Source organism: Odocoileus virginianus, chromosome 22 (assembly GCF_023699985.2).
Source record: "Odocoileus virginianus isolate 20LAN1187 ecotype Illinois chromosome 22, Ovbor_1.2, whole genome shotgun sequence".
Classification (NCBI taxonomy): Eukaryota; Metazoa; Chordata; class Mammalia; order Artiodactyla; family Cervidae; genus Odocoileus; species Odocoileus virginianus.
The window spans coordinates 3,634,950-3,774,206 of NC_069695.1; the positions used below are offsets into that span (position 1 = coordinate 3,634,950).

Here is a 139,257-nt window from a genome sequence, read left to right on the forward strand (position 1 = left end):
GGAAAGACTTTAATTTGAAAAGACATCTATACTCCCATGTTCATTGCAGCACTATTTGTAATAGCCAAGCTATGGAAAAACCTAAGTGTCCACTAATGGATGAATGAATCACGAAAATGTGTGTGTGTGTGTGTGTATATATATATAAATAATATATAAAATGGAATATTATTCAGCTATTAAGAAGAAGGGAAACTGGCCATTTACCACAACATGGATGGAGCTTGATGGCATTATTTTAAGTGAAATAAGTCAAACAGAGAAAGACAAATACCACATGGTCTCACTTGTATGTAGAATCTTAAAAAAAGTAAATAAACAAACTGAGCTCATAGATACAGAGAAGAGACGGTGCTCACCAGAGGCAGGGGGCTGGTAGCATTGGGGGGGGGGGGTACCAAATGGATGAAAGGAGTCAAAAAACTTTCACCTATAAACAAGTCATGGAGTTGTAATATACAACAAGGTGACTATAGTTAATAACACAGCATTACATATTTGAAAGTTGCTGAGAGTAAATCTTAAAAATTCTCATCACAAGAAAAATACTTTTGTAAGTTTGTTCGGTAATGGATGTTAACTAGACTTAGTGTGGTAATTATTGTGCAACATACACAAATATCAAATCATTATATTGTGTATCTGAAACTAATATAATGTCACATGTCAATGATGCCTCAATTTTTTTAAAAAGAGAAAAATGGTCAAGTTCATAAAAAATAAGGAAACTCTGAGAAATTAAAGGGGCCTCAGAAGACATGGGGCCTAAATGTAACATGGAATTCTGAGGCAGGGAAGGGATATTAGGTAAAAACTAAGGAAATCTGAATGAAATATAGATGTTAATAATGTGCCATTGTTGGTTCATTAATGGTAAACAATGATTCATACTAATGTAAAATGTTGATAGTGGTGGAAACTGGTTACTGGGCATATGAGAACTTCTCAGTACTATCTTCACATTTTTTCTATAAATCTAAAACTTCTAAAAATTTTATTAAAAAAATTAAAGTCTACATGAAAAGATGCTCAACATCATTAATCATTTGTTCATTAGTCTTTAGGGAAATGCAGATCAAAACCAGGATGAGATCTGCCTTCATACTCACTAGGATGGCTAAAATAAAAAATAATAATAAAAAAAAGTGAATGTTGATGAGGATAGAGAGAAATTGGAACCCTTTCACAGTTGGTAGAAAGTATCAAATGAGGCAGCTGTCAAGAAAATTCTTGGGGAAAGAATAGTCTTTTCAACTGATGTGCTGAGAATATGAAGAATACGTGAAGAAGGAAGCTAGTCTACCTTCTACCATATCCAAAACTTAGAGTAGAGCGAAGACCCACACAGAAGAGCGAAAATCATTAAACGCTTTGCAGAAAACCTCAGTGTCCAATCTCCATGACCTTGAGTGAGGAAATGGTTCCTTAGACATGACATCAAAACACAGACTGGCAAGAAGAGGATGATGTCAACCGGGAAAAGCAAAGATGAACTGGACGCCGGGGGGTGAGCAGGTACCCACACTGTCTCTCACTGTCTCCAGACCGACCTCCCCGATGCAAGGGGTGCAGGAAGAGCTACACCCTCATCCCGGAGCTGCAGTCACTGGCCCAGCAGGTCAGGGACTCCTGGATTGGGGTGCATCCGTCCAGGAGCCCTGTGCCCACCGAGGGCCGTACTTCACCCGAAGAACTCATCGTGCACTTTGGGGCTTCGGGCACACGTGTGTGAGAGCAGCTCACTTCTGTATCACACACTCGAAAGGCAAGGAAACGGCCAAGTGTGGCTTCATCCTGAGCGCAGTGTGGCTAGGTTAGTCTGGAAGGTGCAGCTGCTTCTCTGGGCGGGGGAGGCCAGCTGCACCTCTGGGCCAGCCTTCCTCAGCCCAGTGAGGACAAGGACCCAGGGCCTCTTGCCTTCTGCCCTGCCCGCCCTGCGGATGGAGGCGGGCCATCTACCCCAGCCGAGCCGAAGTCTGAGTGGGACCACATCCCTCACATCCCTTTCCCTCTGCTAGACCCCACGTAGAAGCAGAGCATGTCTTACCAGGTCACAATAGCTCAGTCTCTTGTTGTTATAAAAAAAAATCTGTTTTAGAAAACAGCTGGATCTTGGAGATGCCTCCCCTTACATTCCTCCCCCACCCCCCCAGGGGGTGTCTGGCATTTTCATGGGAAGGGACAGTAACGGGGCCCATAAGTAGGTGTCCTGGTGGGGTAAGGAGGGAGAGGGTGGGCAGAAGTGAGAGGGTAGTATGGATGCATAGACACTCCGGGTGTCAAGTAGCTAGTGGGAAGCCGCGGTACAGATGCGGGGAACTCAGCTCCGTGCGCTGGGATGATCTCGGGGGGGTGGGATGGGGGCTCCAGAGGGAGGGCACACATGTGAACACAGAGCTGATTCACACTGTGGTAGGGCAGAGAGTAACGCAACACTGTAAGCAGTTACGCTCCAACAATAGCAAAATAAATACAAATAAGTCGCCGTTGTAGGTTCGGTCCCCTGGGAGGCAGACTCAGACACTGAGATCTACATGCAGGTATATTGGGATGTGCTTTTGGGAGCAACCCCTGTGGGTGCGGAGGAAAGCAGGACTGAACAGAGGCAACATTGGCTGGTGGTCTTGGGGGGTAAGTTCAACCCAGCAGGGTTATATTAGGAAGCCCCTCTGGTCACAATCCAATCCAAGCCGATTTATGTTCTCCAACTCAGCTCTACCAAAAACACAGGTTAAAAATGTTCATGTTTAATTTTTGTGTCTTATTTCTTAATTAGTTCTAAGCTTGAAGGAGAAGACAGGAGTGTTATTTATTGGTCTCCTGAAGATGCAGGTAATAATGACAATAACAGTGATGATGATATCAAGGACCACATACATCTCAAATGAGGTTACTCAAAAATAACCCTGTTAGGAGATGTATTTGCAGCCACTGTTTTGTACCAACAACCTGCTGCTTTCTTTGTGGTTTCAGTTCTGCAGCTCTTAGTGTCCTTTAAAAATTCATTTTTGTGGGCACTTTGAGTACCCACAGCCAACAGTGAGATCTTACCTGCACTTCTGTAGGCTTCTCTGTGGTCTGGGAAGTCCCAAATCATTTCTTGTCATCTCCATGGAGTTCCACACGAATGTCCTGGATGGCATTCCCAAGAGCAGAATGAAGACTTGGAGCTGTGAGCAACTTCTCAGCCATAAGAGAACCCGTGTTCAGTCGTGAACACACCTGGTGGAGATGCTGGAAGGACCTTTGAACTGATGGTCTTCACCTCCACCCATCTCGGCTGCTTAACAAACAGGACTTCGTATTGAAGGAACCCAGGAGGAGGAGCCCCAGGCTGTGATTACTCAACTCTGCAGTTAATCCAAGGAAACTCTGCAGAAATAAGAGCTCAGCCCTGGAGTCAGGCTGCCTCGTGAGTGACCCGCAGCAAGTTACCTGATCTCTCAACACCTGGTCCTTCATCTGTAACGTGGAGATAATTATAGTACCCACCTTATAAGGCAGTCGGGAGAACTAGATGAGATAAATGGTGTCAAATGTTTTGCACAGTGTCTCATACCTGGTAACGATCCATCCATGTGAGTTGTTATTATTAGGTGAGTATGAAACTGTTTGCACTTAATTATTCCATGAGAAGAATAATACCTGCAGTACCAGTTGCAGGAAAAATAAGATGAATAAATAAAGGAATAGAAAGTAATTTTTATTTTGTTTACCTTTTTGGCTGCTCTGTACAGCATGTGGGATCTTAGTTCTTTGATCCGGGATTGAACCTGTGCCCCTTGCAGTTAAGAAGCATGGATATTTAACCATGGGACCAAGTCCCCAAAAGTAGTTCTTAAATGCCAATGTAAAGGATTGTTATTTATATGGAAATTCACATATACTCTCCGATCTTTTCTAACAGAGGATGTGATTAAGCGCTGAACTGTCGTCATGACGACCCTGGTTTACCTAGCAGGCTGAGCACAGAGAGTGTGGTGCAGCGCATGTGTTCAAGCTTCGGCCTGGGGCCAGTAAATTGTCCTCATCGAGGGTGTGCAGCCTCAGCTGGCCAGGGGCCATGGTTCCTGAAGCGTCTTACTCCTGGCAGCCCCTGCTCACGTCTGGGCTTCAGCCGTCCACATCTCAGTCCGTGTCAGGCTCTGCTAATTAGCACACTGAGTGACAAAAGTGACATCTCAATGGTGAAGATTGTAGCCCTGTCAACTATTAGGAGAAATGTGACCCATGGACTTTGGTGACTAGTAAGAGTAAAGGTATTAAGATAGATAGGTTGGAGAACGCCTCCTGCCCTCCCTTGCCTTCACAGAATGTAAGAATCCACAAAATTTCTCAGCTGGACCCTGGGGTAATGCAAGGGAGGTCTGATTCCTAAAAGAACCTATGTCTCATTTCTGGTTTAGGAGGCTCATATGGAATCTGATGCTCATATGGAATCTGTATAAAGATAAAGTTAGGTTGAGTTACCTCTAAAGTTTTTTTTTTTTTTTTAATCTCTGTGGGTTAAGAAACAGGTCATCTTTACAGGGGCATCCCTAACCCTTCGTAACCGATGGGAGGGATAACAGATTTGGTGATGATAAAACCTGCCTTGCATCCTTTAAGAGGTAAGAAGTCGCTGTCTTACGAAGCAGAGCAACTCGACTGTTCTTTATGAAGCCACAATGGGAGGCAGCAGGGAGGAGACTCAGACATTTCCATGAAAAGAGAAAGAGGCCAGCTGAGACATGGTCAGTGAATGAAAGCAGTTTATTTGACATTAATTGCAGAATTTACAGCACTACCACTTAATGATAGGAATAAAAATAGAATCCAGTGTAAGTAATGTTGCAGACAAAACACCAGGGTGGGAAATGAGCAGAACTGAAAATGCAATTAACATTCAAGGAAATCTTCCTAAGGACTGGGCGCTTATCAAGGAGTGAGCAGCCCCGAGCATGGCGTTGTTCTCCTCTTCCCCAGAATTTCAGGGCAGCCACCATTCACCCTGTTGACCATCCCTGGAAAGTCTTTCAGCACAGTCTGCCTTAACAGGTCTGAGATGGGGTAAAATCTGGGTAATAATATGCTTTGTCAGTATAGCTGAGGGTTAAAAGGAAATAATTTGAATTAACTAGTGTGTGATTTTTTTTTCCAAAATGGAAGGGAATGCAAATTTTAGGATTGTGGTTTCCTGATTTTAGGTAGGAGAGGTGAGGTCTCCTACCTAAAACAAAAGAGGTCACTTTTACTTCGGCCAGAAGTAACAGTTCAAAGTTTTCCTCTATGCCTTTCTTGGGGATAATGGCTGTAAAAACCAGGAAACAGAGCAAGACGTTTGTCTGTGACTCTCTGACATCTTCTCTTAGAGTCTGGGTGGAGACCTAGCAAACATATCCGGGTTTCTACTAAAGGGCTCGGTTTCTGAAAAAGCTGACGGAGAAGCCCCGTGACTGAGCGTGGGCCCTGATGGTATAGCCATTTGCCTGTGACTTAATGAGTCTTTTCTTCCCCTTCTAAAACTTTAAATCGAGCTGGGACAAATTCTTCTCTCTGTTCTTCCTTTTCCTTCTCTCATTTTAGTCACTTTTAAAGTCATACAGCAATCAAAAGCTTGGAAAGGATTCAAGACCCACAGGCCAGCATGCGAAATTAAAAGGCATTTTTAATACCCAAATTTAACACCTCTGAGGTCATCGGGCCCAAAGGGAGGAAAGAGCCCTAACTGATTTGATCCCGAGAAGAAAAACCGATGGAAGATGTTGGAACTTGTTCTCACTCACTTTGGTGGAAGGACAGTTTCTCTAGTAAGAGGTCATTGACCAAGTAAGAGTCTACATCACCTGTGCCAGTAAAATATTAATTTGGGTAGAAATATTAGAATAAAGGATGAAAAAAACAGCCAGGCTTTTTCTCTGCAGTTCAGGGAAACACCTTCTTGGAGAAAAGCAAAGGATGAAGAAGGGAACTGATGGGAATGCTGGTCAATTCTAAATCATCTTTATGAAGTTCTTTGGCATCTGAGGCCAGAGGAGACTCAACGGCTCCAGGACTAAGCTAGTGAAAATAAGAGTAGGTGATTGGAGGTGTCGGTTGAAAGAGGAACCAACACCAAGATTAAGTCTGTATCCTCTCAGTTCCTGCCTGCCAAACGCAGACTTTCTTTATCATTTTGTCAGTGGGAAGTTATCTTCTTGTTTCCGGAATTCCAATTTGCCAGGTATCTTATAACCTCTTGTGGGTTTCCCAGGTGGTGCTAGTGGTAAAGAATCTGCCTGCCAACGCAGGAGATACAAGAGATGTGGGTTTGATTCCTGGGTGGGGAAGGTCCCCTGGAAGAGGAAATGGAAACCCACTCCAGTATTCCTGCCTGGAGAACCTCATGGACCGAGAAGCCTGGTGGGCTACAGTCCATAGGGTCACAAAGAGTCGGACACGACTGAAATGAATTAACATGCACATTATAACCGTACATGGTACGAAGTTTGCTGGCCCCATTTAGACTTGTGTAACACAAAAAGACATAGTAAAGAAGGGAAATAATATTCTAGCTTCAAGAAAGTATCTGATTATGGTATGACTACCTGTTCCACAGCTGGATGGTCTTTGAAGAGTCAACTCTGATGGCCACATAGGTTTCCTGTCATAATCTGAATAAATTTTTGCTACATAATAATCAGATTCTTTAGCTAAATGCCAAATTGGATCAAAGCAAGGGAGATGGAAGCCTGCCAGGTGGCACCAGTGGTAAAGAACCTGCCTGTTAAGGCAGGAGACTTAAGAGATGTGGGTTTGATCCCTGGGTTGGGAAGATCCCCTGGAAGACAGCATGGCAACCCACTCCAGTATTCCTGCCTGGAGAATCCCATGGACAGGGAAGCCTGGCAGGCTACAGTCCACAGGGTTGCAGAGAGTTGGACACAATTGAAGTGACCTAGCACGTGTGCAAGGGAGATGGGGGAAGCCCCCACGTGGTATAGACTTTTGAAGAGGACCTTCAAACAGAGATAAAAGTAGGCATTGATGGGCCAGGTTCTCGGTTGGCTCCATAGCTGTGGTTCAGCCTGTCCTCTAAGAAAAATCAGTAACGCGGGCAACGTGCATGGTCCCCCAAGAGAGGGGCCAGGCAGAGGCAGCAGCATCTCCTTTCCTCTCCTCTATTTTCCAGATCAAAGAACTGGGGATAGCCAAAATACAAACTGGAAACAAAACAACAGAAAAATCCATTCATACCTTTCTTTGTTCTCCAAATGATTGTTGGTAAAATCTACAGATGGACTCGCTAAACCGGGGTGCAGAGGAAGGGTGAGGTGGGGGGCTCTGACTTAAAGGAGCCCCGCTGCAGTGTAGGACCCGGACCCTCTGCAGCACAGTGATGCCGCAGGTCAAGCCAACCAGACGGGCCACCCACACCCTGGCTGGTGGAGCCCCGCCTGAGGACAGGCGAGTGTCTGGTGGGCGACCGGGGATTCAGGATGGCTACTTTGTCTTCTGGCCTTTCCTGTAAGAACCAGGGTCTGCCTCCATGCTGGCATGTGCTTAAGGTCAAGGGATCTCAGAGAGGTGTTGAGGTCCAGAGAGTGAGGTTAGAAAGCTTGGACCAGCTCTCTTCAAAGCTGACAGTTATGCAGATTTTGAGGAAATGGCAACCCACTGCAGTATGCTGGCCTGGAGAATTCCGTGGACAGAGGAGCCTGGTGGGCTGCGGTCCACGGGGTTGCAAAGAGGTGGGCATGACTGAGCAGCGGACACGCTCACATTCACTTGCCCTAGAGCCAAAATCTACCTTCCAGCCCATGACCTTCCATTTCCCAGACCAGGCCCACGTGTCCCCAAGAGAGCAGGAGGGGAACCCAGGCCCAGGAGAGGCGCTTCCATAGTTCTGTGTCTCCAAGGAAAAGGACATCCACTGGTACAAGGCATTGAGTAAAAACCCTTTAATAACAAAATAACATTCACGATGTAGCTACTTCAGTTGTCTGGAAAACTCAGCTTACACTTGATTCAACATATCACTTTCCACAAAGTTTTTTTTTTTTAAAAAAAAAGGACATAAAATGGCATAACAAAATATACCTCGAGTTTCATAAGACAAGTCTTCTTGGCAAATCCTAATTAATAAGCCAGACCCATGCGTCTCTCGTAATAAAAACTGTTGGGCACACTCATGTCTCAGACACTCCTCTGTTTACTTTGGATTGAAAATACATTTGAACTTCGTAGATTCTACAACACCTGCTTCGAGAGGATTCGTGTGTGGGTTTGTGAGGGTGAGGAGAACTTGACTGAAACATCCATTTGGTTTTATGGCGGAAGAACATAGAAAGCTTTCTGGGAGATTAAACATGACTGCAATCATAAACGGTCTTAACAAAAATCGACTTTAAATTCTTGTGTCCATTCCTGTCTTTGGCAGATTAATAAGGGAAGAAATCAAGACTGTCTATTACAAAGCTTTCATTATCACGATCTACTTTATAAGGCCAAATAAAATGTTTCTTGGCATTATTAATGAAAGCGCATTCTCAGTTTACTCTCATGGATGGTTGTATGAACGTGCTACCGTGGGTGATTTCCAACATATTGCTGAGCAGGCTTCGGCCTTCCCACTGCTGTTTCCTAAGCTGCACTCCTATGCAAAATAAAGTGTGCTTAGCAGCTGATTTGGTTTAATGTCAAGCATGTTGATTGGGGGAATAGGTATGAAACTTGAGAATGGGCCTCAGGACCCAAAATAAGAAAGAATAAGTTTGCCCAATCCACTGCAAGTGAAAAATACTTTTTGAGATATAGGGGCCTCAGATAATTAGGGAGTTTAAACAAAGATGGTTTTACTAAACTAGGTTTCAAAATTTCTTATACCCACTTTAGGATAGATGCAACATTGTTGGGCAGAAAAGAGTAAGCTAGAACCATCTCTCACTCTCAGGAGGAAAATCCAGGATATGGGTGCATAGGTGAAGCTTTGAGGAATGGCCATCTATCTATCTTTGCCCCCAAAAAACTAGAACAGCTGGTGGAGCTGCCCAGGAAAAGGGACAGAGAACCCAGAGAACAATTACTGATACTGATGTCATCTGAATTGACCTGACAAAATAGCATTCTTCCAGGAGACCAAGCATAAAGTGGCCATTCCCAAGCAAAGACCCAGGAGAGGCGAGTCCTGGATCAATCTGCATCTCCATACAGGTGGCCAGTTATGTCTGAGGTCAGGAACAGAAAGTCAAAATGACTCTCCTGTGGGAACTTAAAACGCAGAGCTGGTTTTCAATGCTTGTTTCCAAGTCCCTCTTGTATGGAGTAAGATAGCTGGGTTATGAGAATCTGACTGGGGAATTCGAGTGGGCAAACTCAAACTTGGAATGACCCTTCTCATCACATTTGAACTCGATTTAGTTTGACTCGGTTTGAAATCCCAACAGAGGTCAAGGTATTTTCGAGGTGAGACAGCTCCCAATAAAACCAATATTACCACTGTCTGAGGCTGAACTGTGTACATTTTCACAGTTTAATGTATACACAACCGTTCCACAACTGCTAACAAACAATTTGGCGCCCATGCATAAATCAAGTCCATTGAACCAAAGGGGAAGATCTAGTTCAAAATGAAAAACTTTGCTATTTAAGACCACAATGCATCACACTGCTAAATTTTTAGCCTCATGCATAAAATTATAGCACTGATTGGCAGTTGCTAATTATAATACTACACTGTTAGCACAGAACAATTAATTGTTCAGACCAAGTAGCACAAATGTAGAAAATAATAAATTTTCTTTTTCAACAGAGCAAATGAACACAGATTGTTTCTTCAGCAAAATATGAAACTGTAAACTTTGGGCTCATTCTGCAACTTTCCCCAATCCAGAATAAATAAAATTCAAAGGGGAAAAAAAAAAAAACCATTTTTTTTTAAGCTCACCTTTTCGTCTATTACAAAAGCACAACCTAAAACGTATAAAGCTTTTTTTTTCTTTTTTCTTTTTTTAAATCACAGTTACCAAAAGAAACAGTGAATAATTTATTACATACGCTATAATAACATTACTCTAAACACTATTATCTATGAGGTATATCTGAGAAAATTCGGTAAGGAATTGCGCGGTCTGCATTGCCAACATGCCCAGGTTCATATTAAAGCTTTGGAACCATGAAGAACTAGAAAAGGGGGAAGAACAGGGGAGGCAGAGGAGAGACAGAGAAAGAACCTTTGGTATTAGTACAAATCTTGTTTGCAGGGTTGCATTGCAAAGCACCACAGTACAATAAGCCCACCAATTTACTGTATGGAGGCCCAGTGGAAGCTGAGGTATTCACAGGAAGGATTAAAAAAAAGCACGGAGAAGTCCAGACTGGCTAAATCGTTGCTTTGGTTCAAGCAAGGCACTCGTCCCGTGGTTAGGTCACACTTTGCAAGTGAAGCATGAGGCTGCGGGGGGATTGCTGGGGAGGGGTCTGCCAACCGGGGGTGTGTCCTGTGTTCAGGCCGCCATCCGTCTCCCTGCGCTCCTTCTAGGGGCTTGGTGGCTGGAAGGCTGGGGAGGGCGGTGTTGGCTTACAGAGCACGTCGCTGCTCAACCACCAGATCGTCTTGGTCTGGGAGAACACCTGTCTCCCAGGTATTTGGAGAATGCTACTTCCAATAGGAATTTGGGAAGAAAACCAAAGCAATTTGCTATCTGAAAGTCAGGCCTTACACCTTTGCCTGGTATGGGGGGCAGATGAAGCTTGGAGCCTGTTTGGACCGGAAAGAAGATTCACATGGGTCAGTACACTGCTTGGAAACGACAGGAAGGGATAACTGAGTGTTCCTTCAAGTCTGGCAGTCTAGCTTCTAATTTCCTCTATTAGCTATTACTCACATCAATGCGTGGATTGGAGGAGTTGACTGGTCTTTTCCCTTCTTAGCTTCTTTGGGTAAATGGTCGTTTAAAAGCTGAAAGAGAACTACGTTAGTTGAAATGCAAAATACTAGCATTCAATAAACAACCATCCAGACTGGAGGCTGATCTTCGCGTTTATCTGAAACTCATTTGGCCAACAGTTGAGAATGATTTCACCTTGCTCATGTACAAATCACTCTGGTGACTGAATCTTAGTGGTGAATTAATCAGTTAATTGACTCAAAGGAAACTTAAGACCAATTCACTTCACGAGTAAGAAGGGAAAAGAGAAGTAACTTTAAGCACTTGTTTCCTAAACTGGCATATTGACTCCTCTGAAATTTTGTGGTCATCTTTTGCTCCTAATGAGTAATGCTTCAGCATCCAATGATACAAGGCTTAAACTTCTCTCCTAAGTACAGAGGTGCCCTCGAAACTATGTGTTGTGTCAAGAGGAAGAGGGAAAATCTGAACAACTTAAATGTCACACGTGTAAATGGTGATCAAATTTCCCTTCGCTGACAAATACTGATCTAAAAATATGCATAACAATTCAACTCAACAGACCAAGAATGAACTTTCTCTTCTCAATGAATCAGAAATGAAACTCACTGAATCTACAACACCCTGGAACCGGGAGGTTCAACAGTGATCTCAGTGGAACAGTGTAACTTCCAGGGCGCAAACCCCTCTCTGGGCTCTAATAAATCAAGGCTAACCACCTTGACAAGCAACTGATCTCATGTGACTTTGAGATTCTAGCTAGATAGATACCAAAATACCTATGACTATTTCTACAGGGTAAAAATGCTCATGACAAGCTCCAAGCCCTCCTCCTCTTTCCAACGTGTGGCCCGTCTCAGGCAGAGGCGCACGAGGCCCAGAAGGCTTGACTGGGCTTTGCCTCTGGGTCAGTTACTTGCCTTGGGTAACTATTTCACTCCTCTGGGCCTCCAGGGGCTGGACCAAAAACTTCCTAAGGTCCCTTCCAGCTCTACCGTTCAATGATTAGGATTCCTATCATTGGAAATCTCAACTGCGATAGCTCCAAAGTGGGGAACAGAGGTCGTGGCTGGGACCGAAGGCCACTTCCAACCAGGCTTCTTCATCAGTTTGGAATTTCAGGAATCCAGTGACAGCAACATCTGAACGTGCATCCTGGACACGTGGAGGGGACAGCGAACACACGCAGAAAAATACAGAAAACATCCCTTTCCCGATCAGCAGCCACTGTCGCATAGATTAACTATTTCTTTGGGGTATCTGAGCTGTGGCCATACATGCCATACATCAGAGAGAAGAGTTAAAATTATAAAAGAGCACAAGCAAAATGCAGACCGCACAGAGAAAGAAATCTTTGGTATCTTTGGTGTCATCAACACGATTAAAATTACAAATGGAAAAAGTCAGTGAGGTAGCCTTCTTTGGTTCTCACTAGAAATAGAAAGTTTTTCCTTTTTTTTTTTTTCCTTTTTTCTGCTTTTTTTTTTTTCCTTTTTTGTTTGTTGTTTTACACACACACAGAGTTCATTCTTGGAAGCAGCTAGCGTAAGGGTTTCTTTTTGCTGTTCTGATTTTTTTTTCTTCCAGTTTCTGTACAGAAGCCCCGAAATCCAGGCTGGTGAAGCAGGGTCTCGGCATGCGTTTTCTGAATGCACAGGTTCGGGTTGAATAGTCATTGCTTGTCCACAAACTTTGCTCTGTTGTCCGTCTGACAGCAAACAAACTGTAGTGCTTTCTGTTGTTTTAAATAAAAAATATAAACTATATTGTGCACCTTTTGCAGATGCTGAATAAGTTAAATAAATAAGTTACAATATGAAGGCTCTGAAGGCCCCAATAATTAAAAGGTGAAGTTCGCTTAGTACCAGGTGGGGCTGCGAACTTAAATAATTTAATCACTGTTACTTAAACTATTTTCAAAGTTAATTCAAGAAAGAAAAATACCTCAAATTTTTTTTTTTGTAACCTGTATTTCTTCCCTGTCTGTAACAGAATTTCTCTGCTTTATAAAGCAAACCTTCAAGGGGATTCTAAAAGGGATTGCGCATCTCTGATGCACCATTGGTCTAGGATCTGATAAATAAGCACAAAGAGTAAAATCAGAGTAAGAAAAGATGATTAATTATCAAAATCCTATACATTCAGTGTGCTAAAAAACTAATTTAAATAAATTAATTACATTAATGGTACTTAGCTTGTTGGGTTATAACCCAAAGAGATAATGGGGGGAAAAAAAAAGGTTTCTTTTGTCTTCATTTTTCAATGGACAAAACATATAGCCTCTTTCCACAGTCTAAATGAAAATAAAGCAGAAAATTATAATCTCTGAACTTTCTCAGGTTCAAAAAGACCATTCAAATGTGACAAGCATGAAAAAAAAAATCACCATGTCCCTCCCTCTAGCTGACACAGCCCCCCCAAGACCACATCACCATTTTCTCAACCCTGGAAACCAGAGCCCACTTTTTTCCTCATTAGTTCGTACTTGCTACTTTTTCCTTTTTTTTTAGGTGTGTGTTCTTTTTTCAGGTCTTTGGATTTAGCTTTAGTTAATGAGAGATCCACAATAAAGCTATTCAACCGAAGTCATCAAGCACGTGTGTTACTTTTACACAGATGATTAAATAAAATCCAAGGTTTCTTGAAAGCTGAGTTTATCTTGGATGTGACCAAATGAACGGAATTCCAAGTGTATGGAATGAAGATGCTGGGATTTCCGCCCCCCCTTGCACTTTTGTTTTCAATGTTACAATAAATAATAAAAACAGTGTACACTGTAGAAGTAGCACATACATGTGAAATGATCATTTAAAATGTATTTATTGTAACAGGGGACAGTATGTATGGACGTATGGAGGTGTCTGCAGTCTGGACCCTCACAGGCGAAGGGTGTTGCTATGGATGCCTATGAGAATACATGGTGAAAGAGGCGTCTAAATCTGTATACACTCAAGCTGAAGATGGTACAAGGATTAGGCAAATGTATCTACCAAGGTTTACGCAGTGGGAAAATACCTCTGCTAAGGCTGGAGCAGAGTGGAAGACTTCCGTGGAATGAATACATCTGTAGCCATGTGTATTTTCCTCCATTAAAAGGGAATGAATTGGTTAATTCCAGGCAACCAAACTCAACAGCGGTAAGGAAAGCTTAGGCTCTAGCTTTCACTTGCCTCCGGCTGTCAGCCTTTTTGGTATCTGAGAACAAGGAACACTTCTGGTCCCCATGGGGTTCGCGGAATAGCCCATCAGCCTCAACTGTAAGTTCAGGGCCTATCTAAGTGAGGCTCTATGTTATTTTAATACATTTAAAAAATTTTATAAACAATTCTGAGACTTTCTAAAACAAATAAACCAACCCTCCCTCCCCTTGACCCTTGGAAAGAAAAAAATCATAGGTAGAAAATAGGCATTGGGGCATCCATATTTAAAGCCAACATCATTAACTAGGTAAGATTTATACAGCAAATTCAGGTACACTTGCTTCTTTTAGTAAGGATTTTGTGGCCCTATTTGAAAACTATAATCTGCTGTTGTTTTAGAGGCGACTTGGTCTTCGCTAAATGTACAAAAGCTCTCCAATTTTACAAGTAAACATCAGAACGTTACAGGCAAACCAACTGTATCCCTTTTCCGTCTACTATCTTTCATTCGCTCTTCCTGGTTAGGCTAGCAAGTCTGAACCACAAGGCGTAGGCAGCAGCAACAACCAAAAGCTCAGCTCTGATTTGTTAGGAATTGTGACAGTTACTGTCACAGTACATGGGTTTGGGCTTTGGAGTCAACCTTTCTTGACCACATGGATCATCTTTTTCTCTACTTTTTCATATACTCCCTTATTCTTCAACAAGACTGGGACCCAGTCTGTTCTTTTTCTATTTTTAAGAAATTCCTATTCCTACTATACAACCTCCTGAAAATCAGGGTTCATCACAAAGGTATACTGTCATGATGCTTCAGGAACAGTATAATCAACAGACACTTTTATAATTCTACCAGCACTTTCAAAAGCGGGAAAGTGTCCCCCTGCACCCAGGTGGTAGTCATATTTTTCAAAAAAGCTGTTCAACTTTAACATATCAGCATGAATAGGTGGGCACCCAGCATAAAGAAAAATGGTTGATCATCAAAAGGCATTTATGTTTGGCTCTGAAATACATTGTTTGACTTAACAAAAATGTGTGTGTGTGTGTATCAGATTTACTCCTAATTTTGATTTTATTTTAGCTAGAAATAAAAATGAGCTTGAATTTCCAGAGCCCACAGTTGCCAGGAGCCCTCAGGAAAAGAGACCCTGCATAGGTGATTTCTCCCAAGTGTCAGGCTGCCTGCCTTATTCCCACCTGTACTGTTAAATGTTACAACCTACATGCTATTTTACATTTTGGAAAGGCCTTTAAATATTGTGGATGAGTTTTTATTATTGTCGCTGTTTGTTTTTTTTTTTAAAGAAATATATTGGCTCTTTTTAAAATAAAAGTTTCCTGGAATGAAAGAACTACATCCTCAGGACAAAAATCACATTGAAAACAAAAACGGAGGCAAGCCTATTTCCCTAAAGAAATAAAGAATTTTCCAGCCAATAGCTTTTGGATTTCCATTGTCTCAAGAATGTGAATTTGGTTTGGAACTGTCCCTTCACAATGCCCTGCCCTTAACATTGCTAATGCCTGGAATTTTTCTTGGATTGAGGAAATGGATCCTAAACTATAACTAAGTCCAAAGAGTTTTTTTCTCTAAAATTGTTAACCTAAAATAAGTTTTTAAATGCTTGAGGAAAGACATACTGGGTCAAATTCCATTATAATTCAGTTTGCAGGTTTTTGTTTTGTTTCTTTCAGATTTTTAACAAATTGAAATTCTGTAGGACTTAACTTTTAAATACACAAATATATAGATACACACATATTTATATATGTACGTAAATAATTTTTCAGAAGCAAGCACTTCTCTCTGGTATGGCATTATTTGCTATGAGACATTTATCAAAACCCCGGAGGGAAGTTCTTGCCTTTTTTTTACATTATGACATCTCCCTCTGGTCCCCAGGAACACTGAGGGTGTATGTGTTTACACTTGGTTGGACCCGGGTTGAAATCTCAGGCCACGAAGGCGGCCTCTTTCAGTGTAGACATCTTCAGAGGACACCAGAGACTCAAATGCTGAGACTGGCATGTCAAAGAATCACTAACCAAACCAAGGAGGCTTTGCTCCTCAGCCCAGTCTCAGGAAGAACAAGCATTTCCATTGGCCATGTGTCACAAAGTTTCATTAAGAAATGCCCAAGTTGAAATTTGCTTTTATCAACCCAATAGGAGCATCCCCCTGCTGAAATATGCTTTTTTCTTGGTCATTTGACAAAGGAGACATGGAGAATGAGCAAGAGACGAAGTGACACAGGGCAAAGTCAAGGAATACCCCTGGGTGGGATGAATTATTACAGCCACAGAAAGTCATTCTCTTTCTGGGGCTCCAGGCTGCTGCCTCTGCAAGGGGAGACCAACGTGGAGGGGGCAAGAAGCTGGGACCACAGACAACAGGTCTTCTAAGCAGGAATCAGGGATCCTCCCTAAACCTTGCCTTGTGTTTGCTCTCCAGGACTGAGACACCCCCACCCCCCAACACTGCTGCCTCACCCCAGTGCCAGCCATGGGCTGCACATGGGCTTGTCTAAACAAACTGGTCATTACCACCCTGAGGAAACCGGATGAACCCATTGCAGCAGGAGCTGGACTTCTGCAAGAAGTCCCTTCAGTGGATCTACTCATTGAGGGGCATCTCGAGCACCCCAGTGGGACAGGGCTCCTGGAGAAGATGTGTCTGGGCTGGCCTCATCTCTGTAACTGGAGGGAATGGACCATTGAGCTTCCCCAGCAGTTAGAGAAGATGAACACGCCCCTCCCCGGCCATGGTGGATGGATGTCACTCCATCCTGATCTTGGCTGAGACAGAGAACAGAGATGACTCGAAATACACATAGCACTCATTTGTCCCACGGACCCATTTACCAACACGTTAAAACGTTGACATGCTGGGACTTGACTTTCAACCTTCCCCAGGAATTTTCACAGAAATCGGAATACTCTACATCATCCACACTCTGGGATGGCATGAGAAATGAGCAAAGCTCTGAAACTGAGTACTTAAGTGATGAAGTACTTGACAAAAACAAGACGTGAATTTGAACAGCAATAACTTTGGGTTATCGCCAATATCAAGTTGAATCTATATATGTATTCATATATTATATATATCTCTTTCTTTAGAAATGCAACTTTACAGCTGATTTTTTAAAAAGCTAATAGAAAAGTAGAAACTGACAATCATTTTTACATGTCTCCCCCCACCCCCAAATGAAGCCCTGTTAGGATGTAGCGATTACATGAAGATGAGGCTTGTCAATTCCTCTATAAATTCTTTGGTTCTGTGGCTTGGGAGAGGATGCATCCCCAAGACCCCAACTCCTGACCCTCACTCTCCTTCCCTCCCCTGATGATGAAACTCTGAACACAGAAAGAACCAAGAGAAAGGGAGGGTTAAGCAAAGAACATTCAAGTGACAGTATGACTCCCCACGCTCTGCTGAGCAGAGAGAACTGCTCAGCGCCCCCAACATCTTAAAGTGGAGTTCCATGGAATCTTCTGAGAGATTCCATGTTGGGTAGAAAGCCGTAAAACAAAATGATAGGGAAACAATAAAATCAAATAAATGACCCTTTCCTCTTGTTGCTCAGAAATAAAATTGATTACCTTTACACACAGATCAATGGCGCTATTAGTATTTAAGCCAGGCAAGAGGGGATAATGAACTGAAACAAAGGTGTGAGAAATCCTCATCTTTGGTATTGTAGCTGTTGAGGTTTCTGTTGCTCTGTTCCGTGTTCTTTTGAAAAACTGCATAGGCACAAATTAAAGACAATCTTCAACTTTTAAGATTACCGCGTGAGTCGTCGGATGAAGCAGCAGCCACGGAGGCTCTTCCTTATTTCTCTTCCTGTCTCAAACCCTTTTAAAAATCTGCTTCCAAAAAATGTCCCAAGAGGTCTGTTCGAACACAGTGTGTCTCGATGTTTTTTCTGTTTCTGTTTTTTTTTTTTTTTTTTTTTCTGGCGTGCTTCCATCTTGGTGGTGGTGGATTTTCATGGATGTCCATTTTTCTTTATTCATTTCAATGGGACAGTTTTGTTTGTTGCAGAAGTAGGTGCAGAAAAAGTTTCTTTGGTTTCGATTAAGTAATTCATAAAAAAAGTCAGTCTCAAGTGTCTGTAAAGCATCATTGCAGCGTTTGGCTTGCTTTGAACACCCCTGTGGTGCCCACCCGGGGCCATTCACTGGTAAATATGCACATGGTGACCGTCGCAATCTCCTGGGGTCCGTGGGCCCTCCTCCACTTGCTGTGGGAAGGTGACAGCCAGGAACAGAGAGCCCCTCGCTCCGTGGCCTGGCTAACATCCGTGGCGTGGCCGGTCCACTTGGCCCAGTGACGAGCCAAATGCGAGCACTGGAAGCCACTTGGAGTTGCACAGGTTTTCTGACTTCTAAAAGTAATCACAGTATTTTTTTTCAGGCTAGAAAATGGCAAGTAAGAAATGTCTTTGGTTTGCAGTATTCTGCTTCTTTGGTGTGCTGTGTTTTCCTCCAGATTTATTCAGCTGTTCTGCTAGGATGATTCAATAATGGAAGAGATTCAGGACTAGATGATGGTTATGAGTAACATGTTTGGTGGTTTGAATTCTTTATTTTTTTCCTTGGTAAGAAACACTGAAAACGTCCCTATTGATGCAATGGACAAGGGAACAACCCAAATCTGAAAGCGTGAGAATGTATTATGTGGTGGTCATAATGCACAATAGGAGGGACCAGGTGATGGATAACCAAGAAGGATACATTTATGATCTAAAAAAATCTAGATCTTTTAAAATGCTGCATTTGCTCCATATACCGTAGCAGTTAAATTGGCCTCCTGAGTGTGCGTTTTCATTATGTACAAACAGAATTTGTAGCAAACTGCAAAATGTGCTTGAAGCCATATTCCCAATGATTCCCTCTTGACTTCCCAATTGGTGTCTTGAAAATCCAGATGCAGTGAATCCAGAACCTCCCTCACTTCTCTATTTATCTTCGTTGTGCTTGATACTTGGCGCTCAAGTGAACTGACTTGGTTTGTTTTATTTTTTGATGGATCCAAGACCACATGAGATTTCCAGGAGGTTAAGGAAAAGAAAACTGTAAACTGGATCAACTTAAAGCTTTCTAAACTGTTCAATGAAAAAAGATGCCTGAGTTGGGAAAAACAGGTCCTTGGATTTTTTTTTTTAACTTCCATATTTAAAACTTGTGCTCAGTAATTGTCATTCGGATGGTTTTTTATGTTATGGCTGTGAACGTTGGTGAACTACGGTTTGATGAAGCTAAGCACTTGGAAAGCAAATGAGGTCATTCTTGTTGCTAGATTCTTCTCTTACTGTAGCATCTTGGGAACCCAAACTCAAGAGTCCTTGTAACAGCCAGAGCCCTACTATTGACTCGCAGGAACGAGGACTCCAAGAGGCCGACAGGACCCCAACTGGGATGCCGACATTCTAAGCAACCCTGCTTGGCTGACACTAGGCTGGAACTGACTTGCTCTAGGAAGGCCCCATTTGGGTTCCTGGGGTGCTTAGCACGCTCGCTCAGAGGACAATGTCCGGTTCAAAGAGATTAGTTTTCAGCTTGCACGTGGACTCCATAGCCATTAAAAACAAATGAACGAAAAAGAACACCTGGCCTATGATTACAGCTAGAATAGAAGAGTTTCTTTTCAAGAGAATTGTGCTTTCAAATCACCAGTGAAGGGCCCCAGCTAAGAATCCGGTGTCTCTTTCCTCTGCGTTTTCTTTGGGTATCGGGTGTCCTCGTCGGGAGGCGACTTGTGCCCAGCCGGGAGTCCTTCCGTCACGCTTTGGTGCAAGCGCCGGAGGCGGAGGAGGCGCCGCCCGAGCTCAGGTCGTCCTGCCACTTCTCCAGGCTGCGGCGCCGGGCGTTCATGAAGAAGTTGCTGACGGTCGTGAGCTCCAGGCCCAGCTGCTGGGAAATGGTGATCTGCATCTCTTTGGACGGGCGCTTGTTCTCCTTGAAGATGGCGAAGAGCGTTCGGCGTTGGAGGTCAGTGAACACCAGGCGGGATTTCTTCTGGGAATTGTTCCTGTCCTTGTTGGGCTCTTGCTCTTTGCGTTTGCACGCTGGAAGGGGAAGAGAAGGAGCAGAGAGTCAGGGTGAGGCGGAGACCCGACCCCTCCCCCCGAGCTGACGGACTGAGAACACAGACAGCCTTGCAGAACGGATGTAGACCGTCAAACCTGACTGCGAATTGCCCGGCTGTCAGCAACCAGCCTTCCCAGTTCATCTCTGGGTGATGGAAGGCATCCGTTAGTGGGGGGACGGAGGGAGGAGGAAAGAACAGAGCTGTTCTACACACTCAGGTCTTTGAACCAAATGCCCTTGCTTTCTCTTTCACCTCCGACCGCCCATCCCCACCCCCTTAAAACTCTTCATCTGTGAAATCAGGTGTTCTGAAGAAGAGGACCCCTTCCCCTGGAGGAAGCCTGGTTACCCAGTTCCTCTTTCACAGTCTCCCTCTAGAACTGCTGAGAGCTGAGCCACACGACTTTCTGGAGTCGAAGCGTAAAAGTGGCGTCATTTCTCAAAATCAAACCTTCCACTCACATGACTCAAAAAGTTGTGAACAGAATGAAAGCAGTGATGGCATCATCCCAACCCCAAAGCCCCTTCCTCTAGACTTTCGAAAAAGTAAAAAAAAAAAAAAAAACAACCCACATAAAATCAAACAGGGAGGGGAAGTCCATGAAAAAGTTGGTTTAACCAGTTGTAATTTGGCTGGTCGGAGGTGAAGCCAGTACATGAAGACCAGGGTTGAGGTTGGCAGAAGAACCCACATTTGCAGGGGATCAGCCTGGAGCCCGAGATATGTGAATAAGTAGATGGAGAGTGCCTGATTCAGCAGCGAGGTCTCCCCACCGGGGCTTCCAGCACACTTCAGTATGTGTTACTGCCTCTGCTTGTCCTACAAGTTCCCGGAAGGCGGGCATCAGGTCTGCGTGATGCTCCCGACGGGCTTGTTTTGGAACCGTGGACACAACTGAATGCCTGGGATACTGGGGACAAGTGATGTCTTGACTCTTCCAGGAATGTGCACATTTCACAGATGGAGTTAAATCTCTAATGCCTAGTACAGTGCATACGAGTCACAGATTTAAACACGAGAAGACTGGACAGAAACCTCAGCTCATCCAAAGTTTTTGTGTAGCCTCAAGAGCCGACTCATCGGAAAAGACTGATGCTGGGAAAGATTGAAGGCAAAAGCTGAAGAGGGTGGCAGAGGATGTGATGGTTGGATCAGACAGCATCACCGACTCAATGGACCTGAGTCTGAACAAACTCTGGGAGATAGTGAAGGACAGGGGAGCCTGGAGTGCTGCAGTCCATGGGGTCGCAAAGAGTCAGACACAACTTAGCGACTGAACAACAACAGACACAGCTAATCCAGGAAAGGCCCTCAAGGAGAGAGCAGAAGTCCAGCTCTGAGCATCCTTCCCTGAATCCGCTCCTACTGGACACTCTGGCCCCAGCTGAGTGCTCCTTGTACTCTTCTGACGTTCCCCCAAGGCGAGCTGTCTGGAGTACTGTCTGGAAGCCTTTTCAGACTTCTCAAAGCCCTGATTTGTGAGTCTTGCCTCTGAGCTTTGGGTCAGGTCATTTTTCACTCTGGATTCCGCAAGGAGAATGAGCTATAGTGGGGGCTGCGGCGGTGTGAGTATCAGGGGAACATCCTTCAAACGTCTGGGTCTTAGGATTTAACCTGAGGACCAACACTCAAGAGGAAAGATATTCTGGAAGCTGAACTCCCCCCGACCCAACTGGCCAGCCTCCCTGTTGGATGCCATCGGCCGTAAAGGGCTCACTCCTGAAATAAGAGAGAAGCTGTGAGAAAGGGCAGGGGCAGGAGAGCACTCCAAAAGTAAACTGTTGGGCGGCATCAACTCTGCTAAACCCTCTCTCTCCTCCTGACTTTTGCTTCTCTTACTTCCAAAAGTAATCAGATTACCTTTGAAAATTAAACACAACACACATATGAAAGTGAAAGGCACCCGGTCCTGTCTGACTCTTTGCGACCCCATGAACTACAGATTCCACAGAATTCTCCAGGCCAGAATACTAGAGTGGGTAGCCTTTCCCTTCTCCAGGGAAGCTCCCCAACCCAGGGATGGAACCCAGGTCTCCTGCATCGCAGGCAGATTCTTCACCAGCTGAGCCACCGGGGAAGCCCACATATACACACCTGTAAGAAACAACTTGTTTCATTCCAAACCCAGATCTCTCGGAAAGTTTGGGCTCTCAGTTAAAGGGCACCTGCCCTGCAATGGGAACTCAGAAAGGGCTGAAATGGCTCACAGTTACTCTTTTCCCATTGGAACTTCCCAGTTAAGATTTCTTCTTTGATTATCCCTGGGAGGATCTTAGACTTTTGTTGGATTTTGAATATTTACTTTAGCCTCGTTGGTAAACTTACCCTCTCTAGTGCAATCCTCTACAACCGTGCTTCTAAAGTTCAGAGTGGGGACTTCCCTGGTGGTCCACTGGTTAAGAATCCAACTGCCAATGCAGGGGACATGGGTTCGATCCCTGGTCCAGAAGATTCCGTATGCTACAAGGCAACGAAGCCTGTGTGTCACAGTTACTGAGGCCCATGTGCCCTAGAGCCTGTGCTCCACACCAAAAGACCACCTCAGTGAGAAGCCTGCACATCGCAACTAGAGAGCAGCCCCTGCTCGCCACAACCAGGGAAAGCCTGCCTGCAGCAATGGGGACCCAGCGCAGCCTAAATCAACAGATACTGAAAAAACAAAGTTGATTTGCTCAGGGATTATCTGGAAAGCTCGTTCCAACGCAGGATCTGAAGCGGTCAGCCTGGGTGGGGCATTTCCAATGAGCTTCCACATGATGCAGCTGGCCCATATCCTGCTCCTGCCTGACCACGTCCAGTCTTCCTTGGTTCACAACCTAACATTCCAGGTTCCTGTGCAATATTGTTCTTTATAGCATCGGCCTTGACTTTTGCCACCAGACACCTCCATGACTGAGCGTCACTTCTGCTGTGGCCCCGCCGCTTCCGCTTCCTTCTCTCTGGAGCTGTGGGGAGTTGCCCTCCGCTCTCCCCCAGCAGCATACTGGACGCCTGCTGACCTGGGGGGCTCCCCTTCCGGTGTCATGTCTTTTTGTCTTTTCACGCTGCTCATGGGGTTCTCACGGCAACAATACCGGAGTGGTTTGAGTTCCCTCCTCCAGCGGACCATGTTCTGTTAGAACGCTCCACTGTGACGCATCCTTCTTGGGTGGCCCTGGATGGCATGGCTCACAGCTTCATTGAGTTATGCAAGCGCCTTCGCCACGACCAGGCTGTGATCCTTGCAGGGGAACAAGGATCTGTCTGGCCGCTAGAGTCTCAGAGGAGAACCCTGATGGAATGGAATGTTCTGGAACCCAAATGCCTGGATTCTAATCTGGGCTCCTTCACCTCCAAGACATGGGATCTCAGTAAATGACGCAACCTCCCAGTGCCCATCTTCCTCATCGGCATAATGGAAAGAAGGCGCTCACCTCCGTAGAGGCTTCCATGAGGCCAAGCGTGCGTGTGCCGCCTTCTGTCTGGCGGGATTACCCCAGGAGTCCCAAGGTAGGTAAGTGGAAGAATTATTCTCACTTTAAAATAAAATAAGTGGATACCTGAGGGTGTAAGTGGCTGAGCTGAGGTCACATTCCAGGCTGGCTGCAGGCCCAGGGCAGGTGTCCGGCCCTTGGGTCTCTCCACCTTCGTCCTCTACAGAAATGGCACCCACACCCCTGGCCCCTTAGAGAGAAACTGCTGCAGGGCAGCCCCGGCGGTCTGTCCCCAGAAATCCTGACTCTCACCTTGCGGGGCAGGGCTCTGGAATCTGGGCTTTCACAAACCTCTGAGGGCGCTTCTGAGACATGAGAGCCTGTGTGCGCAACCCCACGGCCACATCAGGTCCCCGGATTGCTGTTCCCACCCCAGCCTCCCAGGACAAGTATGCCAAGCCCGCATCTGGAAGATTCTGAATGAACAGTAGTGCGGGGAAACCGCCTGATAACAAGATCTGGCCACATATACTCTATCCACATCGGCTGAGACCCTTGGTCAATTTGTTCTCTTTGGGTTAATCACACAGTCCTCAGCCTTCATACCAGTATTGATTATTCTTCAGATAAGGCTTTATTGGTGCCTTAAAAAAAACCCATTAAGAAACTGAAGTATAGTTAATTTACAATGTTGGGTCAGTTTTAGGTATACAGAAAAGTGATTCAGTTATATATACATACATGAACACATACACACACACATATATTCTTTTTCAGATTTTTCCATTATAGGCTATTACAAGATTTTGGATATAGTTCCCTATGCTGTTCAGTAGGCCCCTGTTCTTTATTTTATATGCAGCAGTGTGTATATGTTAATGTCAAACTCCTAACTTAACTCTCCCACCCCATACCTTGCTATCCCCTTTGGTAATCATAAGTTCGTTTTCTATGTCTGTGAATGTATTTTTGTTTGTAAATAAGTTCACCTGTATCGATTTTTAGATTCCACATATAAGTAATATCAAATATTTATCTTTCTCTGACTTACTTCACTTAATATGATAATCTCTAGGTCTACCCATGTTGCTGCAAATGACACGATTTTGTTCTTTTTTATGGCTGAGTAGCATTCCATTGTGTGTATAAATACACTTTATGTGGCACATGTGCACACACACACTTATGTATCTCACATCTTTATCCATTCATCTGTTGATGGACTTCTATGCTGTTTCCATGTCTTGGCTAGAGTAAGCAGTGTTGCTATGAACACTGGAGATGCATCTATCTTTTCAAATTATGGTTTCCTCTGGGAATATGCCCAGGAGTGGGATTACACAGTCATATGGTAACTCTATTTTTAGTTTTTTAAGGAACCTCTATACTGTTCTCCATCATGGCTGTACTAATTGACATTCCCACCAACAGTGTGGTAGGGTTCCCTTGTTCCCATGCCCACTCTGGCATTTACTACTTGTATTAATAGGCTTTTTAATGGTGGTCATTCTGACTGGTGTGGGGTGTATTTGTGCTTTTAAGAGGGTACTTAGGCAGTGCTGATGCTGGTCCAAGTTGGCCTGTCAGATTGTATTTGAAGATATAACCATATATGAGTGAAGAGACAAAATGTTAAAAGTTTAACGTTCAGCAACCTGTAGAGAAACAACAGATCAACACATCCTGTGTATTCCTTCCCAAAGCTGAGAGATCCCTACCAACAAAAGCAAAGCTGCAGCCTGAGGTCTGACAATGCACAGAAACTCCAAAAGCCCAAAAGAATGAGGCAGCAAATACGTAACGTGCCCAAAGTCCTGACAGTTGGCAGCTGCCACCCCATGGTTCCTACAGAAGCAGTCAGGAGCTGAAGGAAGGTACAAAAAGAGGCAAACACCTGCTTTGCAAGTCTAAGAGAAAGCAGACAGATCGAATGACGTCTGGGAGTTGGCATGAAGGCAGGAGCCTCAAAATTTCTCAGACAAAATGTGAAGTCAGATATGCCCAGGGGCACAGTCAAGAGTGTCAATGGTTTTGGTGTGAGAACATTGCGTGCTACAGTCAAATACCCATCTCAAAACAGGTCGGGAAATGCCAAGTAGCTCCGAAAACCCAGGAATGTGTGCTGGAAACCCAACAGACGGTGCTCATCACCGGTGTAGATGGGCTAAGCTCCTCCCACTCGAGGTAAGCTCTGCTCCTGGAGGGTGGGAGGTCAGCTCGGGCGCCTGCCCACGCTGGGATCTGCTTCTTCTCCTCCCTCTTGCAGGAGAGAAGGGAGGGTGTGCCATGAGGCCGTGTGTGTGTGTGTGTGTGTGTGTGTGTCTGTGTGTGTGTGTGTCTGTGTGTCAGTGTGTGTGCTGCTGGATGGGAGGAGGGGGACATCCCCCAGCCATTCCCCATCTTCCCTCCTCTCTTGCGAAGTGGTCCCCATGTGGGCCATGGAAGTTTGAGAACTCATTTCTATGGCAAAGACAAGGAGAAATCATTTGCGTGCAGTGAGGCTGCCTGTTGGGGCTGCATAGCTTTTTCTTCCCTTCTGGGGCAGGACCAGTATCAGCTCAGATGGAGAACGCTACCTGCCTTTTGTGGGCCAAGACCTGGGACCAGCAGATTACAGAGACAGAGGCGCCTGTGTTCAACGACAGAGGTGACAGCTACTGCCCAAGACAAGTGGACAAATGTCTCAGACCACCGGGCTCCCAGGGTGAAATAAGAAGGGAAGTGCTGGTTTGCGGCTGGAGCCCTCCAAGATCCCCGAGGTGCCCGTTCACCTGTTTGCTGGTGGCCACCCTCCAAAGGGGCCGAAACTGACAAAGACAGTTCATCTCCAAGCCTGGACCACTTCCCTGAGTGGATCTTCCTAAACCAGGAGCGAGAGAACGTCTCTCTACCACTGGCCCTTTCTCCCTGCCTGCCGCCCCCCCCCCCCCCCACCACAACGGGGCCAGGCCACTCCTGGGTCCTCAGGGGCTCAGCTGTCCTCCGGCACCCAGGGGGCCGTCCAGTACCCGCACATGGGCAGCCAGGCACACGGTGAGGTGGTACAGCCCGAAGTCAATCCCATCAGGAGGGGATGCAAGGGGAGGCGGGACAGGGTGAGGGGCAGCATCAGAGACTCGAGAAAAACACGCAGGAGGCCACGACAAGCGACGTCGTCATGGGCTTTCCTTTCACGCACAGCTGGGGAGGCCCCGACCCCACCCCTGGCGGTCACAAAGGGCAGAGACTGTGTCGTTCATCTGACGGAAAAGGCTCATTTTCACCCATCACTGATTTTCCTTCCGGGGACAGAGGTCTTTGGTCTTTGCATGCCCTGAATGAAAAGTTCAGTGACTTGTTTAGGGCACCTGATGCGAGGAGCCCACTCATTTGAGAAGACCTTGATGCTGGGAAAGACTGAAGGTGGGAGGAGAAGGGACGACAGAGGATGAGGCGGTTGGATGACATCACCGACTGGAAGGACATGAGTTTGAGCAAGCTCTGGGAGATGGTGATGATAGGGAAGCCTGGTGGGCTGCAGTCCATGGGGTGGCAAAGAGTTGGACACGACGTAGCACCTGAACGGCAGAATGAACGTCGGGGCTGACAGTAGGCCTGGAAGCCCCTTCCCCGCCGCTCATTCCTGAGGGGCCCATAGCGGCCCCGCTGTCGGCTCTGCACGCTTTGGAGCTGAGAACCACTCCCCCCACCCCCACGCCATGGGGATTCTGCCCCAAGAATGCAGGTCCCTGTTGAGAAAATGCACACGACAGGCTCCCGTCTGTTTCTGGGGAATCCGTCTCACGATCGGCTGCAGAATCATGAGCACCAGAAGGGTCCCTTGGACTCGGGCCTGACAGCTTCAACGGGGAGAGAGGAAACTGTCTCACGGAAATGAATGACAAGCCTCAGACGTGAAACCGAAAGACGCTGTAGGCTTACTTTTCTGGAGGCCACGGACAGGGGGACAAGATGACATGGGCGCGAGCAGGGCAGTCCCCGCCCAACCTGAGCCCGGGGCCGGCTCTGCCGGTCAGCGGCCGGGCGGCCGGGGCGTGACCACTGCGCCTCCCTCCCCCTCCGGGGCCCGACCGGAAGCTTCCTGCTGCCGGATGTGCCTTCCGCCTTCCTCTCCCTCCTGCCTGGTGCCGCCTTATGTATTCCCTAACCAAATGCAAACGCGGTCTTTCTCCGTGACCTCTCAAGGGGTCCGAAGAATTAAGGGCATCGTCAGCCGTTCCCCGCAAGCCGTTATCACACACAGTCCCTTCCACCTCTCGAGCCCCGTGGTGGGCGGGCGCCTCTTTTGGGGGAGACTTACCCACCTGCCTTAGTGGAATATGGAATCGGTGCGTCTCTTCCCTCCCAGTCTAGAAGCTTCAGTCCCGTTAACCTTTGGACCACCTCGCAGGGGTCAGGAACTGTCTGCTGGTGAAGGTGGTCTGAGCAGGCACCGATCGTGAGTTAGCAGTGGGGTCACTGTGGGTACGAGGCGGTCTCTGGGGTCTGGAAACATCGGCCTCCCAATGCTTGTGCTCTTGGCTCACATCTTTTAGATTTTTTTTTCTTTTTTTTAAATTAATTTTTATTAGAGTTGTTTTAAATGTTGTGTTTCTGTTGTACAGTGAAGTCATATATATGTGTGTATACATACGAATGTGTGTGTATATATGTGTGTGTCCGTGCGTCCAAAAAAATCCCCTCACTTTGAGTCCTTCCTTCTCAATCAGTCATCAGAGACTGAGTATAGTTCCCTGTGCTATAAGGCTTGTTCTCATTAGTTATCTGCTTTATACATAGTATCTAAGGGCTTCCCTGATGGTTCCGTGGGTAAGGAATCCACCTGCAATGCAGGAGACACGGGAAATGCAGGTTTGATCCCTGGGTCAGGAAGATCCCCTGGAGGAGGAAATGGCAACCCACTCTAGTATTCTTGCCTGGAAAATCCCATGGACAGAGGAGCCTGGTGGGCTCTAGTCCAAGGATTGCAATGTGTGTGTGTATATATATGTGTGTGTGTGTGTCCAAAAAACATCCTGTTTTGGACTTCCTTCCCATTCAGTCACCAGAGACTGAGGAGAGTTCCCTGTGTATAAGGCTTGTCCTCATTAGTCATCTGTTTGATGCGTGGACATGTCGATCCCAGTCTCCCAATCCTCCACCCCCCATTGTAAACTCCCATCTTTCCTGCTTCCTCTAAGCGTGTTGCTTTCTTCTCGTGAGCTTTCTGGCCCGTCCCAGTCCTCCAGCAGGCCAGCAGCCCTTTCCGGCTCAGTCTCCCCTCCTGCCCCCGCGCCCCCTCCTCCAGGCTGCACTCCGGGCTGCACTCCCTTCCCCCCACACTGCCCAGCATCACCTCCCCTGTCAACCAGCCAGCCTGGGAGTCCTGCGGAGGTAGACCTTTCCTTCCAACCCTCTTCCCTGGAAACCACAAACACGCAAACCAAAGAGAGGTCCTCGCAGAGGCCTGGGGGGAGGGGAGGGGGCCGTGCCCCCCCAGAGCAGAGGAGCTGTGGCCCCACCAGCATGACGTGACGCCTGGAGATGCTCACGGATGGCAGTGGAGAGCCACCCCCACCCCTGCCTGGCACCCAGAAGACGCGCCGGCCTCAGGTGCAGGCAGAGGAGACTCCTTCATGCTGTGGTTTCTGCCCCCGGGCTGGCTGCCCTCCTGTGCTGGCTGATGCTGAAGGTGGCCTGCCTCAGCTTAATCGGGTCAGTGGAAAGTTCAACCCCTGCCAGACTGACTGCATCCCTTCCCCCCTGGGAAGAGGGCCATTGAAATCCTCCTTCAAAGTCATTCTGCACAACAGCCTCGGTACAAACAAGAAACAGCTGAGGGCAGGCATGGCAAGGAGGGAGCAGGCAACTGAGGCTTCCAGGAAGCAGGGGCAGGCCCCCGGGGGAAGCAAGGCAGCCCGGCGGCGACCCAAGGCAGGCAAACTGCAAAACTGGCCCCAGTTCTTCGCCTGCCACCACCCCTGCCTCCTGCTGCCACTCTGCAGGGCCTCCTGGCACGAGATGGAGGCAGTCTGCTCTTCCTGGATCCGGACTGGTCTGGTGATTTGCTCTGGCCATCTGACTGTGGCAGAAGGGACAGCCTGGGCCTCCAGAAGCCGGGTGCCTTGTTCATGCTCCTGGGGTGCTGGATGACCACGTGACAAGCCCAGGCCAGCCTGGGTCTGCCCACCCCAGCCACCGACTGCCGCAGGCCCAGCAGAGACTACCCAGGTGTGGCCCGGCACAGCAGAACTGCCCAGCTGACCCACGGACTCTTGAGCAGAAATAAACATCCATGGCTGTATGCCACCGGTTCTGTGGTTCCATAGTAGGTCGCATCCCTGTGGCTACACAGAGCTGATAGGGAAGCAAAAAATGACCGTCGCCTACCTGCCCAGGCGGTGAGTCAAATTCAGGGTGAAAAAAAACCTCAGCCCAAAGTCCAAGACCTGGTCGCCAATTTTACGTTGGCCACTTATCCACTGCATGACCTGGAGCCTCCGTTTCCTCATCTGTAAAATGGGGATGGATACTAATGCAAACCCTTCCAGACATCAAGGGGCTAGTTCAATGCTTGGCACACAGTCAGTGCTTTGTAAATGTCCTTCTTTGCTTCACAGAGAAAGAAGAAAAAAGGGTGGGGGGGATGGTAAGAAAGTGAGGTTAAGAATTTAGAGTCTGAAATGATTTGCCAAGACTTGATCAACAGTAGATGAAGTGTCCGGAGGGCTTATGGCAAATAAAAGGCTGAAGAGTTTTGTCTTCCTTGTGGAAGTTGCCTTGGAGCCAGCTCCTAGCCTCCTAGGAAAGGTAAGACTGTGACGCATTTTTACATACGTGTCCGGCATCCTGACAGGTTTGGGACCCCGAGTGTTTCCTAACATCACTAATTTATGTCCAAACACATTCTGCATGTGATGGGTATTGTGAGCCCCTGATAAATAATGCAGGTGTGCTCTATTCTCCCCGCATTCAGTAAATATTTGCCCTGAACAGTTCAGTGTGATCTGGCCAGGGCAGCGGGTGGGGCTGGAGCGGGAAGCCATCGGGCGTGCAGGGGTCAGAGCAGTCCCCTAACCCCCCAGGATACGGGTTTGAGAACAGTGCCCGAGGAGGACCGTCTCCGGCAAGGAGGGCCCAGGCACAGGGGCTGCACCTGGGGTGGGACCCTCAACCGAGGCTATTGACGGTGATGCGGAAGTCCATTACAGAGCAAGGTCATGTCTGCACCTCCAGCCTCATGCTGACAAACCTTTGGGGTTTTGAGGTCAGAGCAAGGGAAATCAACTTCCTTACTTCCCCGCCTTGCTGTCAGGATGGGAGGACACATGGTTGTCTAGGAAGGCCCCCGTTCCTCAGGAGTTAATCTGCATGCTCAAGAGCTTTTGAAATAATAACAGCACCCCTTGCATTCAAATAAGGAAGCAAGAACAGAAGAGGTACGCACTCTGGTAGTACTTATTTAATGTTCGGGAAGTCGTAATCTGATAAATCATAGCAAAGCGGGCTCCTGAGGCCAACGGGATAGGTCCTGGCACGCTGCTCCAGGGACCAGCAGAGCTGGGGTGTGAGACAGGATGGGGTGGGCTCAGGGTGGCCGGGGCACGGATCAGTCCCTGGGGAGGCGGGAGGGCTTGATGCAGGGGGAGGGGCTGCCAAGGACAAGATCTTTTCATCATTTATCTTGTGCTAAGATTTGAAAATTATAAATACTTTGCAGTTCAATGCTTTGCAGTCTTCCCTGCTTCTCTGTGACTCCAAACCTTATCCTCCAAGGCCACCTTGGTCCAGATGACCACAGAGCGAGTAGGGTAAACTTGACCCCTGAGAGCTAAATTCCAACTCCTCTCTTGTTTCTCCAAACATCCCTGGCCTGAGTCAGGGGGAAACTTAATGGTTTTATCTCCGGACTGGGAGCTGACTTTCCTCACGGACCGGCTGCCCATCCACGTGGGCAGCAGACCCAGGGGCACCCAGGCCAGCATCCACTTGGGTGGCCAAGGGCAGAGAAAGGGGGGGTCGCACTTCCCCAACCGACTTGTCCGTTCTCGGTCGCTGGGGTTTTATCCCTCCTTTTGCTCCCTTCTAACTGGCCTTCCCTGGTGCGAAAACCCTCTAAACCATTTGGCACATTATCCTCGACAGCCAAAACACTCTGAACCAAACAACCCATGTGCCAGTGAGAAAGCTGCTGCCTGGCTTATTATTCGAGCAAATATTACTGGTGGGAGATGCTGGAGCAGGAGGGAGAGAGGAGAGAGAAAAGAGACGAGGGAGGGAAAGAGAGGGGAGGGGACCACACGTGTGTGAGCATGCACCCTTCATTCTGAAGACCCTGGAAGGGGTCTGGTCCCAAGTGCAGAGAAGCCAGGAGCCCCGGAAAGCCTGGCGTTGCCCAGAACGCTTGAACCCCACCTGGGGCTTCACCTCTGACCTGGGCACAGCTCTGCCCACCTGGGAGTCCCGCAGTGCCCTCTTCCTCCTCTTCCTCCCGTCTGGAAAACATGGGTGATAAGTGAGAACTCACTGTGCTTCCTCTGACCCCGCCCCTGCCTTCACCCGGGCTGGGGGATAAGCCGGATACGTGGGTAGGTTTAGTCACTCAGTCGTGTCCGACTCTTCGATCCTGTGGGCTCCAGCCCGCCAGGCTCCTCTGTCCATGGGATTCTCCAGGCAAGAATACTGGAGTGGGATGCCATTTCCTTCTCCAGGGCATCTTCCCGACCCAGGCATCGAACCCGGGTCTCCTGCATTGCAGGCAGACTCTTTACCATCTGATTGACCAAGGAAACGTATAAGCAGGTTGGTGACAAGTAACCCAGCACCTCCCCCAGGTCTATTCATTGTCAATGCGCGGCAACGAGCCAGCCACCCTCCGGAGTTCTCGTGCCTCTAAGACCTCCTCGGAAGACGACAGGTTTTATCTCCTCTGCCTGTTTTCCCTTCAACACAAAGTCACCGGAGGGGACTCAGCAAATGGGGTCCTTGGCTGCCTGACCACTTGCTCAGAGAGGGGCCAGCGGGGCCCCAGAGCGTGGTCCCCAGAGGGCGAGTCTCCAGAGGGGGGGCCCCAGAGGGGGGTCTCCAGAGGACAAGTCTCCAGAGGGGGGTCTCCAGAGGGGTAGTCTCCACAGGGCGAGTCTCCAGAGGGGGAGCCCCAGAGTGGGGGGTCTCCAGAGGGGGAGCCCCAGAGGGGGGTCTCCAGAGGGTGGGCCCCAGAGGGGGGTCTCCAGAGGACAAGTCTTCAGAGGGGTAGTCTCCACAGGGCGAGTCTCCAGAGGAGGGTCTCCAGAGGGGGAGCCCCAGAGTGGGGGGTCTCCAGAGGGGGAGCCCCAGAGGGGGGTCTCCAGAGGGTGGGCCCCAGAGGGGATGCCAGGTCTCTGCACCATGCTGCCTGCTCTCCCCACGGCCCCTCCGGGTACATTCTGCCCGAGGGTGGGGCTCAGCCGCCCAGCGTGGACGTGCCTTCTCCTCCCCTGCTCCTCTTTCAGCAGAACCTCTGAGAGTAAAATGGGGAGCCCCAAGGAACAGGCTTCCAACAGCAGAGGTTCCGGGTCAGTTGGTGAAACCACGGAGCCCTAGACTGGCGGGGCGTTAGAGACCAGTTGGTCCTCTCCTTTACTTTAGACAGATCCAACCAGTCCGTCCTAAAGGAAACTAACCCTGAGTATTCATTGGAAGGATGGATGCAGAAGCTCCAATTCTTTGGCCACCTGATGCGAAGAGCTGATTCATCAGAAAAGACCCTGATGCTGGGAAAGACTGAAGGCAAAAGGAGAAGAGGGCAGCAGATGAGATGGTTAGATACATCACTGATGCAGTGGACGTGAGTTTGAGCAAACCCCGGGAGATGGTGAAGGGCAGGGAAGCCTGGGGTGCTGCAGTCCATGGGGGTCACAGAGTCCGGCATGACTGAGTGACTGAATAACAAAGGAGTCCAGGGCTCCCGGGCTCATGATTTGCCTGACACTGACCACAGGGGTCGTGACTGAGGCCTGAAAACCCAGATTCCCTCACCACTCACTCAGTGGGTTTTGATTTTTCAGTTTTTAACTGACTTGGCTGTGCTGGGTTTTCATCGCTCTGCAGGTTTCTCTCTAGTTGCGGCCAGCAGGGGGGCTCTCCAGCTGCAGTACACGGGCTTCTCTCTGCCGTGGCTTCTTCTGCAGCAGACCACGCGCTCTGGGGCTCGAGAGCACAGGCTCAGTAGTTGTGGCACATGGGCTTAGTGGCTGTGTGGCTTGTGGGATCTTTCTGGACCAGGGATTGAACCAGCAACTCTTGCATTGGCAGGCGGATTCTTCACCCCTGAACCACCAGGGGAGCCTCTCACTACGGTTTTTATTCTTTCCTTATTAGAATAAATCTTTAGAGGGCACTCAGCTTTTGGAATCATGATTTCTGGTCATCTTTTCTGCCTACGAAGAAGCCTGGCAAAGAGAGATCTTTAGAACTGCTGCGTGGCTGCACTCCTGCAAGCTATCCAGGATGTTGTGAGTTGCTTAAACAAATATTTAATTCGGGATGGAATGCTTCCCTAAAAGTAGGTAGAAGAATCCAGTACAGCCTCGCCTAACTTCCCACTAAAATCATCTTCAAGACCAATTAATAGAATAAAACATAGAATTCACCAAACTGAACACCAAGACTGCCATCAACTTGCATGGGGGGGACATTTATGAGGAATTTTCACCTAAACACAAGGTTGCTGGAACTGGGTAGGAAAAATAACACCTGAGTCCTCCAGCTGTTCAGAAATTCAAATTAAGCAGCCATCACTCAACGTGATGGGTGATGCCTTTTGAAACAGCCAGTGCTGTCCACTCCCTTTTTACCAATACCTACTTGATTTGAGAACTGCAACTCTCAGAAAACACCTAGGGAAAAAAAAACGAGGGTGGGTGGGTAGAAGAGGGACATCAGTGGTGGTAGAGTGAACCCCGGGAGGTACTGTTTGCAAAGGGCGCTCCAGGTGAGAATGAGGACAAGGGGACAGTTGGGCGCATGGCATATCAGGGACTGGGGATTCCTTGGTCGTTCAGATGGTAAAGAAACTGCCCGCCAATGCAGGAGACGTGGGTTCGATCCCTGGGTTGGGAAGATCCCCTGGAGAAGGGAATGGCAACCCACTCCAGTATTCTGGCCTGGAGAGTCCCATGGACAGAGGAGTCTGGTGGGCTACAGTCCAAGGGTTCGCACAAAGTTGGACATGAGTTAGCGACTCAACAACAACGACATATGGGGAACTGATGTACACACATCATTTGAGCATCTTGTCCGCAGCCCAGGAATGGACGCAGGTGATGAATCTATGTCAGTCCTGCACAGCCAAATTACAAGAAAGCTAGTTAAATGGTAGGAGCTGGGTTAGGCATGTTAATTGGCAATTTACTGTAGGTCTACAAGGTTGAGCGCACCAACATCCGGGAAGAAGGCTGGGAGGGAAACACATAGCCTTCCTATGAGCTCCGTCAGGCCCGACTGGGTCTTCCTCCTTTGAGAATTAATAAATAGGACAAAAGGAGAGAGAGACGGAAAATACTGGAAAACAGAAGCTATCTGGAATCAGAGAAAATTCATCTGAAAATATATTACAGAAACTTAACATTTTAGAGAATTATTTGCTATCTCAAGATAATGCAAAAAGAGCTGGATTCTCTGAAACAGGGTCAGAAAATAAAGAAGAAAATGAAGCGGATCTCTATAAATAATAGTATGTAAAGAAAAAAGGAAAGAGATGAGAAAGATAGAAACTCCTGCAAGAAAATGAGAAATACATAGCACTGGAAGAAATTGGGAGCAAAATTGACGCCACACTTGTTAGGTTAGGATTTATGCAGTTCAGGTGGTCTTTCCTGCAGGGAAGCATTTTCAGTTGTATAATGACTCAAAAAGTGTATCCATATACACTTTTTTACAATTTTAAAAAACTTAATTTTGTATTGGGGTACAGCTGATGAATAATGTTGTGAAAGTTTCTACCTGTATACTCTTTATGAAAGGAAAACTGAAGACATACTTGGAATATAATCAAAATTAAAAGCTCAAGAATATGACATTTTGCTAGAAAAGGACTGGCCAACAGCTCTGCATGAATATAAATACTCCTTCACTCAACCCAGACATCGAAAGGGGTATCATTATGTTAACAAACAGCACCTTTTTGGAAACACTACATCAAAGAATCTTTGGGAACGTAGAAGGGTCAGTACCTCCTTGTACAGAAGGATTTCAATATTTAAAAAAATAATTCCATTATGAATGGTTTTCATCATTATGTAAATAGCAGAGTTTGACAAAAGGAAATTCCTCTAAAAAATTACCTTCCTCTAAAAAGTTATCTCCCTCTTGTAGAATTTAACCCAGATTCATAAGTGCAGTTAAAGGGGGTTGCATATATGTCAAATGATGAAAAACAGATCCAAATAACCATGCCTTTAAAAAAGCCTAGAAGGAATATTTCAACGTGTTAAGTTTCAGGTGAGGTCTGAAAGCACCACTAAGATTCAGTATTACACTGGAAAAGTAGCCAGTGCAATTAAATGAGAAAAAAACAATTAAGAAATGGGAATTTAGAAAGGAATGACGCTATTATAATTGATAAAATAACAAAAGTCAGCATAAATGAGTGCTCGTGACTTGATAAGTGTTTTTGAAGTTGCACTAACTCAATTTTAAAATCAACCTATGAGGTGGTTTACAGTTAAATTACCCTGAGTCACAGAGGATTAGGTAAATTACTTAAGGTTACACAGAAAAGTAACAGAGCTGGGATTCAAACTCCGGTAGTCAGATTCCAGAGTCCTTGTCCGGAACAGCTACCCTATATTGCTTCTCTCGACAGAAAGAGAATACTCATAATGATAAGTGAATATGATTTTTTTAACCTACAAAACATAAGAGCCTCAACACCCAAAATTATTAGAACCAATGAGAAAGGTGGTCAATATTAAGATGAACATACAAACATCAATATGGATTATGCAGCCATAAAAATCCAAGATAATATGGATAAACTATTAGACTTAACATGAGAATTTAACAAGGCTCCTAGACTCAACATCCACAGACAAAAATCAACTGTTTTTCTACATAACACAACAAACAGAAAATGAAAAAGATACCATTGACAGTAGGATTAAAACATCAAGTACAGAGAAATAAATCTAACAATAGGTATGCAAGAGTTTGGCAAAGAAAATGATATACTCTGTTAGAAAAAGTAAAACATACTATAAATGAACTGGAAGACTCAATACTGTAAAATGTTTAATTCTCTCCATATTGATCTATAGATCCCACCAAATCTTTAATAAAAATCCTAGCAGATTTCTCTCATTCCCTTTCTGTCTTCTTTCTTTCATTTTTTTTTTTTTTTTTTTTTTGGATTTAACAAGCTGATTCTAAAGTCTACAGGAGGATACAAAAAACTCAAAGAATAGTCAGGCTATTCTTGATGAAGAAGAATAGATGTGAGGACCTGCTATATTAACTATCAAGACCTCTAATAAGACTCTAATGGTGTAGTATGGGAAAGGATGTACAAGACCAGCTCACAGCACAGAAAGCTTACAGACAGATCCACGTTCACATGGCTGTGCTGTTAGTCGCTCAGTCGTGTCTGACTCTCTGTGACCCCATGGACTGTAGCCTGCCAGGCTCCTCTGTTCATGGGGATTCTCCAGGCTGAATACTGGAGTGGGTTGCCGTGCCCTCCTCCAGGGGCTCTTCCCAACCCAGGGACTGAACCCAGGTCTCCCGCATTGCAGGCGGATTCATTACTGTCTAAGACACCAGGGAACCCCAAGAACACTGGAGCGGGTAGCCTCTCCTTTCTCCAGGGGATCTTCCTGACCCGGGAATTGGACCAGGGTCTCCTGCACTGCAGGCAGACTCTACCTGCTGAGCTGCCAGGGAAGCCCCATATACACACGACACGGGATTTAATGAAATGGGCACTCAGAACACGAGGAAGGGTAGTCTTTCTAATACTGGAGCTCGGGTAACTAGGCAGGCATGGGGCAGGGCTGGATTCTTGACCCCCTAGTTTATGTCATGCACACACACAAAGTTCTGTAGGAATCACAGAACTCGGTGTAGATGGCAAAACGATCAAGTTGTATAAAATAATATACGGTAATATCTTAATCTCAAGAAAGATTTCTTAAACAAGACTTAAAAAATACTATAGCAAGGGGAAAAGACTGATACATTACGGCACATTAAAATTGAGAACTTCTGCATAATAGATGACACAAATATGAGAGCAAATAGAGACAGACACAGAGAGAGAGGGAAGGAGACCGCGTGAAAGGAGAACCATGGATATTTTCAGCGCATGTGACTGACAAAAGGCCTGAATCCAGAATATATAAATGTATAAAGTCTTTTGGAAATCAACAAGAAAGAGTCAAGACATCCCAATAGGAACACAGGCAAAGACCTGAACCAGCACGTCACAGAAGAAGAAATCCAGATTTCCAACAATTACATAAAAAGGTACTCAAAATGATTAGCAATCCAGGAATTAGATACATAGAACACCCTTATCTATCTACAAAATGGCTTAAATGAAAATCTCTCAATCTCCACTGCTAGCCAGGAACATGGGAACACGCCCAGACCGCTGGTGGCAGTGTAAATGTATGTAACAGGTCAGAAAACTGCCTGCCAGGATCTGATATGGTGAATGCGTGCATGTACTATGACGCAGACATTCCGCTCCTAGAGAGACCACCTTGCCGGGGATGCTGTCACAGGCTGGCCTGCCCCCGCCCCCTGCGTTTTTCGACGGCTGCCGTCCAATGGCCATGAGGACGCGTGAACTTCTGATGGAAAGCACCGAGCAGCAGAGGTCTGACGGTGAACCAGACTCCCAGGGTCGAGCCCGTGCTCAGCCACAGAGCTGCCAAAACGGAAGAAAATTTTGTCTTTGTTATTACTCCCCCACTACGAGTTCTCCGGGTAGATGTCCCTGAGCGCTCTCCTATCTCAGATTCCAGGAGAGGCTCAGAGATGCTCACGCCCCGCCGGGAGCTCCGCCCCTCGGCTGCGCTGGACCCCCTCCAGAGGACCCGACCTCGGTGCATCCACAGGGCGGGGGTGAGGGTGCAGCTGCAGCCAGACCCCGTCAGAGCCCCCGGAGACACGCCTGTGGATCAGAACTAATGCCATTAGGCGATCACTCAGGGAAGAGGGCTGCAATTACCCCTTGGATGCTTTCTCCAAGATGACCGCATGCAGAACACCAAGATGGGAGAGAGCAATGAATCACCAAGCGAATTAACTGGGAGCCGCTCTAATTAGTGTTATAATTTTTCATGAAAACACTAATGAATATGAAATAATGTGGCCATGAAACCACTAGGACAATTAATGCTTTGGAGTAATTTGGGGTCAGGGAAGGATTCTACAGACTGTTTAAACAGACTTGTGTGTTGAGAACTCAGTGGAAGCCCCTGGCTTCAAAATCTCTTATTAGTAGGTAAGTTGTTACTTCAGGAAAAGCAAAGTGTCAGTGGGTTTTCTTTCTTTCTTTTTGTTTTTCATGTTAAGGCTCCTGGCTTTGGGAATAAAGATGATGCCATGAACTTCTTCAGGGAGTTAGATGAGAACCAAATACACACACACTGAATGGATCAGTGGAACAAGAGAAAATGGCAAGGTCTGGCCATACTGAAACCAGAAAAGAAGAAACGGTACTTGGCACTTTTAGCCTCAGCATTACCTGGATGTCGGAGAAAAGAGCTTTCTGAAATGACTCCCAAACCTGCGATCATGAAGACAAGCCGAGCCTTGGCGGTGGAGCTGCGGTTTTTATACATACAATTGTACAATTCTAGCAAATGTAGAGCTTGTGCTCAACATGTATCACACTTACAGAATGGACCTTATCCCAACATCAGTCAGTAATGATGCCAATCAGAACCTACTGCGCGCGTAGCAGATGCCCGGGTTCTAAGCCCACGCTTAGCAAAATGCTTATAATTGTTAAGAGTCTTAAAAGGACCTGCGGGGTGGGGGAGAGAGGGAGTGTGGCAAGGTGAATAACTGCTGCGTGTCTAACCAACTTGCCAGGGGAGACCCAAAGACCAGCATAGTGTCTGGCCATCTCTCTCATCACAGTTCCACCAGTGAAACTGACAAAAATTCTGTCCTTGTGACATAGGGGATGATTCTGGGTATGCAGGCAGTGCTGAACACCACGGCGTCTCATTTACCTAGCACACCAACTACCGAGTCGGCACCAACCTTATCCCCATTCTACAGAGAAAGCAACTGAGGTTCCCTGAGGTTAATGACTTGAGTGAGCTCACATAGCCACACACAGCTGGCACCCAAACTGGATCTGTCTAGCCCCAAAGCTCATGCTCTCAGTGATGACACCAAGCAATACTCCTGATACATAAAAATGATGGAAGAGTTGGTGACTCAGGCCACATCTCCTGCTTATGTACAGAGAAGTTACAAAGGTAATATTAATCAATTAATAATAATAACAATAGCAACTATATTAGCCAGCATTCACAAAGGATCAGCTGTTCTAAGTATCTATATTCCTTAGCTCATTTAAGGCTCACAATAATCTTGCGATATACTCACTTATTTAAGGCACAGAGACTGCTATAGGCTGAATGCTTGTGTCCCCCCACCGCAATTCATTTGTTGAAATTCTTCCGAAGATGATGGTAGTAGTAGGTGGGGTCTTTGGTAGGTGCTTACGTCACGAGAGTGGGGCCCTTAAGAACAGAATCAGCACCCTTATAAAAGAGGCTCCATAGAGCTCCCTAACCCCTTCCCCCAAGTGAGGATACCATTAAGCCTGCAAGCTTGAAGACAGCCTTCACCAGACTAGGCTGGCATACTGATCTTCTTCCAACCTCCAGAACCATGAGCAATACATTTCTATTTTTGATCAGCTATGCAGTCTGTGGTATTTTGGTACAGTGGACTAAGAGATAAACAAGATAAACTTTGAAAGTTTGAAGATTCTAATGAATTCTGAAATGTTTAAAGGTTAATTAACAATGCCAACAAAAAGTACATCTTTGGAGCTGTTTTATTTTTTTTAAATACTAAAGCAGTGCTTATGGAATGCGAACGGCATGGCCGTGTCAGGGAGAGCCAGGATAAAAGATGACAAGGGTCTGTTTTCCTTGTCTTTGGTGGTAGAATGGCTGGAGTTGAGAGGTAAGGACTTAGTCTCCTGAGTTTTCCTTCCAAAGACGAAACATTGGGAATCACACCTCGTCCACTGGAGATGCATCCTCAGACAGTTCACCGTATTTGTTTTCAAATCTCATCTGGAATTCTATCCACCTCTGCTGTGCAAATAAGACTTTCGTATGTCCTGGCTTCCCTGGGAGCTCAGCTGGTACAGAATCCGCCTGCAGTGCAGGAGACCCCGGTTCAATCCCTGGGTTGGGAAGACCCCCTGGAGAAGGGAGAGACTACCCCCTCCGGTATTCCTGGGCTTCCCTGGTGGCTCAGATACTAAAGAATCTGCCTGCAATGGGGGAGACCTGGGTTCGAACCCTGGGTTGGGAAGATAACCTGGAGGAGGGCACGGCAACCCACGCCAGTACTCTCGCCTGGGGAATCCCCATGGACGAAGGAGACTGGTGGGCTCAGTCCAAAGAGGTGGACACGACTGAGCGACAAAGCAGACGTGCATGTCCTCAATGAGGGAAGCAGCCTAGGGCTGGACTGGGAGCTTGTAAACAGGAGTATCAGGATCCCAGCTCATCCATGAAAGAAGTTACGGATTTTGTTCACAATGCTCACAATCGGAATAAATCAGCCTAGCAAAAGCCACGGACGTGAAAACACAAGGCGAATAAATCAGCCTAGCAAAAACCACAGACACGAAAACACAAGGACTTTTTTGAATGACAGGGTGAACAAGTTCAGTAACCAGAGACGGCTTGTTATGAATAACAGAAGACCACATTTGCCGACAGGGTGTCATTTCTTCACCTCCACGGAAAGTAGAAGCACTGGGTATTGATTCATAGGATGCCATTTCATATGCACGCAGAACAAATCCAGCTAAACAAAGTTACCTGCCCAATGGAACTCGAAAATATTTCTCAATTGAATTTTAAACAGACCTCGATGTGAAGGAAATTTAATTAGGTGAGTAATATAGAACACAATGAAATGTCCATCAAAATTGCTTCCAAAGGTTTAAAATGTTTTCCTTTTCAGACAATGTAGTTAGAGCTGCTGAGATATCTGTCTTGAAAAGTGGGCCTGGGAAATCAATGTGATCACCTCTCTGAATTAAGTATGCACAAATGAGAGCAACTGAGATCCATATAAATCAGCTCAAGGAGCCCACTGTGTACCAGACCATTAGGGGACAGGCAGGGAAGAAGGAAGATGCAAATAAACACATTATCTGAGGCATACTCACTAATGGAAGGCATTTCTTAACACCCGCATTAAGAACCAAGACAAAACCCGTCAAGTATTTTTAACATTGCTTATGATTTAAAAAAATAAAAGCATGCCAGAGGTAGAATCTCAGGTTAAAAAAAAACAAAACCCAAAACCAAAAAAAAAAAAAAAACCCCTCAACAAGGCTCAGACATTGTGGGAGTCATAAATGAGTAAATCTCTCGATCTTTCTGATATCACCTCCAAATAGCCCCTATATTCATTGGTAAAATGAAGCAAGGACTCGCACTGTTTGGATTTTGTCCACTCAGAATAATGGACCTCTGGATTGGATGACTTAACTTCTGTAGGCAGCAGCTTTGGACTTGGCTCCTCAGATGTTTGGTGATTATTTCAGTGGGAAAAAAAACAGCAAAATTTAAAATGAAGTCTTATCATAAAATACATGGAGAGCCACATATGGTCATCTAGTGAGACTGGAAGGGATGCCCTGCTAGGATGCCAGAGGTGACCCTGTGGATCACCAGAATTTACTGAATGCCAACTATGTGTTAGGCACCATGCCACATTCAAGGGGAGATGAAGGAGAGGGATGCTTGGGTCCTGCCTGCTTCCAGCCAGAGGGCAGGTCAGGCACAGCTACAGACCAGACTTGTGCCACGAAACATGGCTTCTAACAAGCCAGGCATAGTTCGCTATTTGTATGAAAGTTTGCTACTTCTTAATGTCTTTAACGGCCGCGCTGGGTCTCTGCCGCTGCCAGCGGGCTTTCTCTAGGTGCAGAGAACAGGGTCTACTCCAGTCGGGGGGCACGGGCTTCTCCTTGCCGTGGCGTCTCCTGTGGAGCATGGGATCCAGGCGTGCTCATGGACTCCGCAGATGCGGCTGAAGCACGCGGGGTCTTCCCGGACCAGGGATCGAACCTCTGTCCCCTGCACCGGAAGGCAGATTTGTAACCACTGGAGCACCAGCGAAGTCTGATAACCAGTTTTGAAATACTTCCACATTTATTTTCCATTTGTTGTCCTTATCTCAACCATGGAGATGGCAAACTCCAACAATGGGAATGAGCTAAAACATTCGGTGAGAGGTAGATGGCAACACACATACAGACACACATAGACACACAGACACAGACACACTCACACAGATGCACATAGACACACACACAGACACACACACATACATGCACACATAGACACACAGACACACATACACGCACACATAGACACATAAGACACACACACAGACACACACACACAGAGACACACACAGAGAGACAGACACACACACAGACACACACACACACAGACACACAGACACAGACACACACACACAGACACACACACACACACAGACACACACACAGACACACACACACAGAGAGACACACACACAGGCACACACACAGACACACACACAGACACACACACACACACAGACACACACAGACACAGACACACACAGACACACACACATAGACACACACACAGACACACAGAAACACACAAACACACACATACATAGACACACACACAAACACACACATATACACACACACAGACAGACACAGGCACACACACAGACACACACACACAGACAACTACACACAGACACACACACACCATAGATACAGACACACATACACACAGACACACACACACATAGATACAGACACACAGACACACATATACACACACACAGACACACTGAAACACACAAACACACACATACATAGACACACACACAGACACACACATATACACACAGAGACACACAGAAACACACACACACATAGACACACACACAGGCACACACACAGACACACATACACACACATAGACACACACACAGACACACGCAAACACACACACAGACACACACACAGACACACATAGACACACACACAGACACACAGAAACACACAAACACACACATACATAGACACACACACAGACACACAGAAACACACAAACACACACATACATAGACACACACACAGACACACACATATACACACAGAGACACACAGAAACACACACACACACATAGACACACACACAGGCACACACACAGACACACATACACACACATAGACACACACACAGACACACGCAAACACACACACAGACACACACACAGACACACATAGACACACACACAGACACACAGAAACACACAAACACACACATACATAGACACACACACAGACACACACATATACACACAGAGACACACAGACCCCCCCATAGCACACCACGCGCTCCACCGCCACTTCCTCCTAGGACGCCGACGTGCAACCACCGCAGCCCCCAGACACTGCTCCCCTCACACCTAGACTCCCACTGAACACACGGTATCACCCTGGGCCATCACCCCCACAAGACACCCCCAGCTACCACAGAGGCACTCCAGAGATGCACATGGACACACCACAACACACACACAGAACATAGCCAGCCACACACACATGCAAACCCAGACGGGACAGACACTAGACACTGCGCCACAGACAGCACAGGAAACACATGTAGACTTTTACAACACGGAGTACAAATTCATCAAATGGATCACTTCACGCGCATAGACAAATGACACATACCACCGACACAATACACCACTAGACCACCACCATGACACACTCACAGGACACACACACCAGAGCTACCCTGAGACTATAGTATATAACACACGAACACTAGTATGTAATCCACAACACTCACAATTCACAACACCTCACTCACAGACAATCATCATGATAGCTACAACATGGACACAAAAAAATACAAAATACAAATGAACTACAACACATGAGAATATCGACCACACATAAAAGACATCAGAATCACATAAGAGAGATGACACACTGGACCCCAGATACATACACCAACGAAGAAGCACAGACACACACAACACATTACAATACAACACACAAATGGACTTAGACAAGATCAACGATAACCCTAATCACAAACAGCAAAAGGGCTCAGCGTTTTGGCAGACAGGCTGTGGACCTGGGACTGATAGGTAGACTGGGTGGGATATAGTGGTTCTTCCAGGCGAGGGCCCCCAGCATTGAACAGAGTATAATGAGGGTGGAAAAGCCAATCACACACACACGATTCGGCCATGCCAGACAAGATGCAACTCAGCCGGATGCTGCACTGGGAGATAGCCAGAGGAAAATGGAGGTGGAGAAGTGGTCGTCGTCGTGGAAGTGGGGCACGTCCCGGAATGGGTCATACATGTAAATCCATGGCTAATTCATATTAATGTATAACAAAAACTACTGTAATGATGTAAAGTAATTAGCCTCCAACTAATAAAAATTAAAAAAAAAAAAAAAACCGAGATAGAGTCACAGATGCAGCAAACAAGCTTACGGTTACCCAGGGGAAAGGCAGGGATGGAAAATGTTCATTGTTCAATGCCGTGTGTTTCGGGGTGGTTTGGTACTTCTTATAGCAATGGGTAACTGATACATAGCACATTACAGATGTTCAATAAAATATGGGCTTTATTTCTTTTCTCTCCTTCTTCCCAACATCCAAGACCATCTTGTCCCTTAGGTGATCACTCTAGGCAAGGGATTCTGTGGAAAGTCCTGAAGACAGCTGATCAGCCTGCTACCTGACAAGTGGCTGTCCAGGCCATGGTACCCCAACCAGAGGAGAGGACAGACTGACTCGGGGGGCTCCCTCTGCAGAGAGAGGCCTCGGAGCTGCCTTCCGGCTCTGCCCAGCCCCGCCTGTCTCTGCCTCCGTGTCAGTGGAAAGCTGGTTTGTCTACGCAAGGCACACAAATGACTGTCACTCGGGCCGATTGCTTATCAAGCACATCTAATCACCGCGCAGCACAGCGGTGCATTCAATCAAAGGCGTAAGACAGAGGTCGGGAATGTTTTACACGTTCTGTTCACATATACATAGTTTTCATAGTTTGTTACTCATGTAATATGAATGTCAAAATGTTAACTGCCAAAAGAAAAAAATATCTCCAGGCAGTATATAGTTTCCACATAAGATGTACAGCAAATTATTTTAGTTTCAATTTCTTACCAACTTGACACAATGGTAATCACTCAGTTCTGTAGGGATATTACAAAGAAAAGTGAGGATTTACCCACTCAAATTTTAAAATTCCAGTAAAATCAAGGTGAAAAAAGCTAGTTTTTTCCCCCATCCATAATTACTTAGTACAGTATTGTGACGGTAGAACCATGTGTGTCCCTGAATACCTCTGAATGACTAGGTTTCAAAGAGCTCAAGTAACTTTACGTACTTCTCTGCCAAAGATCAGGAAATGAGAAAAAAAAAGGATAAACTTATAGAAGTGTTGACCCTGGCTTTTTTTCCTTTTTAAAAGGATCACCGTGCTTAGCCTGTGCCAGGCCTCAGATGTGGCATGCAGGACCTCAGCTGCCACATGCCAACTCTCAGTGGCAGCTTGCGGGACGGACCTAGCTCTCTGACCAAGGCCTGACTCCAGCTCCCTGCGTGGGGTGTGTGGTGTCCTAGCCTCTTGTCCACTGGACAAGTCCCTGGCTTTTTTCTTTACAGGTAAATTTCAGTCAATAACAATCTAAGAATTTGTGGTGTATTAAGTAATTGCCACTTAAATGCAAACTTGGCCTACAGATAACTGAAATGACTTAGAAGAGCAAAGTAGTCCTTCTGATTTGCTGATGTGTTTGCAAGCTCAAATATTCTCAAATGGGTAACATTTTCAGTTTTGCTTGTGGAAGCAGAACCACCTTTGTTATTTACAAGACATCGTGAGCACTGTTTCCTCTATATTAACCTATGTGTCACTTCAGGTTAACACAGGAATTATTTTTAATTATGTAAGCAAGTACTCCAAGGATCAAAATATTTACAAAACAGAATACTCCCTTTCAAAGAGCAGAGGCTAGAAAAGAATGCCGGATATAAGCAGACATACAAAACCAATTTCCCCACTCCCCAACTTAGTGGCTGAAATTAGGAGAATCCATAAAAACAGGCAGGAAGGCATCAAAGTGACTTATTTCAAAAGAAATGACTACTGCGTGTTCAGCCATGGGCCAGCACTGGTGGGAGACACAGGTGTATGGCTTCTCCCCTCCAGAGCCACAGGGAAGGGATACAGAAGAGATCTAGAGAGTGCTGTAAGGCTCCAGCTAAGAAGCTGCTTTGTAGTTTGGAAGAGATGACTGCAACCAGAGTTGAGGAAACGTAAGAGAAAGAATGGGCTGGAGTTTGTTGTGAACGTTCGGAGTTGGAGGACCCGAGGTGCTAGGAAGGATGGGGAGGGTCTGGACAGGGACAGATGAGATATGACGTCCCGGGAAGGCAGAAGAGAGGGTATGGAGCCACAGATGCGGTGAAGAGGGCAGTACGTGAGCAAGGCATCAAGAACCACCTGTTTCAGCAGGTTACCTTGGCAGACTACTCAAGCGGTAACATGGGTCCCCAGTACAGTGCTTAGTAATCAGTATTTCACATCCCTCCCCTCGGTGGCGATAGTCTGAAACTTTCGATAGGATTTAACCCCACTTTAAGATCCCCTTTAGAACTCATACATACCTACAGTAACTGAGCTTAGGAGGGAAATATCATTAACGAGAACTTGGCATCATGAAACATGAAATACGGCTTCCAAACGATGTGCCAACACTGATGATTCTTTTTCAAATGCCATCTAACTAACTTGGGAGGGTAAAATGGGCAGAAACAGCGTCATATAAAGGCATTCATTAATTTATTCACAGGTGTTTACTAGCTGCCTGTCATGTGCTACAGCCAATCTTGTTCTCGTGGAACTTACAATCTGGGGAGGGTGAGGACAGTGGCCAGGAAGCAGGTCACACCTGTCTGTGTTCTGTGTGAAACGGGAGGGGTGGTCCAGGGACATCTCAACTTAGGAAACCAGAGGAAACTTCCTAGAGGCAAGGACCTTTAAGCCGCCAAGATGTGAAGCTGAGTTGAGGTTAGTTGAGTGCGGGAAGCAGTGTTCTAGGCTAAAGGAATGGCCTGGTGTGTCTGAGGCACAGAGTGAACAGGTGGGTTGAAGGGAGATGAGACTGGAGGTTGGCAGGGGTTCGCCTATCTTGTTCAGGAGTCTGGACCTTCACCTTTGGGCAAAGGGAGCTAACAAAGAGTTTTTAAACAACGGTGCCCTGTGGTCAGATGTGGGTTCCAGAAAAACCACTCTGGCTTAAGGCTGGAAAGTGGATAGGAGAAGGTAAGACCAGAGATGAAGAGACCAGCTCAGAGGTTGTTATACCAGCTCAGAGGTGATGCCTCCAACAAGGACTGATGCTGAAGCACCAATATTTTGGCCTGCTGATGTGAAGAGCCGACTCGTTGAAAAAGATCCTGATGCTGGGAAAGGTTAAGGGCAGCAGGAGAAGCAGGTGGCAGAGGATGAGATGGTTGGATGGCATCACTGACTCAATGGACATGAATCTGAGCAAACTCTGGGAGACAGTGAAGAACAGGGAAGCTGGTGTGCTGCAGTCCAAGGGGCCTCAAAGAGTCAGACATGACTCAGCGACTGAACCACCACCACCAAGGGCAGAAGTGCATGGGATGGAGGCAGATATTTAGGAGGTATGATCAACATGGCCAGTGTGGCTAACTTGGGGGAAAAGCAAAGAATTTTGAGTTAACTTCCTGGTTTCTGGCTTGAGATTTTGTGTACAAGATGATGCTATTGAGAGACAAGAGAATAAAAGAAGAGACTCATTCATATTTGGTGATGAGGGGCAGGGGTTAAGAAAAATGAGTTTACTTTGAGATAGACTGAGCTTGAGGACACTCAGGCAAAGATGTCTGGATAAAAAGGAAATAGAGGCCTGCAACTCAGGAGAGATATCAGGGATGCAAGGAGACCTAGAAGTCCTCAGCCAAGACAGAAGACAACCTAATGGATGTAATCTTCGGGGGTGAGTATGTTGAGTGAAATAAAATAGCCTAGGCCCGAATGATGGGCAGGGTCCACAAAGGAGACTGCGAAGGAGTAGCCAGAATTCCAAAAAGGAAAGTAAGAGGGAACGTATTTCAGGAGTCAGGGGCAGAGGGGTCAGGAGAGTGTCACTGGCCACGGAGAGGCCAAGGTAAGAACTAAGAAGTAGACACTGGGTTTAGCTACAAAGACCTCAACAGTGACACTGGTAAGAGCAGGTTTAGTAAACAGGAGTGGCCAGAACAAGACGGCAAAGGGCTCGGGCTGAAGGGCAAGTCAGAAACACAGGCTGAGTTATAGCAGCTCTTTCCAGAAGAGAAGGGAGGGAAGAGCCCGCGTTAGAACAGGGGTCAGAGGAGCATTAAAAAAAAGATATGAGAGTCTGGAGCACAAAGATTCGGATGGGACAAAGCTAACGAGGTGCGGGGCAGGGAGGAAGGAGAGGGTGGATGTAGGAAGACAGTACCATGGAAACACACGTCACCATGTGCGAAACAGACAGTCAGTGGGAACTTGCTATATGATGCAGGGAACTCAGCCTGAGACTCTGCACCAACCCAGAGGGGCCGGGTGGGGAGGAGACACAGCTAAACCTCTGGCTGATTCCTGTTGCTGTTTGGCAGGAACCAGCACAACACTGTAGCAATTACCTTCAGTTAAAGGTAAATAAAGTTAACGAGGAAGAGGTTCTAAGCACAGGAACGGGGTCCTGAGAAGGCGAGAGAGGGGGGCCCAGAGGGAGGGTAGGAATTTGTTTTCTTGTTTTCCTCCTCATTTTTCAAATTATGAAACCATCACAACATATTCACGGGAGACTCAGAAGAGACAGGAGGAAGTTACATACGGTTCCAATATATGTTCCAATTATTTTTTAAGAAGATAATATTAAGAATTTTAGTTGGGAGTTTCAATATCAAACTCTCAAAAACTAATAGAATCAATATACAGAGAAGCAGAAGGATATTGTAGACCTCAGAAGCACTTTGAATCTGAGGAAGTGGGTTTTTTTTTTTCCTTTTTTTGTCTTTTCAAAAAATATTTGATTGATTGATGATTGGTTTCCAATATTGGTTTCATCTCTGTTGTTCATCGACATGAATTAGTCCTAGCTGTACGTATGTCCCCTCGCCCCTGGCCTCCCTCCCACCTCCCGCCCATCCCCACCCCTCTAGGTTACTCCAGAGGCCCCATGTGAGCTCCCTGAGCCACAGAGCAAGTTTCCCTCAGCTGGCTGTTCACACACGCCAGCGCACACGCATCCACGCCGCTCTCACCACGTCTCACCCTCTGCTTCTCCCCGCTCTGTGCCCGTATGTCTCTTCTCTATGTCTGTGTCTCCACGGCTGCCCTGCGAATACACCCAGCAGTACCATCCTTCTAGATTCCATATACATGTGCTAACATACGCTATTTGTTTTTCTCTTTCTGACTTACTTCAGTCTGTGTAATAGGCTCTAGGTTCATCCACCTCATTACAACTGACTCAAATTCGTTCCTTTTAATGGCACAGACATTACTCTGCCAACAAAGGTCCATCTCGTCAAGGCTGTGGTTTTTCCAGTGGTCATGTATGGATGTGAGAGTTGGACTGTGAAGAAAGCTGAGCACAGAAGAATTGATACTTTTGAACTGTGGTGTTGGAAAAGACTCTTGAGAGTCCCTTGGACTGCAAGGAGATCCAACCAGTCCATCCTAAAGGAGATCAGTCCTGGGTGTTCATTGGAAGGACTGATGTTGAAGCTGAAACTCCAATACTTTGGCCACCTCATATGAAGAGTTGACTCATTGGAAAAGACCCTGCTGCTGGGAAGGACTGGGGGTATGAGGAGAAGGGGACGACAGAGGATGGGATGGTTGGATGGCATCATCAACTCGATGGACATGAGTTTGAGTAAACTCTGGGAGTTGGTGATGGACAGGGAGGCCTGGCGTGCTGTGGTTCATGGGGTCGCAAAGAGTCGGACACGACTGAGTGACTGAACTGAACTGAACTGAATGAGGAATTGGCTTTCAAAAAGAAGAATGTCTCTTCCTTTTCAGAAGAATGGAAATAAAAAAGGGATCAGTAGGGTTAAATGTCAAGAATGGACTAAAGAACTCACTTTCATGCCTTGAACATGAACTGATGATAAACTCTGACCTATGTTAGGAGGCATGTGAATCCAAGATTTTTTTAAAAAATCCTTTAGATTTTTGGATCTATCACTCCATTTCAGAAAAGCAAAAAGTTCTTTTACTTTTTTTTTTTTTTAAAGTATTTGGAATCAAAGAAGACTATAGGAGAGGTCCTGTTTATATTGCAGTCTTGTCAAAATAGAATATCTTTTAAAAACCACATTGAGTTCACTAGAAAGGAAATGCATTTAGTATAAGCCCTGGTGGAGTGGACAGACTTATTTTAATAAGAAGCAGTCATGCATATAAAGCAGACTAAAAAACTGACTTTCCTTATTGTCAAATCCATGTTTTACTGGAAAAGGTTTTGATAGCGTAACCCAACAACTACTAGGAAACACATGTCTGCAAATTTGAAGACCCTATGACCTGAACAAACTGCTTTAGTCAGTGTTTATCAAATAGACTTAAAACCAGCTCTTATATCTAATTCAAACGTGTTCCTGCTCCTTTACAGAGCAAAATTTCAGACACAGAAAATGACTTTTTTCCAACAATGAAAGTGAATGCTCTACCAGGTTTGTTTTGCTTGGGGTGGATTTTCTTCCTTTCATCCAAGTCACTTGGAATTTAAAGATGAATTGTCACAGGGAAGAAAATCTCATTTATCATACCTTTGACTTTCTTTTAAGGGCGATACGCTTCTCTGTTCCTATGCTCCACCTCCCTGAGAACCACTTTAGCAATGAATTAGGCTTGAACTAAAGTTCTCTGATATGGAGCAGAAGTTTTACATTTTCATTCGCTTTGGGAAGCCAAGGGCCATTTTACTAGAAATCTGAAGTGATAGGGTCGTGCCTAATCACAGACCAAAAGGACCCACCAGTCTCCTTTCTCTGGACTGCTGCTGCTGCTGCTGCTGAGTCGCTTCAGTCATGTCCAACTCTGTGCGACCCCATAGACGGCAGCCCACCAGGCTCCCCCGTCCCTGGGATTCCCCAGGCAAGATCACTGGAGTGGGTTGCCATTTCCTTCTCCAATGCAGGAAAGTGAAACGTGAAAGTGAAGTCATTCAGCCGTGTCCAACTCTGCGACCCCATGGACTGCAGCCTGCCAGGCTCCCCCGTCCATGGGATTTTCCAGGCAAGAGCACTGGAGTGGGTTGCCATTGCCTTCTCCGTTTCTCTGGGCTAAAAGATGCAAATAAAGCGGAGCAACGGACTGAAAATGGCCAGAGGCAGGGGTCAGTGCCTAACGTCAGCTCTCACTGTGGCCAGGATCATGTGGAAGAGATACCACCCTGGGCCCATGGAAGTGGTGGAGAGGTCCTTCTTAAAGACTGCCCCATCGAGGAATAATCTCAAGAACTCCAACCTGCCTCACTGGAGGCAGCCTGGCAACATGACTCCTGACATGATGTGACAATCTTGGTTAAAATAATGAAAACTGTATTTGCAAAAATCATGTGGTGGGGGGAATCTGTTTTTGTGCATTTGTGTATGGGGCAACCAGAAGATAAGCCTTGAAAGGAAACTCTAAATCTGAAATACCATGTTGAGAATAGCAGTCAGTGCCTGCAGAAGCCAGTTCAACCCCCGCCCCCCTGCCCAACACACACACAGAGGTAACGCTCTTCCTCCTTCAGCATCTTTGGTCCTCACACCATCACCTCGCCCCCTTTATTACCGCAGACCTCACACAGAGAACCGAAGCTGCGGGCGAGAGGACGATCGGAGGCCCTGTTCAGTCTCGGGCCCCAGATCAGAGAGCCGGAGCTGCTGATCAGGGAGGGCGCCGCCCGAACTTAACCCGGCAGAGGACCCGGGCCCTTTCTCTGGGCTGAGATCTATGTCTGCTCTGCTCAGCGCGAGTGAGTGCCGGCTCTTGGGGCGCTCCGTGGCGCTGTTCGTGGTGCTGAAGTCTGCGCCAGGGGCGTGCAGGCGGCAACCCACCCACCGGCGCTCGGCTGTCAGGGGCTGCGGTCTGGACCAAGGGGAGAAGAGCCTGGAAACGGTCGCTGCCCACAGAGCCTCAGCCAGCACCGCAGTCTGGCTCCAGGTGTAGCTCGGTGGCTCACTTCGCAACTGCAAAACGGCTGGCTCACTTCTTCTCTTCCCAGGGGACTTCCCAGAGCCCACCTCTGGGTGAGAGCCCACCCTCTGACCTGGCATGTCCTTCCTGACGGCCTCTGTGCACACGCTGATTCTCTCTCACCCACCTCTCCCTGGTACAATATTCTGCCTTTGCAGAACACCTTGTAGTTGGCACAGACCTCACTGGCACCATCAACTGAGCCGTTTCTCTTATACACATAACATTCCTCTTCTCTCCCACAGATTTTTTGTTTGTTTTCTCTGCCCCTGTTCTACTCCCAAGCACTTTCCAACTAAGCAGGAGACTATTACTTCAATGTGCAGGGCCGGGGGTGGGGGCAAATCACCTTACCCATCACAGCGAAACTGCCGATTTCTCCTTAGCAACTTATTAGAACAGGCAGAGGTTAGAGTTCCAAGGCACCAGGATAAAGTCCCCTAAGAAACTCCTAGGAAAATATGAGTAGTGGTCAGGAGGGTGGGGAATGGAGACACAGATACTAGGAGCAAAGTGAAGGAAAGAGCTTGGCCCTTACGGGCGCAAGGCTTACTGCAGTTAGGAGACGCCCGGCAGGTGGCGCTCCAGCTCAAGGTGCTCTTGGTAGAAGCCCGACTGGGCTCCTGGCTCCATCTCAAACCTTTCTGCTCAACAACCCCCTCCCCCGCCCAGGTTTGGAGCTCTGTCTTCTTGATCCGAGCACTTATCCAGACTACATTCCTGCTAAAAAGCACCGTTTGCACAATTCTATTTACTGTAACACACAATGAGGAAGGGAACATAAGTAAGACAAGGTCAGTGGGAGTATTTTTTTCCCTTCCGTGTGTGATTGATGGGTCTCAGATCAAAACTGTGCAATCATCAGTAACATGACTCAGCAATTGGGAAATGCAAACAAGTTGTGCAAGTGATTGCTCTGGTGAGGGCCCTGGAGGGGCCCACAGGGCTGGACCGAGCTCTAAGAGGCCCATGCCAGCAGAACACCTCCTCCCTCCCACCAGGGCAGAGCTGGCTGTGCCTACAGCCTGACTGGCGTGACCTTTGGCTTTTGCGACACACACTCGGCTGGGCCGGGGTTAATGGCACTTTGCAGGGAGCTCCAATTGAGTAAACAAAAAATGCCTTGCCCTGTTCTAATGGAGCGCATTATTCTGAGGCCTGAGCCTGCATCCAGGCCGCTGCAGCTGCTCGCAGGTCAGTGCTACCAATAAAGCAATTAGCCAATGAGAAAACTCTTCTTCCCTAAGGGGTACTCGGGGGCTTTGCTGCCGTTGCTCTGCTTTTGCTTTGGGTTTTTAAACAAGCAGTCCAAGTTGATCTGAGCCTCTTACATCAGACTCCAGGATGAAGACAGTGAAACTGTGTGTTTGCTGAGTGTGATATTTTAAGGAACTGGTCCCTTGTTCAACACAGGCTGGAGAGCTCACAGCTTCCTGTTCAATTAACCTGAACCATAGCTGAACTCTGCCCTTTGAACTCACTCAGCAGATAAATACATTAGCTCACCTAAGGAATCATTAATATTTTTCAATCACATAAAACAAACATGAATGTCTGAACTCAACCCAAGAGAGAGCCAATTATGTATACCGCATAGAACATGTTGGGAAAAAAAAAATCACAAATGGATGTTATTTACAGAACAAAAAGGGTCAAGGAAGAAATAAAACAGATCATGCCCACAGTTCTGGAAACAAAGGGGACTTTCATTTTCATCTCTGTAAACATGAGGGGTGGCAAGCAATACTTAGCAATTCCTGTTCCATCTACACTGCTCTAGAAGAAAAAGTGGTTCCTTACTCCTGGCCTGGTTTCTACCCTCTTCCATCAGAAGACACAACTCCAAGCCCTTTTCTTCAAAAGTGACTTCAGTGCTCATGCTCACAGAGTCCAAAACATTGCATATCTCGGGACAAATTTTATTTCCAATCCGCTACAAGTGAACCAAAAGAATTTCTGTGGAAGTTTTACTGCCTTTAAGGGAACCAGTTTTAATGAAGCAAGCTAGCTGCTTTATTGAAATAATTTCACAGTAGAAAGTGATGTTCCCGTGATGTTAGTCTAGCACCTAAACAGATTTTGTTTTGGGGGGAGAGAGGAGGGGAGGGAACGGAAGGGAAAGGGAGAGGAAATGTGTTAAATGCATCTGTTTTGTTCTTATCCCTGCGTGTCATCTCAGAAGAATGAGTAAAGCATCCCCAACCGAGTCATTATGCATTTCAGTTTGATTCAGTTTCACTTCCCACAATTCTAACTCGTGACTCCTCCCCTCACACCCCCTTTTCATTTCTGTTTGGTTTGGAGTGTGGGCTTAATGCCCAGCTAGCCTAGATGAGAACACTTAAAGGAATATCACAAGCGCGAAGGGTAAATCTATTGAACGAGGGTCTTTAACTATGTGGTTTCCTTAAAGGGAAAGGTTGGATCAATAGGATCAATATGAAAGGTTTCCCTGGCCCTGCATAAAAGGGTAAGGGCTTCTCTTTTCACTGGTTTAACTTTACTCTCTGACAAATGCAAATCAATGGATCTGTGTTTACAACAGATTCCCTAACAGACCCAACTTGGGTACAGCCCAGAGCCTCGCTCTGGGGGGTGGGGCAGCCAGGCTAGTTCTGGGGGATGCTCCAGGCCCTGGGGGTGGGGTGGGCTTGCTGCCCACTGGGATCCTGCGGCTACTGCCTGTGGTCTCTCCAAAGAAAACAGACAGAAATGGAGCAATGGAGCACCTGATTCCTCCAAAGATGCCTCAACGCAAACACAAAGCCTAAATTCCTAGGAGTTGGTCAACCTACTAACTGTACCAATACAGATCTGGCAGGCTGACTACACAGAAGAAGCTGGAATGGGATACTTCAATTGGAGCAGCCCATATATTTCAGTTTCTAGAATGCTCCTTCCATCCTTTCTCAGGTGGTAACTGGCTCTCTTAGCTATTTCGAGGCAAACCACCGAAAAACTGGGGTTCTTTCCCCCCTCAATTTTACCTTTCCCTTTAAAAATGTGATGCTTTCCAGAAATGACATGACTTCAAGTCAATGCTGGTTACAGAGAAATTATTTTTCTTCCTGCAGGAGAAAGTATATGTATATTTGATTACGAGAGCCAAAGTCCAATGCTGATTAAATTACGCTGGAGGTGTGCTTCCAACCCAAACAAAGTCTGCTTTCTACAGAAGAGTAATGGATCTTCAGACGGCGAGAGGGGCACCAAGGGGGAACACAGCGCCTCCTCTCCCTCTGGGACAGTTTGCGTGGGGCGGTTTTCCTGACAAATGTCCACAGCCCCGAGGAATCTTCCCCCCACCAAGACTAGCCCTGTCTGCACAGCCCACGCCTGGCCCATCCGCACCCTGCTGTGCATGAGATGGGCTCAGTCACCCAGTCAGGGCCCCTGCCCCTCCTCCCCTGCCCCACAAAACCCCGCGTCCATTCCTCAGAGTCTTAGCCTGGAGACCGGGGGATCGTAGAGCTTTCCCCAAAGGCACGGTTGTGCATTGGGGGACGGATGGGGTGCTGGGGGCCCCCAGCTCACGTGCACAGACTCTGTGCCTGACAGCAGGAATATCCTTCTTGGGTTCCCTCATGACGCCTCCTCTCACCAGGAAAAGCAATTTTCCCAGGTCAGGGAAAACAAGGGCCCCTGAGCAGGCCGGGGCTGAGGACAGTCCCAGGTTCAGGCCCTGGGCTCCTCATTACTCACCCTTCTCCCCAGGGCCCTTTATCCAGACGGTGCTCGCATTTTATTCCCTCCTCGGTTCCCTTCCTCTGGCAGGAACCCAGAAACGGAATCCCTGCTTCTCCTCTGAGGTTTTCATTCCTCCAGGGACGCCCGACACAACGCCACTTCTCCTCCAGACAGTTTCTGCCGACACCAGCCGCCGCAACAGTGTGAACCGGGCAACCCCCTCGCCCTGATCTTTCCTTCGAAGAACTGGTTCTAAAGCCCAGAACACTATGGCTCCCCCTAAAGTGAGGCTGTGGAGTGAAGGCAGCGGCACGGGCAGCCTCGTTTGCCCCTCTGGTTCCTACCCGGAGCTCCAGGAGGTAAACCCTGCCCTGGGACCCCTGGGCAGTCCCGCGCCCCTAGAGAGAAGGGGGCCCACTCTCCTCCTGGGGACACTGGGCACGTCCCGCGCCCCTAGAGAGAAGGGGGCCCACTCTCCTCCTGGGGACACTGGGCACCTGGGGCCCAATGTCCCCTCTGCCCCACCCCCAGCATTCCCCAGGAATCCAGCAAAGTTTGAGGACTCTAGGAGGGGCTGGAAGCTTCTAGGATGGGGTGAGGGAGACACGAAGAGTCCACCCTCTAAAAGCCTGCTCACCTCTTCCGGAACCTGAGGACCCTTCCCCTGGGGCTTGTGGGGAGGGGCCAGCTGTCTGCCTCACCAGGGGGAAACCACACACGATTTTTGGTTTCTGTGTCTGATCACCTGAGCTGACTCAAGTCCATTTGCAGAAGAGGGGGTAGGGCTAGGCGTCAAGGAACCATTTGAAAGCCCCCTTCTTTAAGGAAACCCACTCGTGGGAAGATTAGCCCGTCTCTGGGGAGAACAGAAAGAAAGAACTGCTGCCCCTTGGCCGCCCCTCGAGGCAGAAAGACGCCAGATTTGTTTCTGTCCTCTCTCCTTTCCTTGCTCCTTCTTGGAGAAGGAAGGAAAACACGCCTTTCTTTCAGGTTGAAACCGTCTCTTGAAGGAAAAGCTTTTGTTATTCTCAAACTGGAGAACTTATAATAATAATAAAAACCTGAACGATTTAGTTCTGGTCTCACCCGCACCACTGCCTTAACTTTCTCGTTCTTTCCTTCATTCACCTTGGTGTTCCTTCTGGAAGAGTCAGCCACTGGGGGAGACCGGAAAGGCGGGCAGGGTGGAGGTCTCCCTGCCGGGGAAAGGAAGAGCTTTGAAGTTCTTTCCTTTTCCCCATCAAGGCAGATGTCTCAGAGAAAACTTTCCTACCAGGGCGCCAGGCCTGAGTCCGGGGTCTCAGAAAGGAAAATCGCTCCAGTCCCCAGGAGGCTGGCAGTCCCCGGGGCTGTTTTTTTCTCATCATCCTGCCCCCGGCGGGGTAAGAAACAAGATTCTCCCCAGTTAGCCCAGAGCAGAGCAGACCATAGAGGGTGACGCCTAGGCCACTGTCACTGGGACCTCGTTTAATTGTCCAACTAATGCATAGGTGTAGAAAGTCTGTGAGTGGGACCATTTAATGCGAATGTTCTTTCTTAAGGAAGACAAACCTAGATGGGTATGGATCCGCGGATCAGGAAGCTGCGAGGCTCCTAGGCAGCTTTGGAGACCTCGTTTCTAACGTTCAGCTCGGAGTATCCCGCGTAACGAGAGGTGACCAGACTTCCCGGATGGTTTCGGCTGAGGAGAGAAGTTGCCCTGGGCCCTACAGGAACCGATACGGGCGGCAAGGGCGAAGGCACCCCAAGCGAGGGAGGACTCGCTTCCCGCGCGGCGCCTTCGGGGACACCCGCCACCCGGGGAGCGCGTGCGAGGAGCGCGCGCGGGGAGCGTGGAGACAGGGCCAGAGGTTGGCAGCCCGGCGACAGAGAAGACGGGGGTAGGAAGTGCGGGCTGGGGCTGCCGCCAGACCCGAGCGCCGGCCTGGAGCTGGGGAGGCGGCGCAGCGGGAGCGCCGGGGAGCCGGGCCGCTGGCGTGCGCTCTACTGGGAAGCGGTCGCCCGTCGGGTTTACTGGAAACGCGCCGGATCGGATTCCGGATCAATGAAATCTGGGTCCACACGTTTACGTTCTCGTTGCCAGCATTAATGCTCTTTTAATCTTCTAAACATTATCAGCATCGATCTCCCTCCATATACACATTTGTTTGAGGAAAGTGACATACCCACACGGCGCAAAGCCTGGAAGGAAAATAAAGGCGCCGCCTCTGGCATCCAGGGCGCGCGGCCGCCCGGCTACTTCTCCCGCTCACGGGTTCACTGCCCTCCGCTGCTCGGGCCCGCTCCCGCCCACCCCAAAGAGAATTAGGAAGGTATTCTCGAGGCCACCGCGGACTTGACCAAGAAAGGATGGCGGCGAGCTTTCCAATTATTCACCCAACCAGCCGACACGAGAGAAGACCGGGAGCGCCGTAAGTACAAGGGCCGCTAAGCCGGCGGCAAAGACACGCCGGGACCGCCTGGGCCCCGGCGAGGGAGGGGCAGGGTCTCTGCGAACGGGGTCCCCGTCCCCACCCTGAGGCTCACCCCCAGACTCAGCGAGGTCGCAGGACGTCCCCTCGGCGCCAAAGGAGCCGCAGGCGCGCCAGGAGCCCCTGGAAGGCGCCGCGGCCCACTGGCCCGGCCACGCTCCGCCGCGGGCGTCAGGGGGCCCAGGCAACATCCCAGTGGATTGGTTAAGGGTTTGCCGCCGCTGGAACAGAGTTGGCTCCGGATCGGCCTCTGGGAGCTGCTGCCCAGAGCGGGTCAGGCGCCTGTCCACCGTGGGGACGGGAGACAGGCTCCCTGCCGGCCGCCCGGGGAGTCCGGCTCACAGGAGGCTGAAACCTTGGCCGTGAGGGTCGAGGGTTGGGGGGGGGGGGGGGCTCTGCTCTGTCTTCCAGCTGTCAGAGGAAACCAACTCCTGCCATGGGGAGCGCGATTTTCCTCCACGAGGTGCCCCTCCAGTCTTGCCTGCGTTCTCTCCGTCTTTCCTGTTTCATGTCTGTGCTTGGTTCAGAGGCCTCTTGGGCTCAAAGCCAGAGAGAGTTTGTGCTGGAAGCCGCTGGAGAGAGTTGCCCCCCTCCCCCCGCCCTTTAAGCCTCTTCTCGGGTTAATAAAACTGCCCTGCAGGAGTCAACCCTGGACGCCGCGGAGGAGGCCCAACCCCGTGTGGTCCCAAACAGTTTCCGCTGTGGCCACCCTTTATGAGCGGAGTCGTGCACTTGGAACCCCTTTCTCTGAAATCGAACTTGAGTTTCCCCGACATCTTCTCCCTTCCCCTCTAAAATACGACCTGGGGCTGTGGATCCACACCCCTGCAGTGGGAAAGGAGCAGAGCAAGGCCCCCTTCTGCTGCGATGGGGTGCACTCTACCTCTGCGAGAGGGGGCCATCGCTGGCCTGAAGCAGACGTCTTAATTCTTAATTCAGGGCTCCCTCAAACCCCTGCCTGCTTAGGCCTCTGGCAAGACCCAAAATGAGAACCAGAAAGAGAAATTAAGAAGAGACAAAGAAGTTAAGAGAAGATAGAGAAATCAAGACGAGACAGAGAGACTTGGTCTTGGTGAGATGGGGGCTGGTCGCTCTCTGCCAGGTTCCCACATCAGGGTCTTGCTGAAAAGACCCCACCAGGTTTGCTGAAAGCCCCAGGAGCCCTCCTCACTGTGAGTCCGCTGCGAGAGTGGGATCAATACTCCTGGAGGAGAAGGCCTCGGTGTTTCTTCTCCATTTGCTCCCTTTTGCTAGCGCTCCTGAGCACATAATACCTACTTACCAGGCCCAGCTTCTGCGTCAGTGTCTGAAGAGACTGATCTACTGACCCCAAGCTGAAAAGACTCCTGTGTAATAATAACCACTCGACACACTTGTAGTTGCTGATAAAATGGCCAGATAAAAAGGCTAAAGCTCTTGTCCCTTTTCAACTCGGGGTAATAAAACAGACACGCATTTGAATGCTTGAGCAAAGTGGGGTCCCTGGCAGGAGATTTCCACTCGCCCAAGGAAGCTCTTGGCCTCCTGCTCTGAAAAGCCCTGGTGCCTCATGAGGCCAGCCCCCCAGGACTGGCCCGGGGACTCTTCGGCGATGGGGGGTGGGACTGTGGTCCCCCACGGATGCCACACTCTCCCTAATCCCTGGACGCTTTTGCAAAAAGGCTCGAGACCGGCTGACAAGCAAAGCGTTTCTTTCCAGCTCACTTTCAGACAGATGTGGGCAGAAGGCTGGCTTTTTAAAAAAAGCTGTGTCCTCTGCCGGACAGGCATGAGGGGGCGGCAGTGCTCTGAGATGAGCCCGGTAGAAGCCCTGTCGCCCTGTCTTCCTTACCCTGGCCTCCCTTCCCTGAGATCGACCGCCAAGTTTCTTCTGCTGCCTGTGCCCAGGAAGCCCGTCCTCGCTAGAACTCTCAGAGAGGGACTAAGGGCATGTTCGGGGGGCCTAAGACAAAGAGGGGGGACCTAAGACAAAGGGGGGGACCACACGGTTTGGAATTGTCAGTAGGCTTCCAGTCCATTTTTCACTGATACTATTTCCTGCTTAATCTTTTCAAGGGACCAAGAGCAATCAGAGAAAACGGTAGGAGAGGATGAAGAGTAAGCTAGGAGAAAGAGAAAGTAGGTTTCGAGATCCATGCAGAACTATTCGGAGTTCACCGACTTGGGGAAACTCTGGGGGTGGCGGACCTAGTTTTCAGGACCTTTTCGGACCGAAACTGCGGGGGGTTACGGACTAGAGACTGGAATCCTCCAACAGGCAAAGGCAGACGGCGGCTGTCAGAGTAGAAACGCCCCCTCCCCACCGCCTGTCACATCCCCCAACCCTGTCCAGCGTCGGCAGAGTGCACCCCAGGAGCCAGACTCAATGGTGCGAAGAAAGCCCCAGGGAGCCTGAGAGGAAGCTTGAGCTTTACCTCCGGAAGCCCGTTGTGCGCCGCTCGGAACTTCGGGCTCCCCGCTCCCTTATGTAAATGACCGCCACCGCGAATTGTCCCCCAGACAATCTGACGATGGGGAGAGGTGGCTCAGTCCAAAAGAAGCCGCCCAATCCCGGCCTGCAGTCGGGGGCCGTGCGTCCTCCCCGGCGGGGCACCTGGACATTTCGCCCCTCCCGGCCCGTGGCAGGATCCCCGGGGGCGCAGCGCAACCGCCACGCACACCTCGCCGGGGCACAAAAGCGCGCACCCGGGTACCAGCCACAGCCCGGGCTGCGCCTTTCTCTCGGCTCCCGCCGCCCACACGGGAGGTTTCTGCGCTCCTAGAACAATAGAGGGCTGTACCTCGCAGCTCGGCCGCTAGAGGAGGCACAAAGAGCCCAAGCCGACTCCAGAACAATGTAACCGGCGCGTCAACCCGTCCCCTCCCGCCGGTCGCCGGCCCTCCCCGTCGCCGAGCCCGGCGCACCATCCGCGTCCGCTTAATGCAAAGGCGGAGCCGGGAGCCCAGCGCCCAGGAGGCGTTAACTAACCTGCATCTTAATTTCTCAGCACCCTCTTTCCGCGAGCTCCCAGCCTCGTCCCCGGGGTCCAGCCACACCTCGGCACACCGCGGCCAACGCTGGGAGCCGGGCAAAGGGCGGCCGGCCAGTAAGGCAGGACGCTCCCCGCTCCGTTTCCCCTCTCCTGTCCTCCCAGAGGGGTGAATGTGGCAGTCCCAACCTCACTGTGGGCAGGGACACGGGCTCTGGCCCCAGCCCGCTCTTTCCATCACAAAGTCCCCGCGCCAATGTCAAAGCCAGGGACCGGCTCCGGAAGCGCGGTTGTATCCCGGCCCCCCAGCCCCCACCCCGGTGCCCCGCGTGGGCAAGACTGTGCTTCCTGTCAGTGACCGAATAAGTTTGCCCAACATGGTGGGGAGAAAGACCGCAGAAAGATCTCTTCCCCCTCTAAAGCCCACTACCTCTCGCCACCAACTGCCTCCACATGGGGGGACCAGGCAGCTGGGAGAAGTGAAACGTATTGTCTGAACAAGAGTTCAGGCGCACAGGCTTCTACATAGAGGCAACCCCGCCGCCCCCGGGAGTCTGGGAACGAGAGGGCTCCCAGTGGGCACCGCACACCCTCCTCGTGCCTCCCACAACTGGGGAAGGTCCGAAAGAGAGGGCAGAGTGGTTGGCACGGTGAGCAGAGTGCCAACAAAACCGGGATGGGATCGCGCAAGAAGCTCAAGAGACAAGGGGGTGAGAAGGGAGAGAAAGGGCAAGGGAGAACAGAGAAAAGAGGGGAGAAAGAGGAAACGGAGAAGGAACGGAGTAGAGAAGAAGTGGCAAGCGTGGAGGGACAGGGACAGGGGACCCGGAGGGGAGGCTCGGTGCCCGCAGCCGGGCAGCCAGCCTCCAGACGGCCCTCTGAGCTTACCTGCCAGGCGTAAGGCGGACATGCGCTGGAACTCGGGCTCCTGCAACCACTTCCACATCCTGCGGAAGGTCTCCCTGCCAGATTTGAGTTTACTCCACGGTTTGGGGTTCCGGAGCAGGTCGGAGAGAGTCCCCTGAGACCGGCACAACACCCTCTGCGCGAAGATCGCCTGCGGGATGCTGTAGCGCTTCAGCTCGGCGGTGATGCGCTGGGCCACCTCTTTGGTGTTGATCTCCTCCAGCTGGCCGGAGGTGGCCACCTGCGATCCCGAAGACGACGAGGGTGGCCTCTCGCGGCTGGGCGCCAGCACCGGCCCGTGGGACTGAGCGTGGCCCGGGTGGTGCAGGCCGTTGAGGTGCGACATCATGGCCGCGGGCGGGGTGCCCAGGCCGCGGGACAGGTGCTGGTCGCCGCGGGTCAGCATGGCAGTGTGGTGCGCGTCGAAGTTGGGGCTGAGCATCTTGTCGGGGCCCGGGGGCCCGTAGCTGGGCAGGCTCTGCTGCGCGTTGTGGAGCCCGCCCAGCCCGTTGCCCAGCGGCGTGGCGGCCAGCGGGGACAGGCTCTGGCCCATGCCCGGCACCTCCTTGTAGGGGCTGTAGAGGCTGTTCATGGCCGGGAGCCCGCGCTCGTCGCGCAGGAGCGCGAAGCCGCCGCTGACGCTGCCCGGGAGGCGCTGCTGCTGGTGATGGTGATGGTGCGCGTGCGGGTGCGGGTGCGGGTGCGCGTGGTGGAACTTGTCCGAGACGGTGGAGATGGGCGGCAGCGGCTGCAGCGGCGTCAGCGTGGTGTAGGTGTTGCTCATGCCCATGCCGGGCGGCGACGAGTCGCAGGACATGCTCATGGCGTGGTGGAGCGGGATGGACAGCTCGGGCCGGTAGTCGCCGCCGTCCAGGATCGAGGCCATGCTAGTGACCATGGCCGAGCGCGACGCCGCCGCCGCGGCCGCGGCCGCCGCCGCCGTGCCCAGCTCCTGGTGCGCCGTTGGCGGCGGCGGCGGCGGCGGAGGGCCCCGCAGCGAGCCGGCGGCGCCGCGGCCCGCGTGGTGGGGGCTAGGGCTGGCCAGCAGCTCCGGCTCATGGCCCGGGCCCCCGCCGCCGCCCCCGCCGCCCCCGCCGCCGCCGCCCCCGCCACTGCCGCCGCCGGCCGGCCCGTGCAAAGTGCCCAGACTTTCCATTGTCAGCTCCGGGTTCATGGCGCAGCCTTCTAGGTCTTTGGTGAGGCATCGATAGGCGGTGTAGGCAGCCTTCATTCAGTCCATCGGGGCCCGGGGGCGGCGGCGGCGGCGGCAGCGGCGGGGGCGGCCGGCGGGCTGGCGAGGCGCGCGTGGCGGAGCTCGGCTGCGGGCGGAGACGGAGGGCGCGGGAGAGCGTGTGTGTGTGTGTGTGTGTGTGTGTATGTGCGCAGGGGGAGCGCGCGTGCGGGTGTGCGCCCCGGGTTGCGGGCGGGCGCGACCGGGGCGGGGGCGGGCGGGGCGCGCGTGCGGGAGGCGGGCGGGCGCGGGAGGGTCACCGGGCCCCGCCGCGCGGGCCGGCGCGCTGCCTCGCCATGTCCGAGCCCGCTCCGGCGCCGCCGTCCTCCGTCTGCGCGAGCGGGAGCTGTCCAGAAGGGCTCTGCCGCTCGTCTGGGCGGCCAACCTAACCCGCCCGGGCTCGGGGCGGGGCAGCGCCCGACGGGCGTCGCGGGTAGCCACTCGGCGGCCGCAGCTTCCCCCGGGGGGGCGGGCCTCCAGCGCGCCGCGACCAATGGCTGTGGAGCGGGCGGGGCCGCGCGGTTCAGGTTTGGCTGACGGCTCTGTGCCTCTCTTTTTTTCCCCCTCCCTGGCCGCTGGAATCAAACGTCAAGGGGAGGGACGGAGGGGAGGGGAGAGTGGTGCGGAGAGAGAGGCGAGTGTGCGGGCGAGGGGGAGAAATCACGGTGGAGATGCTGCTCTGTGTCTCTTCCAAGCTGCCACGACCGGACTAAAGGGCTTTGCTTCACCCCAAAGCTTTTCTCGAGGCTAGAAAGCCAACTGCGTACGGCTGTTAAACGCAAACTCACATCTCCTAACAAGCCACTACCCGAGGGTCACTAGCTGGGAGCCAGTAATGCAGCTTTTTTAAAAACGCAGGCGCTAATGTATTGTAATGCACGGTAAATCCCCGAGACTGGGGAGTGCATAGTCTACGGGGCGAAGGGAACAACCAGCGCCCCTGCCGCCCCCGAGCGGGCCTCTCTGATGCATGCAAAGTTAACACGATCACATCATTTAATTACCCAACAAGCCCATAAATCTCTTAGTTATGAGCCTTCAGAAGGGCCCTGCTAGATTGCAAAACAAAACTGGAACACCAGGAGCTGTGGTTTCAAGGTGACCATATGCTGGCTGCGGGAGCGAGTTGGAAAGGAGTGGGTGGGGAGGGGGGGTGGAGAGGCTGGGGGTGGGGGCCGTGTACAGTAGGCTTGTTTGCCGATGCCTGTAGCGAGCAAACTTCGGACTTCGGGGTGCTGGGAGTGTGTAAACCGTCCGCGAGGTTACCGATCTTTACACACACACACACACACACACACACACACACACACACATCCCTCAAATCCTAGGAGAGGGACGCCCGGGATTAAGGCTGTGGGTAGATGACGTGGAGCCCAGATCTGCACACCCAAGCCTTGGTTTTGAAAAGAACAGAGCCTTGGTCAGTTTCAGAAAGCTCCCAAGTCGCAGCTTTGAAAAGTGCACCTTCACGAACCCAGTATTTCCGTTGTTGATTAACCCCCGGTCGGCTACTGGGAGTGGAGCGCGCGTAGAGAGAAGGGGCAGATTTCTGCGGCCCGGGGTTGGGGTGGAGGGCTGGTGGAAGGCCGAGAGCCGCTCAGCACGGAAAGCCTTAAAAGTAGCTGCTTCTTCCAAAGCAGGTTGCGCTCTGTTTGCCTCCGAAGATTCAAGCTAGCTGAGGTTGCGCAGATGTTGCCTTTGTTTAAAGAGACAGTAATTAAGGACAGGGTGGACATAAGTTTGAGAAGCGTGACCTATTTTCTTTTGATCAGCTGTCAAAAGAAGAGCAGGGGGTCTCCTTAAGACAGCCCCCTCCAACCACTTCCAGCTGTTAGAGAAAACTTGATAAGAAAACAAGAACACAGGCTGGAATACTGTATATGCCTTCCTGGCGCTAGAGAAAGGTTTTATTCATCTGGAAAACAGTTCTTAGTCTCAGTCATCTTTTATGGCTGCCCTCCTCTCTATTCTAGATACAGAGCCCCCCCCCCCAAAAAAAAATCCTCCCCCCCCCCCATCATCCTGTCACATGAATGTATGGTGACACTATTTACAGATCAACTTTATTGAGTTCTGGCCCAAATCTTGCCAATTATTCTTTCAGATAGCCTCTTCTCTGTGCTATCAAAGCCTGGGCAAGAAAGTGGATGATCCCCTGATTTGCTAGATATACTTTTCTTAGCTGCTCAAATCTTTAATGTCACAGCCCTAGGCAGGTAGCATCCCTCACTTTTCTGTTTCTCTGACTTTTCTCTCTCCCTCACCATCTCCTACCATCTTGCTTCCTACTCTCCACCTTATAGATGGCGACTGGACATTTGGGGATAACTTGAAAGTTAAATGTTTGAAATACACATCAAGTTGAACAAAAGTTCACAAGAGTGCAACCTCCTGTCGGCCCAAGAGTTTCAGAGACTGAAAGAGGGCAGGAGAGGAATCCGAGTGCCCTGGTACTGAAGGCGGCCTCCCCCCACCCTGGCTTCAGGCTCCAGGAGTGGCCCGTGACCCCAGGCTGGGACTTCGGTAGGCACTATCGCCGTTTCAGAAACCTCCGCATATAAATGGCCATTTAAATAAAATTTCAAAATGATAAACTCATTTACCAGGCTACTAGGATAAATCTGCTCCTGGGTATTGCATCTCCGTGTGCCTGGAAGCAGTCACGTGCTGGGGAGCTGAAAGGTGAGTTGCATATTCTGGCCTCTTCCTCGCTCTCCCCTCCCTCCCCCCTCTTCCCTCGATCAATATTGGCGATCTCAGGGAAATCATGAAATCGTATTGGCTTCTTTGTGTATAATTTCATTGGGCTAGATTAAAGCAGATTTTTCATGTTGTTTTTCTGATAGTGATTTGACGTTTCTGTATTTCAACCCCCAACCCATTTAAAAGAAAAATTAATGTGCGTGTTTAGTCAGCATCCTAATTTTTTTTTTTTTTACTGAATTACGTTTGCATGTTTCCCTCCTTTCTTTTTAAACAGGAAAAATATTTAGTATCTACTCGAAGATAATTTTAAGAACATGAGTACTAATATTGAATACCATTTTCAAATATATTTTGAAATAGCTTTGATTTTTTTCCCCCTCTATAGTTCAAGAAAATAAAAAGGAGGAGTTGCTTTCTGACCACCTCTTGAATAGCACATATGCTGTAGCCTTCAGAAGTTCTGAGACTCAGAATTTTTTCTTTTATTTTAAAGTTACACTCTTGTTCCCCTCGACCATATAGCAATGTGACAGCAGAAATGCTACTTCATGACTATTAAAATAACCAGTAATTATATCAGGAGTAGACTATCTTTTGCTCAGAATACCCCCATTTATAGCACCGACTTTCTTCAAGACCACACACTTAAATGGGTCAAAAGAACCCTGTAAATAAAACACATTGACAACAAATGTAAGCTATTGTACTGCAAAAGAAAAAAACAAACAATTTGAGTTAGCAAGTGCAGGAAAAGACTGGAAAATTTTACTGTTGGAGTTTTCATATGTGTTTTCACATTAAAACAAATTTTTAAGCGTCTGAGGAGTGTGAACATTCAATTAAAACAGAGAACTTATAAATTATTCACACACACACACAAAATAAACAGACCACAAGTAAAGCCAACCTGGATAACGGGCCCCACAGCTCTGTCTTTCACTAAACAACAGTAACCACAGCCCACACCCTGGGGGTAGAGGGGGGCGGCTTATTTTCACCTAAACGTTCAAAATCCTGAAGAAGGTTTTGTGTTGGGGAGAACGCATTTGTGCTACAACTAGGTTTATCAGAGCAATACAAAAAGACATAATGGTGGGTTGATTTGGACTATTTTATTTTTGTCCTTCCCCAAACCATCTGGCGTGTGAGTGTAGGGGTATTGATCAGGATCTGTGCGCTGCGGACCCCATGCCAATCCATAGCGTTTCTGGCAATCAGCGTCGCCCACGAATTGCAGCTGTCTGTGCGGCTCCCGAGCAGAAATCTTCAAAAAAGTCCCCCCCCTTATCAAACACTTCGTCCGTTCAGGGGTAAGTCAATACCATTTCTTTGTCATTCCGTGAGCAGGGATTATGCAGGAGAAAGTTTTTGTTGTCTGTTGAAGCTGCTGCTGCGCCCTTTTTTCCCCCTTCTTTTTTTAAAGGAAAGAGAGCAATTTTCTAGCCATTGAATGGTAATGGTTTTCCAGAAAGGCCTCAAGCGTTTGCAGGAATCGGAAGACAAATGCTGTTTCAGTCTTGTGGGGGAATTTTCAAAGGAGGGGGAAATTCTTATGTTGCTATACACAAACAATACTAGTGATAATAGAGGGTTCCTTTTAATGACGTTGGATTTTCTCGGAGCCCCTGGTGATGAAGACGCCGCACGTCTGTGATTATCCTTGCTGATGGAAGGTGGGTGCTAGTGGCGGAAAGGGCGTCTTCGGAATCGTGACTGTTTGATATCTCCATTACCTCCAGTTTTCTTCGGCCTGAAAGCTCTGGCTGGTTGGGCACAGAGAGAGGAAAACCAAAACCGAAGCCTAGCTCCCCAACTCCCTCGGGCCACTCAGCTCAGAAATTCACTGATCCTTCTCAGATTCCAGGTGAATCTAGGAAAGTTGTTTTTAAAAGTTTTCTATTAATAGGTGGTAAGGCCGAACCGGTCCTTTTTTTTTTTTGGTCTGTTTCTGGCGCTGTGTGGCTGTTCTTAATTTCGGGGGAAAAAACCCTGCCAAGTTAGTTATCAGAGCTGGTGAGGGACTGCCCTGAACTTTCAGGTGGACAAAGGATACTCTGCACCAGGTCGGCGAGAGTTGGGAGTTTGTTAGTGCTCTTCTCACCCTCAACTAGCCTCTTAGGGAAAGAAAAACCAGGCTCCTGGAGCCCTCCCTACTGGGAGAACTGTTCTCTCGGAGCCCCAAGCCCGCCGTTTGGATTCGAAAGTGCGGAGTAGGGCCGCCGTTGCAACCCAGCTGCAAGTCGGGGCCTGGGCGAAACCCACCTAGCCTCAGTAGTCCGGGCGCGGGAAGTGGGCGGGCTTGGGGGAGGGGACAGGAGGGGAAGGGGTGGCGGAGACCCCGTCCCAGCGAACTTCGGCACGTGCTCTGGGGCGGCCAGTCTGGAGGGGCAGCGTCAGCCGGAACGCTGAGCGTCGCAGCAAAGCTTTTTGCCCTTCCGCCTGCCTAATTTCAAAGAAAGCCCGGGACTAGGTCCGCCGACCTTGATCGCACCCCTCCACCCCGTCAGGTGGGAGCCTGATGGAGCTTTGTGTCCTCAAGGACACACACACACACACACACACACACACACGGATACACAGAGACACACCTACAGGTTTTTGTCCTTCGTCCTGCCTGCCCTCCCTGGGTTCCCTGGCCCTCTCGCTAGGGGGGAACTTCGCTGGGGGTGGGTCCCCGGGCCTCCGACCTGGATCCTAGGTGACTGTAGCCAGGGCTGGGTACTGGGACCGCAGTCCCTGCCCGGGCACAGTCCTTCCTTCGGGGTTCACAACAGAACGTCGTCTGGAGCGCCACCCCCTCTTTCCGATTCTGGTTGACAGGCTGCTACCACTTCGGAAGCTGGTGGGAGAAATAATTTGATGCTTGAGGGAAATAAAAAGAGTGAAGGAGAATTTGAGGTCTCGAACTTGCAAAGACCAGAGAAGGCTTATTTTATTTATTTAATTAGTTAGCTGGAGGAGTAGGGGCGCGGGGGTGGGGGGAGCCTGCCTCTTACAACAACGTAGCATTCTCCCCCCCCCCCCCCTCCCAAAAGAACGTTGAGCTTTAAGAGAGCAACTTGTTAGCCTGAAAACCATGTCGACGAATTTTCTCCCCACCGGCCTTAAGTTGCGGTCCTGTGCGTTCTCTCTGCGCAAAGCCCTGTAGTCGGGTTTAAGCCGAGTGGAGCTGCGCTCGCACTGTGTTTTTACAGTGGGGTTCCCCAAGTACAATCCAAGGATACCTAAAGTTCTCCTCTCCTCCAGTCGTCAGCCCGCAAAAAGAAAAATTGGCGTGAGGTCCTTTTGTTCAGGTCAACTTGTGCGTGAAATCTTCTTGTGGTTCTTTCAAAAGGAAGGCAAAAGTTGCAGTTGATTTTTAAAAGGACTCTGAAAGTGGAGCTGTTTTCAAGTTGTTCTGAGACACCAAAGACGGGCGTCGCTTTTATTTATTACCTCCTTAAAACGATCATTTATTTGCTCTGGTCATAACCCTTTTTGATCGCTGTTTTCAGTATTGTTTAGACATTAACACAAATATCCAGCACTTCTCTCTTTGAAAATGGGAGCGTTCAAAAATCTTTTTATATAATTTCACTTCTCTAGCTACTACTGATTTTTAAAAAAACATATAGAATTTTTTAAAAAAAGAGTTGGTCGTATTTTAAACTTGAAAAGTATTATTTCCGATTTCAAGGGTAATATTTCTCTTGGAAAACTAAAAACCAACTGAGGGGTTTTAAGATATTCACGCGAATCGGACCGTTTCTTTTTTTAGAAAATCACATGATACGTATATATTTTTAGATTCCTGGGACATCAGCCTCCAAGGATATTAAATTGCCAAGTGAGTCTGAGCTGATCTTTCAAGGTAATACAATCAAAAGTAGAATATAAAACAAACTCGAGATTATTTCAGGAGCATTTAATTTTGGGGAAATTGCTTCGATGGCATTTTTGAAAAATTCTGAATTGTTTCGCTTTCAAAACGTGTCAGAAAAGAGCAAACTCTGGCCGACTGCAGGGTTCCGGGGCGGCCACGGGCGTTCGAGGAACGGACCACGGTCCCCACGGGCCACTGCCTCCAGCGCCGGGCCGGGCCTGGCCGGGCACAGGTGGTTCGGCTCCTTCTGAAAGACGCCGGGCGCCGAGGGCGTCCTGCCGCCGGGCCTGGCAGAGCGATGGCCGCAGCGCACCTGACTCGGGGGAGAGAGACCTGTTGGCCCCGCGGAAGCTGCATTTGCGCGGAGCGGCGTCGGGGCCGCGGGCGCTGGGTAGCCGCGCCGGAGGCCGCCCGCGGCGGACCGCGCCCTCGAGCTGCCCCGGTTCTGTCCTCCCGGCCCCGGGGCCTGCGCCCAGCCGCGGCTCGGGAGGCGGAGGGAGCCGGCCAGGATTGATGTCTAAATCAATGCCGTTTCTAGGCGCTTCTCTCTGCTCCTCTCCGTCTTTCTCAAAGGCAGAGCGCCTCCCCAGAGTGGATTTCCTCTTCCTGCGCAAAGTCAGGGAGAGGCGAGTGTCTGCAGGAAACAGAGGCCGCTGCCCGGCGCGGGGCCCCGGAGAGGTGGGGGGACCTGGAATAAGCGCCAACAGGGGCCTGGGAGCCTCCCGTGCGTCCTCGTCCTCCTTTCCCCCCAGGTCGCCCCCCACCCCATCAATTCCTACTTCCCTCGCCCACCTCGGAGGGCTCGGCCCCGGCTCGGTCCGCTCTTGGTGGCGGACCTGACCCCGTGCGCCCTCGTAGGTCCCAACCAGGCACCCATGTTGACGAGACCCGGGAGGGGAGCCGCTAGTCTCCGACGCCAAGTCCTGCCCGGCTGGGGCCGGCCTGACCGCTTCTGATTTAATTCTTCACCGAAGAATTAGGCAGCTGCAATTGTCGCGGAAAATCAGCGGCCACTATTGATCCCCGGGTCGAGCAGGGGATGGGGAAAGCCTGGGGGCGCTGGCAGAGGGCGGGGCGGGGTAGGGGATCGGTTCTGGCCCTCGGGTGCCCTAGATCGGGCGTCCTGGTCGGGCCCCCCGGAGCCTCGGCCGAGCACGCGGCCGGGTCAGGCCTCCGAGACTCGGGCTCCTCTCCTCGAGCCGAGGCCCGGCGGGGCCTGGGTGGGCGTGCGCGAGGCCGCCCGGCCTGCTCAAGCACGCTGCGGGCCTGCTCTGCGGAGGAGGGGGACTGAAGACAAAAGGCAGGACCGAAGACGGATGCTTTCTCGAGGCCTGCGGGGGACGCCTGGGCCGGGGCGGGAGCGGTACCCGCTGCCCCCCCACCCCGGGCGGGCTCCCGCGGTTTGGAGGCGGAGGGGCGCCCCAGGGGCTCCAGGGCCCACCCATGTCCCGGCTCCCCGCACAGGCTGCCTTCCTCAGGGACAGGGCAGGCCTCGGCCGCTGGACAGGGGTGACTTCCCACCACCGGAGCAAGTCCTCAAGGCAGAGGCCCCCCGAAGGCAGGCGGTGGAGGTCAGGTCTTTGTCTCAAACAAACTTGAGAAGTGTGTGTCCTCAGAAAAAAAGGAGCTGACCCAGTTGTGTGGACAATGCATGCTAAAGAAGCCGTTCTGGTTCTAATTGGTGCAGAAAGGTGGAAAGATGGGGTGTCTGGAGACAGTGTGCACCCTCACCCCTTTGTATATGAGACACGCACTGGCAGCCAGAGTAGTCCCCTGGCGTCTACGTTTCACATTTCGGTACTTTGGACGTCTTAAAGCCACGTGGGTTTCCCTTACCTTTGAGATTACTTGTTTATAGGACGTTTATGGGAATCACGGATTATACAGGAAGTGTGTAAGCTATATAGAGCAGAAGTATCAAAGGTATCAAGCTCCTCATTTCCCTTGTTTGCTTTTTATCTTTCTTTCCAAAACTGCCTTCTTTTGTTGGAGGGAATGTGTGCTTCAGACTTTGTCCTGGAAAGAGTTGAGCACTGGCTCCCTGGAGATCAGATATAGAGTCAAAAAGGGCCTTCTCACTACATTGCCTGCTTCATAATCCATGGGCTGAGTATAGGTCACTGAGCACAAAGTGGCCTTCCCTCTCTTGCTTACTGAGATGGTTTAATGGATTTTATAATGGTTTTGCAGCTATCAGACTGGGGAAATCTGGTTTGGGGGCATTGTGTTCATATCAACCAAAGGCAATGCATTATGTCATTCTTTACCTTATCAATATAAACTGGTGACAACATAATGGAATTTCTTAGGATAATTTTGAAGGATCATGTTTTGGAACATCAGGTTCCAAACGTGGTTTGTAATTTTCATTGTGGAAAAATCCTAAAAATTTTCCATTTAGTTGATCTTGGGTTTGCTGCAAGTTCTGAAAACCCTTTCAATCAGTAATATTCTGTATACGTCTGCTATAAAACTATGATGTTTGACCCCATTGAAGTTTTACATGTCTCGCTCCCTTTTTTTTTTTTTAAGTAGGAGACTTGTTGGGGAGGCAGTGAATTAGAGTGAATTTAAACCTCCAGTAAAACAGAGATGGGGGTGAGTGGAAACATTTTTAGGAGTTTACCAACACACTAAGGTTGCGTAGATTCCTACATATGATTAAGGCAAGCATTTTGTGTTCTGGGAGGACAATTTTGCTTTGCAGATGCTGTTCCCAGTGAACTGTGTTCACCCCCTTGAACTTGGAGAATGTCAGCTCATATCTGAAATTTCAGTTTCCATTTTTATACTTCTTTTTAAAGTTATTTGCATATCTGAGTTTTGGAATTATTTTTACTTCTTTTTTTCCCTCATACTTTAGTTTTCCTCCCCCCAGCTCTTAATCTAAACTTCTCTTTTTTAAGAGTTATTACTTACACTAAATTGCCCATTACGTAAGTGATACACTCATCGTGGTCATTAATAGTGTATCATGACATACTTGGGGAAATAATGACTAACCCTAGTTTAGTTTAAAAAAAATTGTTCTTTTGCTTGACTCTTGCATCAGAAGAACTTGCCTTTTTAAGATATTGTAACTTAAATATTGGGACATAAATGGGGGATAACTTTGTAATGATGAGCTTCATATTCCAAATGCTTTCAAGATTCTCTTGTTCAAAAATGAATTTTCTTGTAGTTCTAATTCCAAGTGATGTAATTCAGTGAATGGGTTCTGGGTTTGTTGGTTTCTGTCTGTAACTAATTTACAGACGGAGAAAGGCAGAAGAGACAGAAAACAGAGAATGAGAGAACAGAAACCATCAGAATTTAGTGATTCATGAGACCAAAATCGCTTCAGAGTTATGTCATTTTTTAGAATTTATTACATATTTCCAATCGAGGAATTTTTTTTTTCTGAAGGGATTTTTACATTTCATGTGAAAAAATTGCTTAAGCCCTGTTTTTTCAAAGTGGAACCATAGCAATATTTACTGTCTCATCAAAGTGACCTGAAGGGAGAGATGTGGGGACAGTTTCAAGGGTCATGTTTAACCTTAGGTTTGTTACACAATGTGAGCAAACAGCAGCGACCCTGGATATTTTGTATTCTTGGTATTCTGAAAACAGTTGGGTGTCAATCAAATAAGCATATTAAATCAGGGTCACTTACCTTGTAAATGAACGTTTGTATGGACACATTTTAAAAGTGAGTAATCCCTTGGAAAACCAATTGATCATAATCATGTATATATATATTATATGTATGCTTAAAATATTGATGTCTGTATGTTGGGGTTACATGCAGTGGTGAGTGGAGTTGGGGTAGGGTGGGTGGAGTGAAGTGGGCAGTGGAAAAAGTTACATCTATCGGAGTGTATCGATCCATGACAGGGTAAAATTTTTTCCCTTGGTGTACTCTCCCCAGGACACTTTAGATCATACCAACCTTTAACACAGTGTTTGTAAACTTTCTGGGTGATATCCTCAGTGAGAAATGGATTTTTATGTTACAACCCTAGCACATAGGTATGTACATTTCTGGAAGGAATGGCATGTTTTTAAAGTGCCCTTTTGTAGACAAACTTGTATTGGCAATTCTCAATTAGAAATTCTAAAACTAAAGTTTTAGAACCCTGATTGTTGTGTGTTATCTTCTTCTCTGTATAGCCTGTTTTTCTCGCTGCTCATTTAGTACTTGCTTTCCCATTTGTATTATTTGTGTGTGAGGTTCACTGGCTGTTTTGGATAGTAAGCACAGGAGGATGCCTTCCAGGAGGGAAGTGTCTTGTTGTATGCCATAGGGCTCTTGATTCTACCTTGTTCATTTTTTTTTTTTTGAAGTCTTTACTGAAGGTTAGAAGATCTGCTCATCAAATCTGTAGATGACACAGAGCTAGCAGTCATATCTAATATACTGAAAGACAAAATCAAGATTCAAAGTGAAATATGAATGTTAGAATGGAAACCAATGATTTAATCAAACACAGACCAATATAAAAGCCCTTTATTGAGGCTGAAAATAGAAATCAAAAGAGATTCCTGGATTGCCACGACAATGCATGTGCAAAAATAGAGGTGTTAGTTTACTCTGAGTGCAAAATGATATAAACATATTACGCTCCATAAGCAGCTAATGTAATTTTAGGCTGAACTAATAGAAGTGTGGTATATAGCTTACAAAGAAGGTAGCAGTTTCCCTGTGTTCTGGGCTGGAGGCTTGTCTCGCTCTACCTACCTCATTTTAACACAGATATTGACAAGTTAAAGATTACCGTGGGCTCTCAGGGTGTGAGGGAAGAGGAAGCCATGCTTTATGGGGAAGAGTTCGAGCAAATGTTTAGGCTGGAGAAGAGGTGAATGGTATGATTGCCACTTCAAATATTTGCCTAGCTGTCATGTGGCAGAGTGGGGGGAGAATAGTTTTTGCTGATCCCCAGGGCAGAGTTGGGACCAAAGGGTAAAAGTGTCAGGGGAGTTGACTTTGATTCTAATAATTAAGGTTGCTCGAAAGTACAGCAAGTTACTGCATGAAAAGTGAACCTTTTATCCACAGGAGTGTTCGGCAAAGGCTGAGTGACCGACCATCTGGCTAGGATGCTGTAGTGGGGATCAGCTGAATTAGGCGGCAGGTTGAAATAAATGATGTTTCTGGTTGAATTTGAGGGTTTTCTCAATTATTTTAAAATATTGTGAAAATGATTTTATGTAGATGAATTTAAGAGATAGATTTAATATTCAAGCCTGTAGGAACTTCAAATGGACATGGTAGAGCCTTTTCTGTCTAAAAGCTCTGTGTAAAGAATCTCTTATTTATTGAAAACACAACCTCGTTATTTCTTTTTTCTTTAAGCTTTTTATTTTGTGTTGGGGTATAGCTGGTTAACCCCAGCTATAGTGATAGTTTCAAGGTGAGCAGCAAAGGGACTCAGCCTTATATATGCATGTCCATTCTCCACAAATTCCCCTCCCATCCAGGCTGCCACATAACATCGAGCAGAGTTCCCTGCACTATACAGTAGGTCTTTGTTGATTAAAGTGGATTCTTTATTTCTTGTCTGCATTTTTTTTTGTTCAAAGATAATATTTATAAAGCAGGTTAAATTTTAAAGGAGTAAGTTCAGTTCAGTTGTTTAATTGTGTCCGACTCTTTGTGACCCCAAGGACTGCAGCAAGCCAGGCTTCCCTATCCATCATCTACTCCTTGTCTGCATTTTTAAAATCCAAAAAAGCTCTGAAAATCAAGTTTTTCAAATCTCATGTTGAAACTGCCTTAATTGAACTGATGTGAGACTATTTCAGTCTTCATCCCACTTGGAATGAATGTTCATATATATCTCTGCAGAAATATTAGTGTGTTTAATTATAAGGTGCTTTTTCAGACCCTGTTGGGGGTATGTAGTACATGCTTTTTTGCTGCTAACACCTTTCAAATATCTGAAAAAAATGTTCAAGTCTAAGCCATCTATTTCCAAATGATTTGGTTAAAGGATTGTTATTATTACTTACCTTATAATTAGATAGTTCTTCTTTTTTCAGAGTAGCTTGAATCCATTGGTCAGAAATCTAAACAATAAGCCACATTACTAACATAGGCTAGAATGATCCTTGGAACAATTATTGAGTCCCTAACCCTTGTCACAGAAGGAAATTGCTTTACGAGCCAAGTTTATCCTAGATAATGAAACAGTAAGTTGCTCTGCCATTTCCATATTTATTTTATGAAGAGATTAGTGGCAAAAATGATCAGTGTCAAAGATCTCCTCCCAAGCATATTTGATATTACTTAAGACTGGCTGTGGGTGACAGTATCACACTTTGCTGGCCTGGGAGGAGGATTTAGTAGGATCCGCTAATTAATGACTTTCATTTTACAAATCATTTCTGTCACTATTACTCATTTTGTAGACATTTATGGAACACCTACTCCAGGCTGGCCCTCGGCTGGGCAACAGACAAGATGAATGAGATGGAAGCTGTATCCTTAACATGCTCGAGTACTAATTCAATCCTCAAAACAATCTGTCAGATAGGCAAGGCAGATATTATTGTTCCCATTAAAGATGAAAAAATGGTATCTCCAGGGAATTAAGTGACTCTTTTAGGGTCATACATCCAGTAAGTGGTAGAACAGGACTTGAATCCAAGGCTGTCATTCAGAATCTACGTATTTTTCCATCTTATTAACATATATTAAGGACCTGTTGTTCACCATACAAAATGTATCTTCTCATCCAGACTTTATCGTTGACTTTACTTTTACCTGGCTGCTCAGAATTTGCAGCCACTTTTTATGCGTGGAGAAGGCATTGTGAAATGAGTTTTACGGGAGATTGGTCTCCAATTTCTTCTTTTTAATATTTATTAAAATTAAAAAATATTTGATTTGGCTGCAGTGGGTCTTAGTTGCGGCATGTGAATCTTTAGCCGTGTCCAGCGAACTCTTGGTTGCAGCACGTGGAATCTAGTTTCCTTGACGGGATCAAACCTGGGCCCCCTGCCTGCCTTGGGAGTGTGGAGTCTTGGCCACTGGACTACCAGGCAAGTCCCTCTTAATTTCTTCCTATGAAAGCCTGAATGCCCAAACTCTCCCTGTTCTTTCCCCTGGCAGTCCCCTGGCAGTTGGGACTCAGGAACATCAACCAGACTCAGTCCATAGGATACTCCTCCCTCAAAGTCAGACATGGAAGAACAGAGGCGTGGGGCCACCTAGGATTCATGCTGGTGAAGCTGGCGCGTTTGTCCAGCAGCATCAACTGGTTCTTTGGCTGTGATTCCTTTTCCTAAATGTCACTGATTTCAGACCGTTTTCTGGACCTGGTTCTCATCCCTCTGGGTCTGTTCTGCGAGCCATCTGATTTCCTTTCACTTCATTTGCTTGAAAAAGTTAGCCTGAGTCAGTTTCTGTGGTTTTCAAGCTAGGACTTTAGAGAACCGTCTTACAGACTAGGTAGTGAGAATTGGTCAGATTTTGGATGTATTTTGAAGAGAGACTTGACAGAATGTGTTGAGGCATTGGATATGGAATGTGAAAGAAAGAAAGGAGTCAAGGATGCCTTCAAAATTTTTGTTCTGAATAATTGAAAGAATAAAGCTACTATCAAGTCCAGTTCTCTATTACTGCAAATCTCCTCCCAAGTAGTGAATTAAAACAGCAATCTTTTTTTTTTCAAAGCTCTGTTGAACTGGGCCTCTCGCAGCAGGATGGCTGGGCTTTGAGAGGGAGCAGTCCCTGAGGGTGAGAATTCCAGGAGAAGAACCTGGAAGAAACTGCATGGTGTTTTATGACCTAGTGTCAGAGCTCACATTGTGTCACTTCCTCCATCGTCTATGCCTAGAATCATTCACGGACTCATTCAGAGAGGAGGGGACACTGGAGCAACAAAGAATCTGCAGCCGTGTTTTGAAATATTCCTCAAAGAAGGGTGGGGAAGATGATGGAGAAGAATAAGTTGAGGGGGCTTATCATGTGTTTGGACTCGTTAAGTGTAGACGTCTGTTAGGCTTCAAGAAGGGATAGTGGGTAGGCAATTAATTGGGTTATGAGTCATCTGTTCAGGTGAGAAGGTGAAGCTAAAGATAAAACGTTAGGAGTTGTTTGTGTGTCCTTGGTGTATAAAGCCACGAGACTGGTTGAGATAGATCATCTAGAGATGTAGCCTTATAAGCGGTTTTGAAGTCAAAGAGCCATACCTCCAGCTTTATTGTTCTTGCTTGAAATTACTTTGGCCATTTGGGGTCTTTGGCGGTTCTAAATGAATTTTAGGATTGTTTTTTTCTATTTCAATAAAAATGCCATTGATATTTTCATAGGAACTGTGTTGAATCCACAGATCACTTTGGAAAGTGTTAACATTTTAACAGTTATGTCCTTCCATTCATTTGTGTCTTTTAAATTTTCTTTTGTCATTGTTTTATAGTTTTCAGTCTACAGGTTTTTCTGTTCTTTTGTTAAGCTTATTCCTAAGCTTTTTCTTATTTTTGATGCTACTATAAATGGAATTATTTTCATTTCTTTTTCGGGTAGGTTGTTGTTAGTGTACAGAAACACAGTTTTTTATATGTTGATTTTACATCTTGTAGCTTTACTGAATTGGCTTATTAGTTCCATAGTTTTTGTAGAGTCTTTACAGTTTCTACATATGAAGTCATGTCATCTTTAAACAGGGGTAATTCTACTTTCTTTCTGATTTGAGTGGCTTTTATTCCTTTTTGTTGGACTAGTTTCTCTTGCTAGGATTTCCATTGCTGTTGAAAAGGAGAGGTAACAGTGGGCATCCTTGCCTTGCTCTGGATCTTAGAAGGAAATCTTTTGGCTTTTCACTGTTGAGCATGATGTCTGCTGTGGGCTTTTTATAGATGTGGGCTTTTCATAGATGTTTGCTATGGGCTTTTATTGTATTGAAGTAAGTTTCTTCTACACTTAATTTGTTGAGAGGTTTTTTTAAATTAATTTATTTTTTAATTGAAAGATAATTGCTTTACAGAATTTTGTTTTCTGTCAAACCTCTTGTTGAGAGTTTTTAATTGTGAAAAGATGTAAATATTGGGAAATGTTTTTTATGCATCCGTTGTGATGTTTCATGTGATTTTAATCCTTTATCCTGTTAATATGGTATATCATGTTGATTGATTTATATGTGTTGAATCATTCTTGTATCACAAAGATAGATTTTACTTAGTCACGGTGAATGATATATGCTGTTATATTGGATTTGCTGGTATTTTTTTATTTTTTGAGGATCTTTGTGTCTATATTCAGGAGGATACTGATCTATAGTTTTTTTCTCTTGTGATACCTTTTGTTGGTTTCAGACTAGCTTCATAGAATTAGTTTTAAAGTGTTTATTCTAATTTCAGGAAGAATTTAAGAAAGGTTGGTATTCTTTATAAATGCTTAGTAAAATTTACCCATGAAGTCGTTTGATCTGGTCTCTTCCTATGTTGGAAGTTTTAAAACCACTGCTTTGGTTTTCTATTTGTTATTGGTATGTGCAGAGTTTCTGTCTCTTCTTGACCCAGTCTTGGTAGGTTGAAAGTGTCCAGACTGTCCAGTTTTTTGGCATAGGATTGTATGTGTTTAGGTTGTCCATTTTATTGGCATATGATTATTCATAATAGTCTCTTATGAGCCTCTTTATTTCTGTACGATTAGTTGTAATGTCTCCTCCTTTATTTCTGATTTTGTTTATTTGTGTCTTCTCTCTTTTTTTTTTACCCGCTAGCCAAGTGAAGGGTTTGTTGATTTTATTTTTCAAAAATCAGCTCTTAGTATTATCAATTTAAAAAAATGTTTACCTGTTCTCTAGCATTTATTTATGCCCTAATATTTATTAGTTCCTTAGTTATCCATTCTTGGAAATGTTCCTTCTTTCTGCTAACTTTGGGCTTAGTTTCTTCCTTGAGGTGTAAATTAAGATTGTTTATTTGAGATCTCTCTTATTTTTCAGTAAGTATTTATTATTTATATACATATATATTTTTTGATATATATTTTTTATTTTTGTAAGTATTTATTGCTATAAACTTTACCTTCTGTACTGTTTTCTCTGCATCTCATTGATTTTGGTATGTTGTGTTTTTATTTTCATTTGCCTTGAGATATTTTCTAATTTGATTTCTTCTTAAAACCAATTGCTTTTTAAAAGAATGTGTTGTTTAATTTCCACGTACCTGTTAATTTTTCCACTTTCATTCCATTGAGATTGGAACAGAGACTTGGAATTATCTCAGTGTTCTCAAATTTGTTAAGGTTTATTTTGTGCCCTAGCATGTGATACGTTCTGGACAGTGTGTTTCTGTGAAAGAATGAAGGCTGGAAATGTCCTATCCTGCCATCTTGCTGACCTTTTTAAAAAAGAAACTGCAAATTTTTTCCCAGCGTGACTGTACTATTTTGTTTTCCCACTAGCAATGTATTGAGTGATTGAGTTTCTATACATCTTTTCTAGCTTAAGTATTGTAAATATTTGTGTAGTGATGTTTCATTATGGTTTTAATTTGGATTTCCTTAGTGGCTAGTGATGTAGAAGATCTTTTTATGTGCTTATGTGCCATCGGTATATACACATCAATGAAATGTCTGTTCATATATTTTTAATTTTCCAATTGGATTATCTTTTACTGATGAGTTTTGAGAATCCTTTTTATATCCTAGATAGTTGTTCTTGGTCAGATAGGTGGTTAGTAAATATTTTCTCTCAGTCTGGACCTTGCCTTTTCACTCTGTTAAGTAGGACCTTTCACAGAGCAAATACAAATTTTGGTGAAGTCCAATTTATAAATTTTTCTTTTTGTGTACCATGCTTTTGATTTCAAGGCCAAGAATGCTTTGCCTCGCCCTAGATCAGTTGTCTCATACTTAATTTTTCTAAAGTTTTATAGTTTTACATTTAACATTTAAATCCAAGATCCATTTTGTGTTAATTTTTGCAAAAGAGTGAGGCTTAGAACAAAGTTCTTTCTTTTTGTTTATTTGCTTGCGTATATCCAGTTAGTTCAGCTTCATTCACTGAAAAGACTATTTTTCCTCCATTGAATTACATTCACACCTTTGTAAAAAATCAGTTGGGCATAAATATGTGGGTTTGCTTCTGAGTTCTCTATTCTATTTCATTGAGTTATGTGTCTGTCTCTCCACTAATATTACATAGTCTCAGTTACTGTAACTATATAATAAGTCTGGAAATCAGATATGCTGATTCCTTCTCCTTTGTCTTTCTTTTTAAAAATATTTTAAATATTTTCATTCTTTTGCTTTTCCATATACATTTTAGGATAATTTTATCTTTCTCTATAAGAAATCTTGATGGGATTTTAATAGGAATTGTGTTAAACCTGTGTTAAACCTTGATCCAAAGGAATTAGAAAAAGAACAATAAAGCCCAGAGTCGGCAAAAGGAAGAAAATAATAATGATCAGAAAGGAAATAAATGAAATAGATTCCCCCAAAGAAAATATCAGTGAACCCAAGAGCTGTTTTCTTTTTTAAAGAATGAGCAAAATTGACAAACCTTTAGCCAGGCTCATTAAGAAAAAGAGAGGGAGGACCTAAATATAAAAACTAAGAAATGGAAGAGGAGAAATTACAACTGGTATCACAGAGATACAAGAAATGATGAGAATTCTGTGAATAGTTATATGCCAACAAATTGGACAACGTAGGAGAAATGGATAAACTTCCAGAAACATGCAATCTTCCAAGACTGACTCAAGAATAAATGGGTAATCTGAATAGATTGAATACTAGTAGTTAAATTTAGTCAGCAATCAAAAAATTCCCAGCGAACATAACTCCAGGATTGGATGTTTTAGACGTTTTCATAAGGGAATTCTACCACAATTATAAAGCAGACCTAATACCTATCTTCCTCAAGCTATTTAAAAATTTGAAGAGGGAGCACTCCCAAATTCTTTCTGTGAGGTTACCATTACTTTGATGCCAAAACCAAACAAAGACACTATGAAAAGAAATGGTTTTTTACAAGCCAAAATCTCTAATGAACATAGATGCAAAAATAACCAACAAAATGTTAGCAAATGAAATTCAACCACATATAAAAAGGATCATATACCGTGATAAAGAGTGGTTTATTCTAAGAATGCAAGATTGTTTCATTATCTGCAAATCAATGTGGTACACCATGTTAACAAAATGAAGGATAAAAATCACATGATCATCTCAAAAGATACAGGAAAAGCACTTGACAAAATTCAACATCCATTCATGGTAAAAACTCTTACTGAGTTGTTCCACAGCAAGTATATCTCAACACGATAAAGGCCATTTATGACACACCCATAGCAAACATATTTTATATGAAAAGCTGAAAAGATTTTCTCTAAAATCAGGAAAAAGACAAGGAGGATGCCCAGTCTTGCCACTTTTATTTAACAGTTTTTGGAAGTCCCAGCCGAAGTGAACTGACAGGAAGAAGAAAAGGCATCTAAATTAGAAGGGAAGAAATAGAATTATCACTATTCTCAGATGACATGATTCTGAATATAGAAAACCCTAAAGTCTCCACCAAAAAACTATCAGAATTAATAAAGGAATTCAGTAATTAATTAATTACTGAAGATTAATACACAGAAATCTGTTTCTTTCCTATAAACTTATGAACCATCAGAAAGAGAAAGCAAGAAAATGACCCTATTCAAAATTGTTTCAAAAAGAGTGAAACACCTAAGTATAAACTTAACCAAGGAAGTGAAAGATATGTACTATGACAACTATGAAATACTGATAAAGGAAATTGAAGGTGATACAAAGAAATGGATAGATATCACATGTTCATGGTTTGGAAGAATTGTTAAAAATTCCTATCAACCAAAGCAATGTACATACTGAATGCAATCCTTATCCAGATACCCATGACATTTTTCACATAACTAGGACTTGACTGAGTGACAGAGCGTGAGCAGGAGAACAAATGATCCTAAGGTTTATACGGAACCACAGATGACCCCAAATAGCAAAAACAATCTTGAGAAACAAGGACAAAGTTTGGAGATACCACACTTCCTGACTTCAGACTATACTACAGAGCTGTAGTCATCAAAACAGTATTGTACTGACACAAAACCAGACACACAGATCAATGGAACAGAATAGAGAGCCTGGAAATAACCCATGCACGTATGTTCCATTACCATATGATTTCCCTGGTAGCTTAGTGAGGAAGAATCCACAATCCGCCTGCAATGCAGGAGACAGAGGAGACGCAGGTTTGATCCCTGGGTCAGGAAGGTCACCTGGAGGATGAAATGGCAACCCATTCCAGTATTCTTGCCTGGGAAATCCAATGGACAGAGGAGCCTGGTCTGCTACAGTCCACGGGGTCGCAAAAGGGTCGGACGTGACTGAGCATGCACGCGTACACTATATGACAGAGAGCAAAAATACACAGGGGGAAAAAGACAGCTTCTTCAGTAAACAGTACTGGGAAAACTGGACAGCTAGATATGAAAGAATGAAATTAGAACATTTTCTTACACCATACAAAAATAAACAAAATGGATCAAAGACCTAAATGTAAGCCCAGAAACTATAAAACTCCTAGGAGAAAACATAGGCAGAACACTCTTGGACATAGTTTAGAAATATTACTTTTGGATCAGTCTCCTCAGGTAAAAGAATCAAAAGCAAAAATAAACAAATGGGACCTACTTACACTTGAAAGCTTTGCACAGCAAAGAAACCACCAAGTAAACAAAGAGACAACCTACTGAGTAGGAGGAGATATTTGCAAATATATCCAATCAGGGTTAAAATCCAGAATATCTAAACAGCTCCTACACTGAAACATCAGAAAACCCTTAAGCAACACAATTTGAATGGACAGAAGACCCAAGTAGACATTTTTTTTTTCCCCAAAGAAGACATACAGATGGCCAATAGGCATGTGAAAAGATGCTCAGCATTGTTGCTGATTATCAGGGAAATGCAAGTCAGAATCATAATGATTACAAGGAGATATCCCCTCATGCCTGTTAGGATGGCTATCATCAAATAATCTACAAATAACAAAAGTTGGCGAGGATGTGGAGAGAAGGGAACCCTGATACAATGCTGATGGGAATGTAAATTGGTGTGGCCATTGTGTGAAGTAGTATGGAAGTTCCTGGAGAAACTAAAAATAGGGACTTCCCCCGTGGTCCAGTGGTTGGCAGTTTACCTTCCAGTGCAGGGAATGCAGGCTCGATCCCTAGCTGGGGAGCTGGGAAGCAGTGTTGCAGTGAATTCAATGGAGACTTTAAAAAAAAAAATGGTCCACTTCAGAAAAACTTAAAAAAAATAAAAAATTAAAAATAGAACTACCATAAGACCCAGTAATTCCACTCCTGTGTGTGTACATATATATGTGTGTATATATATATATATATATATATATATATATGAAGAATAACCCTTATTCAAGAAGATATATGCATCCTTATGTTCATAGAAGCATTATTTAAAATAGCCAAGATATGGAAGCAACCTAAGTGTCCATCAAAAGATGAGTGAATAAAGAAGAAGTGGTAAACATATACACTGAAATATTACTCAGCCATTAAAACAGAATGAATTTTGCCATTTGCAACAACATGGATGGACCTGGAGGGCATTATGCTTAGTGAAATAAGTGAAAGAAAGGTAAATAGTGTGTGTTAATCACATATATGTGGAATCTAAATAAAATGGTGACTATAACAAAACAGAAACAGACTCACAGGTACAGAAAACAAACCAGCAGTTACCAGTGGGAGGCGGGATGGGGGAGCAGAAGACAGGGGGAGAGGACTCAGAGATGCAAGCTACTTGATGTATAAAACAAAGAAGCTACAGGTACATATTGTGCAGGTTTCCCGGGTGGTCCGTGATAAAGAATCCATCTGCAAATGCAGGAAATGCAGTTTCCATCCCTGGGTCGGGAAGATTCCCTGGAGGAGGAAATGGAAATCCACTGCAGTATTCTTCAGAGAAACCTGGTGACTACAGTCCACAGGGTTGAAAAGAATCAGACGTGACCGAGCAACTCAGCACAGCACAGCCATGTATATTGTACAGCATAGGGAATAGTTGATAATAACTTTATATGAAATATAATCTATAAAAATATTGAATCACTATGGTGTACACCTGAAGCTGATATAATATTTTAAATCAACCATACTTTAATTGAAAAATAGGTATCCATCTCAAGATAGTACAGAAAGACAGGAGATTATCAAATAAAGGGGAAAGGCTAAAACAATACAAGAAGAAAGCATTGAAATAGATTTCAAACTTCACATTCTAGAATATTTGCTACACCAATATATACCTATGTGGGGGCAAGTTTACATTTATTTCTTCGAACAGAAAAATGAAGTCAAGTCACAGCAGTTTGATCAATAGAAAGACTCTGGCTTAGACATTTGCATGCCTGGGTTAAAATCAAAGTTCTGCCATTAAACCACATTAAACCTCTTCATACCTCATTTGTATCTTTTTGTCAAATAGGATTATAATACTCAAGTTATTTCATATGATTTTATATCTTGTTGTATTGGAACAAATCATAAGACTAGGTGGAGATTTGAGCCTAGAATCATAGGTTCTAGCCCTGCCACTTTTACCAACTTTATGCCATTAAGTCATTTATCCTCCATGTCTGTTTTCATCTAGAAAATAAGAGAATTATACTCCCTCCTAGCTTTCTGCATTAGGAAGGAAAATTGAATTATCCCCATCTTACATATGAGGTAGGTAGGTTGCAGAAAATCCTAAAGGAAATTAACCCTGAATATTCATTGGAAGACTTAATGCTGAAGCTGAAGTTCCAGTACTTTGGTGAAGAGCTAACTCATTGGAAAAACCCTGATGCTGGGAAAGATTGAAGGCAAAAGTAGAAGGGGGCAGCAGAGGATGAACTGGTTAGATAGCATCACCGACTCAATGTACACGAGAGGACAGAGGAGCCTGGCATGCTGCAGTCCATGGGGTCGCGAAGAGTCGGACATGACCTAGCAGCTGAACGACAACAGGTTACAGAAAATCTAAGTCAATTGTCTAAGGGCACACAGCTTATTGATCAGGGACAAGACTAGGAATAGTCAATATCTATAAACATTTTTATTTTACTTTCTAATATTTATTTATTTGGCTGTGCTGGATCTTAATTGCATCATGTGGGATCTAATTCCCTGACCAGAGATCGAACCTGGACCCCCCGCTTTGGGAGCAGGGAGTCTTAGCCACTGGACTACCAGGGAAGTCCCTAAACATTTAAAAATTAATGCAGAATATACTTGAGAGAAAAGTGACCACCTACATGGTATGATCTGAAGGACTGATGGTTGCTGAACCTTTTGCTCACAATTATTCTTTTCTTGGCTCGCCATGGCATCTGAAATTTCCATCTCTCTTTGTTTCTTTAGGTTCAGCCACCAAAGACCTTGTGAAAAAAGCGATGCCACACTGGAAAGGCATATATAACCCACACCAAGACTGATGCTGAAGCTCCGATAAAGGCTCTTCCGCCTGATGCAAAGAGCTGACTCATTGGAAAAGACCCCGATGCTGGGAAAAGTTGAGGGCAGGAGGCAACAGAGGATGAGATGGTTAGATGGCATCGTGGTCACAATGGACATGAGTTTGAGCAAACCTTGGGAAATGGTGAAGGACAGGGCAGCCTGACGTGCTGCAGTCCATGGGGTTGCAAAAGTCAGACACAACTTGGTGACTGAACGACAGCAGCATCTGAGACTTCAGCACCAGTACCTCAGTTGCATTGTTCCGGCGTGGGGGGAATGCAGCCTACCGAGGGTGCTTTCAGGTACAGAACAAAAGCCAAGTTAAGGCATCGCTGCTGGAATTTTTGGGAGTCCGTGTCCCAAACGGAGTGGATTTTACCGTCTTTCAGTGTGATATCAATAATGTGAAGAAACCACATTTTATAATGGGAATAATTTTTAAAATTCTGCGGTATATTTCGTTTGTGAAATGGAAACCTGCCGGTCAAACACCAAATGCAGCTCCGTGTGTTAGGGAGCTGTCACAGAAGGATCAGTTCCCGTGACGGCCCGCGGCTCCTCGTGCCCTGGGCTCCGTCCCGTGGCGGGGAGTCTGTGCTGCGCAGAGGGCCTGGCCTCCGGGGTGGTCATTTACACGGTGTGCAGGGGAGGGGACGTTCCAAGTGTCACAAAGCGGGGTGGGTTCTGGAAAATAATATTCATTAGGAAGGCATGCAGAGGGCTTCTCAGGTGGCGCTGATGGTAAGGAACCCGCCTGTCAATGCAGGAGACGTTAAGCGTCGTGGGTTCCATCCCTGGGTTGGGACGATCCCCTGGGGGAGGAAATGGCAGCCCACTCCATATTCTTGCCTGGAGAATCCCACGGATGGAGGAGCCTGGCGGGCTACAGTCCGTAGGGTCTCAGAGTCAGACACAAGGAACTGAGCACCTACACACGTGTGCTGAGCCAGAAGAGGGAAGAGTCATATATAGGAAGCAAGATTTGTGATGGTCCCGGCGAGAAGGCTAATTCAGAGTGGGGGTACAAACAGATCAAGAGAAGGAGAGGAGGGGTGAAGGCAAAAGTTAGCCTTACTTACAGGAAGGGAATACAGAGTTTAGGGCTGTTTAAAGGTGAGATTAAATGAAATGGATTGGATTGATCATCCTGTTCTGGCATTATGTTTGAATGTTTTTTGAATTCTGATCTGTGTATTTCCTCATAATACATATGCCAGTACTGAAGTGGTTCAGTGACCCTGGAATCCGAATTCACGGAGTCACTTTAAGAAGACAGAGAGATGGGTTTCTAACCTTGCAACTGTTAGGCTGTGTTCAGGTCCCACTTAAGAATATTACCCGGATTTAAGATAATCCTCAGAGGATTTTGTTTCCATTAAAAATTTGGAGCATAGGATAGACATAATCCTTGATCCTTCATTTAATAAAATATAAGAGGAAATGGGTGCACATACACCAGGACCCTGAGATAGCAGGTGATTAGAAATAACTTGATTGGAATATATTCAGGCCAATAAAAATACATTTGAAATCTTTGGGTGACTTTTCATGTGGATCCGAGAAATGTAGTTTCCTCTCTCCTTTTGTAGTCTAATCCAGAAAAAAAAATCTCTCTTTGACAGAGTATTACAGAAACATTTTTGCTTGCCAATATTCATAGGGTGCCAAGGTCTGGTATTACTGATGCCTGTCTTGAAAGTCAGGGAGAAGATTTTAAGCATCTGCCCAGTAGCAAAACACTGCACTAGATGCTTTGAAGTTAAATGATTTTAAGGAGATATGGCCAAACCTCTGAAAAAATGTAAAACATTACCTCTTGACTATATTGTGCTGCTTTCAAAATTGGTGGCATTTTGGTACCATGTTACAGTTTCAAAGTAATTTTGTAAGCTTCTTTTCATTTGATACTAGTCATATGTGGAGTGTTAATTGTGTTCCAGGTATCATAAAATATCACCTCATTTAGTCTTTCCAAGAAGCCTCATTCTAAGAATTAGGCAGGTACTGTTATCTTTACAGATAAGGTCCTCATGGCAGTTCTGACAGTAGTCTGAACAAGCTTTTAACATAGTTTAGGAGACAGGTTCATTGAAGGTTAAATGACTTCCATAAGGTGATATGACCTAATGACCTAGTCTTCTTAACCCTTTCTCATAGACTACAATGATACCAGCATGTGAACTTTCTGACATTAAATGTCTTTAACGTAGTATCTTTATACCAACCCTTGGTTTATATCTTTATATCTAAGGTCAGCATTTTATGTTGAAAGAAGCAGGATACTATGCCATGGATTTATTTGATAACGTATGCAGCCTCATAGATTAGAATGAGACATGGAGGGAGAATTACCCCCCCCTCCAGATTTTAAGAGGGCAGGTATATTTGAGTAAGTGGAGAACTTTGTTAAGGAGATGGACCCAGGGTAAGAAACTTCTCCTGTTATCTGTTCCAGTGCAGTCTTGTTTGGGCCACATGATGATGTGTGTGAGCATGGCTATCTTAGATTGGGTACTTGAAAGTAAACTTTGAGACAGATTTTCATGCAGAAAGTTTGCTCCAATTGTATTCAGGAGAGAGATCTATAAGGTTGTGGGGAAGACAGGACTGGGCTGAGGGAGACACTGACCTGTATTTCTGTGGCTTCGGGACCCCAGCTGATGTGACAGGAAGCTCTGGAGCTTGGATGACCTTCAGCGTTGTCCCTTATTGCGGCATGGGGACCAGACCTTTGTTCTCCTTCATGAGCCAGTCCCTGGCCGTAGGTCTTACCCCCAGAGGAGCTGAGATCCTGGATCTGGCAGATCCCAGCGGTAGAGGGCAGTTCCCAGGGGGAACTCAGCTGTAAGTCACCAGCACCCAGTCTTCTTAGCAGCTGGGCTGTGAGTGTGTCCACCCTGAAGAGGGACGTGGTTGGAATGCCTTCGTGTGCACTACAGTCCACACTAGTGCCACTCAAAGCCACTTTTTGTTGTCGTTCAGTCGCTCAGTCATGTCTGACTCTTTGTGGCCCCCTGGACTACAGCCCGCCAGGCTTCCTGTCCTTCTCTGTCTCCTGGAGTTTGCTCACATCCATGTCCATTGAGTCAGTGATGCTATCCAACCATCTCGTCCTCTATCGCCCCTTTCTCCATTTGCCTTTCATCTTTTCCCAGCATCTCAGTCTTTTCCAATGAGTTGGCTTTTGCACCAGGTGGCCAAAGCATTGGAGCTTCAGCTTCAGTCTTTCCAGTGAATATCCAGCATTGATTTCCTTTAGAAGTGACTGGTTTGATCTGCTTACAGTCCAAGGGACTCTTATGAATCTTCTCCAGCACCACAAATTGAAAGCATTAGTTCTTTGGTGCTCAGCCTTCTTTATGGTCCAACTCTCACATCCTTACATGACTACTGGAAAAACCACAGCTTTGACTATATGGACCTTTGTTGGCAAAGTAATGTCTCTCCTTCTTAATACATTGTCTGTGCTGTTCTTAGTCGCTCAGTTGTGTCCGACTCTTTGTGACTCCATGGACTGTAGCCCGCCAGGCTCCTCTGTCCATGGGGATTCTCCAGGCAAGAATACTGGAGTGGGTCACCATGCCCTCCTCCACGGGATCTTCCCAACCCAGGGACCGAACCCAGGTCTCCTGCATTGCAGGCGGATTCATTACTGTCTGTGCATTGGAAGCCCAATATACTGTCTAGGTTTGTCAAATTCACTTGATTTTTATAATAAATTTCCCCTATCTAGGAACATTTTTTTTTTAAATCAAATTTGGATTGGCCTTGTTTCCTGGGAACTTACAAATGAGGCCTAGTAGGAAATACTATAGCTCTTGCAGCCATAGCTGATCTCAAGGCTGTAGCTAATACTTGTATGATCCTTCTTTATAGTTCATTCTAGGTTTCTCAATTCTGGCTAACCCCTCTGCAGCCTAGGTGGCGTACCTCTCAGACGGTCTTGAGCTCCTGGTTATTCCTGTGCGTTATTCTTGGGGTATGGCTGCTGGTCTTATCCATCTACGGTTAAATGGAAAGCCTGAGACCATCACCTGATTGCCAGACCCACTGTTTACTTCTGTGCGGAAGTAAAGCTCCCCCTGTGGGCAGGGTTAATTGCTCTTGCCCACATGGCTGATTTTTTTTGCTGACCTGCTGGTCTCTTGGCATGAGAATCCCCAAGTAGTTGGGTGGCAGTTGGAGCCTCAAGTTCAAAGAGACTCCTATTGTATGTCCAGGAAGTCGTTTCGTTTCCCTCCTTTGAGACTTAGGACCTAGAGACCCTCAGAGCCTAAGCTTGTGTGGCTAGCAAGTGGATTCCTGGAGGCAGGGGCACTAAATAGTCCCACCTTTTGGTTTTGGGACCCATTCATTCTACCTCAGGGGGTCACAGGACCCATGTTCAGTCACTGAGAGTATATATCGAGTCCTAGAGGATCCTGCCACCCTCACAGAAGACCATCTCTAGGACGGCCCCTCAGCTGTGCCACCAAAGAGATGTTCCACTGCTGGTTCACAGCAGACTTTTCAGTGAAGCAGTGTGTAGTCGGAGTAGTGGTTCCCGTGGCCATATGCTCCCTGCTACAGCGCCTCTGCTGTGCGGTGGGTCCCTTGGTCTGAGGTAGTGTTTTGGGGAACCCTGTGTTGGTGGATCAGACACTCTTGTGTGTCTTTGGGTGATGATACTGTCACATCTTATGGAAAACCCGAACGAACTTTGCGGCATACCTAATAGTTGACCTGCCCCTGGGCGGCTGGCTGATCTTTTTGAGGGATGGTGACTAGTGTTGGATATTTAGTGATGTTTGGTGCTGGCACTTGGCAAGTGGGAGCCTGTGCTGTTGGTTTCATGCTTAGGTCTCAGCTCTGCAAATATCGCTTCTGTGTTCATGCACTGTCCCAGGCCAGGGGTGACTGAAGACGGGGATGGGTCAGTCAGCTCTGCCCGCGGGTTGTGTAATGTCTGCCCCCAGAGATGCTCTCTGGGGAGAATTAACATGTGATGCAAAAGTCTTCAGCATTCGTGCCCTCTCCCCTGGGTCATTCAAAAGCCTCTTCCCAAACCTGTTTCTCCCCAGGCCTCCAGATTGGCTCCTGCCAGTCCCCTGACTAACCAGCTAGGCCACTGACCGTGAGTTCATGGAGATTCTAGCCTCCGACCCCTTGTCTTTCGTACAAAGTGGAAGACTGGTGTATCACTGGAAGCTCTGCCCTCGGAGAAGACTGCTGTCTTCGGGGCCTCCAGAGTGGGCTGCATCCAGCAGCATCACTGGGCCTGGAGGCTCCCAGGAGGCCTCAGGAGAGTAGCTGGTGCAGCATTCCTGCAGGGCGAGTGGGTTTGTGCTGCTCGCTTATGCAGCCTCTGAACCCACGCGTGCCTCCTCCCTGTTGGACCACTTCCGTCTTTTAACAGTTCTTTCCTTTTGGTCTCCAAAAGATGTGATGGTACCCTGCCCTCTGGGAAAGTTTAGAGACGTAACAGATTCTGTATTTCCTGGACTAAGGCTTAAGTAATAGCTTGTAAGAAAGAGAGGTTGGTATCAGTTGCCCAGGTTCAGTGGCATCTAGGGAATTTGGCCACACGCGAGAAAGAGAATTTCAGAGAGAGTCAAAATACCTCCAGTGTCTAAACCAATGAGGCTCGCCAAGGCTGAATTATGAAGGAGGCAAAGTTTTTTTTTTCCTTTTTATACAGATTTTTACTTGAATGTTTTCATAGTAAAAATCGGAACCTCCTTGGGTTTCTGTGTTCAAAAGACTTGGATCCTAGCTCCAAAACTTTCCAGCTATGTGACCTCAGGCAAATTGTTTAACCTGTCTGAGACTCAACTTGCTAGCTAAACACAGTTGGTCAGTTCAGTTGCTCAGTCATGTCTGATTCTTTGTGACCTCATGGACTGCAGCACGCCAGGCCTCCCTGTCCATTACCAACTCCCAGAGCTTACTCAAACTCATGTCCATGGAGTCGGTGATGCCATCCAACCATCTCTTATAGGGAGAGAGGATTAAATAAGATATCCTTGGGACTTCCCCGGTGGTCCAGCAGTTAAGGTTCCATACTTCCACTGCAGGGGGCCCAGGTTCGTTCCCTGGTTGGAGAGCTAAATATCCTACATGCCTTGAGGTACAATCAAAACGTTAAAAAAAAAAATCATGCTTGGCATATAGAATATAACATTTAAATAAATACTGAGTAAACGATTGCAGAAATGACCGTTATTTTGAGCTGGCAGGTATGGAGCACCCAGTGCAGCATCTGTTGTGGAGGAAAGGTCAAGGGTCAAGAAGAGCTGAATGAAGTGAAAGTGTCAGTCGCTCAGTCCTGTCCGACTCTTTGTGACCCCATGGACTGTAGCCCCCCAGGCTCCTCTGTCCATGGGATTCTTCAGGCAAGAAGACTGGAGTGGGTAGCCATTCCTTTTCCAGGGGGTATTCCCAACCCAGGGATGGAACCTGGGTCTCCCACATTGCAGGTAGACTCTTTACCATCTGCACCACCATGGAAGCTGAAGTTGGCTCAAATGTCAGACTCTCTGCAAGCTGGGAGGAGGCAGGTACTGCGAATGTTCAGGAGCTCGGAAGCGTCTAGAATCGTCCCCCTAAAATCACTGAGAAATTACAGGGAGACCTGGAGGCTTATGCAGAGGGCGTGAGATTGGTGGGCAAGACCATTTTAAGGGGGCGAGACTGGTGACATATTTATATTCCTTGAAGCTCCTCTCTTCCAAAGTCTGTCTTGGGTTTGAGGTCCCACCACTAGGCTCAGTGGGCCTGGTGGCCCGCCCTTCCACGGCTCAAGCTCCCCTCCTCTCCCCACTCCCCCTTTCCCCTGCACCTTTCCGAATACGCTTCCCCCGTTTGGATTGCCGCTCACCATAATCCTTCTGATTCCATCTCCTCAATTCATTCTTCTGGGCTGAGCACCCCCTCACGTGAGCCAAATCGTCAGGCCCCCAGTGAGCACAGGATGGGTCTCTGCTTACCTCATTTATGTGGCTCAGTTCTAAAGAGTTTCTGGAGAGTGGCTATATAGTGCTCCCCCCACCCGCCCAAATAGTACTAGCTCAATGTATATTTGTTGGATAATTATCGCTTGTCTATTTAGACCTTCTGGTAAATTAAAAGGGAAGTCTCTGAGTAGAGAATCCTGATTCCTTTTCAGCATGTCTTTGGAGACACAGAGTCTCCAAAGTCTCATAAACTGAGAGCATTGGGTATGATCTCTGAGGTCCTTCTCAGTAAGGAAAGTGCATGGTGATATGAAATAGGCAGCAGTAGCTCACGATCACATCTTTGCATGGCGGGCTTCTTGTCATTCAGGTCACCTCATCACTCAACGTGTGACCTTAGGTTTCAATTGAATTTGTTTGTTAATATTTATTTATTCGATTGCGTATGGTCTTGTTTGCAGCACCGTGGGATCCTCATTGCAGCGTAGTGACTGCCTAGTCGAGGCGGGTGGGCTCAGTTGCTTGGCAGCCTGTGGGATCTTAGTTCCCCTGTCAGGGATCAAATCCACGTCCACCGCAAGTGAGGTGGATTGTTAACCACTGGACCACTGGGCAAGTCCCAGCTTTTAACTTTCTATCATGACACGTGCAAGGAAGAAATCGCTTTTGTCTCTCTTTCCCCCCTTCCGTCCTTCTTTCTCTCCATTGTTTGTCTGTTGGTTTATTGTCTGTCTCTTCTCACCGCAGTGTGAGCTGCAGGAAGTCAGTTTTATTCACGGCTGTGTCCCCAGCATCTATAACAGTGCGGAGCAGGTGCCCTGGATGTATGAGTTAAAGGAATGAATGAGGTCCACAAACTGGGTTTATATTTGGACTGTTTGTAACCAGGCTCCCCGCAGTTTAGAAGAGTTCATCCCAGATTGCACCTAGAACTACCCATAGGTGGGCTACGTAAATGGGCTTCCTCATTGCCAACAAGTCCGAGGGTGAGAAGCGCCACGGCAGCTTCAGCTGCTTAAGCCTGATGTTTGCATGTTGCTCTTTTTAACTTTATATTGTTCAGTGGCTTCCCACAGCCCCAGCTCCAGGAACCGTATGCGTCGGTGGCTCCAGCCCTGTGAGAGAGTCTGAGGATTTGTTTCAATTTATGAGTTCTTTGGACCAGTCTCCTCTCCCTTTCAAAACAAGTCTGGAACCATGATTTAGTGAGCCCTGTTGATACCTTTTCATCTCCCACTGGTTGGTTCATTACACTGTCTGGTTTATATGGTCTCCTAGTAGACTGTCAGTTCATACATATAGTGCTTCCTTATTTTCAAAGAAAATAGTGTTCACCATTGAGGGTGGCTGCAGCTCATCCTCTGCTGAGATTCTGAAAATAAAGCAACTCTGCAGAGCAATGCTTCCCCGGTTGGCTCAACGGTATAGAATCTGCCTGCCAATGCAGGAGGTGTGGGGAGATGCAGGTTTGATTTCTGGGTGGGGAAGATCCCCTGGAGAAGGAAACAGCTACCCACTCCAGTCTTCTTGCCTGGAATATTCCATGGACAGAGGAGTCTGGTGGGCTACAGTCCACTGGATCGCAAAGAGTTGGACATGCCTGAACAACGCTGCACCACACACACACACACACACACACACACACAGTGACTCCACACAGACCACTGACATCAAAGAGCGTGAGCTGCTTCACTCTACTGCGCAGAGCCCAGAACAGCGCCTGGCGCACTGGGGATTCTTCACTGAGTGAATGAGTGAGTGTTGACCAAGCTTGCTTTTATTTCCTTGTGATTTCCATTTTGGTGCCCTCTTTTCCTCTCTACTCCAGAACGGCATGTCTGCCTAACTCTCCTTTCTGACGGTGGTGCTCCCCATGGGTCTGTGACTCTCTTAACTCTCTGATCTATCTCTCACCTTGCACACCCAGCTCCCCACCCATGGAGACCTTCTGGTCATGTTCTTCCTCTTTTTAGGACCTTTCCCAGGAAGTTGGCAAAATCACACGTGCCTCAATGTTTATGGTGCTCACTCTGCACTTCGCTTCTGGAAGAACTGCTTTCACGTGAAGGCGTTATCTCTGATAGCATTTGTTTCAGGGACAGTTGCAGTTAGGTAGACGAGCTAGACTTTAGGTGGGGAAGCTAGACTGTGTGTGTCCCCCATAGGGACGGGAGCAGAGACCACAACAGCGACTTTGTGCTGAAAACTCTGAGCTCAGCCTCACTGAGTGTGCAGACATCACATGGAGTAAGATCAGTCTAGATAGGCCTCCTGGAAGAGGTGTCTCCTCGGCTTATTCATACAAGGAATCGAGCATTTGAATTCACGGGGAAATCAGCGTAGGCTGGTCTCGGACCTGGTTTGCTTAGGAATCAAATGCACCTGATGAATGGAAAAGCGGCCGCCTTTTCTCTCTCCTCCCTTTTCCCTTCGAAGTCTGACTTACAGGAAGCGGGGAGGGGTCCTTTCCCTCTGCGTCTCTCTTTGGGCCTGTGCCGAAGTAGGAAACCCCATCTCGCTTTCATCTTCCTCCTCCTCCTCCCCTCAGACCAGCGATTCCCATCCTGCATTTTGTGGTTTTCACTTAGCGAATGTTAATGAGATGGCATCGTAATCACCGGATTTTATAAATATCCCATCCACAAATCGGACCACAAGACCCAAATGAGCCAGCTGAGCATCTGTGTTCCAGCAGCCTGTGTTTTCCCCACAGCCTTAAGCGAAGGATGTAAAACATGCTCTTGCTTTGAAGCGGTTCAGGCCCATGGGTGTGAGATGCCGACGACAACTGCCGCTTTGCCTGGCCCTAACTCAAGTGGCTTCTTGGGCGCAAGCCTTTCACACAGGCCCGGGTGATGTAAGGGATTTAGGCGTGATCAATTATACCCTTTTCAAGTTAACGCTAGAAAAATGAGAAATTGATTTTTTTGACGAAACAATATTTTAGAAATTCAGGATATAAAAATGGGATTTGACCTCTCTTATCAAGTCAGCTATCATCATGATGATTACAGTCTACAATTATGCCATATTTTGTATGTCACAACCTAGGGCCATCGGCTTGTCAGATTTGTTCGGGGAGAGGGCAGAGCCGGGATGAAGCATCCAGCTGTGACTGCCTTGTGGTGTGAAGGGGAGAACCTGGAGGATCCGTCTTGTTCAACAAAACTGCTGGATGAGCATCGTCGGACGTGGGCATCAGAATCTGACAGTCCTGCTTAATCTCTCTGCAGAGATCTAATGAGCAAAAGCTGTATTGGATGATTTTTCTGATGCTTCATGTTTTATTGGATATATCTTATTTTTACACAATATGCTACTATTACTATGCCCAAATCATGATCAAACAATAAGCGAAGAGATGGTGTATATTGCAGACAGACTTACCAGTAGGTTAACAGCATTTTGAAGGGAGGTCTAAGCTTTACTCTCTTTTGTGTCCTTAGCACCTGGCACAATGCTCGGCCGATAGAAGGGACTTAATTCCTGTTCACTAAATATTTGTAAATAATTTTCTAACCATGAAACTGTGTGAAGACTAGTTCCCAGGCTTCTCCATTGCAGTAATGTGAAAGAAATCCAGTTCTTAAAAATTTGCCAGTTAGAGGACTTCCTTGGTAGTCCAGTGGCTAAGAATCTGCCTTGCAGGGGACATGGGTTCAATCCTGTTGGGGGAACTAAGATCCCACAAGCCTCGGAGCAACTAAACCCGAAGGCCGCAACTAGAGTCTGTGAGCTGTAATGAAGGATTTGGCATGACGCTTTGGAGATCCTGTATGCTGCAACTAAGAGAGGAAAGAGGTGAAGTCACCCAGTCGTGTCTGATTCTTTGCGACCCCATGGATTGTAGCCCAGCAGGCTCCTCTGTCCATGGGGGTCTCCAGGCAAGAATACTGGAGTGGGTTGCCATTTCTTTCTCCAGAGGATCTTCCCAACCCAGGGATCGAACCTGGGTCTCCTGCGTTGCAGGCAGACTCCTTACTGGCTGGGCCATGAGGGAAGTCCACAACTAAGACCTCGTGCAACCGAATTAAAAAAAAAATTTACCAGTAAAAATGTTGCTCACTTTGGGGAAGTGACTATTTGCAAGGTGATTAAGTATTTGAATAACCTGGTAAATGAAACAAAAGATAAATATAATGGGAGGAGACCATGAAAAATTTTGTTAAAGCACCACCACCACCAAAAAAAAAAACCCAACCACCATACCTCTTCATATTTGGGAACATGAATGACTATAACTTTAACTTTATGAACTATTTATTCCCAGACTCTGAGCCTTTTTTTCAATACCATTTATTTGATCACTGATTTAAAATATCATTATAAGTTATACTGAATTCTTGGATCTGCTTTCAGAATTTCTGTTCTAGAGCAGAATATATTGATTATTTTCTGTCTACTCATTCACTAATATTACACTTTTAACTATGGTAACTTTCTATACATTTTAATATCTACCAAAGCTAGTCATTCATTACTGATTGTTTTCCGAGAATTTTTTGGTTGTATTTTGCATAGATAAGTCTTTAGGCTGAATTTAATAGTCACTTTGTCAAGGTAAGTTGTTTTTTGCTTGCTCTTTGCCTTCTATTCCCAAAATCTGATTGGAACTTTATTAGAACTGCTGTGTTAAATTTATTTACTAATTTGTGAGAGAACAGGCTAATTTATGATGTTATATGTCTCCATTTGTGTATCTCCCACTACGGAGACGATAGTAGAGAGTACTGCACAGAAACACCGAGACTTAAAAACCAACGCGTGTGAATTCTGTTATCTGCCAAGTTGCAACTGTGTGTCTCTTTATGCTGCGGTTTTGACATTTCAGATGTGGAAAAGCATAAATACCTTTACATGTCTGGGGTTTTAATACTCTGGGTTTTTAATGACTTATTATTCATTGTTTGATAGAATATAGGTGTTGTGCTGTGCTAAGTCACTTCAGTCGTGTCCAGCTCTTTTTGACCCTGTGGACTGCAGCCTGCCAGGCTCTTCTGTCCGTGGAATTTTCCAGGTAGGAATACTGGAGCTGGTTGTCATTTCCTTCTCCAGGGGATCTTCCCAACCCACGGATCACACCCGAGTCTCTTGTGTCTCCTGCTTTGGCACGCAGATTCTTCATCGGGGCATCACCTGGGAAGCAGGAAGTTCAGATTGTCTGGTGGTTAAGTGCATGGATTTCGTCAGCATGACCTTTGGAGGTTAGTAACCACCCAAGAGTATGGTAGAGAAGGTAAAATGAGATAACGTTTCAGAAGCCTTTGGGGTACTGCCTGCACATTGTTCTGTCAATTCCAGTACCAGGAAGCTAGGTTCTGCAAGGTGCCTCTGCGATTCTTAACCTTTTTGAGCTGTTAGATCTCTTTGGCAGTCTAATGAAGCCTGTAGACCATGTCTCATAATTTAAAAAATGCAATACTTATATTGCCTATAACTGAAAATAGTGAAAACAAAAATTTTGACCTAATAATATATTTTCTTAAATTAATGCATTAAATGAGATCTAATGAATTAAAGTGGTAGCTTTAATACCCATTTATTTCAAAATAGTGAAGAACGTATGATATTTTAAGATATCTGCTGCAATTTATGGACAAGGCAGTGGCACCCCACTCCAGTACTCTTGCCTGGAAAATCCCACGGACGGAGGAGCCTGGCAGGCTGCAGTCTATGGGGTTGCTAAGAGTTGGACACGACTGAGTGACTTCACTTTCACTTTTCACTTTCATGCATTGGAGAAGGAAATGGCAACCCACTCCAGTGTTCTTGCCTGGAGAATCCCAGGGACAGCGGAGCCTGGTGGGCTGCCATCTATGCGGTCGCACAGTCGGACACGACTGAAGTGACTTAGCAGCAGTAGCTGCAATTTAACATAATAAAATATTTGAGATTTCTGTTGGTACCCGAGTCACAGATATTGCTAATATCACTGATTTGTTGCCTCCTTTCACAATTGAAAGCAGTTGTTAATTTCAATTACAGGTTAATCAAAATAAGGACATCATTTGTTTTGCATCCCGAAAGATTCAGTGACCTCTTGAATTCTATTTAGGGAGAACAGCTGTTTCCCAGGACTCAGGAGTTTTCAGTGCTAAAATCGGGGATAGTCTTGCAAACTGGGACAGCTGGTCCCTCGGACCCAAGGGTAGCCTCTGTGATCTCCACAGTAAGATGTGAATTTCATTGTTAAAGGCAAGATATCACCCCACTATTACTTTTTAGATAGCATCACTGACTAAAGGGACATGAATCTGAGCAAATTACGGGAGATAGTGATGGACAGGGGCGGCCGGCGTGTTGCAGTCCATGGGATCAGAAAGAGTCAGACACGACTGACCATGCACATACTGACTCCTCAGAGCTCTTTACTTTAGAAGAAAAGCATTACCAACCAGGACGGAATATTCTGGCTGGGATGGGACAGGCCAACCACAGAGGAGCAGACTCTCCTACATGAGGCTGTTGTTCAGTCGCTAAGCTGGGTCCAACTCTTTGCGACCCCATGGACTGCAGCAACGAGGCTTCCCTGTCCTTCTCAATCTCCTGGAGTTTGATCAGATTCATGTCCATTGAGTCAATGATGCCATCCAACCATCTCGTCCTCTGTCGTCCCCTTCTCCTCCTGCCTTCAATGTTTCCCAGCATCAGGGTCTTTTCCAGTGAGTCAGTTCTTTGTATCAGGTGGTCAGAGTATTGGAGCTTCAGCTTCAGCATCAGTCCTTCCAGTGAATATTCAGGGTTGATTTCCTTTAGGATGGACTGGTTTGATCTCCCTGCTGTCCAACAGATTCTCAAGAGTCTTCTCCAGCGCCATAAAGCCCTTCACTGCCCAGACGGTACACTGAGCTCCACTGTCTTCCTATGTCTGAAACTGAATAAAGTTTTCTGTTGATAGAAATGACACTGCCAAGGAGACAGGGCTCGCAGCTGCAGGAACTTCTACAATTACGGCTCTAAGGAGAGCCACAGGCAAGTCTGAACAATTGTGCAACTAACAGACACCAAGTACCTCTTGTAAAGGACAGTAAAGGACACAGAGAAGTATAGGATGCAGTCCTTGGCCTCAAGAAGCCTACACTAGTTGGGTTACAAAGCGTAAAATACAAAGCTGGATGAGCTAAAGGTCGAAGAAGTAGCAAATACAAGGAAGGCAGTCCACGGTGGGGATTTGATGGCAGAGCAGAGGGGAGAACAGTCAGGATGAGGAAACAACTGTGGGACTAGGATCCGTGTGCCCAGATACCAAGAGTGGAACCTGGAACCATCTCTCTATGCAAACCAGCTATGGGGGATAGCTCTCTTTGAAAGCTTAGAGTGTTACATTAATCTGTGTTACATTTGGAGCTTCCCTGGTGGCTCAGAGGTAAAGAGTCTGTTTGCAATGCAGGAGACTTGGGTTCGTTCCCTGGGTCCGGAGGATCCCCTGAAGAAGGGAATGGCTACTGGCTCCAGTATTCTTGCCTGGAGAACCCCAGGGACAGAGGAGCCTGGTGGGGGCTCCAGTCCACGGGGTCGCAGAGTTGGACATGACTTTCGCTTCACTTCTTCAGGTTATATTTTAGTAACACATTAACCCCCAAATCTCCGTGGTGTAACAGCTTGGCTTGACTCACTCAGACATCTCTGGGAATGCAAAAATCATGAATAGGCTTCCAAAGATGCTATTTTTCTATGAGGCAGCTGGGAATCTGCCCACCCCAGCTTCTTGCCTCTCTTCCCATAACCACTTTGTTCCTCCCTAGAGGGACTAGGCTGTTTTTCTTTTTTCTTTTTTTCTGTTTTTCTTTTTTCATCGCAGTGCTGTCAACTATATTATCACTTGAGCTTCTCTGTGTGTCCCCAGCTGGCAGCAGAGATCCAGACTCCTACTTCCAACCCCTGGGATTACCCTGACAATTCTCTGCTTACGTGGGCTGGGTCTTGGGGTGCTACGGGCTGTCCGAGTCGTGTTCCAAGGGCCTGGCTTGGGGGACGCCATCACAAGCCTGATCTTACTGTTGGGTGTGCATCTCAAGTGCAGTCCCCGGTTATAAAACAAGGTGCAATCAGAGTTGGCATTACTGCATCCAGCCAGGGACAGATGAGGACACCCAGCTGGGAGCTGAGTGGGAAAGGGGCTCCAGGGAATTAAGATGGGAGGAAAGTCAGTGTAACTAGATGGAAAGGAAAAGAGGAACATCCTTGAAGCAGAATGCTGGGACCATTTAAAGGGCTGCCAGACAGTTAAATACCCACAACAGGGGAACAGTCTAGGTATTCAGCAAAAGAAACATCGGGAATCACAGAGGTTAAAGAGGATGACAAAGTTCTTTGGTCCCTTGACCCTGGTTGGTAGTCATGATTCTTTTCTTTTGACAGTATCCAGATCAGCCCAGGGTTTCTCTGATGGCTCAGTGGATAAAAGAATCCACCTGCAATGCAGGAGACACAGGAGATGCAGGTTTGATTCTTGGGTCTGGAAGATCCCCTGGAGAAGGAAATGGCAACCCACTCCAGTATTCTTGCCTGAAAAAAATCTCATGGACAGAAGAGGCTGGTGGGCTACAGTCCAAAGGATATCAAAGAGTCAGACAGGACTAAGCGACTGAGTATGCAGACCAACCCAGCCCTCCTCCTTTATACCAAAGACTCGCTGAATTGACCTCTTCCATCGTTCATTCTTTCTGCCCTTGTGTGTGGTGGATTCATCACATGGAAAATTCCCTTTCTTAGTTAGGACTGGATCTCAAGAGTGAGAATGGGCAGGTCGTGTAGCGTTCCCTGTCACCAGTGGATCCTTTCCTGGTCTAGGACCTCGGTGGAGGTGGAGGGATGCCTTCCATCTGGGAACCCTTAGCTGCTAACAGGAGAGACCATTTAGGCCCCGACAGTTCATGTAATTCTGTCTCCTAAGAATGAGTGCTCCAAGTAGTCATTCTGGCCTTGACTTATTGGGTTGGCCAAAAAGTTCATTCGGGTGTAAGATGTTATGGGAAGGGCTTCCCCAGGGGCTCAGATGGTGAAGAGTCTGCCTGCAACGTGGGACACCCAGGTTCAATCCCTGGGTCAGGGAGGTTCCCTGGAGATGGAAATGACAACCCATTCCAGTATTCTTGCCTGGAGAATTCCATGGACAGAGGAACTTGGCAGGCGACAGTCCATGGGGTCGTAAAGAGTCAGACACAGCTGAGCAGCTAACACTTTCAACTTGTTACGGGAAAACCCGAATGAACTTTTTGGCCAGCCCAATACTTCACTGCAGAAGACTCTCTTGTAGATGTTCCATTTTGAAGGCTATCATGCTTCAGACCAGAGCAAACAAATCTCTGTGGCCCTTTCAGTTTCTGATCTTTCTCTCCTCTAAGTCACTCAGTCACCCTCCTTAACTATCTTCTACACTTCATTGAAGATAGGTTCAGTGTGTTCCATTTCTGAGAAACATATCTCCAACTAAATTTCCACCTTTGTTCCCAACAGGCTTTGCTTACTGATTAGGTCATAAAGGTTTCTGGAAGCTAAATCGGAAGTATTAGTGTTTGTAACTACAGTTGCTGAGATCTATATCTATGTACCTGTGAAGTCTGCTACAAGATGAGAATGAGTTCTAAATTGAAACCATGTCCGCTGGAATGTTTTAGACATCTCTTCTGAACTTATCACTTCGTGTCATGGGTTGGTCAACTTTCATATTTTCTCCATACATCTTTTTTCCCTTTCAATGTGGTGCATGTATGCCAGCCGGAAAACCCACTTATCCGAGAGCAGTCCCCCTGGCGCTGAGTAACACTGTGCTATGGGAACTGAGTTCTTTGTATATTAGGAGCACTTTCAGAATTTTTTGATTCTGGTGGTGGTGTTTGATTTGTCCCTGAATCCACTGTTGGAAGCACATCCATTTATTGTCTATAGATTCCAAAAAGCTTTATAAAATATAACCTAAGGACATGACTTGCACCGCTCAGTCGGGCTGTTGGGATTTTGCGGTTTGGGTCTGTTAGCTCTGAAGGGGAACAGCGGCGCCTGAAGCACAGCTGAGCCTGTGCCTCGCTCAGTGGGGCTCCGTGGGTTCTTCTCTATGCGTCCTTGAATTCCTTGGTGGATGGGGTAATGTTGCAAATGATGTAGTGGGTTGAATTGTGGCCCCTGAAAATATGTCCACTTGGAATGTGACTTTGTTTGTAGTAAGGATCTTTGCAGATGTGATGAGGTGAGGATCCTGAGATGAGACCATCCTGAATTAGGGTGGGCTCCAAATTTCTTATAAGGCAGGCTGTATAAGACAAGAGAAGGGGAAAGATACAGAGAAGGCCATGTGAAGTTGGAGCCAGATTGGAATATGTAGCTGAAAGCCAATGAATGCCAAGGGTTGCTGGCGGCCTCAGAAGCAAGGACAGAAACGTCAAACAGTTCTCCATCAGAACTTCCAGAAGTAATCAACCTTGGCTGATAACTTGAATTCAGACTTCTGGCCTCCAGGCCTATTATAGTATAAATTTCTGTTGCTTTAAGGGAGCAAGTTAGTGGTAATTTATCATGACCACCCTAGGAAACAAATCCAATGAGGGCTGTCAAATGAAATATTTTACATACAGGAAAGAAAGAAAGTGAAAGTGCAGTCACTCAATCGTGTCTGACTCTTTGTGACCCCATGGACTGTAGCCTACCAGGTTCCTCCATCCATGGGATTTCCCAGGCAACAGTACTGGAGTGGGTTGCTATTTCCTTCTCCAGGGGATCTTCCCAACCCAGGAATAGAACCCCGGGTCTTCTGTATTGTAGGCAGATGCTTTACCATCTGAGCCACCAGGGAAGTCCTTACATATAGGAAGGAACACTACATACAGGAAGGAGCGTGTTATTTAAAGCAAGGATTGGGGACTTCCCTGGTGGTCCAGTGGCTAAGGCTCCATGCTCCCAATGCTGGGGGCCTGGGGTTCGATCCCTGGTCAGGGAAGTAGATCCCACATGCTGCAACTAAGACCCAACACAGCCAAAGAAATAAATAAAAACAAAGATTAAAAAAAAAATAAAGCAAGGATTGGCAAACCAAAGCCCCAAGGCAAATCAGGCTGCTGATTATTTTTGTAAATAAAGTTTTATTGAAACACACCTGTACTCATTCATTTATGTATCATCTCTAGCTGTTTTTGCCCTACAGTGGCAGGGTTGGGTAGTTGTGATAGAGACTATGAGACATCACAGTGATGAACATATTTACTCATTTTGGGGCATGCAAATACAGATTTACTTAAGAGGGGACGATGATAGGCAATGGGGAATTCTGTAGTTATCTCATTGACCTCCCTTAATAAATCTGCTTTGAAAGTCTGTATGTTCAAATTTTGAATTTGCTTGAAGTCAGATTTCTCTTAACGTAAGTGGAGACATTGATTTTAAAAACTTCAACCAAACAGCTGGTCTGTAGGATTTACGTAGCCTTCAGGTAGATTGTTTACCTCATCTTCCTCATTTTGACTTCTTGGACTTAATGTGAATTGAAAGCATAATTAGTAACCAGCAACACACTCTCAGAATAAGGGAATGAGTTATCTATCAATATCATTATATTGAAGGCCCGTCTCTCCTAAATGGTCCTGGGTGCTTAAGGACGTGATTGGATGGGCGTCCTCTTTTTGATGTGTACAGTTCTCCCAGCTCCTAAACGAGAGATGTAGCAGCTGAGCTAAGCTGCACACAATAGCTTTCTTACTTACCTTAGCATCGTACACAAATAAGCGTTGCTTCTCTGTTGAGGAGTCATCCTGTTGATGAAGCACACTTTCTACCCAAACTTTGCCTTTTTAAAGCCTTTAAAACTTTTCTGGTGAAATAAAGATTTATAAATTTGGTCATTGAACTTCCACTTGAACATTTCTGACTGGTTTTGAGAAAGACTTCTCTTAAAAAAAAGAGTCATATCTCTTGAAAATCCACTTAAAGGGATTTATACAGAGAAACAATCATTAATGTTCAGACATTCAAAGATGTTCATCAAAGCACTATTTATAGCAAAGAATCCAAACTTAAATTTGAAACATTAATGGAGAATTAGTTAAATAAATATAGCTTCCATTCTGTGAGCTTATCAAAGAATATTTGATATATTTTTAAGTGGAGAAAAAGCAAAAGAATGCAACAGTATGCATGGTTTAGAACAAACACACACTCAGAAAAACAAGTGAAAGTCGTAGGTGGTTTTTACTATTTTTTTGCTTATCTCTATTTTCTCATATTTTTCAAAGAATATTTTTAAAATAATAAAGATAAAGTGAGCAGATTTTGCTTTCAAATATTTTCATTTAGATTTGAGAATTGTTGGTATAAAAATAACTTTGTTGTTTGGGTCTCAGAATATTTAATAAAGTACTTAAAATGTGGCTCATGAGGACAATGCAATTTAGAAAAGTCACTTTCACACCTAAGCCTCAGTTTCTTCATCTGGAAACCAGAGCATTGAATTCATTAAATATCTAAGTTCCCGGGAACCTGTGACATTCTGTGTGGTATGAGGTAGTGTTCAGAGCAGCCTGTCCAGCAAGATAACTTACTCACCAAAAATACCTGCCCGCTCAGTCGTGTCTGACTCTTTGCCACCCCATGGACTGTAGCCCGCCAGGATCCTCTGTCCATGGAGTTGTCCAGGCAAGAATACTGGAGTGGGTTGCCATTTCCTCCTCCAGGGGATCTTCCCCACCCAGGGACTGAACCCGCATCTCTTAGGTCTCCTACACTGGCAGGTGGGTTCTTTACCACTAGTGCCACCTGGGAAGGCCCCCAAATGGGGTCCACCTCCACTATGGAGGCTGGCACAGACCCTGGGGAAGGCCCCTGGAGAAGGAGCCCAGACTCTTGCTTAGACTAAGAAAGCCAACTGCCTTACTGGCCTGGGAGAGTTGGGTCAAGTTGGCCCTTCTGTGGGTGAGGCTTCTTTAATCTTCTTTGTCTTGGTCAAGTTGCGGCAATGCATTTTCTTAGGGAAAAAAATTCTACTTTTAAAACTTAAATTTGTACCAATTGGCCCCAGGCAAAGACAGCCTGCAATAAACTTGGTGTCAATTTCATGTTTTGCTGAAGTTTCTGAAGGCTTTTGTTTTATTTTAGAACAACCAAACCACTTCTCTGTGAGAGGTGATGGGGACAATCATCAGCTTGTCAAGTAGTTTTCAGGAAAATAAGCCCCGAGTATTACATCTGGCCTCTAAAATTTTTATTGCGTTCGCTTGAGTGTAACGGGGCCATCCTGTGCTGTTTGCCTGTTTCTCCCTGTCCTTCACCTGCATTCCATCATCCCTTGGAGCTGCATAGGGTAGAGGATATTCCCTTGTAATGTGTTGACCTGCTTCCCCAGTAAGACTTTTAAGTTTCTTCCGGCTAGGCACTGTAGTTTTTCTCATTTTGTATTCTGTTCCTATCCTGGTGTCACACATAGGTGACCATGAGCGACTTTTGATTTGAATTTTAAAGGGCACTGCAGCCAGCCCTCTCTGATGCAGCCCTATTTACCAAAGGTGGGCTCTTTCACCCTCCATAAGCTCTCCTTTTGCTTGAGAGTACAATCAGGGCGCTGCGCTATGGTGCATTCACATGCTGGGACATTCTTTTTTTTACTCTTAAGTCTTTTGAATTTGTTACAATATTGCTTCTGTTTTGTTTTTTGGGGGGGCTCAAGGCAGGTGGGAGCTTAACTGCCCCACCAGGGATCGAACCTGCACCCCCTGCCCTGGGAAGGCGATGTCTTAACCACTGGATCAAGTCCCTGGGATCGTCTTAATGTTGGAGCATGTGTATTGAGAGAAACAATTCTGAGGCTGTTTATTCCTTCAGTCAACGAGTACTTATTCGTGGTGCTCACTGAGGCAGCAGAGTTGGAGCAGAGGGACGACTTCTGGCATCTGTGATGTCGGCGCAACGATGGGAAGGGAGAGGACAGGAGCGGAAGCGGAACACAGTCTCAATGGTCTGACCATGCATCCGTCTATCCGTCCAGCCATCAACTACCAGTTGATGGCCTACTAAGTTCCTAGCACTGGTTTGGGTACTGGGGGCATCGTGTGATTAAAACAGGCAAGCCTGTTTTGGAGAAGGCAGAATTTACAATATAGTGGGAAACAGAAAAACAGTGTCTTTTCAAGTGAAGGAAGAAAATCCTTCGAAAAAATAACTCAGGGAGTAGCATCGACATATCTACACTTTACCATGTGTTAAATAGGTAGCTGGTGAGAAGGTGCTCTGTGACAGCAGCCCAGCCTGGCGGTCCGTGATGATTCGAGGGAGGGAGGCTCAAGAGGGAGCTGATGTGCATGTATCACGGTGGCTGACTCGCACTGTTGTGCGGAAGAAACCAACGCAACACTGTAAAGCAATTTGCCTCCAATGAAAAGAATAAATTTAAAAACATAACAAAGGGAGAGGGGATGGACGCTGGTGGGGGTATTCAGGGCAGGTGGGCCAAAGAGTGACTAGAATGGCCTGAAGAGGCAAGGAAAGGAGCCCTGGACTGAGTTAGTTTCCCGTTTCCACGCTGCCGCTCACTCTGCCGCAGGAGCCAAGCTCGTAAGCACCCTTCTCTCACCTGATTACTGGTGAGACAAGCTGATGTATGTGACTGTGTCAGGAGTAACATCATTATTATTATTAATGTTAAGGCCCGTTGCATGATGCGCATTTAAAGGACCTAGGGAAAAATTGGGCACTGGGGGCTAGTTAGTATCTGCTACTAGTTCATGGCTGTAAACAACCAAGCTCAACCTTTCTGGAGTCCTGCAAGTCCCCAAGAAGTCCTTAAAGTGCAGGGAATGAGATAAGGAGGGTGCATTTAATCTCTTCACTGGATGCAGTGTGTGTGTGTGTGAGTGTGTGTGTGTCCCTGAATGGGACAAGGACAACCAGTAGGGCTTTCCAATGCACAATAAAACAGTTTATTTAAAAACAACGCATTCAGTACTGTGTTTGGCACAGGAGGCAATGAGGCAGGCACATCCACACTTAACAGGTACATTTGGGGAGCTGTCGAAGCAGATCATTGCATTTTCTTCACAAACTACAGTCACAATATACACGCGATTACCTTTACAAAAGAAAAAAAAAACAAAAACAAAAACAGATGATCATCCTTGTTCACCAGGAAGGCAGGAGGCTATTTACACATTCCTCAGTCCAGCGTGCTGGCTTCGGTCAGGTCTCCACGGCCCTGTCCATCTGGCAGCTCGTTTCTAAGAGTGACTGAGGCTGCCTCTCGTAAGAGATGTGAGTCTGAGTCCTAAGGGCTGAAGCTTCGTCCAGAGAGCAAGGGGTCTTCTCGTTTGCTGGAAAGGAGTAAAGCCTTCAATGCCAGTCTCTCAGCGGGAAGTAGCTTTTCCAAAACAAATGCATCCGGTGTGCGGGGGGAGGGCTCCATGGTTATACGGACTTAAGAAGCATTTATTTTTCCTGACACATGCTTCTTCTGCATTTCTGTAATTTACAATCATTGTTCTCCTACCTTTTGGTTCCATCATTACTCTATAAAGAACTTCATTCCTTACCCTACAATGATATAACATTCCTTAAAATGATGCTAAAATGAGGTGGTAAAACCAAGCAGGTTAAACGAGAGAAGATATCATATACATTCTTTTGTCTTGATTTCTGATTCGTGCTTCCACGATAGATTGTCAACTTCCCATCTAAAGAATGCAGGTAGCATGGCGTGGTGTAGTATAATGGAATCAGTGGCTGGGAGACCCAGACTCTAGGTCCAGTTAACAAGCTGGGAACATCAGTCATTCTCTGTTTCCTGAACCTCAGTTGCCCCATCTCCACATTGAGGATATTCACCTAGAATCTAGACCCAAGTTAATGTCTAGATTTGTGAAGTTCTGCTGTGGACTTAGGGGACTGCCCTGCGGGAATAAGTGACGCTGCCCTGGGGTGGTTCAGTGCTTTTGTTCTGAGCCCTGGGAGAATTTCAGTGCTAATTGCTGATGCTCAGTATTTGGATTTCAGCCCATCGATAAACCCCTCCCAGGGCTCTTGGTAGTAAGGCTGCATTCTGCCTAGTAAGGGCTTACTTAGATCTGGATCTTGAAATCTGGTTAAAGAGCATTTCTGTCGTGGGTACCTACTATTCTAAGCCTTGCAAAAATGGTCTAGGTTCTAGATTTCAGAGGGAAATCTGTTCCTTTCTGCAAATATTTAAGTGACTTTATTTCACCTGCACGCATTGACCAAACCTCTCTCCCATCATCTACCAGATTTTCTTCCCTACCTCACAAGATGAAAATGTTGTGGGGGTGGCTGGTTCCTCAGTGCTGGTTTTGCTGTGAATTTCTTCCCAGTAAACTCAGGACCACTGTCAAATCGCTTCTGTTTGTAGCTGTGAGCTATCCGTCTTTGTGTATCAGGAAAAGAGCCAGATAGAAGCCTACTTTGTGCCCAGGCTATATGCAAATTGTTCTGAACACAGAGAAAAACATTTCAACATGGACCTAACTCATTTAAAATAAAACATCGTGTATTAACTATAGTGGAACAAGCTCGTTTTGATAGTTGTTAAGAAGGACAGAAAACAGAGGTATACCCTGATTTTTTGAACACAATATAGAAAATGTCCAAGTTGAGTTTCAAACCTTCACAGTCTAGAAATATTTTACAGAACCTGTAGGGTATTTTACTACAGCAAGGAAAGTAGATTTGGTTCTTTATGATCTAATTTTGATTTATCACATACAGAATAAAAACTTAATGGCTATGTGTAAGGAATTAAGTACACTTTTTTCCCCCCAGCATTGCCTTCCAAAGGATTTCATTAAACCCACCTAAGAATGACTTCCATCCTAAAACCTTTAATTTGCAAACAAAGCTTTTCCTGTGGCTCAGGAGGGTGTCTGATTTCCAAACACTCAGGAAATAGGGCTTTCACGTCTGACTAGTGGTAAGAAAGAAGGAAAGTCGAGCGCAGTGCCCAGAGACTGCAGTGGCCAAGTGTTTGCTGGTAGGTTTTTTCAAAGTCCAGCCTTAGCGAAGGGCTTAGCTAAGGGCAAGGCATTGCATGGTGCCCTCCCTTACTGTGTTCCTAGTGTATTCTTATTTAATGGTGTTTTGAGCCCACCGTGAATTTTCCGAGTGCAGAGAAAGTCCAGCTGAGTGCATACTGAAGCCCTGGGCAGGGTAGTAGTGCTTAGCCAAGTGTCCCCCTGGTGAGGTAGAGACCTTTGAACCACAGAGTCTCCCCAGGTAAGGGTGATGGGTACAGGTAAGCTAATGGGATGTCTTTTTTCCCCCTGCTGTTTTATAGGCACTAATTTCTGGATGCCTGTCACTTTTGTGCCACATCAGAAGGTTGGGGAGTAAGTGGACAGGGAAAATTAGCCAAATAGGGCAAGAGGTGATGGACAATACAATATGAGGAAAGATCAGCCAAATATGGTTTCGACTGGCAGTTAAATTACGGAGTGTTTGCCTGGAAGGCCACCTTCAGAAACCAGACAAGCCGTGGCTAGTAGCTCCTTATGGCTCCGAGGAGCCTGTTGAGAGGCTCCTAAGAGTCATGTGGCTAAAAGGGGGCATTGTGAACCCCTTAAGGCCCTTAGCCTCCAGGACCAATAATATATTAAAAATCAGTAGAATCGATCAGGGTGGCCGTGCCTCTCTGTGGCACGCGGGGTCCATGGAGCCCCTCGGAAGCCACGGCCAGCCCTCCTGTTTGGTGCTCACTGACTCAGAAATTGTTCAGGCAGTGCTGCGCTGGAGCCAGCTCGGAGTGGCTCTTGAGAACATATTGTGACATTTCAGCTGGTTGACATCGAATTAGCCGTTGGAAATTGGCTATGAGGGAGAGCATCTATAGCATGGAAATTGGCAAGTCCTACAAATCAGGGCTCCATCATCCTTCAGAGCCAGTTGTTAAACATTTAGCATCACACCAAAGAGCTAAAGCTGTCTCTTAACCCGACAACAGGGAAAAGAGAGGGGATCTCTAGTTTCTCTGATGATGAAAGCCTTTGCATGGGCACAGCTGTGGAAAGGAGCCTGGCCAAAACTTCATCAGGATGTAATTTAAGAGTAACTCAGGAGTGAAGTCGCTCAGTCATGTCCAACTCTTTGCGACCCCATGGAATATACAGTCCATGGAATTCTCCAGGCTAGAATACTGGAGTGGGTAGCCTTTCCCGTCTCCAGGGAATCTTCCCAGCCCAGGGATTGCACCCAGGTCTCCCGCATTGCAGGCGGGTTCTTTATCAGCTGAGCCGCCGGGGAAGCCCAAGAATGCTGGAGTGGGCAGCCTATCCCTTCTCCAGGGGATCTTCCCCACCCAGGAATTGAACTGGGGTCTCCTGCATTGCAGGAGGATTCGTAACCAACTGAGCTATCCGGGAAGCCCCTCATTAGGATGGAGGGACCTTATTTAACAGAGGCTGGCGCCAGGCAGGCTGGCACCAGGCAGCCCATGCCAACTGACCATCCCTTTTATATTCAGCTGGTTTTAGAACCTCAGCTTCTTCTTTTTTTCCTTCTTTGATTGGTTTCATTTTAACCTGAAGATCTTTGCATTTGGGGGCATTTCCTGGAGGTTGAGAAATAAGACCCCTTTAGAACTATTTTAGGCTCTGGGAATGACATCTAAGGAGAATCTGAATGAATTGTTCAATCTTCCTATTTCTCAGTCTGCCTATTTTTAAAGATGAGTGACCTGAGATCTCTCTTAGTCTGAACCAGAGTGACATATAAAGAGCTGGCCTTGGGGTAAAGTAGGTTAAAGCTATGTTCCCCACTCTGACTATCTTCAGGCCTGCATCCATTCTGACAAAATTGACCAGTTACTGTTCACTTACAAATTAGTGACTGGTCAATTTAGCCAAAAGAGTTGAATGGTTGAGTCACTAAGACTGTGTTTCTATTGTGATAACTCCAGGGAGCAGATCTGATGACAACTGCACTAGAAGTGACAAGCATTCAGCGACTTTGGTCAACACAGTATACGTGACTTCAGTCTAGACTTTTGGTTTCCAAATTGTGGCCACATCAGAATCACCTGGGGATCTTTGTAAGCGGGCTTTTATTCCAGGGCATTCTGAGCCACAGGTCTGGGGAGGAGAGCAAGGATGGTATCAGCTCCTCCCGCCTTCCAGCTTGGCTTGCTAGAGGATGGGTAGCAAATCCAGGTCCTCTCCCCACAACCCCATTGTCATCTTAAACAGGAGTCAGTTACTCGACAACAGGCTCGTCACTGTGATTATCCATTGTAATTAACAACAAGAGAATGAGCTTCACTGAGGATAAAAACATCTGTTCAAACACATATATCTTCGATAAGTCATCACAGTAAAAAGAAATCTTAAGAAATACTGCGTAATACAATAATGACATTCTAAAATGTTTCCCACTTTAAATGTTAAATCTATATGGCAAAGCGATCAAAGGGTGAGAGAGGCATATTTCCTCATTTTTGTCTGTGGTATCATCTCACCTGTGGCCTTGATTAATTGGGCCACAGAGCCCAGACAGGACCAGCAGGTGACCCAGGGGCTCTAAGTCCCCAGCACCCATGACCCTCTGTCTGGGCTTTTCAGCCACACACACACACAGCCCCAGCTTTCTCTGTGAGCAAAAGCATAGTTCTACACACTCAGGGAGAAGTAGAGGCAAGGCATAAACTTTGGCTTGGCACATTCAGACCACTGCAGGGAAAAGGATCCAGAATTATACAGAAAATGGCTCTCTCTCTTCTTGCACAGGAAGACCCAGCCCCAATTATTCATTGTTATTTGCACATCTTCTCAGCATATTGAACTAAATGCAATAATTTAAAGTCTGCTCTTGAAATTACTTATAACATGGAAAGGCACTGACAAAACATACTTTTACCCAGAGTCCTCAAATGAAAATTTTACATACGGAAAAGTACATAGCTGCTCTCAGCACTCAACTTTTAAATTATATATACATATTACTAAAACAAGGTTTTATTAAGGTAAATAGATTACTAAGATCCCAGCTGTCAACTGGGAACTGTCAGTAACTTCATTGTGATTTACCAGATTTATCAGAATCATCATTACCAAGTAGGTTTCCTCTCATGTTAGGAGAGAATGTAGGTTACTACCAATGGACTGTTGTATACCTAGGCAAGCATTTCCTTTTCTGTTTTGCATTGAGAAATATATTTTTTTTTAAGTGGAGGGAGAATCTTGTTTCCTCTTTTTCAGCTTTTCTAACTTAGTTTATTTTCTGTGCCTTGTAGACCCCAGACCATAATCACTTTCTCTTTGAGTCCACTGTTATTGGATGCTGATGAGCCAAGAAGTGCTAGATAAGGAGTCAGAATTTCTCCACTGATTACCTGTGCAATCTCGGGAAAATCACTTAACCTGTCTGTTTCTCCATTTCTCATTTGGAAAGTCAAGGATTAGGACCAGAGATACCGAAAGGCTCTTCCGTTCCCAGTGTCCTAGGTCTCTAGAATTCTGTCCCTGTTGCCTTAGCCCTCATATCAACACCTCTTTGCTGACTGAATGTGTCTAATAATTAGTACTTTGCCCCAGTCAAGGAGAAGAGGGTGGCAGAGGATGAGATGGTCGGATGGCATCACTGATTCAATGGACATGAGTTTGAGCGCACTCCGGGAGATGGCAAAGTTACAGGGAGGCCTGGCGTGCTGCAGTCCATGGGATCACAGAGTCAGACATGACTTAGAACAACAACCCAAGTCAAAAGAAAAGGTTTTCTCTTCCTCCGCTTCCCCACCCAGTCAGGTTACTTTTGATGTTCACATCTGCGGATAACTGGCTAAGTGGAGGCCTGGGCACAAGGAGGCCAGGGGACCATCTCCCTTCACAACCTGGCTGGTAGCGCCATAGTCGGGGGCCTGCCATCAGAGTCACACAGATGGCCCAGTGGTCACCGCCAGCACTGCTAGGCACACACACTACTAAATGCACGGCACTTGTACAACGGTCAAGGACACTTAAGACAGAAGCAAAGGCAGAGGAACTGCAGAGGTTTAATCATCACATATGGAGAAGATTTTCTGGGTGTGGGAGGGGTTCTTAATACAGCACTTTAACCCTGTCTCCCCTGGATCTGCATGTCTGCACAGGACACTCAGAACGACTGATGAAAACCGAGGGAGTAGTGTTAAGCAGGTTGTTAAATGTTTGTGGGTTTGTTTTGTTTTTTAGTGGGTTTTTTTTTTTTTGTGCAACTGAATCAGTCATTTGTGTTGGTGTCACATGAAGATAGACTTGGGGGCTTTATGGTGATATTTATTCCAATAGTGCGGGTTAGGGTTAGGACTCTGCCATGAGTTTCTGAAAAAGAGAAGTGTTAGTTGCTCAGTCATGTCTGACTCTCTGTGACCCCATGGACACTGTAGCCCTGCCAGGCTCCTCTGTCCATGAAATTCTCCAAGCAAGAATACTGGAGTGGATTGCCATTTCCTCCTCTAGGGGGATCTTCTCTATCCAGGGATTGAACCTGGGTCTCCTGCATTGAAGATGAATTCTTTGCCATCTGAGCCACCAAAAAGAAGAACGGTTCTGACGAAAGGATGCCCTTAACCTATAACCAGTAGAGCAAAGTCAATGGGAAATCCAGGGATTGGTACCTGTGGCCGAATCAGGAAGGAGGACCCACAGGCCTGCTGCCCACGTCACTGCCATTGACCACACAGCCTTGGAGATCCTGGCTATTTATACCACTGCCACCCTAAATTGGGCTCACAGGACCCACCAACTCTTTTGGTCAAGACAGTAGTTATATAGGTTTAATCTTTTGAACAGTCTTTAAAAACAAAAAGACTTTGTATCATCAGCTAGAGGCTGATTTTCCCTATGCTGAAACTGTAGGTCAAGGGCATAACTAACCAATAAAAATAACAGTAAAAGGTGCCATATATTGAGTGCTGACTACATGCTGAAAACTGAGATCAATGCTTTAACCACACGCTGAATCTAGTTTTTTTTTTTTTTTTTTTTGCAATAGAAGGATAAAGCCTGCATATAAAGAATGGATAAATTATGAGAATTGTGGTTAACCACTATGGGAGGGCTTGGGATTGTCTTCAGAGATTTTTAAAGATGAAGGGAAAGGTGGTTTTTTGGGATCAGCTCCAGGAAGTCCTACCTGGGAACAGGAGATAAGCCTCATCTCTCCATCCTGGTTCTGGGAAACAGGTCTGTTTCCTCAGCATGTTGAGTTTTCGTGAAAGTGATGGATGAAATGATGGTGGGAGATGACAGAGTCCTCTCACTCTAGGTTAAAATGGAGCCAAGAGTGAAGTGAGATTTACTCAGTCTTCCTGAAACTTAAAGAAAAATCCCCAAACTTGCCATTCTGATGACAGCTAATTTAAATGGTCCACAAATAGAACAATTAACTGACTTTAGAGATTCTGGCCTTTTGCTCTTTTAACCTGCCTGGCTCAAAGTGTCCACATATTTAGTGAAATCTAGTGGGCACATTAGCATTAAAACTCCAGAGTCAGGATCTGGCCCATATTCAGTTCAGTTCAGTTCATTTCAGTCGGTCAGTCGTGTCCGATTCTTTGCAACCCCATGGACTGCAGGATGCCAGGCTTCCCTGTCCTTCACCAACTTCCGGAGCCTACCTAAACTCATGTCCATACAGTCGGTGATGCCATCCAACCATCTCATCCTAATATTGACATTATCACTTAGCTGAAACCAAATGAACTAAGTGCTTTGGAAGATCCAACTAAACACTCCCATCAGTTTCCCATCTCCTGTGACCCTAACAGAGAACAGCATGAAGACTGTAGTACTTTCCTCTTTTTTCTTTTTCTTTTCTTTTTCAATGTAGTACTTTCTTCTTTAAAGTGATAAGGGAATAAGCATGTGGTCTGGGTGCCCATCGAACTGTATCATTGCATTTAGAAGTGTTTTGGACATCTCCCCTTCTAATTATTTCAAGTATCAGGTTGTTTCAGTGGCTTCCCACTGCAAACCATCCATTCTGATGTCTTCCTGTCTGTTTGGATGATTGTCACTCACACAACAGAGTGAGGTGTGTCACCAGTGGTAACACGTTTGAACCTGTATGAGTTTTCTGTCACTGGTTAGCAACTGGTTCTATGTAAGCTGCCCTGATTAGCTTTCTGGGAAAAATTAGAATAAAACAGCTTCTCTTCAGAGCCAGGCAGAGCATGAGCATAAGAACGGCATCTTTCCTCATCAAATCAGACTTATATTTGGTTTGATTTTCAGCATGATGGTACCTTCCCAAAGAGGGGCAGTGAGCTGCTTACTGAACAATAGCAATGATTTTAAACAGTATTTGTAACATTACAAGCAATCTAGAAGAGATTTCTGTTAAAGAACAAGCTACCCCACCCACATGTATTATAAATGTGCTTGACTGGCATTTGGAGAGAAGAAAGAAACTCTTATTAAAATTTAACATCGACTTGGCCAGACTTTGGGCTGAACTGGAAGAACAAATGCTGCTCAGTGAAAAGCTGGGGTCAGCAGTGACGTGATTTCTACTCCTAAGGCTGAAAGGGGAACTGCTGGTGAACCCCTTGCAGCAGGCCCACACGTCTCCAGTTCCAAGGGTTCGTTTAGTACCAGTCTTGCCACAAAGCAGTGGCTTTTCCTTTTGAAATGCTAGATTTGTAGAGCCAGTTTCAGCGGAAAGAGGGAATATCTGATGTCTACAATCGCCTTGGAGTTCTGGAGCGGTGCTGATGGGCACAGTGGCACTCAGGATGACCTCTCCTCAGCGCCATTCACGTGGGGGCCTGGCCAGCCTCAGAGCACCTCCTCTGACCCTGCTGGTTCTCAGAGACCCTGACCACAGTTACAACACTTCAAGGGCTATGGGGTCCATAACAGCTTCTAAGTATTCTCCTTCCTTCCTCTTCTTCTATAAGTGCCAGACTTGCGCTGACTCCCCGCCTCTACGTTCTGGGGGAAGTCCCAGTCCAGTGCTTGGGTTGGGACAGTGGGAGGCACTGCGCCCAGGCTGGAACACCCTTGAAGGTGTGCCATCAGGATCATTTCCCATAATAGCACTCAGGTCACGAGAGGAGATGCCACCCGCGCCACAGGCTTTTTAGTGATGGTCAGAAATGCCCTGCATCGCGTGCCTCCCTGCAGAGAGGAGTTGCTCTGCTGCAGGATGGCTGCGTGGACCAGTGAGAACTTCCCGAGGGGCATTTCTTATAGAAGGGATCACAAGGGGGTCCATCATGACCCGTCAGTTTGTTCTGAAACATCAGTTACCCAGAGCCTTGAACGTATCAATTACAGATGCAAGACATACAAGCAAAGCTATTTCAACATGACTCCTAGCCAAATATAAAACTCCATGGTGGTGGAGCCAGGAAAGTGGTTGTAGGGGGTGGAAGGGAGAGGGTGGGAGGGGCAAGGGGGGAGGAGAGAGGAAGACAGGATATCGCAAACCAGTTTTTTATGTTTTCATTTCAAAGAGTCTGATCCCACCCAGGCAAAACTGAAATCCTGCCCAAACCTCCGCCCAGAGGCCTCTGATTGCGAGAACTCTATCTGAGCAAAGCTGTAGACACTGCAGCTCTAATCCTCACTAGAAAAAAAAAAAATATAGGAGGCAGTTTATTATTAAAATACAAACGTGAAAATACTTCAAACCATTTCGTTAGCAGCAGAGTTCCCAATGCAACCGTCCCTTTATCAAGTTTAGATCACGAGGCTTCAAAGCATCGGTGTTGCTAAGACCCTTAAAAGAGCAGGGAGAAGGGGAGGGAAGACCCCTTTGCTCTTAAGGGGCAGACGGTCCTTCTGTGAGACTCTCTGGGGGTCTGTCTATTCTGACGGGCTACTCGGTGTGAGTCGGGCACTTTGAAGCCGGCCGTCGGCGCTCCGGCTCGGAGTTCTCAGGCACAGCGCGACAGAGTCAGCTTGGTGAGCCCTTCCGCATGCATTCGGTACAACAGCTGAAACTCGGCCGGCAGCTGGTGGGATTCCTGCCACTTGGTGGTGAATTTGGTTCCTTTTTTGTCATAGTAATGGTACGGAAGGTCTTCCCTTGTGTTGGGGTCAAATCCGAAAGGCCAGAATCCATACAAGTGGATCTCCTCACAGACTGCTGACGCCAGGGTGTACATGAGAATACCTGTGCTCAGCCGTTTGGGCGACAAGTGCTTGTTTTTCCAGTACCTGTGGAACAATAAGCACAGGTGGATTCAGAGGCCAGGGCCGAAGGCTTCCGGCAGACGAGTCACTGCGACCAGTTGGGGCAAGCGAATTTATCCAAGTAACGTAGCCAGTCCTACTCTGAATCTATCCTGAAGACCACAAAACACTCTCAGGGCAGGGCCATCTACTCTGTGAGGCCCAATGCCAAATGAAAATGCGGGCCCTTATTTAAAACTTAGTCGAGAATTCCAAGAGGGCAATAGCAGAGGGTTAAGCCAAGTGCCGGCCCTTCTAGGCGGGCTCGTCCGTCACCGCGGAAGCCACACGCGTGGAGCTGTCCCTGCTCCTGTGTGTGCGGCCGCTCCGGCATTCCGACTCTGTGGCCCTGTGGGCTGTAGCACGCCAGGCTCTTCTGTCCATGGAAGTTTCCGGGCAAGAAATACTGGAGCGGCCCTGCTCTGGGTTGTCCTAAAGAGTGGTATCTCTGACTCACCGGGGATGCCGCAAAGGCCCATCAGTGAGAATGGCCATGCCCCTCATACGTAAAGGGCGGATCTAAGGGGCCCTCTTCTCTTACTTTCTTACCCAAACTCAGAGATTGAATCTTTCTTCGTGGGTTTGAAAAGATTGTGGGGCCTTATTTTTTTCTACCCTTTTGTGAAAGCCACATTTCCTGTTCCTTTGTCTTAACCAAGAGCTTCCAAGCCCTTCTTTGACGTGCCAGAACCTAAGAAAAGTATTTACACACTTTCTGAATTTGTAAAAAATGCTAAATAATGGTTGCTGTGCCTTCCATATTTAGAGAGTAATTTGAAGCCTTGCTACCTAAACTGCCAAATGTCTGAGACTGGTGTGGCGTGAAGGAGTGTGTACCTGTGTGCACGTGTGTGCCTGTGCACTTATGACTGGTGTGCAAGCATGCTCAAACCTGTTCATGAATCAGATTTCCACAGACCGTACTTCCTCCAAGCTTTCGTTGAACCACTGTGTTTGGTCTAAGCCCAAGTGGGTCATTCTGGCTACTCCATGGGCCTCCTGAGAGGCTGGGGGCCAGGCGGGTCACACAGGCTGCTTCCGGAAGGTTCTGTAATATGCAGTTAGACCCTTCTTCACTACCCGAAGGCTTCACATAGACATTCCCCTTCCAGGTGAAATTCACAAGTTCAGTCTTTGTTTTCATATTCTTACCTAAGGAGTTAGAATGACTCCTGACGATTCTTTCGGTACAGCTGTGCTTAGAGTGAGAGGGGAGCAAAATGATGAAGTCAGAAAGCCCGCAGGGCCGGTGGGCAGGACGCCTGGCTTCTGATTCTGGTTCTGCCCATTTTGGGCAGTGATGTTCAGTAAAAAACTCATTCTTTGTACCTCAGATGATACGTCTTTAAACTTAGAAGCTGGGTTATATTACCTCTTAAAAAGGTAACCATACATCCTGGAAAACTGAAATAGCCCCAGTTTTTGTCTGTTATCTTTGTCATAATTCTTAATAGTGCCCTTTTTCTTTCCAAGAAAAAGTTCTGGCGTGGACTATAAATGCTGGCATCAGCCTGTCTGCTAGATACATACCAGCTGATTACACGATCATTCCTCCTTACATGAGAGGTCAGCTACAAGATCTTAAATCTGGAAGATGTTAGAGGACTACAGCATGTCTACTATGTATGTACCCATCTGTGATGTGATAAAAGTTTTAGAATCCTTGTCTACCAGCCCTCCCAGAACCCACTCTAACTTGCAGTAACGCCTGGAGAGTATGTGAGGACACTGGGGCTACTCGAATAGGGGAAATTACAGGTGAGGCAATTTCCTCAGATTATTTATAGAAAAAATTCTGCAATTAATCTTGTTTTATAAAATTCCTTGCATTTTATAAATGTGTGTGTGTGTGGGGGCTCAGTCCTACTCTTTGAGACCCCATGGACTGCAGCTCACCAGGCTCCTCTGTCCATGGAATTTTCCAGGCGAGAATCCTGGAGTGGATTGCCAGGCCCTTCTCCAGGGGATCTTCCCAACCCAGGGATCAAATCCAGGTCTCTTGCATTGCAGATTCTTTACCATCTGAGCCACCACGGAAGCCCTTAAATGCCTGCTCCCAATTCTGGCTGCTCATTAGAATCATCAGGGGAGTTATTAAGACATGCCAAGTGCCTGAGTTGCTCTCCTTCCCCACCAGACAAATCACGTTAGGATCTCTTGAAGCAGAGCCCAGACAAGAGTATTTTTTAAATCTCTCCAAGTGATTCTGAGGTGTAGCCAGAGTTAAGACTCATCAGACTAGATGAAAATACTGTATCCTGGTTGATCTGTCTTTCAAATTACAGGGGATAACAACAAGCTGCTAAAATACTTTTCACATGTTTTGGCACTCAAATCTCCAATGACTAAAGCCAATTATACAATTTTGACTTGTCTAGGTGGTTTTCTAATCTTGGCCATCTAAAAAAAAGAAAAAAACACCCATCAAATAAAAAGGAACATTTAAAGTCAATTGCATCTTTAAGAAAACCACTTGATTTGTCTGCTTTAGTCGTTGGCATTATTGGGACGTAGCTGTCCATTCAGAGAAAATTATTCATTTGTGGTGATTTCCATGACTGCTTGTTGGGCTTACCACCATGGAAGGGGACAGGGGGGCTGGTGGAGAGGCAAAGCTGATGAAACACCAGTCTCTCCATTTGACACTTGGTTACCAGCTGGGGTAGGAGATTGAACTTCTTACCTAGAACGATCCGTTCATGCATTACAAAACATCAGAATGTGTTCTAAGGTACTATGCTAACCACAACAACTAACTAATCAGATAGCTAGCTCCCACCCCCAAGAGATTACGATATTGATTTGCCATCTGGTAGGGTGTGAGTTAAAGGCAATAAAACATACACACCTGTTGACATGTTGCATTATGTTTCCAGGCCAAGCCAACTGGAGCTTTAACTGACCTCTGTGTTCAACAAAAAAGTCAACTAATGTCCTGGTAACAGTGGCCGACGTGTGGAAGAAAAAGGCAGGGATCCAAAGAATGGCCCCGTCAAGCTTTTTCAAACTGAGAAAAAAGTTGTTACGGTCCTGAATGGTCAAAAGGTTGTTGTAATATTTTTCCAGGATGCTGGGGTTGAAGGTGGTTAGGTTGGTTTTCCTTCCAACATCTCTTTGGAAAGCCTCCGTAGGGGCGAAATTGCAACGGAAAACAAAATCTGACTTATCTATCTGTGGTCCACACCGGCTCCCTGTCAGGATCCCGCTATTTCCAACCACAGCGCAAATGTTATAACGCTTATTCACAATGGGAGACACATCTGGAAGCAGTGATCGGAAGTTATTGCTAATAGAGAAAACATATTTATGGCTGGAATAATCATAGTGCATCAGTTGTCCAATCCGAACACTATTCTTGGTCAAAGAAAAATTTTTTATTACATCGACATGCTGAAGAATTTCTTGCCTAAAATAAAAAGAGATTCATTAAATGTATCCCATTCAAAAGAATTGATTTTCCATCTTAGGTCTTACACTGTTTCATTCAGGCAAGAACTGTAGGCACACTGAACCCAAGAAAGATTATACATTCATAATAAGTGAAGGGAGAACTGCTTCAGGATTACAGACATGCTCTAGCCTCTCAGCTTCTGGGTGTAATCCTCTAAGGCTTGTAAATGTTGTGATTTATGGCTTTCAGTTGCTGATTCTTTGGGTTTCTGCTCTACCCAAAAACTGTATTTGATCAAGGGGAAGGCATGGGCCAAACTGTGTGAGAAGATACAGGGAGACAATTTACAAAGACCTCAAAGAGCTCACACTAATGCACAAACTTCGGTGACTTATAGCTTGCAACTAAGGGACTACTTGTTTGCTATTGGACTATAGTGTACAAGGAATATCAAATATCACTGATGTCCAGATAAGAGTCAAATAGATATGAGTCAGTATGGTGCTATCTATTATTAAAATATAAAAATGGTAATAGCAGTGGGAGTAGTTGAATATTTAATAGAAATGAGATGATAATCTCATTATTGTCCTTTGAATAATGAAAAAGGAATCTTTTTCTACTTGATTATATAGAAACCCAATTGAGTTAGAGAAACCTAATTCTTTAGAAAAAGAAGCTATTGTAAATCCTGAAAACATGTGTATATTCTAAGAATTCAGAGGATAAACAGGCAAGGGTGGTACTTAGCACTAATTTCTGGTTGCTTTCATGTTGAGCATTAGGCGACATTAACCATCTCCTCTTAAAGTCTCTGCGATTTAAAACACTTAAGAGACATCAGTCATGTGTTACTCTGCTACTAGGTTCTCCAGGTCCAAGAAATCACATTGAACTTCCTCTGTCTTTTGCCCCCCAAAATGGCAGGAATGAAACTAAATGCTTTGCATACTCTCACTTTACCTGGAATCTTACTTTTTAAAAAATTACTTCAATTTGTCCAAATGCAGAGTGACATACACTGAAGGCTTTAAACCAAAACTTCCAAAGTTACTAAGTATTCACTGTAAACTGTTACAAAGGTAAAAGTTTAAAGTGACACTAGGCAAGTTAATTAAAGATTACCTAATAAATGGATTGAAAGAAGGGAAGTTTTGAGAAGGAAATATTGTTCTAATTGGTTATTTGGATCACATGGCCTAAACATTTTTACTGAGACAGAAATATGTTTTGGGAAATATATAATATATTTGACCCATGACAATTTTCTGGGCTGCCTAGAAAATTAAGTTGGATTAAAACCACAAAAGTTAAAGAAGAAAACACTTCAGAGTTTTAGAATTAATCAATTATTATCATGGACTAATTTTTAATTAAACAGTGTTTTAAAATTTTTAATCATAATCATATGACTCTATGCCAACTTTTCAAGTAAACATTTTCATGTACCATGGATAGCTACTGAATTTGTTTTAATTCCATCATTAGATTAAAAGTGTGCAATAACTAGAAATTCTATGACCAAAACACAACACCCTAAATAGACTGGTAAAATAAACTTTTGTAAAATAAGTATTCATACCCCTAATGAATACACTAGATGGCTCACATCCATTTAGCAGTGTAATTATCCCACCAAGAAGGAAGAAGTAATGACTTATCTGGGATTGCTAAGAGTAGACCAGAAATCACTGAGGAAAATACATACATTTGCATAAATCTCATCCTTCTTCCCCCACCTCAAAAAAGAAAGGTTCATACACATACACACACACACACACACACACACACACACACACACAACTCCATGTATAAATGAAGCTGCTATAAGACAATGAAGAGTAATTTTGGGTAGCTTTTACAATGTATTAAAAGCTATAAAAGTTTAATGAGAACAATCAGGTTAAAAAACCAAAACCATACTTAAACATCTGAATATATTTGGGCTGAGATTTTTCACTAGTAATTTGTTGGGGATAAAGTATAGTGTCTTCTGTATTTCAGTGAGAATACTTTTTTACTTTTTTTTTTCTTTTTCTTTTCCCCAATGAGGGGCAATGAAAATGCATTGGGTGGTCTTTTTGTCATTAACTTTTTTTTTTCTTTTAAAATAAATGGCTTTGGCGTATTAGCCATACATGCTAACCATAAATCATGGTGCTCAATTAAGCTCAAGTTAAGGAGAATACTGAAAACAACTTTTTTTTTTTTTTTTAACTTCTTTTCAAATTGGCCTTATTGATGTTTTCCTTTTATGAGGGGGCACTCCATAAACAGAAAAGGGTTACTAATCAGCCTTTGTGCAGTCAGGCCAAGAAGGAAATGCAGATACACCTTGGGTTGAGGGGAGTGGATTTCTGTTGTTCTGTTTTGTTTTGGTTTTGAGCTCCAGAACTCAAGACACCTCCTGGATCTCCTATCCTACCTTTGATGTAAAAACGCTGTCCGATTAAATGTCCACTTAGGTCTGGCTTGGAGTTCATGGGTCACAGAATGCGGGAAGGGCACCAGAGACGAATCTAGAAGCTTCAGCGCAAACTGCGACCTGGAGAGGAGCATGGGGACAGACAGGCGCGCTGGGCTCAGCTCGGGGAAGCCACGGGAGCCATCAGGGTCCGGCCGGATGGCGGCGGGGCGGGGACGGCGGCGGGGGCGGCTAGTCGGTGCCGACCTCGGGGACATCCCGCCCCCGAGCCCCCTGCTCGTCTGGGCCACCTTCGCTCCCCACACACACTCGGGAGGAAGAGGGGAACCGGGGAAGCCCGTCTCCATTGTCCATCCCCCCGGGCGCGGGAGAGACCATAAAATGGCCGTCTCGCGGAGCGCAGGGCCGGGAGCCCGGCGCTCGGCCCGAAGCGGAGGCGCCAGCGGGGACCGGGGAGTCAGCACCGCGGACAGCAGCCGCGCCCGGGCGGAGGGCCGGGAGTCAGCACCGCGGACAGCGGCCGCGCCCAGGCGGGCCCGGCCGGCGCGCCCCCGCGCCGCGCCCCGATTGATTTTTGGAGAAAAGGGCAGATGAACCCAAGACCCTGGGGAAGGCTTGGTGGGGGGTGGGTTGGGGGGGTGGCTCCTTCCTTAACCTCTTCCTTCCCGAGCCTCGGTCTGATTTCAGCCCCTGTCCCCTGACCGGGGGCCCTCCGGACGCCCGCTCCACTCCTTCCCTGGGTTTCGCACCTCGGGTCTGGCTGAGACCACAGGGAGCAGTTCGTACTCGCCACCCGCCCCTCTGGAGGCTCCGTTGGCAGAGCTCGGGAGGTGGGGGCGGTCACAGTTGGGGCAGAAGGTCTCCACGAGCTCCGCCAAGCTTCGCCCGGCGCCTGCCTTCTCAGTCCATCCTCGCGCCGGGCGGTGACTTGGACCCGGGGCGAGGGGAGGCGGCCCTTAGGCGGCTCGTTTCCCGCAGAGGGCGGCGTGGGGGGGGATTGCGGAAATCCCGGAAAGAGTTGGGGGTGGGGGTGGGCGGTGGGCTATGGCGGGGCGGGGGTAAGGATTGAGGTCGAGGACCCCAGGGGCTGCAAGAGAACAGACCCGCGCCTGATGGCTCATGGGTTGGGGGAGGAAAGCAGGAGAGCGCGCCAGACGAGTCCGGCGCCTGCGCCATTAACTCTCCCCGGTCCGCGCGCGGGGTAGGCGCTCACCGCCACGCATGTCCATCTCTCCATTCCGACTCCCAGATACACACAAGGCCTCTCCATCCACCATCATTCTCCTTAAACCACCCTCCCCACCCCCCACCCCCATTTTTGAAATGGGGGAAGGGATGCCAAAGAAGAATATGAGAATGCAATCACTTTGATGAGGACGACGTCTGGGTTAAAAAAAAAAAAAAAAAGCAGGAGGTGGGTGGCGATGGTGTTAAGAATCAGAGCGAGGCATGGAAGGACCACGCAGTTATCTTGCCCAAAGTGTCTCGGAGAAGGCAAAACACTCTCCCTCCCCCCACCCCCCGACCTCCCGCCCCCATAAACCAGATAACCCGCCGGCGCCCAGAGGCCCCGCACTCACCGGAATCCCGCGTGGAGCATGTACATTCGGGGCGCCCCCGGGTTGGCGTACTTGGGAGTGGTGAAGATGCTCTCCTTTTTCAGGGACACGTAGCTGATCAGCGATAAAATCAGCAGGGCGACGCTGAGCATGACCAGCCCCAGCACACTGGCGACCCGGGCCATTTTGCAATTTCTCATCCCGGGCCGGCTTGGGATCAGGAAAAGCGGGGAAATCGGTCCATTGAGCGGCCAGCAGCTCGCTGGCGTGTCAGTGTGTGTGTGAGTGTGTGTGTTCGCGCGCGCGTGTCAGCGTATGTGCCGGGGGGAGGGGGACCGGGCTGGGGAGCCGCGCAGGGGCCCGGAGGTAGGGGCGGGCAGGAGCCCCAGAGAGAAGCCGGGCCCCGGAGGCAGGGGAGAGCGGGCCCGCGAGGCTGAGCAGGGAGACGGAGGGTCTGCGCGGCGCCGCGGCGCTGAAACGGCGCGCCGTGCGTCTCCGGCCGCCGGCTCAGGCTCCCCCGCGCGTTTCCAGCGAGGCTGCCGTCTCCTCTGCCGCCTGCAAGACAAATGTGATTGGAATAATGTTACAGTTCGATCTAAGCACAGGATTTAATTAATGAACTCGAATCTCCCAAATAACCGGGGGAGGGGCGGGAGAGGGAGGGGTGAAGGGGAGGTGGCAGAGGGAGGCGAATTGAGGCTCGGAAGTCTGCAGCCCGCTTCTACCCGGCCTTCCCCGCCGAGGGTGCCGGCGGGGGCGATGCCTTTGGCCAGACAGACGCCCAGACTTAGTTCCGTGGACTGCTCATTGCTTTATAAGTATATCGTGGAATACAGAGATAAGTAACTGGGTGGGCTGTCCTGGAGGATGCACACCAGCTGGGTGTTTCTGAGATGCTGGGAGAGTGGTTTTGGGAGCAGACATTAAAAAGCTTCTCTTCTCACCACTGAGCCCGGTCCCACCGATCAGCACCTGCCCTAGCACCCCACGAGGAAGCCCTGGAGAGCCACTGGGCCTTGTGAGCGTCTCAAACCTTCTTGGCATTTTCCATAATCTCTCCCCTATCCACTTGGGTTGCCCAGCGCATCCTTTACTTCTCTCTAGAAGATGGGCCGTGCATAGCAGAGCTGTAAGTTGAGCTATGAGGGTGGAGGGCTGGACGCCCCCCCCCCCCCCCCGCCTTTCCTCCAGTGCTGGTTCCCAGCACCCTGCAAATGGATGACAGGCCCGCCCCAGAGTTGACCAGTACTGGAGCGGGTCGCTCTGATTTAACTTTCCATTTTGCGCTTTTCTGACTCATCCCTGTGGCCTGGGCAGGTTGGGCAGCTCAGCTTTGCCCTGAAGCTTCGCTTAGCTCAGATCAGAAGCCACGTGCGTGCTTAGTTGTTGAGTTATTTCCGACTCTTTGCGACTCCGTGGACTGTAGCCCACCAGGCTGCTCTATCCATGGGATTTCCCAGGCAAGAGTACTGGAGTGGGTTCCTATTTCCTTCTCCAGGGGATCTTCTGAATCCAGGGATTAAACCTACGTCTCCAGTGTCTTTACCCGCTGAGCCATGGGGAAGCCCCAGACCAGAAGCTGGAGTATGATAAACCTCCATGCATTATGAATGCCCACAGCTCCCTTTGGAGGAGCCCAGGAGCCAAGGAGCCAAGGCAGAGAGGCTGCTTCTGAGGGTGGAGGGACAGCTCACCAGGTAAGTTTGTGTTGCTTGACTTTCAGTTTCTTTTAGCATATTCACGTGTTCCCTGGTTTAATGTCCATTGGAAACAAAAGTTAATTCATTTTCAGTCATGCTGTTGGATGCTCAGAGGCAACCCACATGTTTCTTTGGCTCTGTCCTTTGAAGTTAGCTGTGGCTTCTTCCCTCTATCTTTACTCTTGGCCTGGTCCTTTTTGTTGACAAAGGTTTGTCTAATCAAAGCTATGGTTTTTCCAGTAGTCATGTATGGATGTGAAAGTTGGACCATAAAGAAAGCTGAGTGATGAAGAATTGATGCTTTTTGAACTGTGGTGTTGGAGAGTCCCTTGGAGTGCAAGGAGATCCAACCAGTCCATCCTAAAGGAGATCAGCCCTGAAAATTCATTGGAAGGAATGATACTGGAGCCAAAGCTCCAATACTTTGGCCACCTGATGCAAAGAACTGACTCATTGGAAAAGACCCTGATACTGGGAAAGGTTGAAGGCAGGAGAAGAAGGGGACCACAGAGGATGAGATGGTTGTATGGCATCACCAACATGATGGACATGAGTTTGAGCAAACTCTGGGAGTTGGTGATGGACAGGGAAGCCTGGTGTGCTGCAGTCCATGGGGTCGAAAAGAGTTGGACGCGACTGAGTGACTGAACTGACTGACTTCCAATAATGGTCAACAAGCACTAAGGACAGAAGCCAGAGGGCAGAAATTGGCCTTCAAGAGCCTTTTCTAATAAAACAAGTTGATGTTTTTCAAGGTGGCTGTAATTTCTTTTTGTCTTGAACTTCTGATTTTATGGGCTTTGGTGGACCTGATACTACGGCCTGTCTGTGGGCTGCAAATTCCTCAAAGTGGTGAACTCCTGGGCTCTAAGGTCCTGCAGAACCAGGGCCATGTCTTCTTCTGCCCTATTTCTGTGTGTGTGTGTGTGTGTGTGTGTGCACGCACACTTACGCTGGTCAACCAGTTTTATCCGACTCTTTGGGACCCCCTGGACTGTAGCCCACCAGACTTCTCTGTCCATGCAATTTTTCAGGCAAGAATACTGGAGCGCGTTGCATTTCCTACTCCAGGGGATCTTCCGGATCTAGGAATCTCAATGACCCGTGTCTCCTCTTTACCACTGTGCCACCCAGGAAGCCCTTGTTTCCACACCCTCCCTGTGTGCGGTCTAGATGTTTAAGGAGTGTTTGAGGACCTAACAAGCTCCATGTGAAACAAGTCCGGTGTGGACGGCAGTGCACGGAATGCCACTGTCTGTTTCCAATGGAAAAGACAGTAATTTGTACCCACTCGAGACATTTTATATCAAAATCTAAAAATGTAGTTCAAGAGGACACAATTATTTTCCTCCATGGGACTTTTTCCTATGTAAAAGTTACAGAGAAGGCTTACAGGTCTGTGCATGATGAATATTTGAACCATATTTTTTTAATAAATATAATTTTATAAAAAGAGATCATATGAGAGATCATAGTGTAAAATGCCCAAAGGAATAAGACCTTATGAGAGCTGTCTTGGAATGACACATGCTGGAAAAAAACTCTTCTTGACCAGGAGGTAGAGGGGCCTGCCGTGGAGTCCAGAGGACACTGGTTATAGCTCCAGGCTCTGGACTCAGCAGACTGGCCCTGGAATGCTGACTCTGTGACCTTGGAGAAGTTGTCAGTTTCTGGGCTTCTAGCTCCTTATCTACAGAACTGAAATAAAGAACCCCCCAGGATCTGAGAAAAAATTAAACAAAGCAGGTGAAGGCCTTGGCACAGCTCCTGGCTTGTATTAAACAGTTAATAAATATGAGCTAAAACAGCCTGGGTACATTTTTAGTGTCTTTCTGCGACCCCATAAATATCCTACTGTAGAATGCATAGAAAAAGACGTACGTGGTGAGGCATTTTCCTACAGAAAATGGCAAAGAAGCTCTTTGGTTCTCTTATAGCATTACAGGTTTTCCTGGGACATAGGATATGGACTCATTCCACTTGGATTTAAAAACTGATGTATTACTTATGCTTAGCACACCTCTGTGAACCTTCTGAAGAAAGTCCTGCTAGGATAATTCCCATATTGCATATGGATCATTGAAGGTCACATGATGTAAAGGAACCAAATTAGCTAGAAAATAAATAGGCATGCAGGAATCCTATGCCAGGCCTAAAGGCAGAAATGGATTGCTCAGTAATTACCAGAGTGAAAAATCTTGGGACTGCTTCATCAAAGAGCAGCTGAGGTTACAGAATCTGATATTTTTCAGGCCTGGGATTATAGCCACTTAGTAAAATAAAAATCAGGTACTTTTAGAAAATTTCACTTTTCAGATTTCATTGGAAATCTGACCTCTACAGGAGTTCAGGAGGATGAATACAAGATATCTATATCTATCTATCTATCTATCTATCTATCTATCTATCTATCTATCTATCTATATATATATATATATCTCAAGACTTCTTTGACTTAATGTTTCCTAGGGGAGTTATTATTTTGGATACAAGTATTTCCCCACTTTTTCAGGTGGCACAGTGGTAAAGAATTCACTGCCAATGCAGGAAACATGAGAGATGCAGCTTCGATCCTTGGGTGGGGAAGATCCCCTGGACTAGAAAATGGCAACCCACTCCAGTATTCTTGCCTGGAAAATTCCATGGACGGAGGAGCCTAGTGGGGCTGCAGTCTGTGGGGTCACAGACAGCTGGACACAATTGAGCACACACACAGAACAACACCACTTTTTGCAGACACAGTTCTACTGCCCTGTGTGCTTCCTCACCAACGCATGCCTACCAAGAATAAGTTACAGGCACCAGTTGGATGGGAAATCTGGGATGGATGGTGTCTGGTTAGAAACTGCATCGTTCCTTTATTTATTTCTGTTTTCTTTCATCAATTCACTAAACAGAATGTGCTGGTTGTCCTATACCCCAGTGGGCAGATACGGGCATCATATGATCATTCTCAAGCTCATGACGCTTACGGTCTTGCGATGGGAGAGAGAAGGAGAACTTCTGTCTGTGCTATGTGACCAGCTCAACGATGAAGGGTTGATGAGAGAACTGGGCGATGAGCCCTGTCTGGAGAGGTTGGAGGTGGGCTTCTTCACAGAGGGCAACCTCTCAGCTGAGGTTTAAAGTGTGAGTGGGATTCACTAGGTAAAGAACTTGAGGATTCCCCAGGAAGGGTGAAGACAGGAGGCAGGTGAGCTTGAGGAACAGCAAGAGCGTGCGTTTAGTGCCACAAAGACGAGCGCTTGAAGCCTCCCGGTGACACTGCGTCTTCAGCAGCGCCGCTCAGAACCGTCCACAGTCTGCAGAGAGGAAGCCTCAGTCTGATTTGAACTGAGCATGTGTAGGAGCAGCTGGAGTCAGACCCATGGAGAGAGGGAAACAGCGGCTGCTCACGTGGAGACCAGCTGATGCATCCAGGGACCCGCCAGCCTCTTTTGTGCCTTAATTTATGGATGAGAAAAGCAGACCCTTTTCTGTTATGAGACACCGATGAATAAGACATCACGGAGCTGACTTTTGGAAGGACAGGTGACTTCTCCAGACGACAAGCCACTGGGAAGCTCTCAAGGAGCCGTTCCCCAGCAGACGGTCCGCAAGCTGCGCGTGGAGTTGGTTCTCTACCCGTGGCCTGACGCCTTTGTTTCTCGTGGGTCTCACGCTGGCCACCGAGGAAAGCTCTTGGAATCCGTCTGGATTTCTACCTCCTAATTCCCCACAGAAGATAAATACTTTATGAGTTCAAAGGTAGGAAAAGCCGTTGTGGTCAAAGAAAGCTTCACAAAAGCTCTCAACTGGGATGGAGTCTAGAGAGATACATGGGAGTTTCCAGAAATGGAGATGGTCACAGGGGCAGGGCAGTCAGGGGCAACCAGGCAGAAGAAAGACAGGCACAGGAGAGAAGGGCATGTCGGGGCCGGCGAATGGCTAGGGCCCTTGGAGTAAAGGAAATACAGCCGACATGTAGAGAGCACTCTTTAAGGGCCAGGCGCTTTTTATACGTCATCCGTAATCTTTCCTTCATCATGTGAGGAAAGTGTAATTCCCTTCGCTGATGTTAAGGGTTTGCTCAAGGTGAAGCCTCTTTGACTTTGAAGCCCACCCTTTAAAGCCGGTCCAGAGGCAGAGAGCTGGAAGTGTGTGCAGGCCTGGGAAGTTTAAAGCATAGTCGTTCGACAGTGAGAATCAGTTCATGCTGCTACCATTGAAGGTGAAAATGATGGTGATGTCATCTCACTTTTCTTGCACACCTGCTGTGTGGTGGGTACTACACTCAGCATTTTGCTATGATTACATAATTAGATTACTAACTAATCTCATTCGATCTCCACTCCATCCCTCCAGTGGTATAATGTGTGTGTGCATGCTCAGTCACTCAGTCGTGTCCAACTCTTTGCGACCCTTTTGATGGTAGCCCACCAGGCTCCTCTGTCCATGGGATTTTTCAGGCAAGAACACTGGAGTGGGTTGCCATTTCCTCCTCCGGGGATCTTCCCCACCCAGGGATCGAACCTGCATCTCCCTGGTCTCCTGCACTACAGGTGAATTCGTTACCGCTCAGCCACTGGGGAAAAGTCCTGATGGCATAATGACTGCCGCCTCTTCAAGAATGAGCGACTGAGGCTCAAAGAGGTTAAGTAACTTGCCAAAATCATGCAGTGAGTGGCTTCAATGTCTTTCACTGATACTTCAGGGCCCAAAGGAAGAGGAGTCTGAACCTGCTCCCTTGGGCATTGTGTCTCAGGGTTACCGAGGAAGAGAATGCGTATTAGCCTCTTTAAAAAAGCCATTTAGGGACTTCCTTGGCGGTCCAGCGGTTGGGAATCTGCCTTGCAATGCAGGGGACACAGGTTCGACCCCTGGATGGGGAACTGGGATCCCACATGGCAGGGAGCATCTGAGCCCGAGAGCCACAGCTGGAGAGAAGCCCGTGCACCACGACGAATGTCAGCGTGCTGAGGCTGGACCCAATGCAGCCAAAATAAGTGAATACATTTTTTATTTTTTAAAGAAAACAAACAAACCATTTAATCACAAGGGTGGGGAGTGCGTGGCAGCAAGGAAAAGACCATAGTGAGAGCCGTGGAAAGCAGCAGCCTGTCTGCGGTTGGGAGGAGACTGGGAAGGGCATAGCAAGGGGGGTGGTGCTCGGCCGACCTGCGGGGTCACTCCGGAGACAGCATCTTATTTTCATTGTCTACTTCAGGCCACCACAGCACCCAGCGCAGCACCCAGCACATGCCCAGTGTGGACAGAAGGCAAAGAGCTTCTCTGATGTAGAGCATAACTGAGGTCCAGGTTAGGGAGAAGGTCTGTCTCCAGTACTGACGGTAGAGACGGATCATTCATCTTGAAAGGGATGGGAGAGTTGGCTTGCTTATTGAAGGGAATGGGTTTAATTAAATACAGAATATAAAGCACAGGAGGGGTGAAATGCCCTCCTGCCCTGATCTCCCCAGAGACAGCCACTGTTGCCTTCCAGAGGCACTCTGTGCGTTCAGAGGCATCTGACTGTGTATTAATTTTTACAACATAAATGTCAAGGCCAGTTTGGAGTGATAAATGTTTCAAGGTTTTTAGCTATATCTTTTACAAAAGACATTTTTTGCATGAAACTTTAACATTTTAGATGTTTGAAAGGATTTACATTTTCTAGAAGCTGAGGAATTCCTCATTTTGCACCCACAGACTTCTCTTAAAGCTCAGTGAAGCATCTCTATGTGAAAGGAATACAAGAACTTCAAGTAGCCTTTTCTTCAGTGAATAAATAAAATATATTCGGAAAGCCATCTTAAGGCTTTTTGTGGTCCAGTCCCTAGGAAATGTGTGGAAGGAGCTATTGTGTTCAATTGTGTTAATCATCCGGGTCCTTGCATAGAATTTCGACTTTTCAAATATTTGCAGCGATTATTTTTTTCTTGAAGCAGAGGTATTATACTTGGAGAGGCTACTTGAGAAATAATCGTACAGTGAAGTTTTAAGCTATTCTTATGTCAATTGTGTCTCTTTATGGCACTGGTTCTGGGAACAGGAAATCACCCACAGTGAGAGCAGCTGCAGTAACATCTCCTAGGGATGAACAAGGGAGGTGTTTTTAAAGAAGAAATCTAATTTTAGCCTTCATCTTGAGTTTTGGGGCACTCTTTGTCCTTTGTGCTTCTGAAACTATAATTGTCAACAACATACCTTTCAGAGCAGGGGGAAAACCTTCTGTTTGTATATTATTATAACAAAAAAAATGATAAAATTTCCATGTAGTTTTAAAAAATGCACTACCACATGCTGATTTATTGATGAGGACAGCTTCAGCAGACGAGATGGTAGGAACTGTGGAAGGAAGAATGGCTAAGAATCCCCTCCCCGCCGCCTGTCTCCCGATTACAAGCACGTGCCTGTAGCTGAGATTTCTTGTGCTCACAGGGAAGTCACGAGAATAGGAGGTCACCGGACTTCCCGATATTGAAAAACTCAGTCTCAGCGGAGCAGTGGGAAGGTTGAGCCATGCCGTGTTACACACTGTGGCCCTCTGTGCACTGTGTCACGGCCACCAGAATGCTATGTGACAGTGTGTTATTCCTTGCCATAAATAAGGGGAGACCAAGAGATAATGAGAGACCAAGGGGGATTAAATAACTTGGCCAAATTCACAGTAGCTTTTTTTTTTAAATGGGATTTTAATATAGGACTGAGTGCCTGCATAGTTAATTCCCCTTTCCACCAAATCTGATTGCCTTCCATGCCAGAAGGTTAGGGTCTGTACACTGGGGCATGAACGATGCTTCCTCAAAGTGAATGTTTCCCATTTAAAAAGGAGCCAAGGACGTAGTCTCCACCTCGGCTTCTATATGCCTTTCTCCTCATGGTCCGCTTTTTACAAGGATGTCTGAACAGGAGGAAAGTGGTTTTCAATGGAGGAGATGACTGATGTAAACTTGGGAAGAATCTTTTATGTCTCTATTTCAAAATTCTATTTCACTCTGTCGGTTTACATGAGTCTGGTTGGAGGTACTGTCGGATGAGGGAGTGTCTGGCTTTGGGTGTCTGTACTTGTGTTGGAAGGAGTTTTGTTTAATCTATTGATTTTTAGTTGGAGGATAGTTGCTTGACAATATTGTCTTGGTCTCTGCCACACCTCAACATCAATCAGCCGTAGGTACACACATGTCCCCTTCCTCTTGAACTTCTCTCCCATCTCCCACCCCGTCCTACCCCTCTAGCTTGTCCCAGAGTGCCGATGTGAGCAAATCCTCACTGGCCATTTTGCATTTGGTAATGTACATGTTTCCATACTACGCTCTCCATCCTTCCCACCCGCTCCTTCCCCGACTGTGTCCACAGGTCTGTTCTCTATGTCCGTGTCTCTGGGGCTGCCCTGCAGATGGGTTCAGCAGCACTATCTTTCTAAATTCCATGTATATGTGTTAACACACAATATTTGTTTTCCTCTTTCTGACTTACTTCACTCTGTATAATAGGCTCTAGGTTCATCCGCCTCATTAGAACTGACTCGAATGTGTCGGGGGAGGGCAGTTTTGATGTCGGCCTTTTTGCAGGTAGAAGAGGTTGAGTGGAGACCGTCAGAGGACTTGCCGGCAGATGGAGAATGTAATTACCACCTCCTGCTAACAGCAACCCGAGTGGAAGGGGCCAGGGTGGACTCAGGGGTGAGAGGTAGGTAACCGATCTTCCGCAGGATATCTTTGATGCTTACACCCGTTATCTGACACCTGGCTTCGCTCCTGTGTTAGGGCTTTCATTCTTGCTGTGGGTTCAAGCACTCAGTAGAAAAAAAAAGAAGCATAACCACTGTGTATGCTATGTCCCTGACAAAAAATTTTATTTCTTGTATTTTTCCCAAAGGAAAATCTCCAACAAAAGTGAGTAAAGCGGATGTTGTGATACTGCTTTTTTGCATCTGTGATCATCTGGGGTTACTGAAAGCCTTCTGATCGGAACTTAGTCACCATAAACAGGTACCACTGCTCACCTGGAAGCAGGTGCTACCTCAAAGGAATCAGAGAGTGGGAGATTGAGAGTATTGCTTCATTCATTGGAGGCCTGGCATGACATGTATTTGTAGGCATATCCGGGTATGGAGTTGACTCAAAGGTGGTTACTGAATTCTCTTGGTTTGGGCTTAGATTTTGGACAACCTCTCCCCACCCGCTAGGCAGATGATGCTTTTCTGACCCTGCAGCATCATCTGTACTCTCAGACGTCTGTCCTCTGCCTTCCTCATTCTCTATGAAAATTAGGATTGACGACTAAATGGGGACCTTGTAACATTAAACTTACTCTTTAATCTTCACAGCAACATCCTTCAACTCTTTAGTTTTATGTGGGATGGCTGTGTAGTTAGCAATGTTAGGTAGGATTTGTAAGACTGTGGAAACTGCATCTATTATAGATCTGGTGTAAGGCTAGCTGTGAAAAAGTGAGGCCTGCAGACAGCATTAGACCTTTAGACAGTGGCTGTGAGCACTTATCAGAGGATGCTCCCTCTGTGAGCTTGGTGTGGATAAGGATGCTGGTTCCTCGTAGGTCTCTACAGTTGATAATCACTATCTTTAGGGCCATCTTTGGGGAAAAAACTGACAACCGTATAAATCTTACATTTTTATAGCCCTTCAATCTTTTTTCAAAGTACTCTCACATCTATTATCCTGACTTCACCTCCCAAGAAGACTGTGAGCTGGGCAGAGCGAGCATTTCTATCTTGATTTCATAGATAAGAAACAAGGAGGTTAAATCCCCAGCGAGGCAGAGGAGACTGAGGCTAAACACCCTTGTCTGATGTTAAGACTGCTAGTCTCTCTACTGAAAAAACCTCTCCTTTTTTATTCTCTGCCATCTAGCCTCTGCTGTGGAAGTCACTTTATTTAAAGAAATGTTTCTCAACTTGACCTGCACTTTTAAATTACCCGAGCAACTTAATACTGATGCCCAAGCCCCATCCCAAACCAACTGCGTTAGGATCTTGGCAGTAGCTCCCAGCCGTCTGTACGTTTTAAAGTGCCCTGGGTGATTCTGATGCACACTGAGGATGAAAAACCATTGCTAGCAGCTGACCAGTGGCAACTCTCCTGTCAAATTCCATGGCGTTCCCTTCACCATTAGCCTGGAGCCACTGGATGTTAATTTCTTCTTTAAACCCACTCCAATGCAGGAGATGCAATAGACATGGGTTTGAGATCTCTGGGTTGGGAAGATCCCCTGGAGTAGGAAATGGCAAGCCACTCCAGTATTCTTGCCTGGAAAATTCCATGGACAGTGGAGCCTGGCAGGATACAGTTCATGGACCCAGAGAGTTGGACACGACTGAGTGGCTAAGCTCAGCACAGAGTGAGAAACATTAAATCTTTTATTTATATTTAATTTTTAACTCCTCCTTTGGGAAATGCGTATTTTTTGGTATATGCCTTATGATGTGCAAATATATAAGTAGAATTATATATAATTTATAAATTTTTAGATATAAGTATATTGGGTGCTTCTAAAATTTTTGCAAAAGGAGATGAATGATCAAAAAACTTTGGAGACCATTGATTTTTTAGAAATTCCTGGCTGAAACCATCAGGAAAAGTCCAGGATGCCGCTCCTGGAGTAGAGGGGAAAGGAAGCAGTTATTCTAAGGCATCAATGATTTGAGCAAATGTTTTTCCAAAATCTGCCAATGGGTGGTTTCTCCCAAGGGCCCAAAGAGCGGGGTTAACTTCTCTCTGGAGAGGTGGGTCTGCTCCTGGCTGGACCAGTGTTCGTGGAAGGTGCCAGCGCTTCCCCACTGGGACTGAACACCCTGGTGCCCCTGGGAAGACAGCTGGCAAGGGCGTTGGGGCTGCCCGCCTGCCCACAGGGGGCTTTCCCAGCACTCCTTCCCCAGCAACATCCCAGTGTGTAGGTGGTCCTTCTGTTGCTCTGCGTAATCCTCTCCCCACCCCTGCCCCGCTTTTCATCTCTCCAGCTGCCCTCGTTGTTCTCTGCCCAGGTGTATCTGGGTACGGTTGTCGTGGGGAGGGGGTCTGGCCAGAGTGCCCTGATCCCACACTGTCCCCTAGACACGGAATTTTGGGGAGGTGGTGTCAGACACACGCCCCCTCCTCACTGGTGCTGGGAAGTGGGGTTCTGTGGGTCTAAGGCCTTGCAACAGGGTGTCCTCTAAGACTTAGGGGCGGGTGTCTGGGTTGACGAAACTGCCAAGTCTGTGGCCCCGAGACATGCCAAGCGTGAATGCAGGAGTGACAGCAGGGCCCCAGAAGCAGGGGCTGAGAGCCAGCTCAGAGGGTGGGTGAGGAGGCCTCCTGACGGCCCCCCCACTCTGCTAACTGAGCGTATGTGCCCTCCATGAGGGGTGTCACAGGTGCTGGGAGGACTTGAAGCACAAGATAAAGGCGTCTTCCTGGGGTACCAATTTTACCAGAAGAATGGGGGAAAGATTTTTTTTTACATCAAAATAAATACGGAAAAAGCATGGAATAAAATACAAAAAGCACCTGCACTTCAAAGGTGAAAACAGATTTTTCCTGCAGATCTTTTTCCTGCCTCTTCCCAGGCCTGAGGCTTTGCCTCCCCGGCATCTGCCTGCGGGAAGCCCCGCATCAGAGCATCCGTCCCCCCGCGCGGCCTGAAGGGCCAGAGACCCCTGTCTCCTATCCCAGGGGCGGAGCTTGAGAGGAGCCGCCCTGGCTTCCCGCACCGCCGCCTGCCGCCCAGACCTCGAGCGGAGCCAGGTGTCGGGTAAAACCCGATCCCAGCCAGGCCT

General features: G+C 46.7%; 2 protein-coding genes and 2 long non-coding RNA genes across 7 annotated transcripts; 2 read left to right on the plus strand and 2 right to left on the minus strand.

The window, feature by feature from the left end:
- Positions 1 to 7,904: 7,904 nt before the first annotated feature.
- On the minus strand, positions 7,905 to 64,530 carry ONECUT2 (one cut homeobox 2). Of its 3 annotated transcripts, XR_011482656.1 has the most exons (3): positions 63,066 to 64,529; positions 17,615 to 20,085; positions 7,905 to 12,603 (listed from the first exon to the last, which is right to left on the minus strand). XR_011482656.1 is itself a non-coding variant. In XM_020877334.2 (2 exons), exons 1-2 carry the CDS (start codon positions 64,312 to 64,314, stop codon positions 19,799 to 19,801), a joined length of 1,536 nt encoding a protein of 511 aa, XP_020732993.2. In that variant the 5' UTR covers positions 64,315 to 64,529; the 3' UTR covers positions 7,905 to 19,798. The 3 variants fall into 3 exon arrangements, 2 of the variants coding, with proteins under 2 accessions (XP_020732993.2, XP_070308575.1); XM_020877334.2 differs by having other exon boundaries at positions 7,905 to 20,085; XM_070452474.1 differs by lacking the exons at positions 7,905 to 12,603; positions 17,615 to 20,085 and adding an exon at positions 41,362 to 42,831 and having other exon boundaries at positions 63,066 to 64,530.
- A 10,187-nt stretch (positions 64,531 to 74,717) lies between these two features.
- Positions 74,718 to 88,899, plus strand: LOC139030349 (uncharacterized). The gene is made up of 2 exons (XR_011482657.1): positions 74,718 to 74,893; positions 87,269 to 88,899. It is a non-coding gene; the product is annotated as an uncharacterized lncRNA (long non-coding RNA).
- A 20,274-nt stretch (positions 88,900 to 109,173) lies between these two features.
- Positions 109,174 to 127,576, minus strand: ST8SIA3 (ST8 alpha-N-acetyl-neuraminide alpha-2,8-sialyltransferase 3). Of its 2 annotated transcripts, XM_020877329.2 has the most exons (4): positions 126,820 to 127,567; positions 125,240 to 125,359; positions 122,272 to 122,829; positions 109,174 to 119,408 (listed from the first exon to the last, which is right to left on the minus strand). In XM_020877329.2, exons 1-4 carry the CDS (start codon positions 126,996 to 126,998, stop codon positions 119,126 to 119,128), a joined length of 1,140 nt encoding a protein of 379 aa, XP_020732988.1. In that variant the 5' UTR covers positions 126,999 to 127,567; the 3' UTR covers positions 109,174 to 119,125. The 2 variants fall into 2 exon arrangements, with proteins under 2 accessions (XP_020732988.1, XP_070308577.1); XM_070452476.1 differs by lacking the exon at positions 122,272 to 122,829 and having other exon boundaries at positions 126,820 to 127,576.
- LOC139030350 (uncharacterized) lies at positions 126,799 to 129,252 on the plus strand. Its single transcript, XR_011482658.1, has 3 exons — positions 126,799 to 127,079; positions 128,297 to 128,495; positions 128,739 to 129,252. It is a non-coding gene; the product is annotated as an uncharacterized lncRNA (long non-coding RNA).
- Positions 129,253 to 139,257: the final 10,005 nt, after the last annotated feature.

Coding starts and splice junctions, on each gene's coding strand:
- ONECUT2 (XM_020877334.2), bottom strand. CDS start 64,314: ATGAAGGCTGCCTACACCGCCTATCGATGCCTCACCAAAGACCTAGAA. Junction 20,086..63,065: donor GTCCGCCTTACGCCTGGCAG/GTAAGCTCAGAG, acceptor TTCCCCTTCCAG/CGTGCAAACGCAAAGAGCAA.
- ST8SIA3 (XM_020877329.2), bottom strand. CDS start 126,998: ATGAGAAATTGCAAAATGGCCCGGGTCGCCAGTGTGCTGGGGCTGGTC. Junction 125,360..126,819: donor ATGCTCCACGCGGGATTCCG/GTGAGTGCGGGG, acceptor GCTCCTCTCCAG/GTCGCAGTTTGCGCTGAAGC. Junction 122,830..125,239: donor ACAGCGTTTTTACATCAAAG/GTAGGATAGGAG, acceptor TTTTTATTTTAG/GCAAGAAATTCTTCAGCATG.